Source organism: Leptodactylus fuscus, chromosome 5, assembly GCF_031893055.1.
Source record: "Leptodactylus fuscus isolate aLepFus1 chromosome 5, aLepFus1.hap2, whole genome shotgun sequence".
Classification (NCBI taxonomy): Eukaryota; Metazoa; Chordata; class Amphibia; order Anura; family Leptodactylidae; genus Leptodactylus; species Leptodactylus fuscus.
In genome coordinates, this window is record NC_134269.1 from 147,651,593 (window position 1) to 147,795,771 (window position 144,179).

At 41.3% G+C, this 144,179-nt stretch overlaps 1 protein-coding gene across 1 annotated transcript; it reads left to right on the forward strand.

Moving 5' to 3' along the window:
- The first annotated feature begins 9,178 nt into the window (after positions 1-9,178).
- HMGA2 (high mobility group AT-hook 2) lies at positions 9,179-92,965 on the forward strand. The gene is made up of 5 exons (XM_075275877.1): positions 9,179-9,324; positions 10,484-10,573; positions 31,552-31,602; positions 77,855-77,881; positions 92,921-92,965. The coding sequence occupies exons 1-5, from the start codon at positions 9,217-9,219 to the stop codon at positions 92,963-92,965; spliced, it is 321 nt and encodes a 106-aa protein (XP_075131978.1). The 5' UTR covers positions 9,179-9,216.
- The last annotated feature ends 51,214 nt before the right edge of the window (positions 92,966-144,179 follow it).

Below are 144,179 nucleotides of genomic sequence, written 5' to 3' on the forward strand. Positions count from 1 at the left end.
TACTCGAGAGATTACGGTCAGCAAAGATCTTTACTAAGTTGGATCTACGAGGGGCATACAATCTTGTCCGTATACGACCTGGGGACGAGTGGAAGACATTATTTCGAACATGCTATGGCCATTTTGAATCCCCTGTTATGCCATTTGGACTTTGCAATGCCCCAGCAACTTTTCAACATTTTATCAATGATGTCTTCCAAGATCTACTGGATCAATTTGTGGTGGCATATTTAGATGACATATTAATATACTCTGAGAACCTTGAAGAACATCGTAAGCAGGTTACCATGGTTTTGAACCGTCTAAGAGAGAACCAACTATATATTAAACTGGAAAAATGTGAATTTGAAAAGACAGAAATTCAGTTTTTGGGGTACATCATTTCTACAGATGGATTGCGCATGGACCCTAGTAAGTTCCAAGCTATTTTAGACTGGCCTTCTCCCAAGAATGTCAAGGAGATCCAAAGATTTGTCGGCTTTGCAAATTTCTACCGCAAATTTATTAGGTATTTCTCAAAAGTTATCAGTCCAATAACAAAATTAACCCAGAAAGGATTTCCTTTCAAATGGTCAAGTGCCGATGAAGCATTTAACCAATTAAAGACACTTTTTACTTCTTCTCCTATCTTAGTTCATCCTAATCCAGACCTCCCATTTATAGTTGAAGTGAATGCCTCAGATTCAGCAGTAGGAGCAGTGCTGTCCCAAAGAGTTGGGGATAAACAGTTGCTTCATCCTTGTGCTTTTTTCTCCTGCCTGATGTCACCTCCTGAAAGAATCTACGACATTGGGAATAAAGAACTACTTGTAATTAAGAAAGCATTCAAGGAATGGAGGCATCTTCTTGAAGGAGCATCTCATGTGGTTCAGGTTCTTACAGATCACCGAAATCTAGAATTTATTAGATCAGCCAAGAGACTTTCTGGTAGACAGGTTAGATGGTCTTTATTTTTTTCAAGATTTAATTTCATTATTTCCTACAGATCGGGATCCTGCAATGGAAAAGCAGACGCCTTGTCCCGGATGTTTTCTGAAATAACACAAGATGACACAGCCGAAACTACCATCTTAGGCTGCATTCACACGGAGTAACGCCAGCGTGTATCACAGCCGTACACGCCGGCGTTACAGCAGGGCTGCCGTACACTTCTCATTCATCTCTATGGGAGCCGGCATGCGAGCGCTCCCCATAGAAATGAATGGGCTGCTTCTTTCACTGCGAGCAGTCCCATTGAAGTGAATGGGAAGTGCCGGCGTATACAGCAAGCTCTGCTCATGCCGTGCCGTACAAGCCGGCACTTCCCATTCACTTCAATGGGCGTTACTCCATGTGAATGCAGCCTTACCTGTTAAGAATTTTGTATGGGCAACCATTTCTAAGGATATACTTCACAAGATCAAAGAAGGTTACGATGGAGATCCTTTCCTTAATCATCCCCCAGAGATACACTAAAGACACTTATTGTCTCTCTGATTCATTCTGGCCTTGACTACTGTAACTCCTTACTAATCGGTCTTCCCCTCACTAAACTCTCCCCTCTACAATCTATTCTGAATTCAGCGGCCAGGCTCATCTATCAGGCTAGATGCTACAGCGATGCCTCTGGTCTGTGCCAGTCGTTACATTGGCTGCCTATTCATTATAGAATAAAATATAAAGTTATCACTCTCATCCACAAGGCTCTCCATAATGCCGCACCTCCCTACATTTCCTCCCTCATTTCTGTCTACCGCCCAACCCGTGTTCTCCGTTCACTCAATGACCTAACACTTACATCCTCTATTTTTAGAACCTCCCACGCTCATACAAGACTTCTCCCGAGCTGCACCACTTCTCTGGAATGCTCTACCCCGGACAATCAGATTAACTTCCAATTTCTACAGTTTCAAATGCAAACTACAGACGCATCTTTTCAGACAAGCCTATCATAATTTCTAACGTAAACCCTACTATAATTAGAATCCCCAAAATTTAACCCTCCTCTGTCCCCGCTCCCACATTTCCCCACATGATATGATGTAATCTCATGCTAACGTTATAGTTCCAAGCTCCATCCACATGTTAAAAGACACGTCTGGTGACGGCTCATAAAGTTTCATGCTTGTGTAATGACAGTAACCTCTATTACAAAAGTGTCTGACCTCTGCATAAGCAATGCCACCCCTGCTACCTCGTGTCACCCCCTCTACCTCATAGATTGTAAGCTCTTGCGAACATGGCCCTCAGTCCCATTGTGTGAAATGACTTTCTTTGTAATGTATCTTTCTGTCTGTATTTGAACCCTACAAATTGTACAGCGCTGCGGAATATGTTGGCGCTATATAAATAAAATTTATTATTATTATCCCCCCCACAGATATAGATTTAGTGTTTAAAGATGGGGTTTGGACTCTTGATCAGTGTGTATATGTACCTGAGACTACTCGATTAGAAATTCTACGCCTTGTTCATGACTCTAGACCCGCAGGTCACATGGGAGTCAAAAAGACCAAAGAACTTTTGTCTCGCTCATTTGGGTGGCCTAAATATCAGGTGGATGTCAAGAAGTATGTTTTTTCCTGTCAAACCTGTGCTAGGAATAAGACCCCTCGATCCTCACCAGTTGGATTTCTTCAGCCTCTTCCTATTCCATCTCGTCCTTGGGGTTCTGTTTCCATGGACTTTATTGTTGAACTACCATCTTCAAAAGATATGCGTACAATTCTAGTAGTGGTAAACCGTCTTACCAAAATGGCTCATTTTATACCCACAAAGGGGGTACCTGCTGAAGAGACCGCGGAATTAGTCATCCGAGAAGTTTTCCGCCTACATGGCATACCCGACAATGTAGTTTCTGACCGTGGGGTACAATTTACCTCAAACTTCTGGAAGAGTTTTTGTGCCACTTTAGGAATTGAAGTGAACTTATCTTCTGCTTTTCATCCACAGTCGAATGGGCAAACTGAGCGCACTAACCAAACCCTTAAACAGTATTTACGGTGTTACACAAGTTATCTCCAGGATGACTGAGTTGATTTTCTTCCTACAGCGGAATTTGCTTATAACAACTCCCAGCATTCTTCTACGTCTCAGAGTCCATTTTTTGCCAATATGGGTTTCCATCATACATTCATTCCCAATCTTCTGACTTCTTCTTCAGTTCCTGCTGTCACCGACAGACTGTCTACCTTGAAGCATGTTCAAGAAAAATTGACAAACGCTTTGCATGAAGCTCAAGATCACTATAAGAAAACTGCTGATAGACATCACAAGTCTTTCCCTTCCTTTGGTATTGGAGATAAGGTATGGCTCTCTACAAGAAACTTGAAGCTCAAGGTACCTTCAGCCAAGCCAGGTCAGAAATTTATTGGACCATTTGAAATTGTGGCTCAAATTAATCCTGTAGCTTTTCGTTTAAAACGCCCAGATTCTATGCGGATTCACTCTGTTTTTCATTCTTCACTCCTCAAGCCTTTTGTGGAAAATCCATTCTCGGGACGTAACTTGCCTCCACCTGACCCAGTTATTGTTGAAGAAGAGGAATATCTGGTAGAAGAGATTTTGGATTCTCTAATTCATTGAAATCAGTTACAGTACTTGATAAAGTGGCAAGGGTATGGTTCTGAAGACAACATCCATGCTCCACAACTGGTAAGAGAATTTCATCAGCGCTATCCAGGCAAGCCAAACCAAGTACCATCCAGAGGACGCTCCTGGAGAAGGGGGAGTAATGTCACAAACTGAGTCTTGAACACATCACTTCCTGGCTATCTTCTGCAGCCTTGACCATTACACTATTTGGAACCCTGTTCTGTGCCTTACCTGGTCTCTTCTGGTCTCTCTCTGAAATTTCCCCAAGGTGGGACTATTAAAGGATTATCTTATCTTATCTTCTATTGGAGTAATTGGTTTATGGAGATCACCTGTTCTGTGGCCAATCACAGTTTAGCCCGTCCTTTGCAGACGTCTGACTACGGCTAATCTGCTCCTCCTGTGTACCGATTCCTGAAACATCTGACTACGGCTAATCTGCTCCTCCTGTGTACCGATTCCTGCAACGTCTGACTACGGCTAATCTACTACTCCTGTGTACCCAACTTTGCAGACGTCTGACTACGGCTAATCTGCTCCTCCTGTGTACCGATTCCTGCAACGTCTGAATATGGCTGATCTGCTCCTGTGTGCCGATCTCTGCAAACGTCTGACCACGGTTTCTTCTACTTCTGAGGTATTTATCCTCCATTTATTACTATTTAAGTACTGTACCATTTGCCCCACCATTTGGACTCCAGATCTGATAACTAGCATCGTTACAAACTGTTTGTTTTGTGATCCGTCTGTGTTTTTGGTCCTCCAACTAGAACAATGGTTAAGCAACACTTGTGTGAACGTAGCAATACCCACCCACCCTGCCCACTACCTTCCTTCCCGAAACGCGTTGCTTTGCCAGATCTTGACCAACCTGAAATAGTTACTATGTAACTTCTTTACATTTTGGATTATAATAAAAGTTAATTTTTATATACCTACCGTGGAATTTCTTTACAATCTGATCCTGGTTTGACGCTGGAACTTTTTACCACACATGGATTTCAATTGACGAGTCGCGTTCAACTGGTCTCCGTGCTTCCCAGGATTATATTATGCATTGGATCGATATGGTGAGCTGAATACTATATTTCCTTATCTGGACATTCTGATATATTTTTATTGTGCTCTTTATATTATCTTACAGCCATCCTTTCTCACATACAGCTTCTAGTTTCCTACTCTCACACTGAACCTTTGGTGTCTTGATGCTCACAGTGTAAGGTTGTGGAAGGTTCATTTTAGTATTAGCTCTACACTGCTAGAAAGCCAACAGTGCACTGAATTCATTGCATTATCGGCTTTCCCGTTCTGTGCCCCCGCTGAAGAGCTATCTGCTGTACTGTGAGAGGGGGCAATCCTTACCGCCCAGCCATGATGCTGAGCGGTGAGAACGCCCTACTCCTGATAGTACTTGTCCATAAACAAGTACTGGGGGGACATTTCTCACCGCTCAACGTCATGGCTGGGCGGTAAGGATTGCTCCCTCTCACAGTACAGCGCAATAGACGCTACTGTGACGAAGGGCATTCCTGACTAACTTCAGAAATGCCCTTCTGACACTGAAGAGCTACAGTAACGGCACCGATAGCTCTTCAGCGGGGGCACAGAACGGAAAGCCGATGAATTCAGCGTACTGTCGGCTTTCTAGCGGTGTATCAAACCGCATGTGCCTCTTTTAATGTTGTAGGGAAGGTAGCTCGGTAGTAGCAGGGGTGCAGACCCAGCCAGTCAGAGACAGCAACACAAATCTTGCAGCAAAAAACTGTTTATTTAAAAAACAGCAAAATAAACAAACCTTTACGTCAGGCACAGGATCAGAATAAAATACAGCCTTAACATCAGGCAAAACAAAACCTGCTTGTCTAAATGCTAACTAAACAGCAAATACTAACTATACGTGTGGCTAACTATACGTGTGGCTTACTACCAGCCACATGAATCAACCAAAACAACACTGTACCATAACACAAGGCTCTGTGTCAGGACAGACCCAGCCAAACCCTTCCTCTCCTCCCAGGATCTGCCCTGAAGTGCAGGCTCTGCAGCCTTTTATGCCCCAGTAACAAGCCTATGACCCACATGTGGGCTGCAACTTATTCAAGATCTGCCCTGGACCACACATATGTCAGGAATCTGGGGGAGATATACCGTGACTCCAGCACTCTACCTGTCACCTTCTCACAAGCTGTTGTTCAGAAGATACTATTACTGGAAACAAAATAACTGTGATTAGTTTCTATGTGAAATTCTGTACATTTGCTAATTTCAGATAACCCTAGAGTCTTGTCTTAGACTTTCATATAAGACACACTCCTCAATAAAGACACTTCCAACCTGCGATAAATTTTTAGGATTTATGTACATGCAGACATCTGTTGATCCTAGATTTTTACAATGATGCATATATTTTCTCAAGAGCAAGTCATTACTCACACGACAGTAAAAAATGGCTGTATGACACCCGTTTTTAAACCAATGAAGCCTGTGGGTCTATTCACATGTCTGTTTTTGTGACAAACCATTTTCAGTGTGTTTGACTGATATAAAGATAGCTATGTGAATAAACCCATAGACATTCATTCAGTTTTAAAATGTTTGTGCGATGACCATTGATAAAATACAATAAAATCATACAGTCATTATTTACCATGATGTGAATAAGCCTTTTCAACAGTTTTCAACAATCCAACACAGACATTTTTCACAGACTCTAGGACTGTGAAAAACGGCACTGTCTTGTGAATAAGACCTAAGTTTACCAGTTGTAAAGGAGATTTCCTTTACGGAGAAATCTATTCTGCTATCCACTTCATATGTCCTCCATGCTCTTGTTTGTAATAATGTACCAAATTGCTGATGTATCCTTTCCTAAAGCTTCTGCTATCACATCCATATAAATTGAATGAGCCAATACTTATCCGTTCTTGTGTTTTTTTTTGTTTTTTTTTTAACTGTTCAGGGGTTGGTATAGTGGTAGCAGGGTTATTGAAAGTTGTAGAGATGAGACATTCAGGGTCCTAAGGAAGGATGTGATTATGTGGGACAGTCTTATGTCTTATGGTAGTGAATCCATAGTATGAAGATGCATTGGAGATATCTATGAGGCAGTTGTATAATGAGCAGATAAGAGGAGAGCAAAGTAGGAGGTCTTGAGAGGATTGAAGGTTACATGTGGATACGTTGTGGGAGAATAGGCCACGGAAATATATATAGGGAACAGATCGTGGATGAATTTGTATGTCAGTGATAGCAATTTAAACTCTATTTGCTAGGTAATAGGTAACCAATAAAAAGACTGCCAAAGGAGATAGGTGGATTAAGTGAGTAGCAGAGCTGAGGGAGGGCTGAATGGAAGCCAAAGTATTTGCTGGGAGGTCATAGAGAAGGATGTTGCAGTAGTTTAAGTGGGAGATAATGAGGGCATGGGTTAGCATTTTTGTAGTTTCAGGGATGTGATAAGAGCAAATCGAATGCATGTGTTTGAGCTGGAAGCAGCAGAAGGTGTTAAGATCTTTGACAAGGCAGAATCAAAGGTTACTCCAAGACAACTGAGTAGTGTAAGTGTGGTGTCATATTAAGTTTCATAATATGGGAGTAGACATTCTGAAACTTTGTGTGTCATCGTCATAACAGTGGTATTGAAAACCATGGGATTCTATGAGTTGGCCTAGACCAAGTGCAGAGATGGAAAACAGTAGGGGTCCTAGGACAGAGCCTTGATGGGCACCAACAGAGAGGCGAGATGAAGATTTGTTGTGTGAATGGCAGATGCTAAGTGTATGGTTGGTAAGGTATGAAGAAAATCAGAAGTGAGTCAAGTCTGTGATGCCAACGGAGGTGAGGACCTGTAACTAGGGAAAGTAGTCAACTGTGTCCAAGGTGGAGGAAAAGTCTAGATGGAGAGCAGAGTAGGTCGTTTGTGACCTTGGTTAGGGTGCTTTCAGTGGAGTGATGGTGCCAGAAGCCAGACTGTGCTTTGAAAGTCCACAGAGTTTAGCTCTATCCGCTGTGGATATTTTTCTGCAATGTTTTGGTGGGATTAGCTAGAATCCTATCCACTTTGCAGGTACACATTTTTGCCTTAGAGAGACTTTTTTTTTTCTCTCCAGCAACGTTCTGCAACCCTTGAAGCATGTCTCAGTTTTTCAGTCAAGATGGTATGCCAAGGTTGAAACAGAAAGTGAATGGAGTGGCACCAAACGTACACAACCATTGCACCATTCAACTGGCACACAGGACTGTGACCGGTGGACCATCAGCAATCAAACACTTATTCCCTACCATGTGGAAAGCAAATAAATGTTGCTTTTGGGCTACCCCTTTGAAAGAATACTTGGGGGTGTTTACCAACCTGAGTTAGGCATCTGCGCCCAGTCTCTATACGGGCATTCTGTTCGCCTCTCCCCATGAAAAATGCGGAGAGAAAAGCGCTGCAAGCAGCACTTTTCTCTCCGCATTTTTCACCCTTTTCATGTGGAAACAGAACACAAACCATGCGGACCGCATTATAGTCTGTGGGTTTCCTAAGGTAACCACTTTTTTATGTGGATCAGGTTTCCATTCGGGGATCCCCAAGCAGACCCCCTGAACGTAAACCCGTGCACAGATGTGAACCAAGTCTATTTTTTTTGTATTGAGCCCAGTGTTTCCTTTATCCCATAGTGGATTCTATCCCAGTCAGTTTCCAATCAGGCGTCTCCATACATTACTGAAGAAAATGGCATGTGTGTAGGCTAAAGTGTGACATGACCTGAAGGTCACAGAAGTTCATGTCGACTTCCTTTTCAGTAAGAGGTACACAATGCAGCTGCTGCAGAACCGCTTTTTTAGACAGTAAGCACTCCTGTCTCCAGCTGGTGTTTCCACACAGTATATATAGCTACATCTATATATATAATATAGGGGTCAGTTGAGTGCACTGTTCTATTTATAGGTATGAGAGTGTTTGTACAGACACTGCCATGTGCTGTATTGTATGAGTGTATATCACACAATAGCAGACAGGCTCCTGTGCCTCCTCCTCAGGAGGGATTCCCTGGAGCGGGGCCACTGATTGCTTGTAGTCCTGCAGCCACGTGAGGTAGCCCCCGTGTTTCCCTCCCCAGCAGCGCCGCTGTACTTGTGTTATATCTGGCCGGCCTCCAGCCTCCGCTCGCTGCCTCCTTCTCCGCTTTGCCTCCTCCTATTTTTTCCACCCACGGGTAAAGGTGTTTTTTTTTACCCATCCCACTATAATCCGTGGGCCGGACTTGTATCACATGCCCTACTCACACAAACACAAGCCCTCCCTTACCCCCCAAATCACACACACGTGTGGCCGTACAGCAATACTTATATGTGGCCAGCCCCATGCAGCAGCGTTGTGTCACCGCTCACTAGTCGTTACCTCCGCTGCCCTATGACCTCCATTGTCCCCGTCACATCACACATCTCTCCTATTCATCCCCTTGTCTCCTAGCAGTGTGTATAGGGAAGCCCCCCGCGGTCAGGACATTACAGGAGACACATCGCTGCGCTCGCCTCCTCTCTCTCCTCTCACTTTGGTGGCAGCAGGACGTCCGGTACTACGGCGGCGGCAGCGGCGGCTCCTCGCGTGGATCCCTGAAGGTGCAGTGGACCATCGTCGGGCTACAGCAGATAACCATGAGTTCAAAAGAAAGTGGCCGCCAGTCCACGTCTGCGGAGCATCCTGCATCCCCCTCATCAGAGTCACCGAAGAGGGCGCGGGGGAGACCTCGGAAACCACAAAAAGTCAGTACCGCATCCTTCCCTCACCCTGCACCTCACAGGACGCACACTTTACCTCACAGGCAGCACATTGCCTCACAAGGCGCACACTTTACCTCACACTTCACCTCACACAATGCACCGAGCAGTGCGGGCTCGGAGCTGCTGCGGACACCCTGCACAGTGTGTGCTCCATTCATAGCAGCGCGCTGTGGGAGTCGGTGCAGACAGGGGGTCTCCCTGTGCCAGCTAATCGCTCTGACTGGGGGAAGGGGAACCTGCTCAGTGTCCCCTTGGCTGCAGAATTCAATATTGCACTGGGCACCACACACAATGCCAGTCCCCCCACTCTTGTAGTATTCATTGCCTATGGACATATGCACAATAAAAGGACAGGGCTTCGTGTACATGTCTGCCTGCTTATTGTTGCTAACCTGTGGCTGGAGCTGAAATGTCTCTATTAATGTACACACAGGAGTTTGTCGCCTGGGGAGACACTGCATGCTTTCATTCATGGGGTATATCTAGAGACTGCTGCATGTTCCTCTATGGCTAGTATGTGGGAAACAGGTTTGTAGACTGGTGCTGCCTCCTGATAAGAGTGCTTACAACTTCCCTTGTCATGTCTGGATCTTTGTGCTCAAATGCAAAGAGGGAATAGAAAACCAGAAGTTTCACCTCTAGAAAAGTTCAAGTGCCCAGAAGAAACCAGAAAATAAGATTACAGCACAATGTGAATGCAATCAGGTCACATGATGCACTAGATGCAAAGTGAGGGCAATCTGCTCATGCCCCATGTATTAATGCCTCATGTGTTAACTATACATTATTTTATGTTATGTAACATGTATGTGAGACCACACGTGTTTGGTAAGCTTACCTTTACTGACATCTACATTAGGTGCCATTCTCTCTATACATGTATAACATCTATACTGTCATTGGTTAGGACACATTACAGTCCTTAAGTGCACAACTTACATTTTTATTACCCATCTCAGTGCGTAAATGTTTTCTTTTCCTGCAAATCATTGGGTTTGTACATTGGTTACATATGTTTCCCTGTAAGTCTTTAATAGTTCAGTATATCATGGCAAGAAAAGGTTTAGTTGCCTTTGGAGACAGCGCTATAATTTCCCATGTTAAATTCCTTCCACTATATCAAGTTTATTTCTGTATTTAGGAGCCAGCAGCTGGAGAACCCTCTCCTAAAAGACCCAGAGGAAGACCTAAAGGGAGCAAAAACAAAGGTCCTTCAAAATCCGCACAAAAGGTGAGCCCAGCAGCACATGCCTGCACAGAAGTTACTATGAACTTGTGCTTGTAGTATAGAATATTTGTGAGTCTGTCCAGAATGTACATACTACGAATGAGTTCTCTAAAATAGATTATTTCACTAACCTGCTTTTAATGAAATAGAAACTTATCAGTGCAATGACCCCATAACTTGTTTATGTTGTGTACTCTAGTGTGATTGTATCAAAGTCTATTGTTTGTTTTCAGTAACCTGCTGTACATAAGGTGATGTCCATTAGCTGAACATCCAATATGGGCATTAGCACAACTGTTACTAAAATAGCAAAACTAGTTATTCTGAATGGACACCAGAATGTTCTAACACCCAAACAGTTGTTGAGAAGTCAAACATGTGTCCCCTTTCACTTAACATTATTACTTTCAATTCACATTATTGGTGTAAAATGAGATGTTTCGCTTGGCAAATATAACTTTTATCTTTTTTACAGTCTCTATGAATGAATGGGTCATTTGACTCGACTATAATATTTCTGCATCTAAAGTACACTGATAAATCTGTGGGATACTTAGAATGATTCTGGCATGGGACTGTTGTAGACTATGTTGTTATATTATGGTGACATTTCTAAATCTTAACCTTTAAACTATTCTGACTTTGTTTTGAAATTTGTGACATTAGAAGCTTAGACTTTTAACACTTGCTGAATGTGAATGAACCATGCATAGTGGTAATAAGCAGTAAGTCTTATCTTAAGGCTCACCATATAATGTTTATTGCTAGGATAATAGACTTTCCTGTTGTATGCAGGAAAAACATGTCAGGACTATGGCTAAGTGTTTTGGATTTTTTTTTTTTTTTTTTTTTTTTTAACTATAGCCAGTGATTCTTCAGATAGCCATGCAGCATGCTTTTCAGTTTAGAAAGGGTATCTAAGGTCCTTCATACACTTTATAGATAGAAGAGATCTGAATACAATTGCTGTCACACAGACTGTAACAGGGGGTTACACAACTGTGCCTCATGGGTTTTAGAAATGTATTTTTTTTTTTTATTATATCTAGTTTAAGTTTATGTATTTAAACCTCTCTCTTTTCATGATTGAATATATGATTCACGTTAAAGTGTAAGGCAATCATGTTACACCAATGACAAAACTGTTCAGATTGGTATACTGGCTGTGAAATTTCATTGTAGTTTACTATTGTATACACAAGATGGAGTCTAGAAATACCCATGAAAGGAATAATATTCCAAGCAATACATTTCCAAGTGAAAATAGTTTAACAGCAACTTTAGATGCCCACCTGTTTGCTATTTTTTATTTCTCTCTGTCCTTCACTTTCACAACTACTGTTTGATATTTGCAAACTGTCCTTGGGAAGTTTCACAACAACACTTTTTTTTTCGTTTAGCGTTTATTGTGTGAAAAATACTTGTGTTCATTGACTCGGTCATTTCAGTTCTTTTCAAACTTTGGAACTTCTCTGTTATATCCTTTTTTTATTTTTATTTTTTTATTATTATAGAGTAATTTTTTCGGGCTAGTTGGCTCAAGTGATACTAATGCCCATCATCAAGCAGACAGGCAAACATAAAAGAGGTCTATATTCAGGCAAATCCTTTTAACATATGTCAATGAAGTGAAAAACAGTGGTTTGACAGCTTCGTGTCCCACACTGGGTGGAAAAATAGCTATACATACATAGTCACCGTTGAAACTGATGGTTTCCATTGAAGTGGATGGTATTTAAGGAAACCTTCAAGTAATTCCACTTATGGCCGAGGCCCAACATGGCATAAGCGCTGCGGTTTGGTGGAAACTCCAGGGGGAAAAATTTGACGTTTTACTGTCCCTGCAAAGTGGATGGGATTCTAGTGAATCGCATCCACACATTGCGGAAAATACACTTTGGAAATCGTAACATGTCAATTATACCTATAGGAAACCGCCAGTGTTTCCATAGGCATAATGGAAGCAGAGGTTTCTGTGAAAAGTGCTGCGGGAAAAGACGCGATGTGTTGCTGCTAACTGGGGCCATAGCCTGAAGTTTCCCTTAGTTCTTATGTAGCTTAGCTTTTTCCACAGAAAAAGGGAACTATTTCTCTAATTAAAAGTGGCTACTTTTTAAGTCCATGTCTGACTCATTTGTAGGTTTGCCTCTCGTGAGTACAAACCAGAGTGCTGGTTGCTTATGTGAGATGGTTTTAATGTAGCTTGTTGAAAATATTGGTTCTACTTGTGGAGATCCCACTAGAGTTTAACAAGTGGTATGGACCTTACTGTTCATGAACAACTATGTCAACCAAGAATAGAGAGTAAGGAATACAAATAAGACCATAGGAATAGCACCATCTATTGGTAAGTATCAGCCTATAGATTGATTTTCAAAGAATCCTAAGGGTATAATCTGAGAATAATAGCCAAGCCAGTATGACACATCCAGAAGAAGGGGTTCCCATCTGCAGACAGCTGTTTCAAGGTTTGTGCGCCTCATCGGTGCAGAGTAGGGTACTTGTATTCCTTACCCAGAATTCTTAGCAGGTCATGCATGGTCTAATAAGCCCTGTACCAGTCTCTTCTAATGAGAAACATTTCACCTTCTGACCAAAGTATAGAGTGAGATCCTCTCATTCTCAGACCCAGTGGTGGGAGGTGAGCTAGTTCAAGTGGAACTAGTTTTCACACTGTTCAAGGCATGTGCTTCCTTTTTTCACTCCTAAGGGGCCTGTTTCTAAGTTCAAAAGACTGGTCTAATATTTGTAGAAAACACTTAAAGTGGTCAGTATAGTTAAAAAAAAAAAAAAATTCACATGAATGCAATTAGCAGTATAATTGTGTTTTTTGTGTCATGTTAAAGGGATTGTCCAGTTCAATAAAATATTTTTGTGCATTTAAATTTTATACCACTTAGACTAGGTTCTCATCTGCGTTTGGGGATTCTGACCCCCATTCTGCTTGAAAAATGCGGAGAGAAAAGTCCTGATTGCATTTTTTGGGTAGAATCCTAGCGGACTCCTATAGTCTGTTTATGTTAGTCGGGTAACTACTTTTTAAGTGAATTGTGTTTACACTTTTCGGGTCCTCAAGCGGTGTGAACCTAGCCTTACTAATATACTTGAATTAAGAAAGGTGCTTTGATCTCGAGGTATCAGTGTTTGGTCCTGGGTCTCTGCAGATGCATTTCTGGCTTGTGTTCAACATGGGAAAGCGTTTTCTGTATGCGTATATGATCAGTTCTGTATGTGAAGGTTCTTGCTGATTTCGATACCAAAGCCAGCTTCCCTATCTGTCTCTGCATCAATTGTGACAGCACTGGTCATGTATCAACACAGAAAACGCCCTTCCACAAAATGCTCTTTGCTGGTCTTAACATCTAGTTCTGTTGACAAAGTTACCTATGAGGTGAGTCACATTTTACATAGAAGTCAATGAAGAAGGGAGGAAGCTGCAACTTCAAAACTATGCTAGACTTTGATTGAGAGCCGTCTTTGCTGTCTTTCAAGATAAAACTCTACATCTTAAAAGAAAGAGGCAATAAATCAATTAATAGCCTCCTCCCCTCTCCATAGACTTCTGTGTGTGAGGCCGAGGAGGGTTCTATGCAGATAAACAGCTTGAGTCAAGACTAGAGATGAGCAAGTACTATTTGAAACGGCCGTTTCGAATCGCACGCACCCATAGGAATGAATGGAAGCGGCCATTCATTCCTATGGGTGCGTGCTATTCGAAACAGGAGTTTCGAATAGTACTTGCTCATCTCTAGTCAAGGCAAGGAGAAGAGCTGCTTAGTAAGTGGGGAAGGAAACCTATTTCTTTTACTATGTTACAAATGTTCTTATTCTCATGTACCATTAATTTCTGAAAAGTGGTTTCTAATTAGAGGCTTCAAATTTACCTTTATCAATTGCAAATTCAAATTTTTTTTTGTAAGTTTATTTGCACTGCTGGAAAATTTGTTTTGAGAAGTATCTCCAAAAATGATAGATGTAAATGTACAGTATTTGGTAGAAATCAGTATATACCTGATATTTAATGTCCTTGATTTGTTCCACACATTTGTATCAGTCTAGGCACTCTTATCTAATATCAGTACAAATGTCTTTTCTGCCCTCGCTCCATACTGACAACTCTTATATGGTTTGAAACATTGTAAGGACTGTTGTACAAATGGTTTTTAAGCGGTAGCTGTCTGCTATTGGCTGGGAGCAATCTTGACTAACTCCCCATATACATGTATACTTGGCTCTGTAAGCCTTGCATGTGTACTGAAAGGGTTGAGGGGAGGAAGATGTGGGATGTGGTGAACCTCCTGTTGTTGTGTTTTGTTTGTATATGGCAGGTAATTTAAAACTGTAGTCAGATATAGTGGTAAAGCTTTAAAAGGAACTTGTTAGGGACTATACTAGTGCTGTTGCTGTAGTTTACAGTGATGCCATTCTTAATCCACAGTGCAGTCTTAGTTGTTGTCGTTGTTGTTATTGCTGTGCATGACATGAAGTATTATGGTACATTCCATTCATCATTTCTTCAAGGCTTTAAAATGATGATCCCACTGTTCTAGGACATCATTCAAGGCATAGGAGCCAGGATAAGGTTGTTGAGAGTTTGCCTTTTGCATCAGACTCTACCACCTGTAATGAAAAGAAGAATGAAGACTTTTTTTTTTTTTTTTTTTGGAATGTGGAAACATTGGGACATTAGAACACTGTTACCTCAGTGCTGCAGTGTTGTGGGGTATTGGGGCAGTTTGTGTGGCACATAGTACCAACCCGTGTGAGAGCCAAGTTTTATTTACATGAGATAGAATATCTTTAAGTTACTTACAGTGAAAATAAGTTTTCCCACCTAAAAAGAATGGACAAGTCTGTAATTTTTTTCGTAGGTATACTTGAACTATGCGAGACAGAATCTAAAAAAAACACCAGAAAATTGCATTGTATTTTTAGATAAATAATTTGCAGTTTATTGCATGAAAGACATATTTGATCACCTACCAACCGGCACGAATTCTGGCTATCACAGACCTGTTATTTTTTTCATTAAGAAGCCCTTCTCTGCACTCATTACCTGTATTAATTGAACCTGTTTGTGTGGACAGGTGTCTTTTGTATAGGTAACAAATTCACTCAATCAGTCACACTCCAACCTCTCCACTATGGTCAAGACCAAAGAGCTGTCTAAGAATACCAGGGACAAAATAGTTTCACACAACTGTTGGTGCGATTATTAGAAAATGGAAGAAACACAAGATGACTGTCAGTCTTCCTCAGTCTGAGGCTCCATGCAAGATCACGTCTTGTGGGGTAAGGATGATTCCGAGAGGTCAGTAATCAGCCCAGAACTACACAGGAGGACATAGTCAATGACCAGAAGAGAGCTGGGACCAGAGTCTCCAAGATTACTGCTAATAACACACTATCTCATCATGGATTAAAATCCTACAGGACACGCAAGGTTCCCACTTCTCACAGCAGTACATGTCCAGGCCCGTTTGAAGCTCGCCATTGACCATCTGGATTATTCAGAGGAGGCAAGGAAGAAGGTTATATGGTCAGATGAGACCAAAATAGAACTTTTTTGGGTCAACTCCACATGTTGCGTTTGGAGGATGAGTACAACCCCGAGAACTCTTTCCCAACCATGAAGCAAGGGGGTGCAAACCTGATACTCTGGGGGTGCTTTTCTGCAAAGGAGACAGGACGACTGCACCATATTGAAGGGAGGATGGATGGGCCATGCATGAGATTTTGTCCAACAACCTCTTTCTCTCAGTAAGAGCATTGAAGCTGGGTCTTACAGCATGAAAATGACTCGAAACACACAGCCAGGGCAAATAAGAATTGATTCCGTAAGAAGTATTTTAAGGTCCCGTAGTGGACTAGCCAGTCTCCAGACTTGAACCCAATCGAAAATCTTTGGAGCAAGCAGAAACTCCATGTAGCCCAGCGAAAGCCTTCGAACCCTGAAAGATCTGAAGAAGATCTGTATGGAGGAATGGGCCTTAAATCCCTGTCCCAGTGTGTTCAAACTTGGTTAAGAATTACAGGAAACATTTGACCTCTGAAATTGCAAACAAGTTTCTGTACCAAATCTAAGTTCTGTTTTTCTATTGTATAAAATACTTATTTCATGCAATAAAATGAAAATTAATTATTTAAATATCATACAATGTGATTTTTCTGGATTCTCTCACAATGGAGGTGTACCTATGATAAAAATTACAGACCTCTATTCTTTGTAGGTGGGCAAACTTACAAAATCAACCAGTGTATCAAACACTTATCCCATTATTTTATTTTTTTTTTTAAACTAATTTTAAAGTTTTAATCAATAAGAAAGGAAGTATCGAGACATCAATCATGAAATAAACGAGAGAAGTAATTACAAACATCCCATCAAATGCCATGGAACAATAAGCAATAAAATACAACACGAATATAATAAAAAGATACAAAATGCAAGAAAAGAAAACCAGGCTAGGACATAGTCAAAAGAAAATAAAAAAGGAAAAAAACAGAAGGGGAAAAAAGTTAGGGGGAAAGGGGAAACGACCTGTCAGTGACCTAGAGGCCCTGGAGAGTACAATATGTATCCCATTGCGAGCGAATAGTCTAGAATGCCTCCATAGTGTTGTTAAGGATTGCCGTCATGTATTTGAGAGAGTGGATGTCTTTCATTCTCCTAAGTAAGTCCGGCCCTGATGGCGGAGACACCGTCCTCCAATTCCATGCTATAAGGGTATTTGCACCCATACAGAGATATTGGAAGAGTCGGGATGATGCCTTACCAAGGTGTCTAGGGGGGAGGCCAAGGAGATAAATCAGTGGGTCCAATGAGACCCCACTGTAGTTTTAAAGATAACACTGTGCAGAATACATAAATACATCCCCTTTTTGATCCTTGGTATAGGCCACCATTCATATATACACATTAAGGGGAAGCGAGATCGGGCATGTTGCACATCATCATTTTTTGTTTAACTGTATTTTTATTGAAAATTTTAACATAAGTAAGAAAACAATTGCGAAGGAGAAAACGTGAATAAGGGAGAGGCCACATTGCCAATCCTGCAGCAGGTAACAACATAAAGAACCGTATTAAGAAAGTGCAATGAAAAACAAAAATACAGGGGGAGACAGGTGCATAAAGACGGGGGGGAAAGGGGATTATGAGGGGGAATACTAGGTCACAGGCCTCGCAGGGTGCAATAGGCATCCCAAGGGGACCAAATGGAGTCATAGGCCTCCAATGTGTTATTGAGACTGGCCATCAAAAATTCAAGGCTTCGGACATCCTTGATGCGGGCCAAGAGTTCAGTACCAGTGGGGGGGATTAGGACTCTTCCAATGCTTAGCAAGCACATCATCTTGACGATCCTTTTTCGCAGAGAAAAATAAGCTTTTACCATTAGGTTGATGGTTAGGAAGCTGTCTTTGCATAAGTTTTGAGAAATTCCTTTTTTTAAAAAAAAATTCTTGATTTTTTTTTTTTTTCCATATCAATAACTATAGTTTAAAAAAAAAAAAGTACAATTTCCTGTGATTTCCACTCTGTCCACTGAAGCCAAAGCCTGATCGCAACATTACACTTGCTAATTCTACAATGCCAGTTGTGACTTCCTTTCTTATTACAAATAAGATTACAATCCTCTAACCCCCCTCCCCCCATTCCCATTGTGACCCTTCACTACAGCATCATTTTACTGACAGCATATGATGTCACAGCTTTGGTAACTTTGCCTAACCCTCTCAGAAAATGTCTAGAAAACTCTCCCATAGACTTCAGTGTTAGTTTCAGACTATAGCTGTCTTTCACCATGACTATACTGAATCAATTATACATTAAAGTGCTTAATTAAATTCTGTTAACCAAGCAAATGAGAAGTTCAGGCAAAATGGCAGCCCCCATACATATTCATGTACAAAAAGTAGAATATGCAAGTCTACAATAGAAAATTAAAACAGATTAGAAAATAATGCTAGATTTTCACTATCCTCTTTTAGTATACAGTAAATAAAATAAATTGGTGATGCTTTTCTTTTAAGCAAAAATTGTTTATAGGACAAACCATCCAACTACAGTAATTCACAGCTATGGGATATTATTTGGTGTCTTTTAATTCACAGTGAATCCAGTCAGGTGAATTTTTTGTTAGGGCTATTCAGTCACATTTTGATCACACGTTTGGATCCATTTTACAGATGCAAATGAAAGACCAGGGATAAAAATTGAGTTAGTGGTGGTAGTAATAACATTTATATACAGTAAAGGAAATCATTATTTGATAGCTTGCTGATTTTGTAAGTTTTCCCACTGACAAAAACATAAACAGTCTATAATTTTAAGGGTAGGGTAATTTTAACAGTGAGAGAATATCAAAAATAAAATCCAGAAAATCACATTGTATAAATGTTATAAATATCACCGGATCTAGGAGCACCAAAAATGTATATGTTCACATAAGGGGTGTCCTCAAGACAAACGTTAAAACTTAACTTTTATTGTAAAAGGTCAGGGCAGGCGGCCCCTATTGTTTTATAGATACAATTTTTTTTTTTTTTTTTTTAGGCTTGTGATATACATTCCAAACGCTAGGGAATCTGAGTATAGTCCCCTTATTCTGGGATTAAGACTGCCTAGGGAGTATATATTCAATTAACTTCTAGACACCTAATGTTATTGATAACAAATAAAACTACTGTGTACCGTAACCTAGCAATCTTAGCTCTGATACACTGTCTCCTAGGCTAGTAGTGCTCCAGTGTTCCAATAGGTCGACCTCCTGGAAGTATCGGGACCCACCACCAGGGTCCCGAGAACTGCGGTTTTGACCGCACATCGTGTGCTATCAAGAACTTTGTCTCCTGATTGATTTTTAGTTAAAGAAACGCATTGAGACAAATATATAGAGGATGGTGGGAGGAACAATATCACCATATCGGTTTATCGTAACCAGACTCTGGGATTAGATTTTGGAGTCCTTCTAGCACCTAGGAACACTCATTATAGGAGATAGGTGTGGGCTGAAAACAGATGGCTCTCAATCTCCCTTAGGTATCAGTAGGGGAGTGGATCTGAGAATAGAAGGGTTAATCTATTAACAATAGGGGCCGCCTGCCCTGACCTTTTACTTGATTTTACAATAAAAGTTAAGTTTTAACGTTTGTCTTGAGGACACCCCTTATGTGAATGTATAAATGTTATAACTTTATTTCCATTTTGCATAGAGAAATGGGTATGATTTCTCCCCCTCCCCTCTGCTCCTACAGACCAGTTAGATGCTCCTAATCAACTTGTTACCTGCACTAAAGGAATTGTCTTATATTGTCACCTGTATAAAAGACTAATGTCCACAGACTCAATGAATCAGTCAGACTCTAACCTCTACAACATGGGCAATACCAAAGCGCTTTCTAAGGATGTTGGGGACAAGATCATAGCCTTGCACAAGGCTGGATTACGCTACAAAACCATAAGTAAGACGCTGGGTGGGAAGGAGACAACTGCTAGTGCAATAGTAAGAAAATGGAAGAAATACAAAATGACTGTAAATAGACATCGATCTGGGACTCCATGCAAAATCTCATCTCGTGGGGTATCCGTGATCATGAGAAGGGTGAGCTATCAGCCTAAAATTACATTGGGGGGACTGTACAATTTGTAGGGTTCAAATACAGACAGAAAGATACATTACAAAGAAAGTCATTTCACACAATGGGATTGAGGGCCCTGCTTGCAAGAGCTTACAATCTATTAGGTAGAGGGGGTGACACAAGAGGTAGCAGGGGCGGCATTGCTTATACAGAGGTCATACAATTTTGTAATAGAGGTTACTGTCATTACACAAACCTAGAACTTTTGTGAGCCATCACCAGTTGTGTCCTTTAACATGTGGATGGAGCTTGGACATATAAACTTAGCCTGAAATGTCATCATATCATGTAGGGTAATGTGGGAGCGGGGACAGAGGAGGGTTACATTTTGGGGATTCTAATTATGGTACGGAAGGGTTTACATTTGGAATTGTGATAGGCCTTTCTGAAAAGATGTGTCTTTAGTTTGCGTGTGAAGCTGTAGAAATTGGGAGTTAATCTGATTGTCCGGGGTAGAGCATTCCAGAGAAGTGGTGCAACTCGGGAGAAGTCTTGTATATGAGCGTGGGAGGTTCTGATAATAGAGGATGTAAGTGTTAGGTCATTGAGTGAACGGAGAGTACGGGTTGGGCGGTAGACAGAGATGAGGGAGGAAATGTAAGGAGGTGCAGCATTATGGAGAGCCTTGTGGATGAGGGTGATAACTTTATATTTTATTCTATAATGAATAGGCAGCCAATGTAAGTGACTGGCACAGACCGGAGGCATCACTGAAGCGTCTAGCCTGATAGATAAGCCTGGCCGCTGCATTCAGAATAGATTGTACACCGTAATGGATTAAAATCCTGCAGTGCCCGCAAGGTCGCCCTGCTCAAGAAGGCCCATATGCTGGCACATCTGAAGTTTGCCAATGAACACCTGGATGATTCTAAGAGTGATCTGGAGAAGGTGCTGTTATCAGATGAGACAAAAATTGAGCTCTTTGGCATTAACTCAGCTCATCGTGTTTGGAGGAAGGAAAATGCTGCCTATGACCCAAAGAACATTGTATCCACTGTCAAGCATGGAGGTGGAAACATTATGTTTTTGGGGTGTTTCTCTGCTAAGGGCACAGGACTACTTCATTGCATCAATGGGAGAATGGATGGAGCCATGTACTGTAAAATCCCGAGTGATAGCCTCCTTCCTTCGAACATTGAAAATGTGTCGTGGCTGAGTCTTCCAGCAGGACAATGACCCAAAACATACAGCCAAGGCAACAAAGGGGTGGCTCAAAAAGAAGCACATTAAGGTCATGAAGTGGCCTAGCCAATCTCCAGTCCTTAATCTCATAAACTTATGGTGGGAGCTGAAGCTCCGAGTTGCCAAGCGGCAGCCTCAAAACGCTTTAGAGATGATCTGCAAAGTGGAGTGTCGAGTTTTTCTGTCCGCTTGAAAAGTCGGACATCTTTACATGCGGACAGTGAAGGAAGGGCACGGTGTCCAAAAGAACACTCCCGATCGCCATTTAAATAAATGACAGGTGTCACGGACACAGCTAGTGTCCACTCCTAATGTCCATTCCAGATTTTGAATGGACCCTAGGAGCGGACACTACCTGTCGGACACAGACGGTAGCGTGAACGCCCCCTTACAGTTTCTGCAAAGTGGATAGAATTCTGGCTAATCTCATTCACACATTGCAGACTAAAATCCACAGCGGAGATGATACAGTTTAATAAAGTTTAGTGTTGTTTTGTTTTTTTAAATCTCAGCATGTCAATTATACTTACAGAAAGTTAGCATTTTCTGTATAGTGTAAGCCAATGGCTGGTCAGGTAATGGAGGGGGTTGTACATCTCAACCAGACTACTAAGGTGGGTGAGATGAGAGAACTCCAGAAAGAACATTCCTCAGCAGATAACTATTGTCTGCTGAGGGTTATTTCAAAGTTCTGGTTACTGGGCTGGATTTTTAGGAATGGCAGGTAGGTTGGTAGTGGGGACCTGTCATTCCGCCACCCTCCAGTTCACATTTTGGGGATGTTCCAGCAGCGACTCAGCTGCAGAGAGTCTCCTCGTCAAGGAGGCTTGAGAAGTTGCTCCAGCAGCAACACTTTGGCAGAGTTTGGCTGGAGAGCCAACAGAGAGGTCATATTTTTGGAGCTGTGTCCTGAATGATTCTACTGGCTTTTGATTTGTTATTCTAGGTGAGGTAACCTATTCTATGTTTAATTAGAGCATAGCCGGGCAGGTGTTTATTTTTGAATTGTTTCCTTTGTTGCTGCACTATATTTTTGAGTGAAAATAAAACTTTTGTTTTGGACTAAAGAAACTGGACTTGTTTGTCTATGCCACACCACCTAGCAACCCCAGACCCTGACGATAGGTATGATAGGGGTCGAAAATCCGCAGAGGAAAACTCTGCTGACTTTCTGTGAAAAATGCTGTGAAAAAAGTGCTGCGTTTCAGCCATGGTCTATTCTGTAGCATTTTTTGGCCAGGGCTCACTGTGTGGGGCCTTAGCCTAAAGCAGTGATCCCAGGTACACCTGGCTGTACCTTGTGGATGTCGGGTATTTTAAATATTGTGACTTCTCAGTAGTTGCCATAACTGCTAATATACTAGTAGAGACATGGCGTCAATGCCCACAGTGATCGTGGGCACTAACCCTCTAATGTCTTGGTCAAAGCTGAGTAAGGTGCTATTTTTCCAACCTATTGAAGGCTCTCAAGCTAGACTACCTGTAATAGAACTATAGGTACTTCTCAATGCATTTTAAATCATTAGCTTAGCAGTGTATTGAATTAGGGATCAGATGACCTGGAGTACAAGACCCTTAGGCTAAGGCCCCACGGGCCGTAATCACAGCGCTAAAGTGCTGCGGAAAGAACCGCTGGGTGATCGCATTGCGATTCTTTCCGCAGCGCTTTAAAGAGAAAGTTCAGAGTTTTTCTCTGCTGATTTTCTCTTAACATTATATCTATGGGAAAGCTGCCGGCATTTCCGTAGATATAATTGACATGCTGTAATTTGAAAAGCCGCAACGGCTTTGCGAATCTCAGCGTGTCCACACTGCGATTTCTTCTGCAAAGTGGACATGGGATTCGCATGAATCCCATCCCCTTTGCTTGCACTGTAAAACACCGCGTTTTTTCCCGCAGCGTCTCCTCTGCGGGCAAATCGTGGTGTTTACGTCCCGTGGGGCCACGGCCTTAGGGAATCTAAAAATAAGTGTACTTAAAAAGAAAAAAAAAATAAAATCCACCTATTTACCTAGAATACAAAAATATTTTCTAAAAATAAGGGGAAACTTGACATAATAAACTTTATTCCATTACAGTTAATGCCACGGTGGGTGGGGGGAATAAGAGCTGAACTGCTATTTTTGCCTTGCGTAAAAATTTATTACAAAGTAATCGAAACAATAGGCTTTCCCCAAAAATTGTCTAAAAATAAAAAGTACATCTGGCCCTGCAAAAAAAAAAAAAAAACCTTTATGCAGTCCCATATTTAATTTTAAGGGGGTTAAAAATGTAAAAAAAAAAATGTTGGTATCACCATTATCGCACCAACCTACAGAATAATTGTGATCTGTCATTTTGGCTGCACAGTGAATGCAGTTAAAATTAAGCCTGTAAGAGAGTCGCACAAAGTTTTTCTCTAGTTCCACACCAGCCCACTCTGTTTTGTTTTTGTTTGCATTTTTCCAACTTGCCTGTACATTGTGTGTAGTATTAAATGGTACAATTACAAAGTACAATTTGTCATGCAAAAACTAAGCCCTACAGCTCTGAAAACAGAAAAGAAAAAAGTTATGTCTTCTGGAAGGTAGGGAGTAAAAAAAAAAGAAAAATGTCTGTGGCGCGAAGGGGTTTAATGTGAATGAAATTTGGAGATATGATTTGTAGTTTGTTTGAAGACCATCTATTCTTTGTAACTTTGGCTGCCACTTTTAAAAACTACAGTATTGCCTGTTCAAAATTTTCTTGTGACTGTGTTTAATAATTTTAGTACTTTATTTATATTTATACAGAGAGAACCACAATATCAGAAACACAGTTACATTTTTCCATGCAACAATTCTCTGAATATCTCCTAGAGTTTCTTTGTCTGCATTGTTTTTCTTTGCACTCATCAATATCAAAGCAATCCAATAATTTATTTAGGCTATATTCTTCCTCCTAAGGCCTCATGCACATAACCCTGTACATTCTGTGTGCTAGCCATATTGTTCAGCTATCACACTGACCCATTTTAGTCAATGGTCCCATACAAATGTTTGTCTGCTATCACAGGCCCTTATATTGGGCCATGAACCCCAGGCAAAACTCAGAAAGTCCTGTCTGAAGTAAATGAATGTGTCCGTGGAAGCACGAGTGGCCCTCTATCACTCATGTTCTGTTGAACCATGGACCTGACCTAGGCACACTATTGTAGTATATATGTAAGTATATTCTCATGAATTTCTATAAAGAAAATCCATGTGCAAGAATTTCTGCAAGCTATATTAAGGTGACAACAAATCTGACACTTATGAATTCATCCTAAAATGTGGTTTAATTCCAAATGTGCTACAGTTCCCCTTTGGCCAGTTTTGAGTAAATTACACAGATTTAATGGTAAACCTGAAAGCTATCTGTGCAAACTTGCTGGTTCTGCTCATTGTAGTGGGATTCGCTGTCCAGGTGCCCCACAAAGGCAGATGTTGTGGCTCAATCCTTTTATTTATTGAGAGTAGCTCTGCTGTAAGTGCCTGACAGAGCTTTATTCCTTTCTATTCATGAACATGCACACATGGCTGATCTCAGTGTGCATGTTTATGTGGCAGGCTGGTTGGGTAGTGGTTAGTTTTGTGGAGTCAATGCCTGCCAAGGTCAGAATGATTTTGATGGTCAGTGGGAGTGGGGGGATAGTTAGTGGTTTGTACAATATTATGCAGATGGTTTTCATTTTAGGGCTTAAAGAGAACTAATGACGTGTAAAGGCAAAAAAAAATAATGAAATGGTAGTATTTGACAATTAATTGGCGCCTCTCAAACCTGCCAACATTAAAAGGAAAAATATTCAAATCTTCAAAATCAGTGCAGATCTGTTCTCAAATGAGCTAGTTGTCTAGCCATTACAACTTGATCTTAGGCACAGTTCACATCTGCGTTCAGGTTTCTGTTCAAGGAGTCCGCTTGGGAACCCCTCAAATGGAAATGTACACTCATAAAAAAGATAAGATAAGATAATCCTTTAATAGTCCCACAATGGGGAAATTTCAGTGATACAGTTTCATAGATGGTACAGTAGTATATAACGAGAGAAACACATACAAGCTCATGGCAGATAGAGAAATCCTAGGAATCATAGCAACTAAAAAAAAGAAAGAAACACAGACACACTGCAGGATCATTTAGTTCTCTGTGCAGAGTGATGTTGATAATACAGCCGAATGTGGTTGGAGGACACGAGGAGGGGGGTCACAGCATGTAGATATAACAGGCAGAAATGTTTTTGCAGAGGTGGGGGGACATATGCAGCCATCATGAGAACATGTGGTAGTTCTTTGGTAGGTGGTGAGATCTCATGCTCACAGCTGATAGTTTGGTATCTTGCATCAGCGCTATTGTCCATTAACCACAAAAAAAATGCCCCAAATATCCTTCATCACAAAGCCCTCCTCCTTTCTTCTTACCACTGTGTTCTACTGCCCAGAGAGGTCTGAAGCCATCCAGGTAGACAGGGTGCTGCTCTCTTGCCAAGCTTCCATAAACACATGGGTAGGTGGGTGATGGTAGGTTCCCAGGCTGTAACAGAGTCCCACGTGTCCACAGTAAAAGAAAGAAATACCAGTCAGCTGTAGCATCTTCACACATCAGCAGTAGACGCCAAAAATCATGTCCTTGAAAAGAAGAAGTCCACACATCCATGTAGGTTTCTCCTCCATGCCGCATGGTGTCCATGCTGTCCTGGGGGGGATGGTAGCAGGCACATGTGTACACACAGGAAACCAGCTCTTGAGTCCATGCTTTACAATAGAAACAAAATACTCCACAGGGTCTTCCATTCGATTTATAGTTGCTAATTCATAGTGCTAGTTTGTTTAGTTACAGGATTCTTGAAGATACAGAGAAAAAGAGTGAAAAAGGAAAGATAAGGTTGCTCCCAGCTTGGAGCTCTGTATCAGGCAGCTAGCCACTCAAGGGGGCGGCGCCTAAGGAAACCTGCGGACCACATGGACTATAATGGGGTCCGCGTGGTTTCCACACAAAACCTGCACAGAGAGAAAAGTGCTGTTTCAAGGACTTTTGGGTCCGTTCAAAATAATGAACTTATGACAAATGTCTAAGGTCATCTGTTCTATTGTCTGTTAATGCGGTCTGTTTCTTTTTTTGCACATGCTCAGAAAGCAGAACAAAAAAAGGTAAAACATGGACAGTATGGAAAAAAAAGACAATAATGGGCACTAGCTGAGGCAAATGTGTCAGTTTTTTAACTGGTCCATTAAATGGATTGGTTAAAAAATTGACACATTAACATTAGTTAGTGTCTGTATTAATGTCTGTTATGACAGGTGTTTTTTTTTTTTATGGTCACTATCACAATGGACATCCAATGGTAGTGTCAGCACCCTCTAAGGATATGGCCACAATGGACTGATATTCAGCAAAAATGTCAGTGATATAAAAGGAATGAAAAGTTAAATAAATTGATGTGCCGATTATTAAAAAGCTGCTTTGCAGGTCAATTTATGATGCAGAATAGCCTGAAGCTTGTGAACAAGATTTTGTAAAAATGTCATCTACTCTTAGCATTCTAGTACCACGATGTGTGAATATACCCTATATCAGCAAAGTGAGGTCACAGAATTCCTGTTCTTAATATAGGTGATGGCGTGAGTAATGGATAGAACATATGCTGATCCTGTGGATATGTCATTAATGCTTGTACTTTAAGGAAACCTAGCATGGCAAAAGTAGTGCCTGACACTTAAAATTCAGGGTTTTTTTATGACCCAACAGTATAGGTGGTTCTTGCTTGTGTTTTTGTTTTTTTTGTTTTTTCCCACCATAAGTCTGCTTTTAAGTTTCTTTTTATAAAGGTATCACACCTTTATAAAAAGAAACTTAAAAGCAGACTTATGGTGAAAAAAAATAAAAAACAAAACAAGCAAGACCAACCTATACTGTTGGGTCATAAAACCCCCCCTGAATTTTAGCCTTTTTCCAAGAGGCTGCATGTCAGCTGTTTTTCAATATAGTAAATCTCATTATATACAGTGATATGTTTATGCATGTAACATTTATTTATAGCTTGCATGCATACTTCAGAGTGTATTAGGATGGTTTTAGTTTATTGTGCATAATTATTAAATGCGTTTTAAAGTCCTGTAGCAGATTTTTTTTGTCACCAAACATTAGAAATTACTAGTTTTTCATTGAATAAAGCTAGCGCCACACAGACAGTACTTTTCATGGATATGATTTTTTATTTTTTGCGTGTTCTTCATTGAGGTTTTTTTTTTTTTTTTTTTCTCTGCGCTATCGTTGCCTATTAAATCTAGAGGAAAAACTCTGTTTCCACAATGTGAAGCCTTTGGCTTGATATAGTTTTCTGAATAGAATGGATTCAGATTTTGCTTGGAGAACATTTTACGCGGGATCACAGTTCACTTTGAAATGTATATGAGACAGAAATTTTAAAAACTTCATCATTCCATATTGTGTGTTTTTTAAAAAAAATAATCTGTAAATTAATTTTTAACCCTTTTGCTGCCAGGGGTCTTCGAAAGTAAGACATCCCCCAGTAATAATAATTAGAGATGAGCGAACATCAGGCCGTTCGGGGTATTCGATTGGAATCGAATACCACGAGGCAAACGCAGTAAAAATTCGTATCCCTTCCCACCTTCCATGGCGCTTTTTTTGCACCAATAACTGTGCAGTGGAGGTGGGACAAGAACTACGATAACTGAGGCATTGAAAAAAAATTGGAAAAAGTAACTGGCTGACTAAATCAGTTGACCTCCAATTTATACGAATGGTGGATATAACATTCGATTAATTTGAGACTGTGAGCTATGTGACTGTGAGACAGGGATAGATGTACAGGCAGGGTTAGCTAGGGATTACCTTTATTTAGGTGGGAATGTTACTCACCCAGCTCTTTGGGACTCTATCTGGTCGGGATCCCTGTCGGCTTGCGATATGCGCGAGCTGACTTTTTCCCATTGGAATGCATTGACCAGCGTTGATTGGTCAAATGCCATATAGAGTACAGCATTCGGCCAATCAACGCTGGTTCTGCCGGAGGAGGTGGAGTCTAAGATCGGTCCAGCGCAGTTTCCATTGTGGTCCAATCTCAGATGTAGCAGTGCTGACACAGCTCTGGTACACTGAGAAGCAGCAGAGCTCAGCACACACACAGAGATGCAGCAGAGCTGAGTGTGCAGCAGGGTTCAACGCACACTCAGCTCTGCTGCATCTCGGGTGTAGCAGAGCTGAGCTCATGGCCAGCTCTGCTTCATCTCCGATGTAACAGTGTTGGCCGTGCGCTGAGCTTAACTGCATCTTTGGAGTAACCAAGCTGAGCGCACGGCCAGCTCCACTACATCTCGGCATAGGAATGCATTGCCCAGCGTTGATTGGCCAAATGCCAGACATAGTATAGCATTCGGCCAATCAACGCTGGTTCTGCCGGTGGAGGCGGAGTCTAAGATCAGTCCACAGCAGTCTCCATTCTGGTCCGATATTAGACTCCACCTCCTCACAGACGAGCCTCCGGCAGAACCAGCGTTGATTGGCTAAATGCTGTACTCTGTATGGCATTCGGCCATCATTTCCTGGGGTGTCATAGTGGACTTGGTGACTCGAATGGTGGGATCCCCTGAAACAAAGCATTTTTCCCCATAGACTATAATGGGGGTTGAATAGTGAGTGGCCTTTCGAAACGAATATCGAATATTTTACTGTTCGCTCATCTGTAATAATAATCTTTCTGTGCAAATATTGTATGAAGAAAAATATTGCAGACATCTGAACACTTTGCGGAATGTGTGTGCACAGGTATGCCGGCTGCTGACGCTGCTGCAATACGTTCCCGCTGCTGTAGGATGAGCTGGGAGATGCCCGCTGTGTATACACTACGCATCATATGCAGAAGGGGTCCACTCTCTCAGCTCATCCCACAGCAGCAGGAACAGTGGATACGACTTACAGCAGCGGCTGCAATGTTTTTCTTCATACAGTCTTTGTGCAGCAAGCACATCTCAGCGTAGCGCAGTGGTGGCAGCAGCACACAAAAATAAAATAAGACATCCCCTGAAAATAAGACCTAGCATATCTTTAGGACCAACATTTAATATAAGACACTGTCTTATTTTCGAGGAAACACAGCAGAAATTGCACAAAAATTCTAATTTGCCACTAAAGTGAATGCTCAAGCAATCACTTTCTGCAAACAAAATGTACTTTCCAATAAACTGCAAGATGTGAAGAATTCATACATCACAAAACACGCACGCACGCACGCACGCACGCACACACACACACACACACACTATAAATATAATATATAAAATATATTGTAGACAGGCAGAAGGAAAAGTTATAGATGGCAGGTATCTTCCACTAAGGTGACTGGCTGGAGTATGGGATCGGGATTTAGGTATTGTTGCAAACTCAGGCCTATACTCCAGTCCTGATTTTGCTGGCTGACCCAAGTGGTCAGCTGTTAAAGAACTCAGGTTGCCCATAGGAAGGGGCTGTGGTCGTCTCTTCTAGGAGAAACCTGTTGCACACACTGCCCTGTGTGTGTCTGGAGGAGAAAGCCCCAAAAATCACCTAGTGTGTTGGTGAGCAAACCCTGAGGATTTACTTGTATCCTGAAGTAAGGACTGCTTATGTTATTTTGACTTATCCTTCTGCTGAAGAAAGCCATTTTGTTCTATATACTGATGGACTGTGTAAACTTCTTCCAATAAAACTGCAAGTGTGAGCTGACCACCCTTGCCTCCGTCTACAATATATATATATATATATATATATATATATATATATATATATATATATATATATATATATATATATATATATATAATCAGGTATAGGTGTTAAATGCCAAAATCGCAGAAATGGCCAACCAATTTTGTGAATGCAAATGAAACAGGAGCTTGCATAAGAATATCCTTTTCGGTCTTCCATAAATCGTAGAAATGTATTAAACGTTCATATGTAGTGATAATTGCTATTGCTATTATTTTAGAGTGTAATGGATATTGTTAATGAGGTGCATTTTACTCTTGAAGGATTAGGTATGGACAGGGTCAAATGTAAACTTTGATAACTTTATGTAAGTGTTTGGTGCAACTCTTTTGGCGCCTCAACATGGATTATGATAAACGTTTGGGTCACAGTGCCAATAAACTTCCTGGTTATGTTTAGAGGGATTTTACAGAAGAATGCCCCTGTGATTAGACTCAGAGGGGTATTACATTGTATCTCTGTGACAATTAGAGAACAAAAGTATAGTATGTTCTCTGATTAGAGAGGGGATAACTTGACAGAAGTCACATACAGGTTAGGCATAGAAATTGATGATATATCATGGTCTCTGCAGTCTGCAGCTCTGTTCCTTCCCCCTCCTTCCTTCCAGGCCGGAAGGAGGAGGACACTTAAGAGCCCCATATCTCATGATCTGTTAGTTCTATCAAGGTTTGATTAATTTTAAAGACAATCTCATCTTTAAAATGATAGAAAGATCATCATGATACCACTTATAGATCAACTGTTAAATTGCTGTCAGGAATTGAGATCTAAAGTGGGATCTCAATGTTGAATAGCCTTTTTAACAGCAGATCGCTCCGAATCTGTAAGGGCTATCATGATGATCTTGGTATCATTTTAAAGATGAGATTCTCTTTTTTTAAAATGAATCCAAAATATCGGTATTAGTAGTAAGGACATATTGGATACGTCCTCTTCCACAAAAGTGCCACCCTGGGAAGATGAAAAGATATATGGGTGGCAAGGAGAGGGTTAAACAAGTCCTCCTCCAAAAACATACTAGTGAATGCTCCCAATACTTTATAGTTTGTGTCTATTGGGATAGGAATAATGCTCCTTTTACCACATTTATTTCCATAACTCTACGTTCAAATTTACCCACTTCACACACAGGAACAAAAAATGAATACCGTATTTTTCGGACTAAGACTCACTTTTTTCCCCTCCAAATATGGGAGGAAAATGGAGGTGCGTCTTATAGTCTGAATGTAGTAGAATATAGTCTGAATGTAGTGCAGCGCAAGTTTAGTCCCGTCGGTTAGAAGCAAAGAAGGTACGTTAATGGCCTGCCGTTGGTCAGTGTGCATTTAAATATTGTGCTGCCTGATGTATTTATACATATTTATATATTTTCTTTTAATTCTTTAAGAAAGAAGAGGGCAGTGGTGAGAAGCGTCCAAGGGGGCGTCCAAGAAAATGGGTAAGAATTTAATGATACTCTGTGCATGTTTATGGAGTGGTTGGAGGGGAAATAACATCTACTGTCATCTAACAGAGCAGGTCTTCTTTCACACTTTTTTTTTCTTTTGCTAAAATTAGGGCCAAATACAAATCTAGAGCTACTAAGCCTTAACTTCATATTTCAGGATCAGCTCATGATTATAGCCAAAGAATTGTATCCTAGACTCTAAGAACGCATCGCGGTTCTTCCCGCAGCACTTCGAGTTTTCCTCTGCGGACTTTGTTACAATTCCACGCTGGCTTTTTTTTTTTTTTTTTTTTCTCCGCAAACTGGGCATGGGATTCGCATGAATCCTATCCACTTTGCAAGTACTGTAAATCACGGTGTTTCCAGCCCGTGTGGCCCCGGCCTTAATAAGGGGGGAAAAAAACTGTTCCAAAACTGATGAATTTGTGAATGAGGCCTATAAGAAGTCATTGAAAATACCTCCTCTATTTTATGGAGGAAGAAACATGAATTATAGAACAAGGTTACTTATTTTCAGGGAACCTGGTGTATTTTGAACACTAAAGCACCATGGCTTAGTGGATGGTATAGTGTCCCAAATATCCTTATATTAGAGGTGTCCATGCCTGGGCTTTAAAAAAAAAAAAAAAATCATTTGTGCAAGCAGTGCACAGCAAGCACACGGACCCCATTTTAGTCTATGGGGCCCGTGCACTTTGACAGCACAGCGCTTGCAATTGCGATTGTATTGCGTCCGGAGGGTCTCCATGCGGACTCTAACCGGATGGAATACATACGCTAGTGTGAACCAGTGTGTTATAATAATCTAATGCAAAAAAAAAAAAAAAAAGCAGAAAAGTATGTGAAATTGAGTTGACTAAATGCACCATTTTAAACCTGAGATTGTTAAATTGGGGGACGCTGCTTGCTTCTGGCAATTTACATAGGAAAGATTTTGTCCACTGATATTGCAAAGATTGTGTTCTGCCGAATTTGCAACTGCACGAGATTGTCCATGAGCCAGGGAGTTGGCTGTCAGTGATGGCCACACTCCCCATAAAAAAGGAAGAGCTGGCTTATTACCGTCCATGTCACTCTAATTGCTGTATACACTGCTCACGATGAGCTGTGGAAACTGCCATCTTTTGCTGCTTTCTGCCATCATGGAGGTCATGTGATTGCTGGGTCCCATGGAACATTATCTACCTTAGAGGATCTAGATCAATGCTGTAGTGTTCTTCCTATAGCTGAGTGTGACATCAACCCTCGGTTACAGTGCAAATTGTCAGTTTCATGTTAAATTATCCCCAAAAGGTCAAGTTTTTTAAAGAAACCGAAGGACTTAATCTGGGAATAATAGCCAAGTTAGTATAACTCCTACGAAGGATGAGGTTCTCTTCAGAAACTGCTGCTCAACATGGGTCAGAAGAAATAATGTCTCTCATTATGGAGAGACTGGTACAGGGATTTATTAGACCATGCATGCCCTGCTAAGAATTCTGGGTAAGGAATATAAAAATATAATTTTAACATCTGGATATTTCAGAAAGGGGGAAAAATGACATAAAAATAAAGCCCGATGTGTCACTTAAATGTTGTTGTCTTCAAAACTAGATGTATCAAAAAACTCAAAAATGGGCATGGTCATGAACTAGGGGCAATGGCCTGATCATGATGTGGTTTGAAAGAAAGCAGTTTTTGTTTTATTTTTTTAATTAGATTCTATTTCATATTCTTGCATATGGTATGCTAGTAAAAAGAAAATATTACGCAGAGTTACATGAGATCCAAACCGTGATGAAAATGTTTCTTTGACTTGGAAAATGTTAGAAATTGCCATTTTCTTTTACTGGAGCTTCATATAGTATGCACCTTAGATAAAAATCTTAGTACTAAAACTATGTTTTATCATTAAAACTTCAAAGCATTCCTGTTGTCTGTTTGTAAGATCTACAGCAAGGTCAGGTCACTTATTCATCCAGTTGTTTGAGCTGCCATTTAAACTAATTTTCATTTTTTTTCATAACACTTTGTTTCTTCACTTTCAATGCAGTAGATTACACATAAATATATAATATTTAATGTTCACTAGGTTAATAAATAGTTATAACATATTCTGTATTTTATATTTTGAGTGCTTTTTAAATGGATTCTGTCATTTAAAAAAAAAAGTTTTTAAACTAATAGCTGCAAAATGGAATAGCCTTTATAAAGGTTATTCATCTCTTACCTTTATCTTGAAGGTCCGCGCCGCTGTTTTTGAATTTTTTTTTTTTCTTCTTTATGCTGATTGCGCTCATAAAGCACCGGGGTCGTGCCATCTATGCTATGAGCACAGCATTCCAGCGCCGCCTTTCTTCTGCTCCGTTTTGCACACTCATCCTCTTCTTATAGGAGACTACTGCAAAATGGCCGACGAAACAGCCGACTGCGCGTTTCCATCGGCCATTTTGCGGTGGTCTCGTGTAAGAAGAGGAGGAGAATGCTGGACGGAGCAGAAGAAAGATGGCAGTTTAATGCTGTGTTCTTAGTACAGAGGGCTTGCCCCCTATGCTTTATGAGCGCAGTCAGCTTAAAAAACAAATATTCAAAAACAGCAGCGCAGACCTTCAAGATAAAGGTAAGAGATGAATAGACTTTATTTATTATTATTATTTATTATTAAGGGCTATTCCAATGTGCTATTAGTTTAAAACTGTTTTTAGAATGATAGAATCCCTTTAATAACCATTTTCAAGTTATTTTGCCTAAGTTAAAGGTAAAATTTTTGGTCAGTATTAACAATACGTGTGACTTGTTACATGTAATTTTATATTTTTTTTTTAAAGAATGCATGGCTATTTTTACGATAAATTTTTAGTATTTGCATGTAAGACATTGTTCATGTCTGCGTTATCTCTTGTCCTGCTACATTATAGGGACAAAATGATGAAATTAAGGCTGCGTTCACGCAGGGGTTTTTTTTTTTGTCTGGAATTTTTTTTTTTAATATAGATTGTGAGCCCCAAATGGGGACCACAATGTACTCCCCCCCCCCCCCCCCCCCTAACCACTGAGCCACTGTGTTGCCCCATTTGTGGTCTGGAATTTGGTCAGGAAACTGACTCAAATTCCTCCTCCTAAAAACCCCTCACCATATTGTGAGGAGTTTTTAGGAGGAGGAATTTGACTCCATGTGAACGCAGCCTAACAGAAGCACCTGATCTGTTGCATGATGGATAGGAACACCACCTGTAAAACCCCATTCAGGTCAGGGCCCCACATTGCAGTTACTGTAAGACACTGTGGTTTTTGCTGCAGTGTTTCAGCAAAGTGGAAGGGATTCTGGCTAATTCCATCCACACATTGTAGAAAAAATGTATGTGGTGAACATGCTCGATTTCGTTCAGCATTTTTAATATAATCTGAAAACATAACCAAAATTTAGTTCCTTTGTTGCATTTTCTAGTTTTCTCTATCTGTGAATTATTAGCACAGTAAAGATTTACATAAAGAGGTTGCATCATGAGGGTCTAATCGGTGGAGTTGACTTCTGATAACAAGAATGGAACCACAGTGAGAAGAGGGACTCCTTCCTTTGGTGGTGGTTTTATTATCCATGTTATTTTTTTATGAAAAAAACAAAACATAAACCTTTTGTAATTCTAACACTTGACTAAGCTGTAATGGTTTGTGACATCCTATCTCATGCAGACAGACCATGAGCTATGGGCATTATGATCTGGAGCAGATCCCTTTAACTTCTATGGTAGAGTTTTCTAGGCATGTTCTGTGAGCATAAGGTCATGTGTGTAGAGAAGAGGGAAAGAGATGAAAAAGCTGTGAAAAAAAAAACCTATTAGGACTGGTGGATTCTGTGTCTTATCTATATATACATAATAGCTGTGATCATAAGTCTGCTAATATGTGAGGGGACTGTGGCAAAGAAATTTACAAAAATTATAAAAGTTAATTTAAAAAAAGGGCATTTTATGGCAACACACAACATTCCCAAATCCACTTCCATCCAGTGATGATGAAATGGTTGCACATAGCTTGTCCCAGTTTTCACAACCAAGCTGAAAAGTGAAGCTTTCTATCTGTCTATCACCTCCATTGAGTGTAGACTACACCGCTCGTACATGGGACTTCCGTGAATATCTGAGCAATGAGGCTTGTCAATTCTTGGAAATCCCATAAAGTCAATGGAAAATCCCATACAAGTCAATGTGCATGTGTGGTGTGCTCACTGTAGCTGCAAGATAGGGGTCCGCTGTCGTTTAGGATGGCAATACCCTTAGTATAAGTGAAATGTAATTGCTCTTTGACCATCCCCTTACCAAATGCACATTTGCCTTATTATTGGGCAATAATATAGTGTCTAGAAATCAATATGATCCTAAGTTTTATCTGCATAGAAGGGAGTCCTTTTAAATATAATTTGTATATCTTATGTATTAGTATATAATGACAAGAAATGAGATTGGTATGAAAGGTCCATAGTATCTTGTTGGTTACCACCTTCTTTAAAGGGTTAAATAGCACATTAGGGTGATGAAAGGATTTCCATTTGTTATGGATGTCACATTTGGAGAAAAATAACTTTGAAGAAATGATACAGTTGGTTTATTGGCGTTGGGCTATCGGCCCCGGGAGCGCTGAAGTAGGATAGGTCATATCATAGCAGTGGGTGAATCAACTCCCTTTGCACAGGGAGTTGCAAACTGGAGATGGTAGAGGTCTGAGTGGCAAAAACAGTGCTCCCATGGCTGAAGGCCTGCTCCATTGCACCAGCTGTCTTTTACATAACACTTGAAAATTGTTCTCAAAAACTACAAAAGTGACCTGCATAACAAGGGTATGTAGTTCATCACTGTAATGTGCTCTGTAACTAGAGGAAGTTCAATATGCTTGGGGAGGTGACAGACTGCCTTTAACAAAGAATTCTGGTATCTATTTCTCTAGTATAAAATACGCAAGTCTTCTGGAAAATTTGGTTAATATAAGAATTTGGTTATTGCCATGCAGACTTGTGATCTGAGCTTTTGCATATAGACCATATATCACCTTCCTGGTTGGCTTTGTTGGCACCTTGTCACATTCTTGTGGGTTAGAGGAATTCATTGTTCTTGTTTGAACTGATAAGAACAAAAAAGGGTTTTCTGCCTAAGACCTTGGGAAAGGCAGAGGGGGTGGAATGTTGACATGGAGCAGCAGGGCTGCACTTTCCCAAGCTTTTCACACTGCATTATTCTATAGACCCTAGGTGTACAAATCCGAGCCTTATGTAGTGTCCACACATAAATAAATCCAAATATATTCTTGTCAGTAGCTGTAAGGAATTGAGCTCTGGTTTATCCCTTTTGATTATATTTTTTTTTATAGGTTTCCCCACTGAATTATATAAATACTTCTCAAAAAATTAAAGGGAACACTCAAATAACACATCCTAGATCTGAATGAATGAAATATTCTCATTGAATACTTTGTTCTGTACAAAGTTGATTGTGATGACAACAAAATCACACAAATCATCAATGGAAATCAAATTTCTTAACCAATGGAGGCCTGGATTTGGAGTCCCCCCCCAAAATTAAAGTGGAAAAACACACTACAGGCTGATCCAACTTTGAAGTAATGTCCTTACAACATGTGAAAATGAGGCTCAGTAGTGAGTGGCCTCCACATACCTGTATGACCTCCCTACAACGCCTGGACACGCTCCTGATGAGGTTGCGGATGGTCTCCTAAGGGATCTCCTCCCAGATCTGGACTAAAGCATCTGCCAACTCCTGGACAGTCTGTGGTGCAACATGACTTTGGGGGATGGATTGAGACATGATGTCCCAGATGTGCTGAATCGGATTCAGGTCTGGGGAACGGGCGGGCCAGTCCATAGCTTCAATGCCTTCATCTTGCAGGAACTGCTGACACACTCCAGCCACATGAGGTCTGGCGTTGTCCTGCATTATGAGGAACTCGGGGCCAACCGCACCAGCATAAGGTCTCACAAGGGGTCTGAGGATCTCATCTCGGTACCTAATGGCAATCAGGCTACCTCTGGTGAGAACATGGAGGGCTTTGCGGCCCTCCAAAGAAATGCCAACCCACTGCCAAACCGGTTGTGCTGAAGGATGTTGCAGGCAGCAGATCACTCTCCACGGCGTCTCCAGACTGTCATGTCTGTCACATTGTGCTCAGTGTAAACCTGCTTTCATCTGTGAAAATCACAAGGCGCCTGTGGCGAAGTTGCCAACCCTGGTGTTCTGTGGCAAATGCCAAGCGTCCTGCATGGTGTTGGGCTGTGAGCATAACCCCAATCTGTGGACATCGGGCCCTCATACCATCTTCATGGAGTTGTTTTCTAACTGTTTGTGCAGACACATGCACATTTGTGGCCTGCTGGAGGTCATTTTGCAGGGCTCTGGCACTGCTCCTCCTGTTCTTCCTTGGATAAAGGCAGAGGTAGCGGTCCTGCTGTTGGGTTGTTGCTCACCTACGGCCCCCTCCACATCTACTTTAGTACTGGCCTGTCTCCTGGTAGCGCCTCCAGCCTCTGGACACTACACTGACAGACACAGCAAACCTTCTTGCCACAGCTCACATTGATGTACCATTTTGGATGAGCTGCACTATCTGAGCCACTTGTGTGGGTTATAGAGTCTACTTCATGCTACCACGAGTGTGAAAGCACAATCAACATTCAAGTGACCAAAACATCAGATGGAAAGCATTGGTACTGAGATGTGGTCTGAGGTCCCCACCTGCAGAACCACTCCTTTATTAAGTGTGCCTCGATAATTGCCAATAATTTCCATCTGTTGTCCATTCCATTTGCACAACAGCATGTGAAATTGATCGTCAATCAGAGTTGCTTGGTGTTACTTTGTGTTGCTTAAGTCTTCCCGTTTATTTTTTTTGAGCAGTGTATATGGAAATGTTTGGTTAGTTAGGAAGACATTAGTGAATACTCCTGTGGTATCTGGTGTATAATTGTCATGCTATGAATTATATTGCATAGCTCTTGAATCTGTTTAGTACAAACAAATAGAAGTCAAACAGTTCATACACAAGTATGAGATCACAGTTTAATACATGACTACTTTTTAACAAAGTAAAACAATACAATATAACCTCTCTTCAAGAGGAAGGTCCCTACCCCTGGAAGAGAACCATCTGAATCTCGTTGTACACATTAACACTTTTGATGTGTCTAAAATATAAAACATGAAAATGAGCACACAGAATACAACTGTAGAAAAAAATGTAATATAAACTGCCAATAAGTTATGATGATCCACATCATACTGTCATGTAGAGAAGTGGGCAAAGTCTTGTGGTCCCGGGCACTCTTGTCTGGGGCCCCCCTACCTCTTCCCTATAGTGAATTCTTGATAGTGATGGCTACAAGTGCAAGGGAGTTTAATAAACCTTAGTGTGGTTAGGGTAATCTGTGGATCTCCTTGGCTTATGGGACAGATGGAAGTTGCAGTCTCAATATTGATGCTAGTGCTTTTGGCCCCCTAAGTCTTCCAGGCCCTAGTGCGACTGTACCGTCTGCACTTCCTAAAGTTACGCCCCTGGCAATATGTCTTTTGTAAGGTTTTAACATCTCTGCGCCTTCTTGGTATATGTACCTGCTCTATAAGTTGACATTTAAAGTGGATCTTTCGTCACTTGGGGCACATGCAGTTTTATACACCGCTAGAAAGCTGACAGCGCATTGAATTCAGCACACTGTCGGCTTTCACAACCTGTGCCCCAGGTGAAGAGCTATAGGTGCCGGTACCGTAGCTCTTCACCCGTCAGAAGGGCGTTCCTGACAGTCTGTCCTTCCTCACAGCAGCGCCTATAGCGCTGTACTGTGAGAGTGGGGAGGAACGCCCTTCTGACAGTGAAGAGCTACGGTACCGGCACCTATAGCTCTTCACCTGGGGCACAGGTTGTGAAAGCCGACAGTGTGCTGAATTCAGCTCACTGCCGGGGCACATGCGGTTTTATACACTGCTAGAAAGCCAAGTGATGAAAGGTCCTCTAAGTTGTGCAATGATACGTTATGGTTTCACATGATATGGCACCACAGTGATGTGAGGACTTTGTTTATGTGGTCTCCTATATGCTGCATTGTTTCACCAACATGTAGGACACTTTACAAGATGAATGATATTTCTGGACTGACGGGTAGCCCTTCTCCTTAAATGCCTATGCTGAATGGGGATGACAGAAACAATCCCCTTTTGATAATGTTACATTGAAAACACTGTTATGCCAGGGCCCCAATAGCGTGTTTTGCGGTGGCGTTTCACAGTACAGTATATTTTCTAGTGTGCTAGGATAACATTTTTGTATAACACTTGTTGTGGTAATGGCAGCTTTACCATATCCCATCCCTAAGCCACACAGATCCTTTGAGTGGTAGGAGATTCCCATGCTGCAGAGAAGTCATCTTCTGTGTAACAAACAGGCAGTGTTTCAGTGCTCTCTGCTGGAGAAGCTAAGAGGCATTACTCCTGGGTCTAGCGCAAATGGCAGAAGCACAGGTGTAACTCATGCTGACTTGTCTTGAGTAAGTCTTTTTTATGAAGACTTCATGTATTAACCATGGTTAACCCCCTTCCTGATATCTGCCATATTTGTACAGATGATGCCTTAGTTTCTTTAAACAGCAGAGACCCAGTAGCAATGTTCATCAATTTCTCCTATGATGTGTTCAGATGTGACCATGACATCTCAGTGGTTACTTTCCATTTTGGTGCCATTTCTGGTACTCTGATGGCTAACATGGCAACCAAAATGCTCCCTCTGTATCACCACAGGAGTGCCAAGAGTATGCCGAAGGCCTGCCAATCTTACATTTCTATTAAACCCTCTCTCAGGCAGAATTTAATACTAATCTAATCTGATTTTTCCATAGACTGCAATATTGTTGTAATACTATTCTGTGGATGAGACCTAAGTATGCAAATTCAATTGGGGCTGGGAATCACCCTTTAAAGGGGCTCTATTTCACTACACTAAAATGGCGCCGGAGCACTACTGTGCACTACTTTTATTGAATGAGTAGTGGGGCCAGAATAGCCTTTCTAAGGGATATTTAGCAATATGTCTATCGCATATTGCTGAATTAAGTGATCGAGCCCCTTTAAAGCATCAGCAATAATATTGACTACCTTGTATAGGTAGTAGTGGTAGTTAGTAGTAGATAAAAGCTGAAGTTTTAATGGTATGAACATTTCACCAAACTATAAAAATAGGGTATTGCTATTATTGTACTAACCCACAGAATAAAGACAGCATGCAGTTTTACCTGTACAGTTAATGGCTAAGGCCCGTTTCACATCTGTGGTCGGGTTTCCGTTCGGGGAGTCTGCTTGGGGAACCGGGCCGAAAAGCAAAACCATAACAAGATGGTGCACCTGCTTTCTGATCACAGAACAGGCCTCAGGTCTTCTGACGTGCCTATACAGCAAATAATTGGAACCTATATTAAATAATTTTGAAGCTTTTTTTTTTTTTTTTTTTTTTTTTTTTCTACTGTTCTTCTGTTATTCCTAGTAGAATATTGACAACTGAGTCATTGATTGGAGTGTTTCCCTAAGGACTGACACTGCAGTCTAGGAAGAACAGAGGAACGGCATTACGTAGTTATAGGAAGTTATTTAATGAGATAGGGAAAAGCAAGTATTTATTGAGGTTAAAAGGGTTGTCCAGGCAAAAATGGACTACCCTTTTAAAGTTTATGCTTTTTGTTTTTTCACTGCCTCCAGCTTACTCACCTGTCCCCTATGCTTCAGTGTCCCCCGAGCCTCCTGGTTCAACTGCTCCCGCTGCATCTTCTGGTGTTGTGCTGAAGCCGAAGGGCCTGAATGTCACTACCTGTGACATCACTGGTCCTCTTCTTGACGCTGTTTGATTGGCCTCAGTGGTCACATGGCTGCTGAGGCCAATCGGCAACTTCAGCACACCAGGAGAGCAAATGAACCAAGAAGTGCTGGACAACAACTGAATAATGTGGGAAAGGGGAGTGTGTTTATTATATTATAATATATACAGTACAGACCAAAAGTTTGGACACACCTTCTTATTCAAAGAGTTTTCTGTATTTTCATGACTATGACAATTGTAGATTCACACTGAAGGCATCAAAACTATGAATTAACACATGTGGAATTATATACTTAACAAAAAAGTGTGAAACAACTGAAAATCTGTCTTATATTCTAGGTTCTTCAAAGTAGCCACCTTTTGCTTTGATTACTGCTTTGCACATTCTTGGCATTCTCTTGAAGAGCTTCAAGAGGTAGTCACCGGAAATGGTCTTTCAACAGTCTTGAAGGAGTTCCCAGAGATGCTTAGCACTTGTTGGCCCTTTTGCGTTCACTCTGCGGTCCAGCTCACCCCAAACCATCTCGATTGGGTTCAGGTCTGGTGACTGTGGAGGCCAGGTCATCTGGCGTAGCACCCCATCACTCTCCTTCTTGGTCAAATAGCCCTTACACAGCCTGGAGGTGTGTTTGGAGTCATTGTTCTGTTGAAAAATAAATGATGGTCCAACTAAACGCAAACCGGATGGAATAGCATACTGCTGCAAGATGCTGTGGTAGCCATGCTGGTTCAGTATGCCTTCAATTTTGAATAAATCCCCAACGGTGTCATGAGCAAAGTACCATCACACCTCCTCCACCATGCTTCACAGTGGGAACCAGGCATGTCGAGTCCATCCGTTCACCTTTTCTGCGTCGCACAAAGACACAGTGGTTGGAACCAAAGATCTCAAATTTGGACTCCTCAGACCAAAGCACAGATTTCCACTTGTCCATTCCTTGTGTTCTTTAGCCCAAACAAGTCTCTTCTGCTCATTGTCTGTCCTTAGCAGTGGTTTTCTAGTAGCTATTTTACCATGAAGGCCTGCTGCACAAAGTCTCCTCTTACCAGTTGTTGTAGAGATGTGTCTGCTGCTAGAACTCAGTGTGGCATTGACCTGGTCTCTAATCTGAGCTGCTGTTAACCTGTGATTTTTGAGGCTGGTGACTCGGATGAACTTATCCTCCACAGCATGAGGATAATACACTACATTATCCTCCTGGTCTTCCTTTCCTGGGGTGGTCCTCATGTGAGCCAGTTTCTTTGTAGCGCTTGATGGTTTTTGCAACTACACTTGGGGACACTTTCAAAGTTTTCCCAATTTTTCGGACTGACTGACCTTCATTTCTTAAAGTAATGGTGTCTGTTCATTTTTCTTGACTTAGAATTTGTATATGGCAAGAAAAAAAGCTGCTAACAGTCTATTCAGTAGGACTATCAGCTGTGTATCCAGCTGACTTCTGCACAAACAATTGATGGTCTCAACCCCATTTATAAGGCAAGATATCCCACTTATTAAACCTGACAGGGCACACCTGTGAAGTGAAAACCATTTCCGGTGACTACCTCTTGAAGCTCATGAAGAGAATGCCAAGAATGTGCAAAGCAGTAATCAAAGCACAAGGTGGCTACTTTGAAGAACCTAGAATATAAGACATTTTTTTCAGTTGTTTCACACTTTTTGTTAAGTATATAATTCCACATGTTACCTCATAGTTTTGATGCCTTCATTGTGAATCTACAATTTTCATAGTCATGAAAATACAAAAAATTCTTTGAATGAGAAGGTGTGTACAAACTTTTGGTCTGTACTGTACATTTTAAAAGAAATGGGTTAAGCAAATTGACATTAGCACAAATGAAATAAATAATAGTAAATATCGTAATATCAAAACCTTCCAAAAAAAAGATAAAACTTCTTGCTGATTCCTTGTTTTCCACATATTGATGATATATTTGCATTCTTTACTGATGTTGTATATTAGGTAAAACTTTTTACCAAGAAACTGAATAGGATATGTGGGGACCCGAAAAATGGAAACCAAATCCACTTAAAAAGCAGTTACCGAAGAACCTATTGTCTTTTTGCAGTAGTGGATGTAATTTGCGTGTGATTCCTCTCAGCGTCTCCAGGTGTGGGTTATATGTGACGACCAGGGGCACCCGATTGTTTTTCTGTTTGGTATTGTATTTTAATAAATCCGATCTTGGTATTCTGGTGACTGGGTCTGAACAACAACTGAAAACCTTCCATGAACAATTGAACCAGTTCCATCCCACCATCAACCTGACGCTCAATTACTCCTTCTCTGAAATAAACTTCCTGGACGCAGTCATCAAAATACAGGATAACAAAATTGAGACATCACTGTATCGGAAACCAATTGACCGCCCAACCTACCTAAGATGGGATAACTTTCATCCAAAACACATAAAGAACTCCAGTGTCTACAGCCAGGCTATCAGATACCATCGCATATGCTCAAGCCCTGCAGATAGAGACAAACACCTTGGAGGCCTCAAAACCACGTTCTTGAGGCAGGGTTACCATCCAAGAATAATTGATAACCAAATCACCAGGGCCAACAGAATACCAAGATCGGATTTATTAAAATACAATACCAAACAGGAAAACAATCGGGTGCCCCTGGTCATCACATATAACCCCCACCTGGAGACGCTGAGAGGAATCGCACGCAAATTACATCCACTACTGCAAAAAGACAACCGTCTAAAATCCATATTTCCAGACCCCCCTCTCCTGTGCTATGGACAGCCACCAAACCTCAGGAATATGGTGATTAGCAGCTCACTGTCACCTCCAACTAACACAGGAACATTTCCATGCAGACAGAAAAGATGCAAAACCTGCCCTCACATACTGACCATTGACAGGATAGAGATACCAAACTCTAACAAGGAATATAAAATCACAGGTACGTTCACCTGTAACACACCTAATGTAGTGTATTTAATAATATGCACCAAATGTTCCACTGAAAATCTGTATGTTGGAGAGACCGGTCAGAATCTCAGAATAAGAATGAACGCACATTGCCATACAATTAGAGAACAAAGAATGGACCTTCCTGTGTCAAAACATTTCTGCAACAAAGATCATAATATCACCAATGACATGAAAATCCAAGAGGAACAGACGGATTTATGAGTACAAGTGCATGACCCTATTTAATACTCTGGAGAATGGAATGAACCTTTCACATGGGTTCATGGCATCCTACAGAAATCATTGACCTGGGGGCCACACGGTGGCTCAGTGGTTAGCACTTCATCCTTGCAGCGCTGGAGTCCTGGTGTTCAAATCCCGCCAAGGGCAAAAAACCATCTGCAAGGAGTTTGTATGTTCTCCCCGTGTCTGCATGGATTTCCATCCCATATTTCAAAGACATACTGATAGGGAAAAATGTACATTGTGAGCTCTATGTGGGGCTCACAATCTACATTTAAAAAAAAAAAAGAAATCATTGACCTGAGACAGCCATAAAGACACTCTGAACTGATAAGAACCTGGGGGGGATTTGTTTGCGTGTACATACCAATAAACCTCTCCCCTCCCCCCCCCCCCCCCCTCCTAAAATTCTATCCCTATGTGTCCTGTTGTACATAAATATGCAGCCTTCAGAAATTGTTTTTAGTTATATCTGAAGAAGAAGCCGGGAGCTTTGAAACGTTATATTCTGTCATCATTATGAGTTAGCCATTAAAAAAGGTATCATCTACTGAAGACTTTCAAGTGTTTTTTTTGTTTTTTTTATCTATTGTAGTAAGTCTTCATAGTTTTTTTGTTTGTTTGTTTTTTTTTCCCCCCATTATTTTAGGTGACTTATTATGTAAAGACCTAGACTAGATATACGTGCCTCAAAAAGAGTTGGCCACTTCCAGTTAGACTTTCTTTAACATAGAAAAATAAACATTTTTCATAAATACGGTCACGCCTGAACCGCTTAATTTAATATTTTCTATATGCATACCATATTCTGTTGTCTTACAGTTGAATTGGAACTTCATAGGTATAAATCATGGGAAGGGTAGTGTTACAACAACGTAAAATTGCTATTATACCACACGCCTTTTTAAATGAGTTATTGCTCAGCTTTGGAAAAGTGTGTTTATTTTACAGTGGTTTCCCAAAAGTATGCAAGTGGTTACAAATATGTAGACTGCTAACGATGGGAGGTGCCACTACATTGAGAAATCCATTCACAAATGTCGGACACACATTTGTATCACTAGTGAACTGATATTCGGGTCCATTCACACAGAGGAAAATAGTGAGGAATTTGGTGTGGAATTTCAGCGCTGAAAAAAAAAAAAAAAAAAAAAGCCTCCCATTGACTTTTTCTGCTAGCACCCTTAAGGAATGAACCTCTTCAATAACTATTCAGAAGTTTTTCCCATGTTACATGCGCACATTCTGTTAATTGTTTGCATTAAAAGTCAAATTAGAATTTTGAGGAATTCCAATAATAAAAGCATTAAAAATTTACAGATCTATCATGGTAGGTTTGTCTATACGTTATAACCATGGCATACGTTAGTGTGAGTTGTGTGTTTTAACTATGTGTTATGGTTTAGCTCTTTATAGGCTTACTGACAAATGAATAGCCATATATGGTGAATACTGGAGAAGTTAGAACAAGGAGCGGCAAGACATGTCATTTCTGGTTAGCTATGTTTGGCAGTTTGCATCTGACTTTGTATACACTTGTAGTAGTATGATTTGGTTTTGGTAACAAATATCTTTCCAACTGTATTTTAGAAGACCTGATGATGTCTCATATCAAAAATGTTTGATCATTTACAATTGCATGAACACCAAACAGGACAATCTTGCCATGTAACAACCTGTACAACCCTACATTAGGCTTAACACCATTTATAAATTGTGTGTTTGCAATCCCTTCTCAACAGCCACTTTAATAATATGGCGGACGTCAGGTTTTTAATGATGGGACCTGCGCAGAAGCAGAGTGGACACAACAGCTGCCCGTTTTCCTGCTGTGTTACACAGTGGAGATCATGCAGTCATACCTGCCATCAGACACCTCTCTGATTATAGGAATTAACTGTTTTGATTCCTCTTGGTTCCCATCCCCCCCCTCCCCCATTCCTTCCAGTGGTGCCATCACCCCATTCATGTTGTGGTGACTGTGAGGACTAGTAGCCATATTGTGACCCTCGTAACTTTCTTATATTTTCATGTATGGTTCTGCGGCATTATCTTTTGGGAATATAGGATGATGTGATCATTTATATTTTTTTTTTTTTTTTTTTTTTTGAGGGAGCGTTGCTGAAGTGGCCAAAGTGTCTTGTGCATTTAGATTTTTTTTTTATGATATGGAATTCACTGAATGGTTATCCCATAAATATTTTTATAGTCTGGACATCTCCAGATGTGAGTGCCTAATATTTTAGTTTTAATTCAAGGGAGTGAATTTACTTTTAAATTGATAATATTTTTTAATCTTTTGTACAACTTCAGCTCTTATGTAATAGTTGCCACTCCACTGTTTCCAGCATCATTCGAAATTTATTTTTTTTTTTTTTTCCCTCTAGCCACTTCGTACTGTTAGGATGGTGTGTCAGGCAGGAAAGGTAGAAAGATTTAGAACTCAGAATCATACCCCTTGCCTGCTTGTATCTGACACTGCCCACCTGAGAGTAGAGTCTAAATAGTACATCAGACACCAAAACTCACTGCACTAATTTCTCAAGAGGGAGCTAGAGAAAATAATCCAGCTGTCCCAGGATAAGTGAAATAGCACCTATTAGATCATGCAAAGAGTTGGACTTGCTGAAAAATTTTCTCTTAAATATTACACTTGGAGATTCTACAGTATAGACCAGGGGTCTCAAACTCAACTCAGCATGTGGGCCGCAGAGCAAGATCCCAGCCAGTCGGCGGGCCGCACCGCGGCAAATTTAGCTCCACCCACTTTTATGTTGACTCCGCCCATTCATTTTTCATGTGCCCCCACACTGTATAATCCTCCTACAGTCAGCCGTAAACTATATGTCCCCCCTCCATCTTTCCCCCAGTTACATATACACCCTTCATCTGCCCCCAGATTCATGTCCCCTCCATCTCTGCCCCCAGATTCATGTCCCCTCCATCTCTTCCCTCAGATTCATGTCCCTCCATCTCTGCCCCAGATTCATGTCCCCCCATCTCTGCCCCCCAGATTCATGTCCTCACATCTCTGCCCCCCAGATTCATGTCCTCACATCTCTGCCCCCCAGATTCATGTCCTCACATCTCTGCCCCCCAGATTCATGTCCTCACATCTCTGCCCCCCAGATTCATGTCCTCACATCTCTGCCCCCCAGATTCATGTCCTCACATCTCTGCCCCCCAGATTCATGTCCTCACATCTCTGCCCCCCAGATTCATGTCCTCACATCTCTGCCCCCCAGATTCATGTCCTCACATCTCTGCCCCCCAGATTCATGTCCCCCCATCTCTTCCCCCAGAATCATGTCCCTCCATCTCTGCCCCCAGATTCATGTCCCCCATCTCTGCCCCCCAGATTCATGTCCCCCCATTTCTGCCCCAGTGTCATGCCGTTCTCCACCCTCCCTTCGTCTCCCTCCAGTGTCATGAGCCCCTTCATTCCACCTCAATGTTTAAAGAGGACCTTTCACCATTTTGCCCACAGGCAGTTCTATATACTGCCGGAAAGCTGACAGTGCGTTGAGTCGGCTTTCCCGATGTGGGCCCAGTGTGAAGAGCTTATGATCCGGTACCGTAGCTCTTCTATGGTCAGAAGGGCGTTTCTGACACTCAGTCAGAGACGTCCTTCTTCACAGCACAGCCAATCGCTCTGTGCTGTGAGAGCCAGGAGGAACGCCCCCCTCCCTCTGCTCACACAGCTCGTCCATAGACGAGCATTATCAGGGAGGGAGGGGGGAGTTCCTCCCCGCTCCACAGTACAGCGCGAGTGTCAGAAACGCCCTTCTGACCATAGAAGAGCTATGGTACCGGACCGTAAGCTCTTCACACTGGGCCCACATCGGGAAAGCCGACAGTGCGCTGAACTCAGCGCACTGTCAGCTTTCTGGCAGTATATTAAACTGCCTGTGGGCAAAATGGTGAAAGGTCCTCTTTAACACACAAAAAAACACTTATACTCACCATCCAACGCTCCCCCGCCACGCTCTGCAGTTTCACTAATAGACCTGTAGGCGCGATGTGATGATGTGACGTCATCACATCGCGCCTATATGTCCACTAGCCGGAACGTAGCGGCTAATGGATATAATCATCTCGCAATGTATTCAACTCGGATCCGGCGTCCCTTGTGCGGGCCGCACAAAATTGTTCGGGGGCCGCTGCTCTGTGAACTAGATTCATAAGTAGTAAGTGCACAAATGTCTATGCAAGCTTTCAACACTGGACTCTGGAATCCAGGCCTTTGAGTCGGTTTGCCATGCCAATATCACTTTAAATGGCTGTATCTCTGGTATTATATAACCTAGAAAACTGAGATTCTCACTGCGGTATTAGCTATAACATAATCTGAGTTATCATTATTAGTCAGGAATTTCAACTTTATGTGCAGCAGTTTGTGCTGCATATAAAAATCACATTCCCAGCTGTGTTTTCAAACTAGTGCTATCTCCAGTTGTTACATAGCTAGTACTGCAGTCTTGGCAGAATCTCAGTTTTGTTGTGATACCAAAACCATATTTTAGGTTGTATAAACCAGGGATACAACCATTTGAAGTTACCATCCTCCTTTGACAAACAGCTCTTCATACTGCATTGAGTACAGGTGTATAGGGCAGGCCCTCCCTGGTAATGCGTTAGAGCATTGCTAGTGGGAACTTTTAATAGAAAACAGATTGTGGCACTGTCTAAATGTAGTAATGATCGTGCATGTGGGAGGCCACTATTCCAACTCTGTGGTACAGACAATAGTGTCTGTGCATATGTGTTTCTGTCGTTCCATGTTAAAGGGATCCTATCATGCAAACCTTTTTTTTTCCTGAGTAACACATCGGAATAGCCTTAAGAAAGGCTATTCTTCTCCTACCTTTTTGTGTCTTCTCCGCGCCACCATTCCATAGGAACCCCGGTTCTTGTTGGTATGCAAATTAGTTCTCTCACAGCATTTGGGGCAGGCCCCAGCGCTCAAAAAGCACTGGGGGTGTCCCAAATGCTGCAAGAGAACTCTCTCCAGCACCGCCTCCATCTTCGTCATCAGCGTCCTCTTCATTCTCTTCTTCCGGGGGTGGCTTGTAACTTCTAGGCCTCGGGCCTCAGGCAGAGCAGACTGTGCATGCCCACAGGCCACGAGAAAATGGCCACTTACAGTACTGTGCAAGCGGCCATTTTCTTGTGGCCTGTGGGCACGCGCAGTCTGCTCTGCCCAAGGCCTGAGGCCTAGAAGTTAAAAGCCACTGCCGGAAGAAGAGGATGAAGAGGACGCTGCTGACGAAGATGGAGGCGGCGCTAGAGAAAGTTCTCTCACAGCATTGGGGACGCCCCCAGTGCTGCGAGATAACTCATTTGCATACCGACAAGAACCGGGATTCCTACAGAACGGCGGCGCGGAGAAGGCAACGAAAGGTAGGAGAAGAAGTAGTAGTGATCTGTTTCCGAAAATGGATAGTCACAGATTTCCAGCAAAATGATCCTGTGGCTGTCACTTGACAGTTTTGATTGTCATTTAGAAAGTAAGAGGGGTTTTAGATTAGTGTAGGGATTTCCATTTATCCCGGAGAATCCCTTTAAATATATACTGTACATAACCTTGGAAATATCTTTAGTAAAAGGACTGTGGCTCAGTGTTTGTGTGTGTTTTTAGTTTTTTCATTTAGTTTTTTTTTTGTGTACTATAGTTGGACAACGAATGAAACAAAAATGCATCTCCCTTTTAGTGAACCCTATGTTCACATACATGTTATATTTACTGTGTTTCATGTACTGCTCACATGAACCACTACTGAATTTCAGATCTTTTCCAGCTTCCCAGTGTGAATTCGACTTCGGGGATCCAGTGCATTTAGCACAGCCTTTACCAAAACCTTAATGTGCAGTGACCTTACAATACCTTTTCATGTCTTTTTTTTTCTTTTCTGTGTTCATTCCTCAAATTCCTTGTCATTTTTTTTTTTTTTTGCCACGTTAAACACAGTGCTTAGCTGCACATACATGCAGTTTTCTCTGTCTACTGTTTGTTTGTAATGTGGTTTCAAACTGATGTAAAACTAAACATGCCCGTTATATCTTTGGATCTGAGCCAAGATACATTTTCATTCAGACTTTAGACATTCTTGTCCTCTGTGAATTTCTCTTTGCTACCATGTTAATTTGTGAGGTCAGCCCAATTAAATCTAGTCATAACTGTCTGTTTTCTACATAGTGCTTCATGCTGGCTAGTGGCACTACCGTATTTCATATTTTTTTTATTTTATATGCTTTTCTAGTATGAAGGCATATTTTTGATATTCCCTCCTGCCTCTTGAGCTCAATTAGTCATTCAGTTAAGAATAGAGATGAGCGAACAGCGTTCGATCGAGTACATGTTCGATCGGATATCAGGCTGTTCGAGATGTTCGATTCGAGTCGAACACCAGGTGGCAAACTCACTAAAAATTCTATTTCCCCTCCCACTTTCCCTGGTGCTTTTTTTTGCTCCAATAACTGTGCAAGGGAGGTGGGACAGGAACTACGACAACGGATGTATCGAAAAAAATCTGAAAAAGTAATTGGCTGGCTTCAGGTGACCTCCAATTTATACGAACAGTGGATTTAATATCCGGTTCATATGAGACTGTGAACTATGTGACTCTGAGACAGGGACAGATGTACAGGCAGGGTTAGCTAGGGATTACCTGAATTTAGGTGGGAATGTTACTCACCCAGCTCTTTGGGGCTCTATCTGGTGTAGCAGTGCTGAGCGCACGGTCAGCACTGCTACATCTCGGCATAGGAATGCATTGACCAGCGTTGATTGGCCGAATGCCATACAGAGTACAGCATTCGGCCAATCAACGCTGGTTCTGCCGGAGGAGGCGGAGTCTAAGATCGGTCCACAGCAGTCTCCATTCTGGTCCGACTTTGCCTCCTCAAAGACGAGCCTCCGGCAGAACCAGTGTTGATTGGCCGAATGCTGTACTCTGTATGGCATTCGGCCAATCAACGCTGGTCAATGCATTCCTATGGGAAAAAGTCGGCTCGCGCATATCGCAAGCTGACAGGGATCCCGACATAATACAGTGACTTGGGCATGTTAGATGCCCCCAGACATGCTTCCCCTGCTGTCCCAGTTACATTCCAGGGTGTTGGCATCATTTCCTGGGGTGTCATAGTGGACTTGGTGACCCTCCTGAGTCGAATAGTGGTTTCCCCGTAAACGAGTATTTATTTCCCGTAGACTATAATGGGGTTCGATGTTCGATCGAACAGTTGAGTATTGAGCGGCTACTCGAATCGAACTTCGAACATTTCACTGTTCGCTCATCTCTAGTTAAGAACTGTCCCTCTGTAATGTCAACCCTTAGAATATAGTACTTGTTTGATATACAGCAATTGCATATAAACAGTTGAAAATGTCAAATAGAACCATTACAATAGAAAAATTCATTACCATAGACAGTCAAAGTTGTATTAAAAAATATTACTTAAATGATTTTAAAAGCTTGAATTGATAAAGTATACCGTATTTTTCGGACTATAAGACGCACTTTTTTTCCTCCCAATATGGGAGGAAAATGTGTGCGCGTCTTATAGTCCGAATGCAGCGTGTGCAGCGTCTGTGTCCTGTCTATGAGAATCAAAAGGAGAGCAGCACGGTGCCTGCCTGCTCTGCCCCTCCTTCCCTGTCTGTGTCGCGTGTTTGCAGGAGCGAGATATGAGAGGCAGGGAAGTAGGGGCGGGCCAGACAGGTGAAGGAAGCATGGTTTCAAGCTTGCCGAGAAAACCACGCCTCCTTCTCCCGTCTGGCCCGCCCCTCCTTCACTGCCTCTCAGATCTGGCTCTTGCAATGAAGCCACACAGACAGGGAAGGAGGGGCGGGCCAAACGGGAGGAGGAGGCGTGGTTTTCTTGGCAAGCTCGAAACCACGCCTCCTTCACCCATCTGGCCCGCCCCTACTTCCCTGCCTGTGTGGCATCATTGCCGGAGCAAGATCTGAGAGGCAGTGAAGGAGGGACGAGCCAGATGGGTGAAAGAGGCGTGTTTTCAAGTTTGCTTAGAAAACCACACCTCCTTCACCCGTCTGGCCCGCCCCTTTTTCTCTTCTTGCATAGCTTCACTGCAGGGTGTCTCTTTCCATCCATGGATGAGAGATAGATAGATAGATAGATAGATAGATAGATAGATAGATATGTTCAAATCACCCCCATATCCCTAGAATACATATAAAACAAAAACATTACTGTGAAACACATACACATTTGGTATCCCTGTGTCCGAAAGCCCCCGGTTCTATTTACATTGGTGAAATATTATATTATTAAGTTATTAAATATTTCACCAATTTTTTTTCCTTAAAAAATTTTTTTTCCCTATTTTCCTCCTCTAAAACCTTATGCGTCTTATGGTCCGGTGCGTCTTATAGTCCGAAAAATACGGTATTTTAACTTTTATTTTTAACCTTATTAAAGCCATATTTGTGCAACCACTGTTTGGTTAAAAAGGAGAACTACCTGGTCTACAAACTTCTAAAAATATTTTTTCCATACGGTGAACAATGTAGGGGAATAAAAATAATAAAAATCAAAAGTGCTGAACCACAAGGCAATAGACATTCCCCCAAATGGTATAACTAAAAAGTACACCTGGCCCCGCAAAAAGACTCCCTATGTATCCTCATACATGGAAAAACAAAAATATTACAGGTTTCAGAATATGGAGAAAAAAATGTAATTTTATTGAAAGGTTTTGGCTCCTTAATGGGTTAAATTGTAAATAAAACTATATAAATTTGGTATCCTCGGAGTTGTTCTGACTAAAAGAATACAGGTCATATGTCATTTTGTTTGCACAGTGAACACCATAAAAACAAAGCCCATAAGAAAGTCTCACAAATGCACTTTCTCCAATTCCACCCCATTTTGAATTTTTTTTTCCAGCTTCCCAGTACATTGTACAGAATATTAAATTGCACCATTATGAAGAACAATTTGTCCTGCAAACATTTAGCTCTCATTATTGAGTTTGCAAGGAAGGGAGTCAAAAATGAAAATTGAAAAATAAAGGTGCTGTTATGTTTAAGGTCTTGATATCTGCCATAATAATACAGCAGGTGTCAGCGCTTTGGTTTCCATTCTTTCCAAGCTTACCAAAAAAATGGAAACCCAATCCGCTTTAAAAGTGGTTACCCGCAGACCCCATAGACTATAATGGGGTGCACCCGAATTCTACCCGAAAAATGCAGAGTGAAAAGTCCTGCAGGACTTTTCGCTCCACATTTTTAAAGCGGAATAGGGAACAGAAGCACTGAGCACTGATGTGAACTAAGTGTAAATTGTACGAGCCACATTGATGCTATCCAGTCATGCTAGTCTACAGTGGCTAATCCATTGTATATGTCTTATGGGAACCATCCTAAAGCGGAGGCCACGTTGTGAGAAAAGCGTTTTGTTTTTGTTTTTTTTTTCTGTCCACCAATGCCAGAAGTGGAGTTAGAAGAATAAGTGCTTCTTTTATGTTTCCCATTCCCTATGAAGCCACTCTTGACTTAAACTCTAAAAAAATGCAGCAAAATCTGGAACACAAAGATACGCATTTCTGAAATGTGTTGGCTTGGCCTAAATTGAGTTTTTCCAACGAACAGGTAAAAAAGCCCATTAAGCTCAAATGTCAGGAAGTATACCAATGTCAGGAAATATCACCAATGTTGGGAAATATTATTTCACTGAAAGGATTAGTTGAGGCTTAGAACAAACTTCCAGCAGATGTGGTTGAGAAATCTACAATAAGTGAATGTATCACCATTTTTTTTATTTATTAAAAACCGTGACATATATCAATTTTCTGATCTTTTTATTTTCTGACTTAGACTTTTTTTTTTTTTTTCAACTCTATTTTCTGTATGAGTATGGGGGCCTGAGCTGCTTCTGTGCTGTTAACAGCATTTAGTGATCTGCTTTACAGTATAGTCATTGCCATAGACAGCAGCAGTCTGGGAATTACATTTTGAAGTCCATAGGAGAGTTTTCAAGGAATCCTCTGTTCAGGGATGGGAGTCAATAAGCTGTGATTTCATTTATTGTCCGTAATGGATCACTATGGCTTTTACTATGGTTTCCCGTAGAAGTGGGAATTTCTATTCTAAGGGTGCATTCACACTACGTATACGGCAGCTTATTCTGAACGTAAAACACGTTCAGAATAAGCGGCATATAAAGCAGTTCCATTCATTTCTATGGGAGCCGGCATACGAGTTCTCCCCATAGAAATGAATGGGCTGCTTTTTTCACTACGAGCAGTCCCATTGAAGTGAATGGGATGTGCTGGCGTGTACGGCAAGCAGCGCTTCCCATTCACTTCACGCGGGCACTTCCCATTCACTTCAATGCTGCATTTTTTACGCCGCTTATTCTGAACGTGTTTTACGTTCAGAATAAGCTGCCGTATATGTAGTGTGAATGCACCCTTAGGGTGCATTCACACTAAGTATACGCTGAGCTGATTCTGAACGTAAAGCACGTTCAGAATCAGCGCATATAAAGCAGATCCCATTCATTTCAATGGGAGCCCGCATACGAGCGCTCCCCATTGAAATGAATGGGCTGCTTTTTTCCCTATTGGTTTCAATGTGATACGCAGCCCATTCATTTCAATGGGGAGCGCTCGTATGCCGGTTCCCATTGAAATGAATGGGATCTGCTTTGTACGCGCTGATTCTGAACGTGCTTTACGTTAAGAATCAGCTCAGCATATTTTTAGTGTAGATGCACCCTTGCCTGTTTTATTTGTCATTTAAATAAGGTTACTGCTGCAATGAAAATTGTATTGGTCTCCATATACAGCCTCAGACCTGATTAATTGATTTGTCTCATTTTGTGCACTCTTGGCCTCTTATCTACAATTTAGTATTGTTAAAAAGCAAGGAATAGCAGAGTATAACAGCAGATGTTATTTGAGGGTTTTTGGTTTTTTTATCTTCTCTCTTCTTTATAGATTAATATGGAGAAAGTAACTGCCTGAAAAGTGGAGAAGTATATATTTGATTATAGTAAAAACCTCCACCAACTAGACATCATTGATTCCCCATTAAAAGTTTGCAGGATACGAGGAATGGCCATGGCTGCCAGGAGGTCGAGCAACAGTCTACTAATTGTAAAGTTGCCATGGGGAACATATGTGCCATGTTCCATAATACTGTGAATTGTAGTATATTGTACTGGATCTGAGATCCCAGGTTCAAGTCCCTATGTGGGACATGGACAAAAGTGAAGAAAAAAAAAAGAATTTGAAATCAAAAATCCAAAATAAATGTTGAAAAAAAAGTTAGGTATCTCCACGTGCTTATAAGTTCCCTTTATCCAATACGGTGAACAGCATTAAAAATAAATAAATATATATATATATACACACACACACACACACACACACACACACACACACACACACACCTATATCGCAATGCCCAAGTTAACATATTTTGGTTACTTTGCTTTCCCCAGAAATAGAAAATAGACCAATTACATAACTCAACAAAACAGCAGAAGAGTTCTAGGCATCAGAGTACGGTGACCCCAGGAAAATTGTTTGTTTTCAAAAAGTGATGTTTTATTTGTAAAAAGTGGAAAAACATAATAAAAGCAAATAAAAAATGTATCACCGTCATCATAATGACCTGTTGCACAAAGCTGCGATGTTGTGGTTTTTGTTTTTTACGCAGAGTGAATGCTGTTAAAACAAAATTCAAAATTGGTGATAGAATTGTGGGTTTCTGAACATGGACCCTAGAACACATTAATAAAAGCTAATTAAAACCTATGTAGCTCAAAATGGTTCCAAATGTAAGTACTCGTCACAGAATAAGTCCTCATTAACTGTGTCAGCAGGAAAATAAAAGTTATGAATTGTGGAAGGCAGGGAAGGAATTTTTTTTTTTTTTTAAGTTACTAGTATTAACGTACAAACTACCTTGTGTCCTTAAAGAGGACCTTTCACCATATCTGGGCACAGGCAGTGTTATATACTGCCAGAAAGCTGACAGTGTGCTGAATTCAGCGCACTGTCGGCTTTCCCGATCCATGCCCGGTGTAAAGCGCTATCGGTCCCGGTACCATAGCGCTTTACAGTCAGAAGGGCGTTTCTGACCATTAGCCAGAGACGTCCTTCTGCCTCGCGGCGCCAATCGCGCTGTGCTGTGGAGCCGGGAGGAACGCCCCCTCCCTCTCCTGATAATGCTAGTCTACGGACAAGCTGTGTGAGCAGAGGGAGGGGGCGTTCCTCCCGGCTCCACAGTACAGCGCGATTGGCGCCGCGAGGCAGAAGGACGTCTCTGGCTAATGGTCAGAAACGCCCTTCTGACCATAGAAGAGCTACGGTACCAGGCCGTAAGCTCTTCACACCGGGCACAGATCGGGAAAGCCGACAGTGCGCTGAATTCAGCGCACTGTCAGCTTTCTGGCAGTATATAGAACTGCCTGTGCCCGGATATGGTGAAAGGTCCTCTTTAAAGGGTTAACAGATCCAATTGCTCAGGAATGGTGGAAACTACAGAAAAAATTGCAGCCTCATTGGAATCGGTGGAGTAGCATCTGTTGAAAGAGGTAGAGAACTGGAGTTGGAAGAGGTGGTGATGAGGCCCCCCCCTTCAAATACATGAAAAGAAACACTAACCACCTCACTGCTCCCATTCTAAGGCTTAGTTCACACGTAAATTATGTGTGGCTTATTTTGGCACCAGAAAAAAACGCTTCCTAATTAGGAAGCTTTTTTTGGACCTTGCCGCGCTTTTTGGAGCTTTTTTTTTTTTTTTTTTTTTTTTTTTTTTTTTTTTATAAAACCACTTCAAAAAACGCCAAGCTGTTTTCCCGTCCCGTAAAGTGAATGGGCCCAAAAAAAGTGTCACGTTTTTTTCTGCGCGTTTTTTTCGCCTCCCATTCACTTCTATTGCTTTCTTCAGGCGGAAAGGTCATGTCGCTTCTTTTTTTTCCACTAGCAGAAAAAAAAAAAGCTAGCCGTCTCCATAGACCACTATTGTAAAGGGGCGGATTTTGAAGCAAAATCTACTGTCAAAATCAGCCTCTTTGCCCTCGTGTGAACTAGCCCTAATTCTACTCTGGCTTTTTTTTGTAAACCCATCTTTGAGTCATGTGAAGAACTTTTAACTTCCATCACCTTGGAGTGTAACATCTTAACTCACTGCCTGTTTCCTTCATAAAAATGAGAAAAGGAAGACAAGAAAATCTTGCCTCTTATTCCGGCACTTAGCCTATGGTCTTGGCAAGCAGACAAATACTGTTGGCAGAACTCAGAGAGACATTCATAGTGGTAGCAGCACAGAGGAATTTGGCAGGGATCTGAGCCGCATGATTGTGATTCATTTTGTACTCTTGAAACAAGGAAAGCTCGGAAAAGATTTCTCTGCCAGAGCACTGCAAATACGGTCACACTCAGACATCACATGCTTTTTTTAGTACAGGCATGCCTGATGCAAAATATTGAACTTCACCGTCCGGCCTTCCTGCAGATCTTTCTGTGTGAGTCATCCAGTTAATCAATGGTCGCTGCTTGCAGGAATGAAGGAAACGTTCTATTAAACATTCTGAGAAAACTTGCTTTTAATTTTCAGTCTTTTTGTTTCTTCTAAAATGTGTTAGCACTTTATTGTCCATCAGGAAAAGTGCTGCTCATGGCCCAGGGAGGATACATATAGACCTTTATTTCCTATTCAGTATACAGAGGTCTGTTGGTCTTATCAAATGCTCCGACTGTGCTGACCATGTATTATGTTTTAGTGGAAGGGACTGCTGAATCACATATTTAATAGTAGCAAAATAAGGTATGTATTATGAAAGTGAATGCAGCATACCTTGACAGTAAGTAAATTCTGTTTTCCTCTGGCAAACTTTTTACTCCTGGGGCTGCATCTTTTACTAGAATTCAGATCTTAAATATGGATTTTCATTCTAGCAAATGGTACCAAAAATGTTGCTGATCTCCTGCCCAAGTAACCAATTTACGGTTGGCAACAAAAGATTCGCCTGAGGAACATATTGTGCTTTTATGACAGTTCTAGCCATTGTTGTGATTTGATTTTAGGTCATTTTCTGGAGTAGTGGTGTTTATAAAACTAATGGGCTTTTGACCTGGATTGGATGTGCTATAAACAGAACAATGGTGAGAATTAATGGTTATATGGACTGACACCATGGAGTATCATGGACACGGTATTTAAAGGCCTAAACCAATCCAACCACAATGAGGCCAGTTAAGCGAGCCTTCACCTGAGCTTCATTAGTTACAACCCAAAGGAAGCATCTGATTGGTCAGGTGTAAGTTATGGGATGTGCATAGCCTGACATTGATAGGGAGATCCTAAATAGTTACCAAATATTAGATATTAACAAATGGATTCCATTAGCTACAAAGATAAAAAATAAGTGAACAAAACCTAACTTTTACTAGATAATGTAGATAACTCCAGGTGCAAACAAGCACAGCGGCAACCCATTGTGGTTTTTCACAAAGTCTATAGAAGTTTCCTCTGCAGACTTTGTGCTTCCATTATACCTATATGGAAACCACCGATGTTTCTGTAGGTATAATTGACGTGCTCCAATTTCCAAAAACTGTGGCGGATTAGGAAATCACTGCGTGTATTTTTCCGCAATGTGTGGATGGGATTCGCTAGTCACTTTGCAGGGACTGTAAAACGCTGTGTCTTGTTTACGCCACGTGGGGCCCCTGCCTTATATGATTTAATTACTCAAAGTTTTAATCTGTTGCTTGACAAGAAATTGTTAGCGGTGTGGAGCGCAGGCATTCCTCTCCCTTATTGCCTGTGTCTGTGACAGATTTATATTGATTACTATGCTACACTACAGTCACAGGCTTCTATTATATTCAAGCTTCAGTAAACCAGCCCCTGCTTCCTGTTTAAGGTGAGAGAAGGTCTTGTATGAATGAGGGGTGAAATTACAGCTGAGCTTTCTAATTGCTTTTAGCGCAGGAATAACTTTAACAAATACAGTATTGCAAGAATTGTCTGTTTACTTTATCACATTGAACCAGAATATTTCAGTGCATTCGTCCATGTTTCACCAAAGAAAACAAAAGGGTAATCATTCTAATAGTAAAAAGTCTAATAATGGAGTTATCTATACCATAACCCACTGGGGGCAATTCTTTGTGAACCTGTGCATGCAGGCTTTACTTGTAGTGGTAGAGCGCTGTGCAGACAATTTAACATTGTGGTTAATAACAGTTTTTAAGACAGTGGATGTTTAAATATGGTTCACATGTAAAATCTGCACAGCCGAATACCAAGAAAACAAAATCGTGGCAGTTCACTGTAAGTCCCTGAGTTAATGGGTCTAATATCCCAGGTCTGTCATATTGTCTTCAGCTCTAACTTATCACTGGGATTGTGTTATGTTTTTTCTATAGGCAGGGTCTCCCCTCCCCTCACCCCTCAGACTTGCACTATTGCGCTGCCTATCCCTTTTTTCTTCCCAATGTGTTTTGTTACAGGTTATTTACTAGAGATAAGTGAACCATAAAATGTTCGATATTCGTTTCGAACCCCATTATGGGGAAAAATGCTTCGCTACAGGGGATCCCACCATTCGACTCAGGAGGGTCACCAAGTCCACTATGACACCCCAGGAAATGATGCCAACACCCTGGAATGCAACTGAGACAGCAGGGGAAGCATGCCTGGGGGCATCAAGTACCTTTATTATGTCGGGATCCCTGTCAGCTTGCGATATGCCGGAGCTGACTTTTTGCCATAGGAATGCATTGACCAGTGTTGATTGGCCGAATGCCATACAGAAGTACGGCATTCGGCCAATCAACGCTGGTCAATGCATTCCTATGCCGAGATGAAGCAGAGCTGAACCTGCTACACACTCAGCTCTACCGATGTAGCAGTGTCCGATGTAGCAGTCCAATGCAGCAGAGCTGAGTGTGTAGCAGGTCCAGCTCTGCTGCATCAGACTGCTACATCGGACAACACTTAGGGTTGAGCCGATCTTGACATTTCAGGATCCAGGATAGTTTTCAAAATCCGATTTCCAATCATTCGGAGATTGGATTTTAAAAACGATCCTATTCACTACACAGCATGTAGTCCAAAAATTGTTTTAATTTTTGGACCCCACGCTGTGTAGAGATTAACCCCCCACCACCACCGTTGTCCTCTTACCTTCATAGCTGCAGCTCCCGGCTCCTCTTCTTGGTCCGATCCTCTGTCCACATGTCTTCACTGTGCCCTGCCCCCGCCTCCCGAGACTAGCATTATGGAGAAGGCGGGGCTTAGAGTGTGGGCTTGCAATTGCGATTATATTCCGTCCGGGGGGGGGGCCATGCAGACTCCTTCCAGACGGAATACAAGCGCTAGTGTGAACCAACCCTTACCCTTTCTTGATGAAAATAAGAAAATAAGAAATAACTCTATAGAAGTCCACAGTTGCAACATCACTATCAAGTGTGAGTTCATGTACAAAAAAAATATTACAACTCCATACACCTCAGTGTTGTACACCTAAACCAGAATTCATTCTAGGGCTCCCTTAAGCAAGCTCACAACGTTTCATTAAGATGACTTACAATTATTGTTTAACAGCCAGCCATAATTCATGTTACATATGATGTATGGGCCCATACTGTACATCTGTTGCCTCCAATTTCATATTTAGGCATAGTTTTTGTGTTAGATTCTATATGAATCTCACAGAACAATTTAAAGAGTGTCTCCATGCATATGGCACAAGATGTAGCCTGTATGGGTCCATTCACACAGAGGAAAATGGGGAGGAATTTGGTGTGGAATTTCAGGGCTGAAAAAAAAGGCCTCCCATCGATTTCAATGGGTTCCTTTTTCTGGTAGCCGAAAAAAGAACCCATTGAAGTCAATGGGAGGCTTTTTTTTTTCAGCGCTGAAATTCCACACCAAATTCCTCCCCATTTTCCTCTGTGTGAATGCACCCTATAGAAGCACAAAAACCTCATTCACTGACACGCAAATTCCTGCATATGTCTCTGGTGTACATGAGCCTTAAAGGGGTTTTCTAGGCCAGGGGTATTTCTGATAGTGATAGGTAATCAGGATTAGATCTGTGGTGGTCTGGCTCCTAGGCTCTGCACACATGAGTCGCTCCAAGCAGCCTGTGATGCCAAGACCTGCATAGGGGAAGATGTGTAATCATTATCAAAATTGACCCTCCCAGATCCTAACCAGGTGTATAGTATAAAAACTCATGTATAGGCTTAAAGTGTACCTTGAATTATTATAAAGCAATTTATTCATGAATAGTACAGGTGAATTTAAGAAACTTTGTAATATATCTCATAATATATCTCAATGTTGTGTAACCTGCATATTTTGAGGTTCTTCTGCTTCATTTTCCATCATTTCTGTAAATGTTAATTTTCTCTTTAAGGGGGCGTTCACACTACTGTTGGTGACTGTCAGCAGTATCCGTAGCTATTGTCTGTTACAAGATTTTAGCAATGGACACTAGCTGAACCATCAGAAATCCGTTTAGATTTCTATTCATTTCAATGGGATTTTATCTTGTCCATTAGTACCTGTTTACACCCAAGTCCATTTTTTTTCCAGCAGACAAAAAAAATTCTACATGCAGGACTTTTCTGTCTGTTAGAAAAAAAGGATGGCAAGTGTCCGTTATTTTTTTTAACATTGAAGTCTATGGGCGACGGACTTATAACAGACATAATTGATAGCCATAACTGATAGTCCATTTGTGTCCGTCATGATGGGTATCTGTTTTTTTGGTCTCTATTTGGTTTTCTTTTTTTTTTTTTTTTGGTTTTTTTTTTTTTTGGTTTTTTTAAACTGACACCTCCATAACAGAATCCAACAGTGCTGTGAACCCTTCCTAACTGTGATATGTGATGCAATGGTTTTCTTGGATTTGAGCATGGCAGGTGAACCGTATACTCTGACCAGTTACGTTTCCTCTCTGTTGCTCCCTTTCTCTCAGTATAAGGTCCCTTGCAGATGACTGTGGCCGTGTTCAGTGTGCTATCCTTGTATTTCACAAATGGCACACTGACCCATTAATTTGTATGGGCCCTTACACATGACCGTAAATTATATGGTCGCGTGTGCAGGCCGACACTCTGGGACGCAAAATATAGAACAGGTCCTGTTCTTGTCCTATTTTGCAGCCTTTGTTTCCGTGGCTCCTATTCATAAAGTGAAAGGGACTGCCGAAGCACAGGTGGCACACTGAGTGATCCGCACGTCCCCTGTGTGCCGCCCGTGCCTTTTAATTCACGGCCAGCCAGAAACACGTGGTCAAGTTATTCTTATTACAAAATTTCAAGTATTCCTTAAGCATGTCACTAAGACATGTCGGTATATGTCATCAGTGGTAATGCATGGACCCCCACTAACCACTAGAATAAAGCGTCCATGATCACCCACATACCCCTTCTGCCTTCAGCATGGAGATCTGCAGCTCTTCAAGTGTGTCAGTGTGTTACCCATTTAAATGAATGGGACTGTAATGCTCATTATATCCCAATCCAGTTAAATGGGAAAACCCATGTCAGAAGGTGAACCTTCACTTTAACTTTAACTACTTGCACCACCTTTAGCAGCAATAATTGCAACCAAATGCTTCCTGTAACTTGAGACGTCTTTGAGGAATGTCAGCCCACTCTCTTCTTTACAGAGCTGCTTTAATTAGGACACATTACTAGATTGTTGTGTATGAGCTGCTCATTTAGGTCATGCCACATCATCTCTATTGAGTTCAAGTCAGGTCTTTTTTTTTTTTTTCCACTTAGGCCAATCTAAAACCTTATCTAATGCTGTTTTCTCAAACTCTCTAGTTTTAGTAGAATTTTTGCATTAAACACTGTGATGCTACGGCTCATGATATAGTTCAATTAGGTTCAAGAGTGATTTAACATCCTACTAATATTATAAGTGTGAAAGTTTGTGTGTTTGGATGTTTGTTCCTCAATCACGCTAAAACGCCTGGACGAATTTGCGTGCAATTTTCCACAAACATAGTTTTCCCTTAGGATTGAGTCACAGGCTACTTTTGGTGCCACTAAACAACATGGCTTCCTAGCAGGAGACTCACAAAAGCAGGACTCCTAGCCCCAGCTATAGACTCACACACACTGCCTGGCATTTCCTGCCTCAACCTGCCTGCACACTCCTTACTGTCACCTCAGGAGTAGCCCTCACTCTACTCACTCACATTTACATATAGCTTTCCACTATATAACACATCACATTGTCTGTATCACTACACACACAATACAACACATCACATTGTCTGTATCACTACATACACAATACAACACATCACATCACATTTGCTAGCCCACCAAACTTTTTAAAGCACTTTTACAGTTTCACACGTCTGTGTCCGCCCAATTCTCAAATCACCGCAGACGAAGTCGCGGGTAAAAGCTAGTATATTAATAAAAATGTCTGAATCTTAAACTCCTATGAGTAGGGACCCTTCTCCATTCATTTCAATGTTTGTTTCTTCTGCTTACTTGTCATCTTGCTTGTCTCTTATTATGCAGAACTTCACTGTTGGGCAAATATTTGCTATATAATTAGCAAAGATTATTAGTTTTGGGCAGGTGGATCTATTTAAAGGGATTCTGTCATTGGCTATAGTGATTTTTAACTAAGCATATATACTGAGTGGCCAAAAGTCATGGGAAGGTACCAGACGCGCCGTTAATAGCAGGTCACCCCTCCGCGAGCCCTGATAACTGCAACAAGACGAGGAGGCATGGACTCCATGAAGTGTTGGAAGAGTTCTGGAGGGATATTGATCCACATAGTCTGCACTGCAACCCACAATTGGTCCTGTGTTGTTGCTGTTGGGTCCATGGAGCGGACACCGGTATCCACAGCATCCCATAAATGCTCTATGGGGTTGAGGACGGGCGAGCGGGACGGCCAATCGAAGGTCGTGAGATCACTGGTGTGCTAATTAAGCCAGCCCTGTGCCACCAACGAGCGATGACATGTTGCATTGTCCTGTTGGTACACAGCATCACCATCTGGGAACTCCAACACCAGAAAGGGGTGCAGACGTTCTGTCATAAGTTGCAAGTATCGAGCAACAGTCTTTGATCTCTGCACCCGGACAGTGGGGCCCAACTGTGAACATGGCCCAGACCATGATGGAGCCACCTCCCACGTGGACACGTCCCTGTTGGCATGCAGAATCCATGGCTTCATGGGGCATATGCCACATTCTCACGCACCTATCGGCTCTGTACAACTGGAACCGTGATTCATCTGACCATGTCGCCACTGTTCCATGGTCCAATAACGATGGTTGTGGGCCCATGCCAGTCTTCGAGCTCTGTGTAGACCGGTGCGCCGGTTTACACGGCTGCCAACAATGCATCTGTGATGTTGCAGGTCCACCCGAGACACTGTTGACCTTGGAAAACCCAAATTCCCGGGAAATCTCCAAAATGCTATGCCCCCTGAATCTTGCACAGATTATCATCCCAGGTTCAAAGTCACTGCATGGCATTGACCATGATTAAGGAGCTTACGCTCTGAAACATGTAGGCAACCGCTATTACAACGTGTAGGTTAGTCTATTGCCTAATCATGCTGTAAATTTGTTTTTCACTTCCTGTACTGGTAATGCTGAATTTTATGGACATTTTCAATTAAAAGTTAAGTTATGTATATTTAGAGACCTCTATGCTGGATTTTGTGCTATTTTGCATTTGGCTTGTGTCTGCCTTGATTTGATCCACATGAACTTATGAAACTTGGGCTGTGGAATATTTTTGTTTTGTGGTCAAAGTCACTTAACTCGCTGAATTGTTCACGAAATACCTGTCTGCATCAGATTGTGCCATAGGCCGCATTGCGTCACACTGTTTGAGCGTCATATCCGACACAACCGGCACTGGGACACGCCTTCGTGTGACTTTTGGCCACTAAGTGTATTTGCATAGCCTTTAGAAAGGCCATTCCACACATAGCTTTTGTTTAGTAATCCTCTCAGCCGTTTTTGAATTGGCCTGCTTTTATCGATATGCTAATTAGCCTCCAGGGTGCACTCTGGAAGTTCAGTGAGCACTGTCTGCTGTGTGTGCATAGGGGGAGACTGCTGCTGATGATGACTCATCAGCCTCCCTGCTCTCGCCTCCCCCTGTTTACACATAACACATGGTGTTCAGTGAACTTCCGAGGCTCCGTGCTTTTTAATTAGCATATCAATAAAAGTGGACTAATTCAAAAAAACGGCTGAGAGGATCACTAAACAAAAGGTCTGACTGGAATAGGCTATGCAAATATATGCTTAGTTAAAAAATCACTATAGCCAATGATAGACTCCCTTTAAAGAGGACCTCTCATGCCCTTTAAACATAAGAGGTGTGGCATACTACTAAAAAGTTGACAGGACTGTCTGCTTTTCCGGTATGCGCCCTGGTGCCAGAGATGTCCGTGCCGAAATTCTTCATTGTCAGAAGGGCCAGCCTTACTGCTCAGTGTTATGGCTGGGATGTGAGGAATGCTCCCCTGACAGCACAAGGCTATGGAAGAATACTGTCATTTGGGCGTTCCTCACAGCCTAGTGATAACACCTCCAAGGACATTAAGGGGAAAACATTAAATATGTATGATGCTATGTTCACAGCTGTGCTGCTGTGTCTGATGGACCAGAATAATAGACACTTGGACTGCTAAAATAGTGAATAGCAATAGTCCCTTCTTTTAAACTGACTTGCTGCACTTTTTTGTGATTTTCGATGCATACTGCGATGTAGTCTCCAACCAATGCGGATGTGAACTTAGTCTGACTTTAATTTTGAATTTCATATTTCACCACCTTGCACATTTTGTTATCTATATAATTTTGTTGTTTGTTGTCGAGCAAAATATTTCTTTTCTGCTACTTTTTTTCCCCAGTTAAACTCCCTCTAAGGTTTTCAGCTGCCCAGCTAGTTATAAAATAATACATTAGTGTTCTGTTTATGATGCTTCATGTGTTTATTTTTATCTACTCCTTGGTTTTTGTTTAGTGTGAGGTTTTGGGTTTTTTTTTTTTTTTTTTTTTTTGTCTCTGGGAGGATTAAGACATGAAACTAGCTTTCACATTATGTAACTCAACGAAATGATAGTTATACTGGCTGTATATTATTCTAAACAGATTGATTCAGTTAAAAAAGCAAGGAATGTTTAAATGAAGCCTTTGAACATTTTTCCAAATACTTATTGCCTCTCAGATCCCTTTTTGTGCCTTTATTTGCTCCAGAATACCACTAGACTTCCAACAAAGGAGGACCTGTGCTCCCAGGAATTCACTGCATTCCATTCTGGAGTAGGCATTTTTCTGAGCTACAAAGGCCCTTTGGCAAATTCTCTCTAATCACTGGATTTATCCTAGACTCTGATAGGTGCCATTCATGAACATAGTCTGCTGTGTGATGGGGCGCAGGCATTAATGGGATCTTTTCATGGTACAAAAAACTGTGTAACATTACTGGAGGAATCACAAAGCTGCAGTTCCATAGTAGGGAATTGATTTCCCACCCACTTTCTTTTCCTTGCTTGTTCTCTACTGTCTCCCAGCAAGCTTTTTTTCCCCCACTAGTCTTCCTCTAAATACTTTTTTTTTTTTTTTCTATCACTTTCAGTTCTTGACCATGTGACCTGCTTTCAACCCAGTCTACTAGTTCAAAGCAAATTTCTCAACACTGAGGGAGTCTACAAACTGATACTGGCCATGTAAAATCTACAAGAAGTTCTGGGTTATTGTTCCTAGTCTAGCTTATATATAAATAACAAGGTATTCACTTGGAAAACAAGTTGAAAAGTAGGTTTTCTAGAATGCCAAACAATTGGTGCCACCATTACCAATAATGTAAAACTTAAAGAAAACAAGGTTGCAATGATTTGGAAACCTCATATAACCTTATTCACAATAGAACATTTAACATCAGAGGTCCAGAGGTGAACCTGCCCCTTTCGCCGTCCAAGGCAAACGACAGAAAGCCACCCCCCGGGACGAGGGGGCGGAGTGGAGGGGCGTGGCTAAGTGAAGGGGGCGGGGTTTAGCGGCATTCGCAAGCAGAGAGAAAGCACGGAGAGGACCTGCTCTCTGCCTGAGCGTGAGGGGAGGCTGCTGGAGCAGCGCTGCTCCAGTGGCCTCCCCAATCCACCGCTCGGTGCTAAGCCAGTCCAGGACAGCTTGTCCTGGACTGGCTTAAGTATGCAAAAACGCCGCCCTCCCTGGAGCCCTGTCATAGCGCCGCCTGAAGCGGTCGCTTCAGGTCGCCTCATGGGAGGTGTGGCGCTGCAGAGGTCTAAACATTAGTCGTTTTTCCATTTCATATGAAATTAAAAAATGAATTTAGAACTTGATGGCTGCAACATATTTCAAAAACGTTAGGAGTGGGCCATGTCTATCATTGTGTAACCCCCCTTCCTTTACTTACACACACATGTTGAAGTTTTTGGAGAGGAATTTTGTTCCATTCTTGTCTGTAGAATTTTAGCTGCTAAACAGTTTCTAGCTGCATCATCTCTGCTGGATTTTATTTTATTTTTTTTATTTCATAATGTGTCAAATGTTTTCTATCGCGGTGAAAGTCTGTACTGCAGTTTCGCTCATGGACTCTTCTGCAGAGTCATGCTGTTGTGATGGATGCAGTATGTGGTTTAGAGACGTCTTGCTGAAATATGCAAGGCCGGCTTTGAAAGAGACATTGCCTGGATGCAGAGGTGTAACTACCGGGGTAGCAGCTGCCACAGGGCCTTTGTGGTCTTTTGGGTGGGGGGTTTAATACTTAATACTCCATGGTGGGTGGGGGGTTTGATAGTCCATGCGTCTCATCTTCCTCTTAGTTGGTGACAGCTGGACACGTATTGGGCAGCGATCTCCACAGTGGCCTCCTCTTCTCCCAGTAGGATATAGAGTTTCCTCTTTTCATCTGCAGATGTGAAGTCTGGGATGTGGCCAGATGGTAGGAGACGGCCCTCACAGTTGAGTATTTGGTGCAGTATAGCAGGAAGTGGGTCTCGTCGATCGGAGGCCCAGGAGAGGTAAGGGAACATAAGCTGTGTTACTCATCTCTCCCGGGCTCTAGACAGGCTTTGGGCCTAGTTGTGTGACGTCCCTCACGTCACATGACCCGGGCCTGTATCTCGGGTCATGTGACGTCCCGGACATCATTGAAGATGGCCGACACCACCGTGGAGTGCAGCGGAGCCAAGGAGAGGTAAGTAACATTGTTTTTTACGTTGGTATCCCCCCTCGGTCTCTGATTATTTTACTCTGGGGTCTGAAAAGATAATATAATAATTGTTCATGGGTGTCTACAGTGGGTCATAATACTGTGTGCAGGGGCCAATATGGGGTATAATAGTGCGCGCGGGAATGCGGGGGGAGGAGGGGGTCGGTCGGTTAGGGTCTTCAGGAGAAGGGGGGGTGCATGTCAAAAGTTCGCCATTCCTAGTTATGCCACTGCTGTATGGGAGCATATGTTCTAAAAACCTCTATATACTGCTCAGCTTTGACAGTGCTACTTTGGATGTGTAAGCTGCCTATGCCTTAGGCAGTAATGCTACCCCATACCATCAGGCTTTTGAACTACATCTCTTTCAACTTCTGGCATGTATTCTCTGTTCTTTTGTGAATAAAATATGGTTATATGAAATTTTCAAATCATTATGTTCTTGTTCTCTGTATGTTTTTTTACATAGCATCCTAAGTTGTTTTTTTTGTGAAATTTGTGCTTTTCCTTTTTATATGGTGCTAGCAAACTCCACTATTTACTATTGGGGAAAAAACTAGCAGTAAAATGACTTTTTTTTTTAAAATTGCTAAAGACAAGCGTTTTCTGTCCATTGAGTTATACATTTGTCTTGACTAGTTGGTTACTGCTTGTACAAAAGCAGAGGTTCACTAAAACAGCACTTGTGATGCAGAAGACTGTATTTTAGCCAAATGTGCTTTAATCATATTATGGTTACTGTATAATATCTTTGTACTTAAAGTGGTTTTCCAGCCTAGAAATACTAATTGACCTATCAGCAGGATGGGATATCAATATTACATTATGGGGATTGATTCGCGATTGGTAGGCCAGAGTAAACCCAAATAAGTCCATACGAATTAGATCAATCAAGTGTATGTGGAGTACCAAAGAGGGAGTGTGGTGTTGGTAGACTTATGGAAACTAAATATTAACCGGGTGGGGGGTTTGATCCGGTATTTCTCCGAGTTTATTGGTACCAAGGTTCCCAGGTAAACAGGAAACCGGAATGAACCAGAAGTCCCCAACTGCATAGCTCCTCAAATCTGTTAAGTTGATTAACCTTTTCCTTCCACTGATGGATGGAAGTGGGGTCGGTCCCACGCCACTGAAGAGGGATCAGTAGCTTAGTTGCTTGGATCAACTAGGTAAGGCACAACCGTCTGGGAGAGAACGCCCAAAGCAGGATGGTTTCGGGCCGTAGCTTCAATTCAACATGGCAAATGGACTTAATCTCCCTCTCGATTACCTCCCAAAAGGGACTAATTTTGGGACACCTGACCCAGATGTGGGGGAGAGGTTCCTCGGAGAGACCGTAGCACCAACTTCGATCAGAGATAGAGGAGTTAATTCTTTGGAGGAACACTGGGGTTCTATACCACCTGGTGAGCAATTTAAATGAGTTCTCCTAAAACACATAGAGAAACCATGGGAACACAACAGGATATGTTTGACATTGGAGGGCGAGAATCCCAGTCCCAACTCTTTCCCACTCACTAACAAAGTATGGTTTGGGAGGAAAGGGTGATGAGAGTAAATAGCTAAGTGTGAGGAGGATAGAGTGGGAGAAGGACCAATAGAGTTGGAAGGACAGGGAGTGGGGGAAGGTCAATCTATGGTTATCTCCCTCCGACAAGGGCAGGAGGGTCGGTGTCAGTTAGTGAGGAACAGAGATGGATGTGGAGGAGGCAAGTGCAAACTGATCTGATATTGATGACCTATCCTTAGGATAGATTACAGTTTTTAGCTTATAAAGGCCCACTAACTGATTAACAACTTTTTTTTTTCTGCTTACAATGTTTGTTTGCATGTGGTGATTTATCATTTTAAAACTTTTAGGCAGAGGCCCCATGCAGCTTTTTTTGTTGCAGATTTTGCTGTTTGTTTTGTTTTTGTTTTGTTTCTTTTCTTTTTTTTTGGGGGGGGGGGGTGTTTGGTTTTTTTTGAGCCAAAGCCAAGAATGGCTACAAAAGGAATGTAAAATATATAGTAAGTTTTTATACTTCTGCTTTCTGTAAATTCACTCCTTGCTTTGGCTCAAAAAAACACAGAAAAATCTACAACAAAAAAGTTGTTTCTGCAACGTGGAGCCTTAGGGTGCATTCACACTACGGAACGCCAGCGTGTATCACAGCCGTACACGCCGGCGTTACAGCAGGGCTGCCGGACACTTCCCATTCGTTTCTATGGGAGCCGGCATGCGAGCGCTCCCCATAGAAATGAATGGAAAAAAGCAGTCCATTCATTTCTATGGGGAGCGCTCGCATGCCGGCTCCCATAGAAATGAATGGGAAGTGTACGGCAGCCCTGCTGTAACGCCGGCGTGTACGGCTGTGATACACGCTGGCGTTCCGTAGTGTGAATGCACCCTTAGGCTAAGGCTCCATGTTGTGGAAATGCAGTTTTTTCTTTGTTGCATATTTTTTTGCGTTTTTTTTTTTTTTTTTGGAGCCAAAGACAGGAGTAAATTGAGCAGACTGTAGAAGTATAAAAACTTCCTTTTATATTTTCCATTCCTTTTGTAGCTATTCTTGGCTTTGGCTCAAAAAAGCTAAATTTGCAACAAAAAAAAGCTGTTTCTGCAATGTGGCCTTAGCCTAAAAGGGATGATGGGCCTCAGATCAAATCTTGATACCCTATTCACAGAAAAGGCTTTAGGGTCCATTCACACAGAGTTTGTTTAGTGAGGCTTTTTTTTTTCCCCCCTCTTTGTTAGCAGATTTTTTCCGCTAGCAGAAAAAATGCTTCCTTCAGGCGGATTCCACCTGCAAAAACCAACGCAGTCAATGGTAGGTGGAAAATCCACGTCGCAGAATTGGCAAAAACAGCATGGTCCATACACTGTGCTGGAGGAAATTCCTGAAGCGGATTTTTTCCTCACCAAAAAAACCTCTGTGTGAATAGACCCTTACTGGTCTCTTGATCAGTGAGGTTCCCAGTGGTTAGATACCATTAGGTTTAACTTTCATGATATATCCCTCTGGATTTGCCATAAAATCCTACTATTTTGGACTTTTTTTTTTTTTTTTGTTAAAAGCCATTTTTCAAAGCTGTCTTCTCATATTTCTTGACTTTGCTTAGTTGTAAATCATTCTTGGGGAAGCACATCCCATTATTCTGCCTCTCCTCTGGAGGAAAATAATCAGGGATTACTATGTACCTAATGAGTTAAGACATGTCTTATCCAAAATAAAATCTATTATCTGTGGAATGTAGGCGGTTGTTAGGTGCAGTACACCCTCTAGGCAGGAAGCTGAGATGATAGCTTGCCTTTTATATAACAAATGCCATATCAGGATAAAGTAGGCTATGCCGCCAAGCAACCTCCCTAGTCAGTTTTGTGTGGCATTGGCAATTGGTCTGTCACAATGATGGGGAAATCCAGTATCTTCTACTGGTGGTGGGTTTTGGGTTTTTTTCCCTCTTTTTTAATTAGCATCATGTTCACAGTGGGCATGCAAGTATTGGTAAGTTATTTTATAGTTCCATTGGAACAGATTTACTAATACTAAGTTTTAGACCATAACCAGATTTATCACAATATCCAGCGTGTTTAGACTGTATCTTTTTTCTGCTAAACCACACACTCTTGTCTAGCATGGCAGAAACATTTGAGATACTAAATCACCCATAGGTACTTGTGGATCGTGATTTTAGTGTCCCAAACTGCCCTGTAATAAAGCTATCCACTCCTGCAATAAAAAAAAGAAGAAAAAAAAAAACGTACCCTGCTTCTGTACCCCTCGTGTCAGACCACCAGCACTTGTACATTCTTTGCTATACTAAACTAGTAATCAGTCTGATCAGATTAATCTCCAGGTAAATATAAAGGTTTCTTTAATTAAGGGAGCTTTACGCGGAGTTTACGCTCCGCTCATTCATACGCGTAAACACGTGTCAAAGTGACCGCTGTAAAACACAATCCCATAGACTTCAATGTGTGCCGGTCTAACGTGCGCTACACATTGAAATCAATGGGTTTAAAAGCCTCCCATTGATTTTAATGTGTAGCGCGTGTAAGATCGGCACACATTGAAGTCTATGGGATTGTGTTTTACTACGGTCACTTTGACACGTGTTTATGCGTCTGAATGAGCGGAGCGTAAACTCCGTGTGAAGGCTCCCTAATGGTGGGCACAGATTGTATTAAAACATGGTACTTTGGGACAATAATGTAATGTAAGGTCCTGTGGGTAGTTTAGCGTTCTCTTTAAATTAGATGCAACAATATGTATCAACATGTGCGCAGCTGTTCCAAAATCTACAATGCAATTCTGTTGGAGATTTGACAGCAAATGTTTCTTATTTTCAGCTTGCAAATATTTAATGTTGTTCTAAAATACCTCAGTAAATAATAGTAAAATAAAAGATTAAAGTTCTTATAAATGCACATTTGTGAATTTTCTTCTCGCACAAAGTTTTTGCTTGGAGTTAGGAGTTCTCTAGTGCACCTTGTAACAGTCATAGAACTACACTGTCTCTAAGGCAAACTTGGCTGAAGAAGTGACAAATTGAGAAAAAAAAAGGCCAACATCCGCACTTTGGGTTTGTTTGTTTTTTTTTTTCTTCAATTTGTAAAAAAAAAAGTGACGAAACAGATTTAAGCCGGGGCCTCAGGTCGCTAACACACAGCAATGCATATTACATTACTTGCAAAGTGGATAGTTGCTTATCATCATCACAAAAAGAATAGTCGTCCTCCAGTCATTATTCCTTTGTCCACTAGATGGTGTCAATATGAACATGTTCTGTCCTCAGGTGCCCAGTGTGCTCCGAAGCTATAGAGATTTAGTGGGTAATGTGTACACGGGATAACATGACTTGTATGTTATGTTTGATTTCAACTTTTTTTCAGTATTTATCTTAAAATGGATCCAGCACATTTGTCAGCTGTCTGAGGTTATATTTTTTTAGTTGTGAGGAAAGTATTTCATTTGATGTGTGTAAATGAAAGGGGTTTTCTCTTTTTGTGCACAAATCTTATGCAGCTTTTTAATGCACATGGGCAAATTACACTAAAACTCTGATTTAGACACCGTTCTTTACAATGACAACATTGTGAACTGCGCCAGATTTTCTATTGTGTTGTGTGGCAATAGAAAATCTGGTATACTTAAAGAATAATTGAGTGAGTATAATTCACTAGTATTGAAGTGCTCTATTTTGCTTTGTAATTTTGCAGCTAAAATTCACATTTGCCTATTAGTTTATGCATCTTGTTCTTAATTTTAACCACACCCCATTTTCAGATGTATTTGCGAGAGTGTTGCATTTCTGTATTAATAGGCGCAACCCTTTAGTAAAGGTGTTGGAGTTTTATATCTGGCAGATGCGCTTTAGTGTTTTTCTCCTGTAGTAATGTTAATCCATCTGTTTCTAGATCTCTGCTATCAATGAAATGAAACTTGCTTGTTATGCAGAGCCTTAAATGCAGCATCTACAGACCTCTATAAGGACCCATTATATCTCTGTATTTTGTTTGCTATCACGTGTGGATAAGAAGTCAGTACACATTAAACGTCTTACATGTTGTAGATAAATAGAATTTGTGGCCATCTTTCTTTCCAGTTAAGGTTCATTTACTGAGTGTGTGAACGTGCTAGAAGTTCAAAAGCGCACACCATTCATAAATCTAAAAACACATAAAGAAAAATCCTACATGTAGTGTCTGGAGCCACTGGGTGCCACAAGCTGGAAAAACATGCACACTGTTATAACCCTGACAAGCACTGAAACTTTCAAGGGTCTGTTTGTATGGTGGTCTGAGAAGTATGGAGTTCATTTTTTAGAAGGGCAGCTTTCAGAATTGCTGTGACACATACTAGGCAGGATGCCAGAGCTGGCCCGCTTTCAGACTTTGTCTTTCCCCTCATTGAAGTGTCAGAAAGTAATTCATGGAACATTTGGTAGAGCTGGCAGCCCTTTCATTGAGTTCTAGTGTGGCAAAGTCACATGAGTTCAGGACCTTAAGCCAAGCGATGCACAGTGATTTCGGCTGGGCTCACAGTGCATTTCTGTTGCAGTCGTGTCACTATTTTTCAATCAAAGCATGTTTAAGAACTGCTTTTTGGTTTATTTCTTGTTTGTTTTTTTGAACAAGCACACTTTTACTGTGCATTCAGCTGTAAGCTAATTACCATTACATTGAAAACCATATTTCAACATTTGTTGTTAAGGTATTAATGTTGGAGATGTTACCGGCAATGTATGAAATCCGGCATTCTATAGAATGCCTAAAACTAGCCGGCAATGTATGAAATGATTCGTCATGTCACACATTGCCTAGGCACTCTATACAATGCTGAATGAGAAAGCGGCAAAGTATGAAATAGGTGACATTCTCACTTCGGCAAGGCACTAGCAGCATCTCCGATTGCACGTTTCTAGCATGAACCCACCGCCCGCGCACATGCGTGAGACGACAGTCTCTGCCGTTGCTTAGACTTAGTTTTGTTCGTGAATGTCCATGAAAAATGTGGGAGGAGGAGCAAGCTGGAGTGTTGGAGAAGGACATGAAACAACGATTCAATGAGGAACTGTCCAAAATTCTAGGGAATGCTGCCAAAAACAGTATTTGCTTTGGCCCATAATACATTTTGGGTTTTGTACAACTTTCATTGTATTTTAATTCATTTTTTGGAAAAGGCACTCTCATTCTGTGTTTGGTTTTTCATACTTTGCCTAAATAGCATTTGGTACTCTATACAATGCCTAGGTATTGTATACAATGCCTAGGAAAAGTATGTAACGATTCTCCCATTACATACATTGCCTCAAAACTTTGGGCATTCTATACAGTCCAGAAAATAAAAGCTGGGCACTCACCGTTGGAGGAGTATAAAAATATTTCAAACCTCAACAAGTTGTTGAGCTTGAAATAGAGCTACAAGTGCGAAACGGCTGTCACTATCCTCTCCCAGGCGTGCCTCCTCTCGTATTGTATTTTACACAGATGTTTGAAATAAAGGTTTGAAATATTTTTATACTTTTCCAACGGTGAATGCCCAGCTTTTTCTATTTTCTGGACTGTATGTGGACTTTTTTACTTGGTGTGAGCACCACAAGTGAAATATATGGAATTTACCCCTGACCTTCCATAGCATAGTTTGTATGCATGCAGTAGTGCCACCTCATCCTTTAAATTTTTTCTTACATTCTATACAATGGCTGCTTTTCATACATTGCCTGTAACAGAGACACTGCAAAATCTAAGGCAAATTGGTTAACAGAGGAAGGAAAATACTACAAAAACACAGCAAAAATGAATTTGCTATGTAGGGTCTTAGCCTACAGAGGTTACCCCTGAAGAAAGTGTGGCAGCGGCTTTAAGTCCTATAGACTGCAGTGGAGCAGTCCTATAGCACCTAAAGCTGCTACACTTTGTACAGCGAGTGAGCAGCATGGCTCCTGCCATGTAAACATGACCAGGAGCCGTACTGACCCAGAGCAGCTGATCTGGTGCTGGGTTTTAATCCATCAATAATACTTCTGCAAGGGACCATCCGAAGGATCCACTGGTCTGTGTAACTACACATTTAAGTGGCAAGAGTGGTGCAAAACCGAAAGTAGTACATTTTTGTACTAAGATTTGCAGAATTTTAATGTAATATACAGCAAAAGACTGGAGTACAAGGCATGCTAAATCTTTCCCACTGTGTGAAGTCAGCCTAAGGCTGGGGCCCCACATGACAAAAACGCTGCAGAATTATACAATCACTAACAAATCCCATCCACACATTGCGGGGAAATATGTGCAGAGAACATGCTGAAGTTTTGGAAATCTCGGCATGTCAATAATACCTACGGAAAAGTCAGTAGTTTCACTATAGGTATAATGGAAGCAGACAGTCCACAGAGGAAACCTCTGTAGACTTTCTATGAAAAGCGTTGCAGGAAAAACCACAATGTGTTGCCACTACGGTTTTTCCCGGAGTGCTTTTTTTCTGCAGCCACCTATGCGGGACCTTAACTTAAGGCTGGGGCCCCACGAGTCAGAAACTCTGTGGGGAAAATTGCAGTGTTTTACAGTAACTACAAAGTGGATGGGATTCTTGCGAATCCCATGTCACTTTGCGGTTAAAAACCACAACGTGGACACGCTGCGATTTCCAAAACCAGCTCGATTTTGGAAATCGCAGCATGTCAATTACATCTACGGAAAGCCGGCAGCTTCCCCGTAGATATAATTGTAAGGGGGCGTTCACACTACCGTCGGTGTCAGACAGGTAGTGTCCATTCCTAGTGTCCGTTCAAAATCTGGCACAGACACTAGGAGCGGACACTAGCTGTGTCCGTGACACTTGTCATTCATTTAAATGGCGATCGGGTGCGTTCTTTTGCACTCCGTGCCCTTCCTTAACTGTCCGCTTGTAAAGATGTCCGACTTTTCAAGCGGACAGAAAAACCCGACATGTAGGTTTTTTCTGTCCGCTTGAAAAGTCGGACATCTTTACAAGCGGACAGTGAAGGAAGGGCACGGAGTGCAAAAGAAGGCACCCGATCGCCATTTAAATAAATGACAGGTGTCACGGACACAGCTAGTGTCCGCTGCTAATGTCTGTGCCAGATTTTGAACGGACACTAGGAGCGGACACTACCTGTCGGACACAGACAGTAGTGTGAACGCCCCCTAACAAAGTCCGCAGAGGAAAACTCCGTGAACTTTGTTTAAAGCGCTGTGGGAAGAACCGCGATCCATTCCTGCTGCGGTTTTTCCTGCAATGCTTTATAGCTGTGGGTCATCCCATGGGGCCTTAGCCTAAAGGAGTTCTAAATGCAGTTTGTGGGGTGATCCGGTATACACTATTGGTTACACTCTAGTAAAATCAGCTGCAGATTCTAATAGCTACCTCTTCTGATTTTTGTCAAACTTGATGTGACCTGTTTGTATAGCATCTGGCTTACAGCCAGCAGTTTCTAGTCTGTGTTACCGTGATCTACATAAAATTAATTTGACTTCTTTTTTTTTTTTCTTTGCAGCCGCAACAGGAAAAAAAGTCTGGTCAGGTAATATTACTAAATATCCTATTTATTTCCTTTTTTTGGAATTTTGTTGTCTGCAAGCTGTTTGGAGAGGAATTTTTATTTTTTTTTAAAGCATAAAACATCTTCACATATTTGACATAGGTCAGTGGGGTACATCAGGTACTTCTAATGTTCATCAAAAATTAAAGCCACAAGACTGCTGTAAGACCCTTGAGAGTGGTTCATGCTTAGGAATTCGACACTGAATTTGTGAAGCAGAAAATTTCTACCTCAGGAATTTGAAACAGTTTTTTTCGGCCTGACAAAAATGGACACAGATTTGGATGCTTAATTTGAAGTGGAATATGGAGCAGAGTGTTGTTGTATCTTGTCTTCATTAGGCAGGGCCAAATTGCGTGAATTGTGACACATTCTGCATCAAATTCTGTGTTGGCGGAAAAGGTGTATTTTAGGATTTGACACAAGTAATTGAATATGATTTATAAAATTGATGTAAATGTTAAGTCTAATAACTTTGCATAGTCTTGTGTCTGTCTCATGCTTCTGCAATTGTTTCCTATAGTTTGCACAGTTTTGTACGTGACTCCCAGAGTGGAGTGACTTTGTGCCTTTTTTTTTTTTTTTTTTTTTTTTTTTTTTTTTTTTATAAAGGTGCAAATAATAAATCCGGCAAACGTGTTCCCCCAAGTGACCATGCCTATTTTTCTTGCAAAAAAAAAATAAAAAAAATACAAAGTAGCAGATAGGAAATTCTCATGTAGACAAAAAACTCTGTTAACATGTTCAAAAACAATAAACATTTTGTATTAAAATAAATAAATAAATGCAAACACTTCATATATCTGACAAAACGGTAAGAAAGGCGCAGTATACGCCAAATTCAGGCGCAAGCACATTGATAAATGTGCCCCATTGGGTTCAAGTATAGGCAAAATGAGACATTTTTTCTGTACTTGAGGCAAGTCTTTGTTGCCAGGGCATTGTGTGGGTGGGATTCACCTTTGTATGTACTGGACTACAATTCCCATGAATCCTCTCCCCTTGGAGGCCCAGGGTCTCTATTAACAGCTGCTTGCATGCCCCTCTATTATAGTTTGTAAGCTGATGCTGTATTTACTTTCCACCTTCTTTGCTTTTCTGTTGCTCATTAACATAGCATATATGTTGTCCAGCATGGTTAAACAAACAGCTCCTAAGAAAGTGAAGAAGATAGGAGAGGAGCCAAGGAGCTGTGGAAATGTCATGTGATCCGTGACATCCTATACATTAAGTATAGGGTAGATAACCACCTGTTCAGTTCACAAAAGGAGTCATGTAGGACTGGTGTGCAGAGGCATCTCTGATACATATACCACATTAATAAATGTAAGCCCTCTGCAAATCATTTTACACCTCTTAATGATGTTCAATTTCCAATATACTTTCTGTATCACAGTTTTCCAGATCTCTGCTGTCCTTCATTCTCCTTACTTCTAAGGGCTATAACCATGACCATGGTCAGAATTTTATCCACATCACAGTAATCAGACCTCTGCCTGATAACAAGCTGTGCTCCTATGTGTCCACTGCTCACTGACTGTATTATGCAAATCTGACTTCCATGATGTAATTAGGATGCCAGTGCCTCAAGTATGCACACCAAAAGAGGGCGCTGACTGAGAATGTGCAAGTCTATCTTCCAGGATGTAATTAGGAAGACAGAGTCTCAGTCAAGCAAACCTTTAACATCATGCCGACCTTCTCAGAGGCCTTTGTTTGCAATGATGTTGGGATTATACCAGATACAGTCTTCTCAGCCAAGGACAGATGTTTCGATGTATTTGCATCTCATCAGCTTGGCACAGAGAGGTCTGATCTGGCAGAGGTGAGAGGCTTAGACAGGGTTGAGGGGATATCGTCACTCCATAAGAAGAGAACCACCATTTAGGTGTGTGGAGTCTTATTAAGCCATGACAATATCCCCTCAACCCTGTCTAAGCCTCTGACCTCTGCCAGATCAGTCCTCTCTGCGTCAAGCTGATGAGATACAAATACATCGAAACAGCTGTCCTTGGCTGAGAAGACTGTATCTGGTATAATCCCAACATCATTGCAAAGGCCTCTGAGAAGGTCGGCATGATGTTAAAGGGAGTGCCCTCTATAGGTTTGCTTGACTGAAACTTTGTCTTCCTAATTACATCCTGGAAGATAGACTTGCGCATTCTCAGTCAGCGCCCTCTATTGGTGTGCATACTTGAGGCACTGGCATCCTAATTACATCATGGAAGTCAGATTTGCATATTCTTCCCATGTTCCTTTGCACAGTGGAGCGCTCATGGCTTAATAAAACTCCACACACCTAAATGGTGGTTCTCTCCTTATGGAGTGATGATATCCCCTCAAACTGTATTAGTGAGTGTAGGTACTGCAGCTCTGCTTCATTTACTTCCTGTTTCCATGGGTTATAGACAAAATGGTCTGGAGCAGACCCTATTAACATCTACAGGCGAGTTTTATAGGTATGCTCTGTGACCTGTGCAAAGTTCATTACGCAGAGGGGGGAGTAGATAAGCTGTGAAATCACCTGTTGTGTTTGTAGGATTCTGTGCTTTTTTTCCTACATATATATTGTAGCTGTGCTCTTCAGTCTGCAGGTAAGTGAGGTGGTTGTTGCAAAGAAATGTCCTAGATTTATAGGAGGAAGTCTTAGCATATTATTTTGCTGGGTGGCCATAGTTAGAACTGCAGAATTTTTTAAAAATATACATGATCAAATACACACACCAAAAATTCTTGGAAAATATGTTTTCTGGTGACACATTCCCTTTAAAGGGATTGTCCAGTTTCTGCAAATAAATGTTATTTTCTGTATAATGAAAAGTTAAACCAGCAGTCTGGAATTTTTTTAATTCATTCATTGTGTACCTGTTCCTGCAATTTATATAACTCACATAATATTACCTTATTTAGTTATTCCTTTCAGGGTCGTCTTCTCCCTATTTGGGTCATGTGATCCCCTGATAATAACATGACTTTCTCTTCTCGCAAGGGATTGGGGGGGGGAGCACTATTTCTGTATGATTCAGACATCAAGGATTGTACCACACAGGTTGTCCTCAGGTGGACAAAACCTGCTGTTATTACTGCTGTTTGAGGTCCTCTCATGTCACATACCTATAATGGAGATCACCCTGCAGCCTCCCTGACTGTATATTTTTGGTCTTCGATTATTTGGGAAAATATGTGAAGAGAAGGATAGGTTCACTGTGTCCAAGCAGCAGTGATAGCAGACAGGTGAAAGGTGCAGGGATGGAGAAAAGGGTTTTGCTCATAGTGCTTCTTTAACCTTTTCCCTGCGGAGGACTCCCAGGGCGGTCCTTCTGTATCGGAGGACGTAGCTAATACGTCCTCCCTACTAATGCCGATATCTCAGGACTGATGCGGCTATCTTGATGGTTTAAGATTAATTTTAACAATGAGAATCTCATCTTCAAAATGATACCTACATATTCATGATAGCACTTATAGCCTTAAAGAGGACCTTTCATCAGATCGGGCACATGCAGTTTTATATACTGCTGGAAAGCTGACAGAGCGCTGAATTCAGCGCACTGTCGGCTTTCCCGATCTGTGCCTGGTGTAAAGCGCTATCGGTCCCGGGACCGTAGCACTTTAGTGTCAGAAGGGCGTTTCTGACACTTAGCCAGGGACGCCCTTCTGCCCAGCAGCGCCTATCGCGCTGTAGAGCGTGAGCGGGGAGGAACGCCTCCTCCCTCTGCTCACACAGCTCGTCCATAGACGAGTATTATCAGGAGGGGAGGGGGGAGTTACTCCCCGCTCCACAGTACAGCGCGATAGGCAGAAGGGCATCCCTGGCTAAGTGTCAGAAACGCCCTTCTGACTGTAAAGCGCTACGGTCCCGGGACCAATAGCGCTTTACACCGGGCACAGATCGGGAAAGCCGATAGTGTGCTTAATTCAGCGCACTGTCAGCTTTCCAGCAGTATATAAAACTGCATGTGCCCGATCTGATGAAAAGTCCTCTTTAAGGTTGAGTGCACATGGGATTTTTTGGTCCGGAAACTGGGGCAGAGGCTTCCTCAGTTTCCGGACCAAAAAACGGGTAGCCGCGACTGGATGCCGGTGCAGTGCATCCAACATTCAGTGCGACTTTTTTGGGGGGGCGCTGCGACCTGGACAATGGTAAACATCTGGCTGACAGTGCCAATAAACTTCCTGGGTATGTTTAGAGGGTATTAAATAAGAATACCCCTCTAGTAAGGCTCAGGGGGAATTACATTATCCCTCTGTGACAATCAGAGACCAAAAGTATAGAATGTTCACTGATAGATAGGAGAGGGGGTAACAAGGACTGAAGTCCCTGCTACCTTCCTCCTGGGGTCACATACAGGTTAAGCACAGATAATGATGATCATTCATCATCACTGTGCAGGCTGCAAGGCTCCTCCCCCCCCCCCTCTCCTACTACAGTTCGTAAGATGCTTCCTTAGACAGGAGGGTGGGGGCCATTTTAGAGCCCTATATCTCAGGACTGGATGGGGCCATCATGACGGTTGACCCATGATAACACAGTTCTGATGCGATTCACTGTTGAAAACACTGTTGGGAATTGAGATGTTATAATCCCTTTAAAATAATGAATTTCAATTGCTAGATTTTAGTGGCTTTTTCACTATTTAGAGCAGTATTTATCACTTTGTTGCTACTTTCACAGTCTCTTTGGAGGAGTTTGAATAGTTTTATCACGCATGTTGTTAAAGGAAGTCTGCCAGCTAAAAAATCAGTATCAAGCTAATGACAGTACTTTGTTAGAACAGCATCCATACTTTGCGACAATGCCTTGGTTATTCTACATTGCAGCTTAATTTTCATTTTATTTAGCTTTATGGGTGTTTTCTTCTGCTGTGGCTTCACTCTCTGTTGTAGATAACCCCATGTAACTACCACCCTGCTTGTGCCCCATTGAGTGACAGCTCCCACTTTGCCTGCAGTTTGGGGTGGTTACATGGAGCTGAGAGCGAACCTCAGGCAAGAGAGGAAACAACCCTAAAGCCCATTCAGCTAAGTTATAGAAGAATAAAACACTGAATTTCATGAAAATGGAGCTACAATGCAGAATAAGAAAGGCATCTCTAGAAAGCACAGAATCCTACAAGGTACAGCCATGTGTTTGATACCAATAATTCTGCTGACAGACTCCCTGTTATAGCATTGATTAGGCTGTCATTTAATTAAGCTATGAACCATATAGGAGGCGATTGATCTCTTTAGATGCATTTTCATTATTATTTATTAATAACAATAATAAATTATCGCCATCCTAGTGGTTTGCCTAGAGCGGAGGCTTTGAGTTTTGATGTTTGAGCAGTGCCTGTATTCTGTTGAGAAAAAAAAAAACAAGATGATGACAGCAAATCCTATCACTACACCTGCTTGACACATCAAAGTCAATGTACATTGATCAACCATAAAGATTAAAACCATTGTCAGGTTAAGGGATACATAGATTATCTCATAGTGTTACCTGTCATGTTAGCAGTCAGTACCTGAACTTGTTTTGTTGGCAGCAAGAAGACTGGGCAAGCATAAGAATCTTGGCAACTTTTGACAAATTGTAATGACTAGACAATTGAGTCAGAACATCGCCAAAATAACTAGTCTGGTAGGGTGTTCCCAGAATGTATTGGATAGTATGTAGCAAAAAGTGTTTCAAAACACAGCCAATGGACCAGTCTCGCGGTCATGGGCACCCAAGTATTGTTCACGTGTGTGGGGAGCAACATCTACTGAGCTACTGTAACATAAATTGCTTTAATAAAAAAAAAAGTGAGCATTGGTTATGATGGCAAGTTGTAATGAACTTTGTTCTTACACTTTTCTATCTTTTGAGGCCCTCTAACCACAGACCTTCAGAGTACCCATGCTGACCCCAGCCCATCTCCAAAATCTTGGGATGAATCTCCTTATATTTGGAATCATGTGGATCGGGTGTGTGTGCTTTGTCATTTCTTCCCACAGTGAGGGGGACAATCTCATCACATTTTTAGCATCTGTTTAATGTATCCATTTAACAAATGCAATGATGAAAAATGGGTGATGAAAACAGATGAAGAAAAAAATTGATACATTTCTTTCTACCATTGACTATGCAAACAGATGGCTATCCAGTTTTTGTATCTGTTAAATGTATCCACTAAACAGATGCTAAAAATGAAATGTGAGTAATTCCTTAAGGGGCCATCCACATCAAGTTTTGATCATAAGTTTAACTGATCGGTTTTCGAATACAAAAAACTGATGCGAAAATGGATTAGAGCAGATGGAAACTGATGACCATCCATTTACGGAGTCTATGTTAAATAAAAAATAAATTAAAAAAGTCAGTTACTGTAGGACAGAAAAGTAGTACAAACCATACTTTTGTGCCTGACAAAATTACAGACAGGAACTAGCCGTGACTTTGCCAGATAAATTGGGGCAGGTTTATTAAAATGGTCTTTAAGCAAAACTTATTAATTGCCCATCACAACCAATCACAGTGCAGACTTCATTTTTCTAGAGCAGAAAACTAGCTGCACTGTGATTGCTATGGACAACTATCGGTGTAAATAAATTAAAAAAAAAGTTAACTTTTGAAATGAAGATTAAAAAAAAAAAAAAAAAAAAAATGGCTGTGTGGTGGGATGGGGTTACAAATACTTACCGAGATTGTCTGTGCTATCTATTATAAGTATACTTAGTCCCAATACATGTGAAGATGTATTGGTTAAGCAAGGGGGGGGTTCTGGGAAGTTGTTTTTAATATAACTATGCCTTCAAACCAGGAGAGGGGAGTATTGGTCAACCCATAGAGGTGTGATAACGGCATATTGTAGCTGTAGAAATTCAGTTCTACTATAGTCAGGTTACTGTGTATACTCCTGGTGTGCATGTGCTTTTTGTTTTTATTAAAAGACTAGTAGAAGGAACCAGCTTTGCACATGTATAGTTTATTTTTTGTTTGTACAGTGGCTCCATAATAATTGGCCAGTTTTTGTCTGGTTTATTTTGTATGTTGTTGGGGTGTGGGTGTGTGTTGAAAAAACATGCCTTGTCAGATTAGAGCCGGGCTTCGGTCTGCTGGGGAGTTTAAGCAGCTCGCTGTTGTCAGTGACATACCTTGTTACATTGGAGACTGGCTTGGGTTTGGTGAGAGTTTTCATTAGCTCGAGCAGAAGCCATGCGTTTTGCTATGGAAAAAAACCTAGTGTAAAGCTGTGTGTATGTCAAGACTGAAGAACCTGCGAGTTTACATTGGTCCATAAGCGTGATGTGTTCCTATGTATCTCAGTTTTATTAAAACCTGGAGTAAAGATGTGTGTATGTGACCTGGCGTAACAGTGTCTTTCACAGCACCCTGCGCCTTTAAAGCTGATCTACAGCAGTGAAGAAAAATGGCTAGGTTGTTATAGAAACCTGGAGTAAAGCTGTGTACATGTGGAGACTAAGCGCCTGCAAGCTTCTATTGGCTAATAAGTGACATGTGACTGTATATGGCAGCTGTAATATGAGTGAAAGACTTACAGGCTTCTATTGGCTAATGCAGGTCATCTTTGGGGAATACTGTATCTCAGGAACGGTACGTACTAGAAAGCAGAGTCCTGGTCTAAAAATTTCCCGGGCACCTGATGTACCTGTCTGCAAAATTTTAGTGAAGATCCATTTGTTTGGTCGCGCATAACGAACAGACGGACATATAGACAGACTCATTTTTAAATATATGAGATGGAAGCAAATGAAAGTTATATTTTATTGAATTCCATGAGCATTGAATTAAATGGAAATAAACAGATGGGAATAGGCTGTGTCAGACTAGCCCAACTTGGCACCAGTAGATACTCTAGTAGGACTAGGCACTAGCACAATAATAGATTAGAAGACTCAAATTTGAAAATTACTATGCTATATTTCTTTAGGGTTGTTAGAGGGTGGGCCCAAGGAACCTCATTATCATACTACCTCCAGGGCACACAGGCTTGCTACAGGCATATTTTGGTCACTAAACCGCCAGTCCATAATGACATGCAGGTGGTTTAGTGTCCCAAATTCACCTAACAGGTTCCCTTAGGGTTAGTTCACACGGGGACAATGAGGCGGATTTTGACAGCGGATTTCGCCTCAAAATCTGCCTCCATACAATGGTGGTCTATGGAGACCGCTAGCTTTCATTTTTCTGCTAGCAGTTTTTTGCCACTAGCAGAAAAAAGAAGCGACATGACCTTTCTTCAGGCGGATTCCGCCTGAGGAAAGCAATAGAAGTGATTGGGAGGCAAAAAATGCGTCACGTTTTTACAGTCCAGTCACTTTAGGGGAGGGGAAAACCGCCTGACGTTTTCTGAAGTGGTTTTTACCAAAAACTGCTCCAGAAAACGCTCCAAAAAATGTCAAGGTCCAAAAACCGCTTCCTACTTAGGAAGCTTTTTTTTTTTTTCCGGACCAAATTAAGCCAGACGTAATTTACATGTGAACTAGCCCTTAAAAAAATGATATGCTATTAATATCTTTGTGCCACATGCTATAGGACTCCAGATATTGTGGAGTCTATGCCTCAGTGGGACAGAGTTGTTTGGGTGGCACTAGGGGGACAATAACTAGGTACTTTTAATATTACATCTATACTTTGCTCTTATGAATACAAGTTAAAAGGGGGTGATTGTTTGTAAAACCCTTATTCTTCTACTTTGTGGAACAACTACAATCAGTTCTCTAAAAGAATAATCTGTGAAAAATGAAAGTGAAACTTTTAACGTCCTTTGTTCCCTTATAGTTGGTTACCGTACTTGACGTCAGTTATTTGTTGTTCTAAGGATGCCAGACTCCCATTGAAAGGTCAGAGGCTCCATTCAGCTATTCTGTCAGTCAGCTCCACAGTTCTCCTTTGTGTTCATATGAGTTTCCCTTTAAAGGAGAGGAGTTCAGGCTAAGATTTAACAACAAGGGCATGAGCTCATGCGGGCTTCCTAATCTCAATGGTGTAAGGAAATAGTGATAAATTATATAAACATGAGGACTACATGGAAGTTCATAGAGGATAATGTAAATCTTAAACTGTATTCAGAGGAATCTTTTCCTTTTCCATCTGTTTCCTTCAGAATATCCCCATTGATGTCTTTTCCATGTGGCAATGAGAATTTAGTTTGAAGCTTATCCGTTTTTGTAACAATGCTGCCTGGGGACTTTACACTCTCTGTGCTGTTTAGTAAGCGGCGTATAGCCATAATTTAATGGAAGATTACTGACCCTAGATATTAGTAATTGTGTTGGAAGAGGAACTAAACTCTAAATCATATCCACAAGTTAGTGTGTGTGTGTATATGTGTGTGTGTGTGTGTATATATATATATATATATATATATATATATATATATATATGTTTTTTTTTATAGTATTTTATGGTTATTTAATTCCTGGTAGTTGTTGTTTCATCCATTTCACATGGTTATTCTTTTATAACTCATTCCCAATTTTCTCTGCAGGATTCTGCATGCAAAGTATTTACTGGAGCATTTAAAGCAAAGCAAGTTTGTAACAATGATCTGACCTGGCTTCTGGCTATTCTGCCATATGATTGCCCAACCCTAGATCAGGGGAATCACCTGACCAGTGCGTTTAACCTCGTAGATGCTGTGGTCAATAAGGACTGGGGTACCTAAAAGGGCTTCAGAGTCAGTCATCCTCCATTTCTTAAAATTTCTCAACTTTCCGAATGTGGCAGGTGGCAGGGTTAAATTAGACATCTAATAGAAGTGCACAAATGACTCTTGAGAGAGTCAGGCCAGTGAATGGTTAGTAAATAACAATGTAGACCCCAAGTCACTACATCAGGAAACTGGAAAGGTTCAAGACATTTTACCCTGAGCACACAATATGGCTGACCGTTCCCTTTCACTAAAATGAAGCTCACTACTGGGGATGCAGTCTTGCCTAAGTAGGGACTATTTTACTTGCTGGAACTTTAACTTTCCAGAAATATTTTTGACACTTTATAGAGAGATGTCTGTATAAGAAAAAAAAAAAAAATCCACACGTATAGATTGAAACATGAGCACTGATAACATTTTCATGTCCTTTGTCTGTTCCAGTAACCCAATTGGAGCTAAGCAAAGCTTGTCTTTGCAAATAGCAGAATACAGAGTTCAGACTGGAACTTCACCTTTCCCCAATTCCCTCCGCTTCACGGTTTCCCCTCCTAAAGAATGTTCTTTGCAATGCTGTGCTCATTTTCTTTGTGAAGTGGTTGTGGAAGTGACTGTGTGAGCTGTTCAGTGTTCAGCAGCCCTCATGCCTGGTACTCATAAAAAAAACGTCACTGTGCTCTTCCACTTTGAAAGGCTCTTTTATGTTACTTTCCTGACGTCTCCTTCCAATGGCTAAGTGGCTTGACCTGGAAGCTGCTGCTTGGCCTTACCACATAGCTAGGCCTTAATGAGGTGTGTATTCGGATCTCTTGGTTACAAATTTTCATGCATTAACTCTCTAGAGTTTAAAGGGAACCTAAGTCACTATCTGGTGATTTTTCGACCCTAAACTAGCCCCAATGCATGCAGCATCAAGTAATGATCTTTCCTATGGTGGCTCTCGCATAGGCCTTATTTACACTTCCGCAATTACATGAGCAGAAGGTGATTATTTCATATATGTTATATTTAGTCTATAGGTCATACAAAGTCTAGCCTTGTTTTATTAATTTCCTGACTCTGAACTTCAGGATATCCCCTGCTGTAATGCTGTTATAACAATAGTAATGACTGAATGTAAAGTGCTGACCATACACACAGACTGAATAGCAGTTTGTTTTTACTGGATCACAGATTAGTTTAATTGCAACATGTGCTAATTGGTAAGTTACTGTATAATAGAAATTCTTAGGGAGCTGGGGATATTTACTTATGTCATGGCAATGGCCATGATAAACCCAGACAACAGTCGTCTAAGGCATCAATGACAAACTCACCCGTATACTGTCCAGAATGTCATGTAAAATGAGTGTAAGAGCTTAACGAAACGGAACGTAGAAAATCATATTCAGAATTAAAATATGACAAAATAAATGCCTAAAAACTGAAATGATCTTTTTCTAATATTTTCTTAGGCTATGTTTACAGGTGCACCAAAGTCTTCAATGGAGTCTCCATTACAATATACGTCTGATACTGTGCATGCAGGATTTGTTCATCCATTCATTTCAGTTTAAAAGGGACAGACATGCAACAAGACCCCATTATAGTCGGTGGGGCTCCATATGTAACATGTTAATTTCTGTTGTTCTGGTCCTCCGATGCTACTGTGAACTTGGCGTTACATTACTGATTAGTTTCTTTTACCTTTGTGTTGAACTTTGTTTTTGTACTGTTTTATTTTATTGTATGTTTCAGTAGTAGTAGTACCATATTTCTCCGAAAATAAGCCATAGACAGCTATACAGGTGAAAAAGTAAATAGAATACAGCAGAACAGATACAGTAGACCCTTCATCAATGAAAGCAGACACCCCAAAAGAATTGCACCCCCAAGAGAATCACACATTGACTTTAAGGGAGTTATCTGCACAAGATGGCATTAGTGAGAGAATTCTCCACAACAATAAGGATTCACTACCTGTAGTGGCAGTTTCTCACACACAGATCAGGTAGTGCCGCTGGCATGACTACATTGTGGCTGCCTCTGCTACAGGAGTGACAGATCTGTGTGTGAGAACCCATCCACCATTAGTACTTGCCAACTCTAAATAGTTTTGGGTATAAGTGGATTGTTGTTCATGGGGCGGGGAAAAAGACATCCCCTGAAAATAACCCCTCACCTAGCTTTCGGAGCAAATAATAATATAAGACCCTGTCCAATTTTCAGAGAAACGTGGTGTGATGGTGGTGGTTTTGGTAAGCCCCAGTATGTCTATATGGCTTTTTGATCTCTCTGATACATGTCAGTAGGGGTATAGATGGATGTTTACTTAAGTCCTTTGTAATGACCAGGTGGGTGACCATATTCTATTTATGTTGCTATTTTTCCGTGTAGGGGAAGTATGTTATCCAGGCTATTGTTTCAGAATGGAAAGGCCTTCTCTTTGATTCATGGTTTCAGGGTTTCCCACAAATCTTTAAACAGACTGAACAGAAGTGGTGTGAAATCTCAGCGCTTGATGCTGCTGGAGCATCTTGAAGCTGTCATCCATGCATGTGTGCATGTGTTTATTCTCTGAATTTCCAGCAAACAGGGTTGTGAATGTATTTCAAGTGTCCAGCGTGAGGTTTCCCGAGCGCATTAGGCAGTGATTAAAGGATCTCCCTGAGCCGGGCGCTCCTCTGCAGCAGTGTCACACGTGGTAGCATTTAGGAGCCCCTTCACAGCTGAAGTGTTTCAAACACTAATGAATGAAACCTTGCTCATGTAATGTGAATGGTGCTCTGTAGTGGCCTGGGAAAGGAAGAAGGTTATAAATTCTGTCAGCTAGCCACCCAGACAAAAGGAAGCCATGTGGAAAATTAAATCTATAAAAGTATGAAGACTTTTATAATCTGGTTTAGCTAGTTCTTCTTAAGGAGTTTAACTTTTCTGTTGCTGTAAATGATTTCCCTTGGATTCCTGTGTGAATGTTGATTTTGCAAGATAAATAGCTAGGGCTCTCTTCATTGATCTCTTTTGGCCATGTTTTATTGAAACTACACACGATTTTCCTATCTCAGTCTCCTATAGCATTTACTATTTTGTCATATGCCTAAGGCCTCCTTCGCACAGCTGTAGTGGTTTTTACTTTCTGCAAATGCTGATCCGCGATCTGCAAAAAAAAATGTCTGCATGTCATCCACACTCATGGATCTACAAAAAGATTTGTACAATTCCCTACATTGGTCTATTCCACAAATGCAAGTGAAAATAGGACCCTGATTATGGCACAAACCACAGCTACAAAAATTGCATTGGTGTGTATGTGCCCATAGAAATTAATGGGTCTGTACTTTTATCTGCAATTGTGGATAAAAATTACGGTCGTGTGCAGGAGGCCTAATATGCTAAATAGGTGCTGGGAAAACAAATTTAGGCTAAGTTCACATCTACATCGGAGACTCTACTGCCGAAACAATCGAAAATCAGCAGAGAGAATAGTCCTGCACAGAGGACTTTTTTCCACATCGTGTGGTTTTAGAATTAGGCTGGGGCCCCACAGGCCAGAAACGCCGTGGGAAAAAGTCGCATCAATTTACATTAACTGCAAAGTGGATGGGATTCTTGCAAATCTAATGTCTACTTTGCGGTAAAAACCCTGGCGTGGACACCCTGCGATTTCCAAAATCGGCGTGGTTTTGGATATTGCAGTATGTCAATTATATCTACGGAAATGCTGGTGGCTTCCCCATATATATAATTGTAACAGAAAGTCCGTGGAGGAAAACTTAGCGAACATTCTGTTTTAAAGCACTGTGGGAAGAACTGCAATGCGTTCCTGACGCGGTTTTTCCTGCAGCGCTTTATAGCTGCGGATTGTCCCATGGGGCCTTAGCCTCAAACCTTTTAGGTAATAAGTTTGTAATGTGTATTTTTAGAAAACTATCTTGCATACTGCCAAGCCATCTGTAAGAAGGAAGAAATAGACTGAAGTCATGGAGGGATTGAAGAAAAATGCACACGTAGATATGTCTGTGTGTGTCTATCTGTGTAAAAAAAAAATATATATATACATACATATATATATATATATATATATATATATATATATATATATATATATATATATATATACATATACACATACGTGTACATAGAGGCATCTTTTATATCCCTTTCCGATTTCATTGACGATCTAACTGTTTCAGTTTTGACAGTAGATCTGGGTTTCCATGCCAGTCTTGCATATGCTACATTTCCTCTCTAGTTTCCTGTTTGGTGTTCAGAACAAGCATTCATTGTTACATAGCTGACAGATCCGTGAAGATTAAAACACTTCTCACCATATAGTTGTATTGCCAACACGAACAGCTCACTCAGTTTTATCTGTTCTTATGGTTTGAGACATCAGATGCTGGCTATGCGTACATATATATATTTGTATTCTGACAACAGATTGAGTTCCTTTTCTCCATTAAACCGCCACTTCTACAGGTTTGCTGGATGATTCTACATTTAGCTGAAAGTATTTGCTGCTTTCCTTTGCTCAGAGCAGCATGTAAAATGAGGCTATCACAATGAACATTTTCCTCTATGGTGTCGCCTCATTATCTACCAAGCTTATTCTGTAACTTCTTATAACCGCTATCTTTGTCTATTTATGTGCCTACAGTAGCTATTACAACTAATACAATGAGTTATAGGTTTTCAGTGAGTAGGAAGCCACAAGATGGAGTCTTATTTAGCTTTTCCTAATATGTAGGAAAGATGGTTGTACAAAGCTCTTCAACATGTCCACGTCTTTCAGTGATATCATAGATCTAGTAATAATAAGCCATGTGTGTTATTGCATAAAATAGACCTTGCTGAATGTCATTAAAAATGTAACCTGTATAGAACCTAAACACATTGTTACATGTGCCAAATAATTTCCAATACCATAATCGAAGGTCAGAGGTGGTTAGATTTTGTTTGACTGCAGCCAATGCCTCAAACTTGATGAGTTGATGTAATAGAGCATAGGTAACCATGTATATGTATATACATGTACATTGCCTGCAGATAGTATTCCTAGGGATAGCACTCTATGGACCCGTGGTGCGTAAAGAGAGAACCAGGTCCCAGAACATGCTCATTGTGTGTCCTACATAGTCTGGCACTCCTATTCCATTCAATGTCAATTGAAATTTGTTCATACTGCACCACCCATCCAACAATGGGTGCAGACTGCATTGAGTACAGTGGGTTTTTTTGGGGGTTTTTTTTTTTTTTTGGGGGGGGGGGGGTCAGTTTTGTTTGTGACAGATTCGATTGTTATTTTATTCTTTTCTATTTCAGTGACATGTTGACTGCTTCCTCCAGTTTCTGGACCTTTTAGTACTGGGCTAAGTCATTTTAATTTGGCTATTTTTTCTTCCAGGGAGAGACAGAAGAGGCCTCCTCACATGAATCTGAAGAGGACTAGACTGCAACCAGCATCAATTTCTACCTCAAAAAGCAGTTGGGTTTCTTAAGGTTCAGATTCAGTCCCTTCAGTTTATCTGGATCTTAGAAATGAAGACACTGCCTTGACCACTTAATTTGTACTACCACCATCTCTCCACTTCTTGCCTGTGGGCAGGGAGCAAAGTCACCCAACCTCTCTAAGAACTTTCAGTTCATTACTTTCTCTGTAATCCTTTCACTGTCCCAATTTTAATGCTGAGAAAAAAAACTGCTGTAAAACAGGGGGATACAGATAAATGGTAACCGTTTTCTACATGCTGTTTTATTCGTAACCTACTAATCAGTGATATCTGGGACAGACATTCTTGGATCAGGATTCTTTTTTGCCACTCACTGCACTGCATAAACATAAAGATACTTGTAACATATGATAAAATGGGCATTGAATTTGGAAACTTGGTGGCTATCCCTGTGTAGACCACACCAGCTAACATTCTAATATGATAAACTCCCCATAGAACACCAAAGACTGGGGATTCAATCCCCCAAAACCTCAACTACATTTCTCTTACAGCAAGATATTGCGATTTCATGCATGGTTCATGACAAAAGTATGGGATAAAAACTTCATTATTCATGCCAGATAATACTGTTTAAGACTATGTTGCATTATGTAGGTTTTTTCTACTTTAAGGTACCATGAATAAGATTCCTGCATTTTGCAAGAGCAGAGTACCAGAAATGTCCTTATATACTTTGATTTAGAGAGATCATAAAAAGATATTCAGTGTAATAAGGAGAAGAAATAGGTATTTTTACTGTCCTCCAAAGAAAGAAAAACATAAAAAAAACCTTCAGTTAACTTACAAGACTAAGATGCAATGCATGTGTCCATACCTGTTTAGAAGCCTAGGCATTTGTCGCAAAAGACAAAGGTATATATAAATGAATCTATTCACTGGGGTCATCTATAAGAAGTAATACTAATCCAAACAGATTCAGCTCATAAAATAACTTTCATAGACTATAAGAAATATGCTTGTGGAAGAATGGAAGAAATCCGGTTTTATTTTACCAAAGGGTATTTGAAAAATGAGAGACTGAATCTAACTTGTTATAATGGGCAATGGCTCTACAATCCTTCGTACTCATTTGGTTCGATTTCTCCATTGTGTATATATTGCACATGAGGACAATTGTACCCAGAAATAACTTAAAGTGGGGCAAATTTGATTTCCCCTCATAAATGGATATAGCTTAAATAAATATAAGAAGGCTAGACTGAAAATGTGCCAAATATATCAGTTACTGAAGTGATATGACACATCTTGGCCCATGTTAAACTCTTTACTCTTAACAACATTTTGATGGTATACCTTACACCAGAATGTTGCCAGTATAACTGGCATAGACATTTACCACATATGGGACATCTTACAAATAGTCACACCCATATTCTACTCAACATAGCAAGTGTGTCACACACCCCTTCTCTTTGGCTCAAACATATAATGTAATGAACATAATAAAAGTACCAAAAATCTGAGCCATCACCAGTCAGAATCAAGGTGCAAAACCAGGGAAGTAGCTAAAGACACACAAGCTCCAGTGCAACAATTTAGCTTGGGCCCCCTCCACAACTTCTGGTCCCAACCAGCATCATTGCTATATCTCTTAAGTAGGCAGTCAGTGCTGCCCTCACTGCTAGGCTCAACTCTGGATATGGTAGTATACCTCTGTAAAGACTGCCTCAGATTCAGTAGCTCAAATTTACATATCATAGTATACCTAATGGGTATCACATAACAACAGAATACAATCACAAAAAAACATTATTCTACACAATGAGAAGTGATTCTAGTATATATGGTCTTAAATGTCAGTGCATAGAGAAGAAGAGAAGGACTTGTGATGCTGACAGACATAACTGCAGGTCAAAGAGTTGTCAGGGGGTCCTCTTGGCTTATGGGATCATCATTTCCCCATTGTTTTTGGTTTTATACATGACCCTATTGTCTGGAGCTTTTGTAAATCTTTGTAGTTATCTTAGTTTGCTGGATTCATAAATAATAGTAAGGAGCCACTGCTCGCATATGAAAGTAGGATTTCTTATTCATTGAATTGTCATACCTAAAAAGTGTTAGGTCCCAGATCATCACACATGAGCATGCTGATTCACACACAGTGCTGAAAGCGTACAAGAGTCATTGCATATACATTGATAAGCTATAACATTAAAACCACCTGTCTAATATATTTTGTCAGTCTTCCTCATATTGCCAAAACTGCTCTGACAAGATCTCTAAAGATGTCCTTTGATATCTAGTACCAAGACGTTAGGCAAAGTTTGTTGATGCTATAGTACCTATATAAAGGTCTTGTGCTAAGTGATTATAAGAAAATTTGTATTCTATCTTATCTGAGACAAATGCCTGTGTTTTGCTCTTTATCGGGCTGGTTCTCTACTGCCCCCTTTTAGCTAAAAATTACTTTCACGTTGCAATTCCTTCTATATCTGTTTCAAGAAAGACTGCAAGTCAGATGATTCACATTACACAAGTCTATAGAAGTCTATGGCAAGGGACTGGAAGCAGGAAGTGCAGGAGATAACAAGAAAGTAGGGCTTAGCCTGATGCTAGAAGTAAATGGAAGCATCCAATCTCTTTATTGGCATTAGTACTGGTCTATACATCTCTATATATGTCCTGCACAGTCCTATGGTGGTGTCTGAGTGATACTCCTGTATTCATTGTGTACAGTGTAAGGCAGCTAGTCTCTACCCACCAGCTCAGGGAGGGTTACAAATAGCTTGCAGAGAGGAAAACTGCTAATTAATGCAAGTCATATACATACATATAATGTACATACATATGGCTTGCACTGAAAAATTACATGCAATGACAGGTACTCTAAGTTCTGTAATCTGTGAGCTAGGGCCTCATGTGTCCAATAGGTGCACATATCGGATTTAGAACTAAGAATTTGGAGGTGAACACCTTTTGAACTCTGTAAATCTTGTTCAGAAATGGATTAAGGGAAATGAAGATGTGGCAGCACGTATTATACATCTTAAAGACGTCCCATCGTTAGGGAACAATTTTGCCATGAAAGACTATACTTAAGATACAAAAATATTTAGGTACATGAATGTCAAGACCCAAGGCTTTCTAGCAGAAAGTTGCCCAGAAAATCTCATTGGCTCAGCCAGCTTGCCTTCTTTTTGTCACCTTTTTGTTGTCCATGAGTTCTGATGTTCATGTGCCCAATGTAAGCACTTTCATTGTTTGATAGAAGTCTGAATGAGCCAAAGCCAAAAAAGCTCTGCAACAAAAAAAGCGGCGTCTCTACAACATATCTCTACAGCCTCAGCATCGAGCTCGCTGGCTGTGCAACCCCTTCCTATTGTATCTCTTTCTGAAATCTGTTCTACAGTAGCCCTTCACTTTAAGTGCCCATCAATAAACCTTGGGCACTATTGCCAGTTCACCAGCTGTCCTTCCATAGACTACTTTTAGTAGGTACTAACCACTGCTTACCACAAAACCTGCTCAAATCCTTGCTCCTGTCAGTTTTTCCTCCTTTCAGTACACACGCGCACACTGTTCATCTGCTGCCTAATATAGCCCACCCTTTCACTGATGGTATTGTCACAAAATAGTCAATTTCTGTTCTTCTTCTCAGTGGTTTTACTGTTATGGCTAATATATGTATACTGCATTTACTAAAAGTTCTTGTATAGTTACGTATTAGGGTTACTTCCCCTTTAAAATTATAATTTATTATAAGTATTATTATTACAGAATTTATTAAATTTATGGGTTTGGGATTTTCAGGTTTGTTTTAAACACCCAATAACACATTGATAGTTTCACAATTGAAGGTATTTAAAAGTTAGAAGGATGCATTTACAGAGAGAAAGGTAAGAATGTGGTAAATGCAATAAGGGTATATAGAGTCCGTTTTATTAAAGGAATTTTACAGAATTATAAAGGTGCCTACTTTTTTTTGCCAGTGCCGCACCTTCCCATGGTTTCTGATATTGCTCCTCAGCTCCATTATAGGTGGCTGAGCTGCCCTGTGGACAGATGTGGCACTGTTACAATATGGTAGTCACGTTTGTAATCTGCTTTTATTGTACCAAACTGCTTATACATTGAACCAGTTCCTGTACAAAGCCTATTAGATAAGGGTAAGGCCCAGAAGAATTCTAATAGTAACCTGCAAATATGTAATGTTTCAATGCTGATTCTTTGTAACCAGTCTTATTCACATAATGAAATACATGTGGCCGGCACCTCAGCACTTGCAGGTAACTGGCTGCACATTACCAGAGTAGCTCCATTTCCTGAATTGTAAAACTGGCATCAAAGTGATGCATGTTGGGCAGTTGTATAGTGCCACTTAGCAAATGTTTTGTGCCTCCTGGGTTATCTATATCCATAAAAGGGAACATGTATTTACAGCTCGCTGGAACTGTGTGCCCTTATGCTGAGAACATTATACCCCAGATTTTTTGTGACCTAAAAACTTACACCCTTACAAATGGTGAATGAAAGCAGAAAAATCTCTACACCAGTTATTTTGTATGTTGCTTTTATACCAGACATATTGAAAACCAGGGTCATATAAGCAGTACGTGCCCATCCCAGCGCCTGCGCTTATCAGCAGACATTCTCCTCCCCTCACTACTCATGACTACCTCTGATTTCCACGGATCCCTACAGCCTTATTATTGAATGCTGCTATACTCAGTACCTTGCAGAGATCTGCAATAGAGCAGTTAGATATCCCTATTTGCATGTTGTATCTACTTAAACACAATAAGACCATTATGCAAGCAATATCATTGTTTCATCATGAACATGTTGTTCCTTAGATTTCAGCTTTGTATCTAGATTTCTGTATAATGAACTGTTAACTTGAATATATTTTTGTACTGAATTCTTCTAGGTGTTTAAGGAAAATCTTTCTGATGTTACACAATACAGAACATTCTTATCCTCATGTTGAAATATTACTGTCCATACTTGTACCTCAGTTTTGTGTTGTTAAAGGAAAATGGACTGATAAAAACAAACAACTGTACCTCCAGAATTCTGACAGAAACCAAGTGTTACCATTAGATAATTTCCAGAACATCTAGGACTGCAGATAATCCCTAACCAAAGTATTTTGTAGGACGTTGTACTTAGTAAACACATATGTAGGTCCATGTTTGATATTGCCTACATTAATACTTGAGAGCTAAAAGCAGTGTCCTGTTCTAGCACTCTGTGTTATTTACATGGATCCCAATGCCTTCTAGTGAAAACCTTCAAAGAAACTTGAAGCTTTGTAGGCGGGAAGATGCAAGCTTGGCTTTTGCATAATGCAATCATAAGTATGTGTTTAATGTAGTGGTTTGAAATGTATTTTCATGTATTTTACACAAATGTGATTTTTATATTGTTTCATTAAGATGTATTTTAAATTCTCAAGTAGAGTTTTTATTCTCTGTTTAGCCAGTATTTACACATTCTTAACATTGTATTAATAACTGGGCAGGAGAGAGTTCCTCAGGGGTGTCCATGCTGATTGTAGGAGAATAGAATTGGCCATTTTAGTAGATTTGCAACTATTCTGTTTGCCACAAACCAGTGTAACAGGGCTTGGCCCTACAATCCGAAGTGTTCAAACTCTCAATAGAGGAAAAGTCATGGCTGGTGGAATTGTCATGTTACATATCACCCCAATCAGATCCTCCTCCGTTTCTAAAACTTGATGTTGGTATTATATTGATTTCATATAATCTGTATAGCCACTTCCACCAAAGCATCTACTATGTTTCATCCTTTACAAAGGCAATATGAACACTGCGTCACCTCTAAAATGCAATATTACCTCAAAGGACACAGAGGAATATGCATCAGAGAGACTGCGTTCACATGACGTGAACATTGTGATGGGCAAACATACTGTGCTTTCATTTAGTAAAGGACAAAGGGATGAATGGCCAGTGTCCTGCCTATATATTGCACGGGAATATGATAGAGCATTGGCGCTTGCTGGAACACAGGGAAGGATATTTATTATAAACAGTAATAATGTTTGCTGCCCTTAGTAAGCAATCGCTACGCAACTTTCATTTTTTTTTTTAAAGCATTGTGAAGTCCTTTACACTGACTGTAAAATTGTTCATAATCCTTACCCCACAATATACATGCCCTGCCAGCAAGCCAGGGAAAGTTTATTTATTGCCGACATCTTTTATGTAGACATACTGTAGATATGAAACATGCAAACCTATTCTGCCAGCCATGTACAGTAACTCTGAGAGAACAAGAATAAGAACAATCCTTTTCTTCAAGTCTCTTCCAATACTTGCCAAGTGAATCATATCATCACAGAGTAACGCTCATTTAGACACGTATACATGTGTCAGAGCGCAGCGCTTCAAAACAGATTCCATTGATTTCAATGGGTCCTGGCTTATGTGCACTACACATTGAAATCAATGGGTTACAAAGGCTCCCATTGATTTCAATGTGTTACGCACGTAAGCCGGCACCCATTGAAATCAATGTGATCTGTTTTAAAGCGTCGCGCTGACACGTGTATACGTGTCTAAATGAGCGGCGCGTTACTCCGTGAGAACGGAGCCTTAGAAAATAAAGCTGGGTCATTAAATGGCCAACACACAATCTGTTTTATTTACACTCTGTTTTTCAGGTTATGTTGTAACAAGATGGGATCCATAAAATAGTTAGATCATAAAACCAAGTGTTCCTATTGAAATAAAAGGTAGAAAGGAAGGAAGGAACTTCAGGCCAGTTTGATTGGGATTCTAGTGAATTGTCTTGAGGACCTGGCCTTTGCCTGCGTACTGCTGCGACATCCAACACTGAGGAACTCCTATCTCTGTGGCACCAATTGTTTTCTATGTTTTAGTACAATCAGATAAAGACATTACTACCTCTTAGGGCTTACTATACCTCATTTTTCAGACTGAACAAAAGCAGCTGGTGGCCATTCAAACAGAAAGAACATTATAAATTTTTATACATATAGTTTATTTTTGTGGGAGATAAATTTTATAAGACTGTTCTTTGCTGTTCTTGGTCACCTGTATACAAGACTGGACATTTTACTTTCCAGTTCTTCCTTCAACATTGAATTTGATGTCGGAGGGGAGCAAAAGTATCAAAATGCTTCACTGATGATTTTTTATTTTTCTTATTCTGAGTGTCCTCTAACCTTTGCCTTGCTCTGTGCATAGACCTCATGTCTGTGATTGTACTTCAGATTGCTTGCTTGTTGAACATATTTCTTTAATGTCTGTTTAGCACAATAAATATAATAGCCTCTGTTATCCCTATGTTTTCTGTGGTTTTTTTATTTCTGTGAAAATATATGGAGATATTCCAGAACTACAACTCCAAGTAAACTGGAGTTACTGTTATAAGAGAAGAGTATACAATTGTATTTCTCGTGGAGCCTTGACAGTCAGCCTGGCCAAGGAGAGGAAACTAAAAATACACAGTCTATACTCTATGTCCAGTTGCATCAGTGGCACTGCTCCTGTTCTCCCTGGCACCTTGTCAATGACATCACCTTCATGTTATCGATGTAGTTCAGTAGTTTTGTGCTACACATGACAGTGCAACTCATGGATTGAGGCCAGCGGTTGACTGCAGCAATGGCATGAAAGATGTATGTCTAACTCTCTCATTTTAAGAAAGGGCAGATGTAGCTCCATGATGAATATGTTCAACTAATGATTGTGTGGGCACTGCCATTATACACACAATTACCAGCAGCATCCCGGCTGTGAAACACAACTGGGTTCCTCCCGCAACTGCCAGGGATGGATAACTCTGATTTCTGGCAGTTTAGATGCTATGGACCATGGCATGTAAAGGGTGAAAGATGTGAGACAGGGACTGTGGTCCCTTTTTGGACCACTGCAGTGCAGTCTCAGGGTCTTGAGGGTTGCAATGGAAACCGGAGACCTGGACATGGCTATTTGTGCTGCCATGAACATAAGCTATATTAGGACCAACCAGAGGCTGTCTAGTAGACTGAATGTCATTGCTACACTGACATGTATGCTAACATGAAATGCAGAAGTAGTGCAGGTTGAAGTTCCCTAGTGGGACTAGATAAAAACATTTAAAAAAAAAAAGATTTTTCCCTAACATGTAAATGTGTTAAAAATATAATAACCCAGTCCATAATTTATATTGCCATGTCTGAAACAACCCTCACTAAAAAGCTAGCATGTTATTTAACCCACACAGGGAGCACTGTAAGGCAACACAAAAAAAAAAATGTTTAAATCGGGCATGTTGGTAATTTTACTGACCCATAAAAGAAAGTTAGTAAGCCATTTATTCCATATAGTGAGAAACATAAGATCAAAGCACAACGTTCTAATTGCTAATTTCTTTATTTTTTTGCTGGCGGTAATAGGAAAAAAATAAATTTTGATTCATTATTTGTACTCCAAAATGGTTCCATTTAAAAAAAAATGCCACCGCAAAAGTAAGACAAAAGTCATGGCTGTCAAGGGTGTTTCTTACAGTCTAGCCGGGCTGTGAGGAACGCCCCTTCTGGCAGTACTGTCCGTAGCTCTGTACTGTCTGAGGGGGCGCTCCTTAGTACCCAGCCATGACACTGAGCTGCGAGGAACGCCCTCCCTCCTCTGTACTTGTCCCTAGAGGACATGAAAGGTCCTCTTTAACATTAGAACATGAAAATTAAAAATGACTAAAATGTCACTTTATACTTTATACTTTCACCCCATATGTGGTTGCAAACTGCTGAATGGGCACATGGCAGGGCTCAGAATAAAAAGAGTGCTATTTGGCTTTTGGAGAGCAGATATTGCCGAAATAGTTTTCAGGTGCCAAGTCATAGTTGCAGATCTCCTAGAGTACTAGAACAGTGTAAAACCCCAAAAAGGTAACCCCATTTTGGAAAATACATCCTCACAGAATTGATCAAGGGATATATTAAACATTTTGAACCCATGACTGTTTCACAGATTTCATTTGCCTAATGCTTGGTTACACATCAGTATGCCATCCGTCCGTTTAAATTCAGTTTAAGACTTTAAAACTGACTGATGCACATACTAAGTGCAAACGGACACCTTTTTATGCTGATAGCAAACACTGTCTGTTCCCTAGAGAACAGATAAGGGGATTAAAAGTAGAAAATTGTAAACAGAGTAGAGATAAGGACATTTATTATATGAGATAAGCATAAAAAGTAGAGATGAGCGAATACTTTTCGGATCAGCCGATCCGAACAACACGCTCCCATAGAAATAAATGATAGCACCTGTGACGCTGACTTTGCCAGCGTCACAGGTGCTTCCATTCATTTTTATGGGAGCGTGCTGTTCGGATCGGCTGATCCGAAAAGTGTTCGCTCATCTCTAATAAAAAGGTGTCCGTATACAATCAGTACGTTTTAAAGTCTCAAACTGAATTCAAATGGACAAATGGCATACTGATGTGTGAACCAAGCCTTAGGTCATGAAAATGAAAAGGGCACTATTTGGCCAGAAGAGTTAATGCCTGCGATTGGGATGGGCATTAGTTCCGGGTGTCTGCAGTATAAAACCGCAAACACCCAGCGGCTATGACTGTTGAGCAGCTCCCGAACGGCCACCATCTTTAAACACCCTGCATCCACCATACTAGTATGGCGGATGTCGGGAAAGGGTTAATGTAGCACTTGAGGATTAAACTGTTCACTGTACACAAGGTTGTAGTTTCTAAAATGGGGTCAAGTTAAGGGATTTCACTTAACTGGCATTTCAGGTGCTCTGCAAAATAGACATGGCCTCCAAAATCCAAACAGTTTAAGTCTGTTCTCCAAAAAGTAGCGCGCCTTCCCTACTGTACCAGGCAGTGTGCCCAAACAGCAGGTTACACCCACATATGACATTAAGTGCATTTTGTCTGGGTACACCAGTGTCATACATGTAGGCATAAATTGCAGTTTGGGTACACAGCAGGGTGAAGATGTGAAGGAATGCTACCTGGCTTTTGGAGTACAGATTCAGATGTTTGGTATTTTAATGCCATGTCACGTTTGCAGAGCCCCTGAGGTGTCAATAAAGTGGAAACCCCTATGGAGTTCCCTATTTTGGAAACTGGTCTCCTAGAACAATTTATCAAGGGATGTAGTAAGCATTAGTTTTCCCAGACGTAGATGCACAGTCAATGGTTTAAAAAAAAAAAAAAAAAAAAAAGTGAGTATGTAAGCTGTGCAGAGTACAATGAGCATTGAGTACACCAAGTTCCCTATTATTTTCCCAGTAGCTCCTATGATTGGGGGAGTTCACTCTGGGGGTAGAGATGGGAGAACCTCTCAGGATTAGTTTTGTTTCAGGCTCAGGTCCAAGGTTCATTCATTTTGGATCATATAAGTTTGGTATAAACCACACCATAAAATGGCTGAAAACATAGTGTAGAACACACAGGACTACTAGAAACCTACAGTGGGTACGGAAAGTATTCAGACCCCTTTAAATTTTTCACTTTTTGTTTAATTGCAGCCATTTGCTAAAAGCAAGAAAGTTAATTTTATTTCTCATTACTGTACCCTCAGCACCCATCTTGACAGAAAAAAACCTAATTTTTGCAAATGTATAAAAAAAAAGAAAATCTGAAATATCACAGGGTCATAAGTATGCAGACCCTTTGCTGTGACACTCATATTTAAATCACATGCTGTCCATTTCCTTCTGATCCTCCTTGAGATGGTTCTACTTCTTCATTGGAGTCCAGTTGTGTTTAATTAAACTGATTGGACTTGATTAGGAAAGGCACACACTTGTCTATATACGGTAAGACCTCACAGTGGATGTCAGAAAAAATGAGAATCATGAGGTCAAAGGAACTGCTCAAGGAGCTCAGAGACAGAATTGTGGCAAGGCCAAGGTTACAAAAGAAGTTCTGAAGCACTCAAATTTCCTAAGAGCACAGTGGCCTCCATAATCCTTAAATGAAAGACGTTTGGTACGACCAGAACTCTTCCTAGACCTGGCCACCCAGCCAAACTGAGCAATCGTGGGAGAAGAGCCTTGGTGAGAGAAGTAAAGAAGAACCCAAAGATCACCTTGGCATAGCTCCAGAGATGTAGTAGGTAGATGGGAGAAAGTTCCACAAAGTAAACTATCACTGCAGCCCTTCACCAGTCGGGGCTTTATGGCAGAGTGCAAAAATATCTACATTTGTTTGGTGCTGAGTGTACATTAATGAGAAATAAAATGAACTTTTTTACTTTTAGAAAATGGCTGCAATGAAATAGAGTAAAAAATTTAAAGGGGTCTGATACTTTCCGTACCCACTGTATCTACCTAGTTTCTAGCTCCCTAAGATTTTGGCCTGCCCAAGATAAATATTGGCATTCCATGAGCACACCACGAAGTGGCCAATGGGTATTATGAGCACCAAAATCCCTTAGATGTTGCTGTCATGTTGAATACAATTATGAAAGAAGTAGTGGCTGATGGGCACTATAAGCACCAACACTCCTCAGCTGCAGCTGTTATGTTGAATACAGTTGAGAAAGAAAGAAGCCATCCACTCCCTGCTCCCCTCAGTTTGGAAACAAGTAGGGGTCATGTAGTGGCAGAACCCGCTGATAACAGAGACAAGAAAGGACTGCAGTAGAAAGGGGGAAAAATATAAAGTTTTTCATGCATTATACTATGAAAGCACCAGGAGGGGGACATTATACTGTGGGGGCCACATTAATGAGGACTTTATACTGTGGGGCATATACAGAACGGTATTATGAAGGATCATAAATTATTATTGCGAGAGATCGGTGGAAAAGACAAAGAGGGCCCTGTCCATCTCTTTTTCTTTTAAAGGGCCCCTAATTAAGCCCCCTTTTCCAAGCCTCCCGCCTGTGACCTGGGCTGGCTAATTACATGCAGCAAATCAAGAGCTGGTTAACCGACCATATTTGGATACATGGATGGTTAAGAAACATGAGTTATGACTACGAGCCTTTGAAGTCATATTTTTCTTTTGCTCAATATACATTCCCCAGGCGCTCGGATGAGGAGTCATTGATCCCTGGGCTCTTTGCATTAGATGGCTGTCTGTACTGAACTAACATCCTGCAATCGCCTGCATCTTGAGCTGAGGATTGTAAATTGACATTAAAAGGGGTTCCTTCAGCTAGTTCTTCATACAGACTGCAACTCACGGTCGAGCATTAAGAAACAAAAAAAGACAAATGGGATAATTTGTCAAGAGTCATGAGTGTCGTCAGTCTTATTCGCAATACTGAAAAGTCACTTGAGACAACTGGTAAACGTTAGACAAAATTGTTAAAAGTAGAAGGGAAACATTAAAGGTATCCGAATATTTGGGGGCCTTCACACTACTTTTGGATGACTGTTTTCATAGGGTCCGAAAAGAAAAGACGCAGATCATAACGGACATTAACAGACACTATCTGATGTTAATGTCTGTCTTTTTTTTTACTGATCAGTTTAATGACGAAAACATTACCATCACACATTAATGTTAAAAAAAAAAAAAAAGACACAGCATCCATCATAAGTCCATTATCTTGAATGGACCCAAAAGTCCTGTACTCTGCATTATTATGTCCTCCAAAATAACGGACCGGTGAAGGATTTGTTGGAAGCGGGCACTAAGTGACAACAGAGAAAATCCCATTGCTTTAGATTATTTCTTAAAACTAGAGTCAGGTTCTGTTCCTAAATACAAGCCATGTGTTGAGTATTTTTGCTATATGTCTCCCACTTCATCACCAAGTGAATAGTCATTCTTGTAAAAACTTTCCCACAGATAATAGATAGGTGAGTTGAATGGATTCCCTTGGCCAGCAGCGCCCTGGAGAAAGTGCATGTTTGGTTTCCTCTTCCCCTCCTGGTCTGGAAAGGAATGGAATGCATTGGAGAGTTATGTGTTCTTCCTCACCCCATCATTTAAGATTTTAGGGAGTGGAAGATTTCGATTACCTTTTTGTTCAAGTAATACTGTCATGAACATAACTATGGTAAGCGCTCCCTTGTAGAACATCTTCATGTTTTAAGCCAAACATTATGTCTTGAAAAGTATTTTGCTCTATAAAATATTGTACAGTATCATTCACACATCATTATTTCTGAGTATTTTGACATGAAAAGATGTGAACATATCATTTTTCTGAAGTTTGCTTCAACTTCCCCAAAACCATAATCCCTCATATAAAACCAGGAGTCATCATTCATAGTAATATCCTGTGTATTTTTTCCTAATGCTCCTTTGGGATATAACATTTATAAAGAAATAGTCATTGTAAAATAAGCCAAATACAAATGCATTTGTAAATATTCCAAATGAAAAGACCAAGCGTTTCTCTGCACCTAGTGTCAACAAGATATCTATTCTGACAGTTCAGCACTAATACCAGACGCCAGGGATGTGACCTCACTGCACAGTGTGCATGGAGGCCAGGAAACAACATGTTAGGCTTTGTACGGTATTATGTGTTGAATTGTGGTACAGATTGGACTCACAGGACTGCCAATGTTTACTTCATAATGTGAGCTCTCTCTTAGCTTCCATGTTGTCCCACTATTACATTATTGTAATAAGAGTATGGCAGGACAGAAAATACAACACTTAACGTCCCCAATGAAAGGGCACTAGCTTGCTGTTATGAGAGCGGACATTAGTTTTAGTGTAAAAATTGTAATAAAGCAAAGATAAAACAATATTTTTGAATGTATATCATGTAAGTACCATTTGTAGTTCACCTAGAAACTGGATGCTAAAAAAAAAAAAATACACAGTATTTTATTCATAATAAGGGTAGGTTCACACTACCATTATTAATGTCTGATGGAAGAAATACTTGTGCATCTATCAATTACAAAATTAAAGAGGATCTTTCACCACCTCCAACAAGTCCAGCTCTTTACATCATATAATAGGTTCTCCACTGGATCTGACACAGTTGGACTTTTTCCTCAAGCCCCCACCGTTTCAGAGCAATTAGTGCAGTTAGTTTTGCCGTCTGATACACTATTTGTATCAGGAGGGCGGTGTCAGGCAGGAGCAGACAAGGGGTACGATGGCTGCCTCTGATTGGAGCTCTGGCTCATACCTCCTGTCTGACACAGCCATTCTGACATTACATAGTGTATCAGGCACCAAAACTAACTGCTATTGTTGCTTGGAAATGGTGGGGGCTAGAGGAAAAAATCCAACTGAGCTGGAATCAGTGGTGTGGAGCCCACCAACACATGCTAAGTATTTGAATTGGCCGAGGTGGTGAAAGGCCCTTTTTTAAACAAATATATGTCAGAAAAAAGCTTTCGTCATGTGTTGTTTTTTTTTTGTTTTTTTTCAAGGTTAGAGTCAATGGGAGTGTATGGCGCGGGAGGTGGCTCTGTCTGCACCTATCACTTTACTGTGTATTATCCTGTATCTGTATTACTATGCTGCTGTAACATGCTGAAATTTCCCCACTGTGGGACTATTAAAGGATTATCTTATCTTATCTTTACTACCATTAATGTCCACTGCTCTTATCCTATGATGGATGAAAGCAACAGACATTAATAATGGTAGTGGCAAATATTCCATAACTGTACCCTACAAACATATAGGGCAACAGTTTATGTTGAAATTTCATACATAATTCCAGGGATCAGCAACCTCAGCTACTGTGAAACTACAACTCCCAGCATGCTCCATTCACTTCTGTGGGAGTTCCAAGAAGCGAAGAGCCAGTAGGCTTGCTTGGACTTGTAGTTCCAGAACAGCTGGCATGCTGAAGGTTACCTATTCCTTTTTATTCAAAGATTATCTCTACATCGCCAAAGCGTGAAAAATGCCATATATTGATCCACTCAAGAGGGACATTAATTTTTCTGCACTTTCTGCCACTCTTAAAAAATATGGCCAGTGCAAATGAGGCGCATGAGTTACGTCTGTAAGAAGAGGTGATGTAAAAACTGTTAGAGAGCACTAGCTTTTACCTTGCTGATTTTCTAGTGGCGTAGGAAACTGGCTGAAGAATCTGTATCCATATACAAATTATTATCAGGGCTGTTGGGATGTACTGGTCATACACTTTTGTATACTGTGACACAATAACCGATAAAGATATAAACTGAACCATATTTGGGGTGAATTCCTGGTGAATTCTTTCCTTTCATGAATAATTAAAATGAGTCCCACACTAAACAGAGCCCAACCCTGACACTCATCCTTGTGGAACTTCCTCTCTGTGATAAAGGCTGAGGGGAGATTTAATAGCAGTCTACAAATATCTGAAAGGTAGTCACAGTGCAGAGGGATCTACCCTATTCTCATTAGCACAAGGAAGTACAAGAAGCAATGGGATGAAACTAAAGGGAAAGAGATACAGATTACAGACATTAGGAAAAACTTTCTGACAGTGAGGGTAGTGAGAGAGTGGAATAGGCTGCCACGGGAGGTGGTGGGCGCTCCATCAATGGAAATCTTCAAGCGGAATCTGGATAAACATATAGCTGGGATGATTTAGGAAAACCTGCACTCGCAAGGGGTTGGACCCGATGGCCCTTGAGGTCCCTTCCAACTCTACCATAAGAAAAAAATAAGAAAAAAATAAAGGAATCCAGTGTTTTCCCAACAGTCCTTATATAAGGTTATCCATCTTTCTGACAATATCTTTAATCCATATATTGACAATGATGCAGATACCCTCGCTGCACACAAGAAATCCTCTATAAGCTGATTATATATCTTGATTCATATTTCTGCATATTCATGTCCATGTAAGATAATTCCACATGGGACAACATTTACTTCTGCAAATTCACTTTCCACTCCAGAGTATAAGAATAAAAACGATGTACCCTTATATAATTCATCATATATGTAGGAACACTACTGGAATTTCTTCAACACTGATATACAGGTATAAGCAATCCTAAAAGTTTACAACAGTGAGAAAAAAACATTGAGATTTATTAAAGATAACCTGTTAAGAGGTTTTTCCACCATAAACTGGTCCCATGAAGGATGAAGTCAAACCCCTTCCACTGGTGTCCTCGGTAATTTTTCTGTTGCAGCAAAGTGAAGTTATAAATGTTTGAAAGCATAAAAAGTCATATGCAAATTACCCAAGTAGTCAAGGGGGTGGGGACAGATTCAGCCTAGTCTTGCTGCTTACTTACTAATCACATCTACTGGGCATGATTGACATTTCCCTCATGACAGGTAGTGAGGAGTCTGTGAAGGGGGATCGCAAACATCCCGGGACCTAGGAAGAGGACAACGTGACAGTGATGAAGCTGTCCCCGCCCGCCGTTACTAATTATGGTAGTTTGCATAGGACTTTTTATGCTTTCAAACATTTATAAACTCACTTTTCTGCAGCAGAAACATTATAGAGGACACCAATACAGAGGGAATAACGTCATCCTTTTAACAATGGCAAAGAGATCAGGCCCTGTTGATGAATGTGACAGTTAAAAAACAATGCTAGGCTGGATGTGGTATAGTTTTCCACCATTTTCTACATTCACATGTCAAAAAAAAGGCACACATGCCATAAATATGACATTTGGCCCAATAATATTTTCAATGTAAGTTTGGGTCTCTGTCAGTAAGGGCGCAGTGGCATAACTAGGAATGGTGGGGGCCCATGGTGAAATTTTGACATGTCCCCCCCCCCCCCCCGACCAGCGCAAAAGACCTCGACCAACCAACCCCCCCTTCCACCCTGCATTTCTGCGCACACTATGATGCCCCAGTGATGATGCACACAGTATTATGCCCTATAGTGACCCCTGCACATTCAGTATTATGCCCCATAGTGACCCCTGCACACAATATTATGCCCCATAGTGGCCCCTGCACACAGTATTATGTCCCTTACTGGCCCCTGCACACAGTATTATGTCCCTTAGTGGCCCCTGCACACAGTATTATGCCCTATAGTGACCCCTGCACATTCAGTATTATGCCCCATAGTGACCCCTGCACACAATATTATGCCCCATAGTGGCCCCTGCACACAGTATTATGCCCTATAGTGGCCCCTGCACACAGTATTATGCCCCATAGTGGCCCCTGCACACAGTATTATGTCCCTTACTGGCCCCTGCACACAGTATTATGTCCCTTAGTGGCCCCTGCACACAGTATTATGCCCTATAGTGGCCCCTGCACACAGTATTATGCCCCATTGTAGCCCCTGCACACAGTATTATATTCCCTAGTTGCCCCTACACATAGTATTATGCCCCATTGTGGACCCTGTGCACACTATTATGCCCATAGAGGCCCCTGCACACAGTATTATGCTCCATTGTGGACACCCATGAACAATTATTATACTCTGGGGTCTTTTTAGACCCCCAGAAAATAATCAGAGACCCAGGGGGGATAAAAACATAAAAAACATTGTTACTTACCTAAACCCCGGCTCCGCTGCTGCCAGCCATCTTCAATCCCGTCCAGGATGTCATGTGACCGGGGGCCTGCGTTGCGACGCGTATGGACGCAGGTCCCGGTCATGTGATGTCAGGGACGTCACGCAATTAGCCTGCACAGAGCCCAGAGAGGTAAGTAGCACTGTTTTTTATGTTCCGTTACCTTTCCTGGACCTCCGATCACCATACATGGGGGTCCGAAAAGACCCTCGAGTATAATAGTGCTTGCCTGCCAGGATTGGTAAGTAAGTAGGGCCCATTAGTGGCTGGAGTAACTTCAGCCGGTAACGGCCTATTAAGAAAAAAAAGGAAATGCAGCGGTAGCTGCTGTCGCTGGGCCCCCTAATGTCCCAGGCCTGTGGCAGCCGATACCACTGCTACCCCTGTCTGAAAGACAGAGAGCCTGTCTGATTAAAAAGCGGTTATCTGCGAACTCTATAGACTGTAATGGACTTTTCTCTCTACTGATTTTAGGCAGAATCTGCGGTGACTGACTCCAATGCAGTTATTAACCTAGCCTTACTGTAATTTAGCTGTTCTATTCTTGTACCAAAGCAAGATTACACAGATCCTACTCACTATTATTGTAAAATGATCTTTAACCCGCACTTTTCAGAAACATACTTGATGGAAAAACTTATCGGAATTTTTATAGCAGTTGCTTTACAGTTCAATTATCCATAAAAACAGGTAGAAAACTCAGGTACATTATCTAATCCCATTATCTTTTCATCCCAGACATTAAACTGCTGAATAGTTATATTATATTGTCCAAATACAGATCACTTGCAGCTTAAGTTAAAAAGAAAAATTACTTTTGACCTACATGCCACAGCTAAACATTCCAAGAACCAAGAGATGAATTAAAAAGACAAAAAGATGAATTTGAATGTATTCCAGGAGGAACTACATGAGACACTGACTTCCCTGTTAACAAGATGCCTATCTATGCAGTGATGCTTGTCCAGTGGTAGTAAATCTTGTATGATATGAGTAACTTTAGTAACATATGTCTGGAAAATATCCTACAATACTTATTTTCAGCTTTATTAGCACTATCTTTGCTTCTAATTATAACATAAATATAAGATGTGCTTGCAAATCATCCTTCTCGATCTAAGTCATGAAGAGTCGGTCCTCCACTACCTTCAAAAAGCATCTTGTCAATATACACAGATCAGCCATAACATTAAAAGCACGCACAACTGGGTCAGAACATATACAAAAGAGCAGGTTTTGTGCACTGTTCCCACTACGCAGTGTTTATGACTGAGGCCCCACGTTGCAGAAATGCAGCATTTTTTATTGCAGATTTTGCTGCAATTTTTTGAGCCAAAGCCAAGAACGGCTACAAAGGGAATGGGAAATATCTAGGAATCTCTTTTTCTTCCACCTTCTGCTTAATCCACTCCTGGATTTGTCCCAAAAAACTGCAGCAAATTCTGCAACAAAAAACGCTGTGTTTCCGTAATGTGGGGCCTTAGCCTAAATGGAGTTTTTGGTGTCTGGAGTTATACTGATGGCCTATCTTCAAGAGAATAGGAGCAGAGATGAAGTACTTCGATTTGGGTACTATATAATGGTTGTATCCCCTCCAATCTGATACTGATGACGTATCCTGATATCCTGGGGAGAGATAATCAGTTACAAGAAATACCCCACAGACCAGAAGCCGATTTAATATTAACCCACAGTTGCCCAAGGAAAAACAGCCAATGAACTGGCAACGGGGTGCCCAATGTGTTTCTGCAATGTGAGGTTATAGCCTTAACAGGGTTTTCTGGGGACTCTTTTTTTTAAAGCAAACAGATAAAGCAGAAGGGAGAGGTATAAAAACTTCCTATATATTTCCCATTTCTTTTATAGCCACTCTTGGCTTTGGCTCAAAAAAAAAACGCTACAAAATCTGCAACAATAAAAGCTGTATTTCCGCAATGTGGGGCCTAGGACCCACAATGCGGAAATACAAAGGCCCCATGTTGTGGAAATGCAATATTTTGTGTTGCAGGTTTTGCTGTGGTTTTTGTGAGCCAAACTCAGGAGTGGCTTGAAAAGAAATGCCATATATAAAGGAGGTACATACATGTTTGCCTTCTGTTATACCCACTTCTGACTTTGCAGTAAAATCTGCAACAACAAAAAATGCTGCATTTACACAACATGGGGCTTTAGCCTAAAGTAGTCTCACGCAGATAACACATATCTTGGACACTTACCAATAGTCAGATCAACAAGACTATACATTCTACAAACACACAGTTGTATAATAAGGAAAACTGGGAAGGGCTAAACCCAAAAGTAAAACTGCATATAAAAATAGCATAATTATACACAAAAAAGTGTTATAACTGCAACAAAATGGTGGTTGGAATATAGAATAAAAGATAAAATCAAATATGTAGTCATAAAACTGGACGCTTGTGTGACTAATAGAAATACTGACTGCTCATTATTGCTGCTAAGTATCCATTGAATTCTTAGTAGCAATAAAAACAAACTGTTTACATCTAGAACTAACACTTGAAAGGGTTTGTCTAATTATAAAATAAATGGGCCTGTACTAGGAAATGGCATAACACTACAAAAGATTCAATACTTACCAGATTCCTCCCCTGCATTTCCAGCGCTACACTCTGCAGCAATGACATCATATTCTTGACTTCATTGTTGATGTGTAAAGCACCATGGAATTAATGGTGCTATATAAATAAACAATAATAATAATAATAATAATAATAATAATAATAATATGTCTGTAAACACAAAGTTACAGTGTAGACAATTACTGTCCTCATCAGTATACAGCACATCTCTGGTCAGGCACTGAGACGGTGTATATATTAATGATCCACACCCACCGTCGTAGTTCTCGGTGTTTGGAGAAATGCTTCTCAAGCGGGTCCTCATGGAGCAGCCCCCCAGTCTCACCACCCCTCTCACAGGTGGCCTGCTGGATCTCTTTACAGGCAAAGCAAAGAAGACACTCACTGGAGACACCGAGACCTTCGCTGCAAGTTCCATTACTGGGTATGATACATTTGTACTACAATAGACAGGGAAATACAGTAGTGGAACAGCAGAACTTGATGGTGTGACAACAAGTAGTTCTCTGGACCCCAGGGGACAGACACTGTGTATCCACTCATGTGGGGTAGGTGACTCCTGTCTCCTAAGATTACTAAACATTGCCCCATTGCTGCCCCCGCTTCCAAGGAACCAGTTTACATGGCAGGCTTCCTGATATGCCTTCTCACTTCAAGATGACTAGGCCTTGAGTGCATACCTCAGCAAGTCACCACTCCTCTCTAGCAAGCTGAATGGGCTCCACCTCCTCCCCAGTAAGGGAACAGACCCTTAAAGGGGTTGTCCGGCATAAATTTAAAATGATTCCCTAAACTAAATATTCCTGCCCCGGCTAACTTCTAATTGACTTCATTTAAAAAAAAATAATAATAAAAAAAAAAATATATATATATATATATATATATATATATACACACACACACACACAGGCCCCAGGCACATTTTCTGATGATATGGTGATGTTCCATCAGAAAACTAAGCATTGCCAAATTCCCGGCCCCCCATCATACTTACCTATCTTCAGTCTTCAGTCATGAAGCATCACTTCCTCCACTTTTGCTGGCGCCTGCTCAATAGAGCTTTATTGTACAGTCACCAGCAGAAGTGAAGAGCACATACCACGCATGTGCAAGAAATCTACAGAAGAAGATGCCTGCGGGACCAAAGAAACTGATCTCCAGAACACAAAAGTCCATGGGCTAGTAAGGAAAACAGGGAGGGGGTGTGAGAGGGGCATCATGGGAGTTGTAGGCTAGGGAACAATGTAAACAAATGCAGAGGATGCAGGAACTTCCATAATATGTCAGAAATCAGTGAAAACACTGCTAAAGGTATTTTGGTGCAATTATTAACCCACTAATAGCACTAAAATACCTTCTTTTTTTAAGGTTTTTTTTTTTTTTTTTTTTTTCATGGAAAACCCCCTTAAAATAGCATACTCCTTCCAGCCATGGGTAACTTGGGCAAACCCTGATTGCTGTTGGTTTTTCTGCATAACAACACCACAGAAGTACTACTATAGTGTAACTTTTAGGCACAACTCCATTCTACCTATTAAGAGCCATTACACAATCAAAGTTTCAGAAACTTCCCAAAGCAATGACCTGCACCAGCCAAAGTGACACGCATCAGTCAGTATACCACGCAGTGCAAGCCACATGGATCCACAACACAATATGCATTCCCTGTCGTCCCACCAGCGGCACAAGGCCAGTATTGTGCCGCTGTTGGGACGACAGGGAAAACAGATTATCTACATAATCATCCAATACTGCCTGAGCAATAACAGCCCAGAGCAAACCATGTCTCACTACACCGCAGATAAACCACATGTGCAGAGGCTGAATACCTACCCTGCCTATCTAATGCTTCAGTACATACAGCCAACTAATAAGGATGTGCATTGGTGCCACCTTATACATATGGGTATGTTATTACTGAACCCATGTAAACAAACACCAATGGGATTAGACAGGAGCTGAGCACTGGAAGCAACAGTTTTGTTACATTACACAAATTGCCCAAACTGCTTCAAAGAGTTAATTCTAGTTATCTGTGGCCTATATACCTAGGGTTTGTTATCTTCTGATATCCTATGATCATAAAATTAAAATAAAGTGAACTCACAGGTAGTGATGTCCCCTGTTCCCTTCTTGAAGCTGTCATGTTAGATGTATACTTCCACTGGAAGACAACAACAGTAGGCAGGCTACTTATTTCAGGTCAGCTCCTATTCAAATGAATGGTAACTGAACTGCAATAGTGTAACATGACCACTGCACAGTATAAGGAGCCATCTACTTGCAGCTCCATACACTGTGCTGTAATTAGCTGATCAAAGCTTGGGAGTTGGACCCTTCATTGATCTCCGATGAATGGCCCAAGTATAGACCATTCATTTATTATATACAGTCCTATGAAAAAGTTTGGGCACCCCTATTAATCTTAATCATTTTTAGTTCTAAATATTTTGGTATTTGCAACAGCCATTTCAGTTTGATATATCTAATAACTGATGGACACAGTAATATTTCAGGATTGAAATGAGGTTTATTGTACTAACAGAAAATGTGCAATATGCATTAAACCAAAATTTGACCGGTGCAAAAGTATGGGCACCTCAACAGAAAAGTGACATTAATATTTAGTAGATCCTCCTTTTGCAAAGATAACAGCCTCTAGTCGCTTCCTGTAGCTTTTAATCAGTTCCTGGATCCTGGATAAAGGTATTTTGGACAAACAATTCAAGTTCAGTTAAGTTAGATGGTCGCCGAGCATGGACAGCCCGCTTCAAATCATCCCACAGATGTTCAATTATATTCAGGTCTGGGGACTGGGATGGCCATTCCAGAACATTGTAATTGTTCCTCTGCATGAATGCCTGAGGATTTGGAGCGGTGTTTTGGATCATTGTCTTGCTGAAATATCCATCCCCGGCGTAACTTCAACTTCGTCACTGATTCTTGAACATTATTCTCAAGAATCTGCTGATACTGAGTGGAATCCATGCGACTCTCAACTTTAACAAGATTCCCGATGCCGGCATTGGCCACACAGCCCCAAAGCATGATGGAACCTCCACCAAATTTTACAGTGGGTAGCATGTGTTTTTCTTGGAATGCTGTTTCTTTTTGGACGCCATGCATAACGCCTTTTTGTATAACCAAACAACTCAATTTTTGTTTCCAAAATGAAGCTGCCTTGTCCAAATGTGCTTTTTCATACCTCAGGCAACTCTATTTGTGGCGTACGTGCAGAAACGGCTTCTTTCTCATCACTCTCCCATACAGCTTCTATTTGTGCAAAGTGCGCTGTATTGTTGACCGATGCACAGTGACACCATCTGCAGCAAGATGATGCTGCAGCTCTTTGGAGGTGGTCTGTGGATTGTCCTTGACTGTTCTCACCATTCTTCTTCTCTGCCTTTCTGATATTTTTCTTGGCCTGCCACTTCTGGGCTTAACAAGAACTGTCCCTGTGGTCTTCCATTTCCTTACTATGTTCCTCACAGTGGAAACTGACAGGTTAAATCTCTGAGACAACTTTTTGTATCCTTCCCCTGAACAACTATGTTGAACAATCTTTGTTTTCAGATCATTTGAGAGTTGTTTTGAGTAGCCCATGATGCCACTCTTCAGAGGAGATTCAAATAGGAGATCAACTTGCAATTGGCCACCTTAAATACCTTTTCTTATGATTGGATACATCTGGCTATGAAGTTCAAAGCTCACTGAGGTTACAAAACCAATTTTGTGCTTCAGTAAGTCAGTAAAAAGTAGTTAGGGGAATTCAAATCAATAAAATGATAAGGGTGCCCATACTTTTGCACCGGTCAAATTTTGGTTTAATGCATATTGCACATTTTCTGTTAGTACAATAAACCTCATTTCAATCCTGAAATATTACTGTGTCCATCAGTTATTAGATATATCAAACTGAAATGGCTGTTGCAAACACCAAAATATTTAGAACAAAAAATGATTAAGATTAATAGGGGTGCCCAAACTTTTTCATAGGACTGTAATCATATATATCAACTATATAATGAAGAATTAATATAGGTCCTCTTTGCAATCTTTCATTTTAGCTCTAATCCATCAACAACATATGGATCAGTGTCCACAGCACAACATTTGTCTTCTTTTGTACCTTCCAGAATGACTATTAAATCATCATAAAAACGTATAGATTTAATAACATGGTTGTTTCTGCACAATTCTTGGCTTTAAAGCTATATTTATCAGAAAAGAAAATGTCTCGGCTAAGCTGATGGACTGCTAATAAAACAAATTGTAAAGTTGGATGTTAAACAATAGGGTATTGTCGGAGGTTGAACAATGTTTTGCTCTTATAGCAACAGTTAGAGAAAACATATGAAGACAGTAAAATCATTTCCACAATCCCTTTCACCACTCATTGCATGTGGGAATGATAAGTAGAGCTCCGAACTACATAGAAAGTAAATAAATAGAATCAAATAGTTCCTGCAAATAATGGCTGTGTAGAGGGGAATTTCACTATGAGCTCTGTATGTGATCATTGTTGTTGTGGCTTTGTTCTGCGTTCCACCTGGCATAAATGTGCAGATTGTCCTGCGGTTTAGGCTTTGCATTCCAGCTGGCAGGGGTGAGAAGTAGTGTCCCTTGGAAAACCAACTGTACATAAGACCAAGCTTACAACTCAGTGGTTAATGTGGTGGAGTTTTTACATAGCATTACTCATTGATAAACCATTGATACCAAATATGTTTTCATACCCAAAAATTCACCTCATAGGGAGAGAAAAAACTGTCCTGACTCTTTGTGCGCATTTGTAATGTTCTGTAGTACTAGTCCTACCATTTTCTCCGTGTTCAGTTGTTCTTCTTAAGGAGCTTAATGCAACCTGGTCTGTAGTGAAACTTACTGATGAAGTTCTATTAAGACCTATCTATAACTATAGTACTATTCTGTAGTCAAACTTCTGCTCATAAAGTGAAACCCACAGATTCACAGGTAAGTGTTAAAGTATCCTAAATCATATATTCTGCTTAAAGAAGACATTTCATGTCCTCAGGGGGCACATGCGGTTTTATATACCGCTAGAAAGCCAACAGTGCACTGAATTCAGTGCACTATTGGCTTTCCCATTATGTGTCCCGGGGGAAGAGATATCGGTGCTATTACCAATATCTCTTCACTGTCAGAAGGTGTTTCTCACAGTCTAACTGGGAACGCCCCTCCTAACAGTACTGTATGTAGCGCTATACTGTGAGGGGGCTTTCCAACAGTGAAGAGTAATGGCATCCATAGATAACCTGGGGAACATAACAGGAAAGCCGACTTTCAGCTTTCTAGTGGTATATAAAACTGCATAAAAGGTCCTCTTTAAAGGAGTTCTACAGGAATAAGCCAGAAATGGTAAACTCATCACAAAAATGTCAGGGTACCTGCCTTTATAACTAGCAGTATCTTCTTAGTATTCCCTTATGGTTGTGATTGTGAAAAAAAGGTCACTATTGCTATTCTCTGTGTAAAACCTGTCCTGGAAGGGTTTCTTTCTACTACTGAAAACAAAGGAGTGGAATCAGGAGAAAGTCAGTGGTGGTCTTAAGCCTATGCTTTATGTATCAGCCCTACAGGATTTCTGAGGTAGTGACCATGGCTTCCATTTTCATCTTCACCAAGTGATTCTATAATCGTGCAATGTTTTATAAGTCTTGTCAAGATATTTAGGTCATTTCTTCCTCCTGTAACACCTATGAAATTGCTGTTAGCGGGTGTAGTAGCCAAGATGGGACAACACAGGCATTTCATAGACACCCAAACTTGTTAAAAATAGAAGAACTCCAGTACATAAATAAAAGCACACCATGGACAAGGTAAGGCTAAGTTCACACAGCCATGGCTGCCACCCTCTAGTGCACTATACACCTACTCTGCTGCACCAATAACCAGGGGAGAGAACTGGAGGACGGCCCCCTGATGATGTCACAGTCATGTGACCTATGAATGAGGAGCTGGTGAAGTCATGGCTGAAGGACATGGTTGGGGGCGGGGCTTCTGAGCTAATGATGGATTGAATGAGACTTGTGAATAAGGAAATGTTGTGCGTTGCATTTCTCACCTTTCAGTGTCACCTGACATCCCATTATAAGAGGCTGAACATGCTGGGCCTTACAGTTCTCCCCCCCCCCCCCCCCCCCCATACCTGCTTCATGTTAGTTTTCCCATCCTATCCAAAAATAACAGTCTGAGCGTCCTAGGACATGCAGTTCTCTCTTCTTATACCCCTCTCTAATATCCGATAGTAAAAACCTGCTGGCGCTTGTTCACTCACGCTATACCCTCGCTGTAAGGTCTTCTACTATTCAATAATAACAGCCTGTCATCTTTTATACATAAACATATATATAGAGATGACATATGGCCACGTATTCACACACCCACACATGCATGAACAACAAACATCCACTCCTTAAGGTTGGGGCCCCAAGTGGCAAAAACACTGCAGAAAAAAAAACTAATTTTACAGTCTTGGCAAGGTGGAAAAATATGCGTTGCGAGTTACAAACACCCTCCTACGTGGGGCATTAGCCTAAAGGGGTTTTTCCAGGACTTACATAATAGGATAGGTCATCAATTTAAGATCAGCCGGGGTACAACACCCTGTAACCTACAGATGAGATGGTTAAAGAGGCGACGGTGAATGCCGATTCCTCTTCACTGTATAGCAAGCACAGCGACACACATATCATAGTGGTTGTGCTTTGTATTGCAGCTCAGCCTATTCTCTTGAATGGAATTGATCTGGTACTGTTCCATGTAATTTATCAATGTGAACACAGTGAATAGGCCACAGTATAGATGAGTATTCTGTGCATGTCTGTATATGAGTATGTCTGTTGCTCATGCATGTCCATGTGTGTATATGTGTTTAGAAGATGACAGTAAGAAAAAAGGAGTTAAAAAGGGTCCCCATTCCAAATATTGCTCTGGGGTCCTATGATCACTAGTTATGCCTTTGCCTGCCACCTGCCATTTGCATCCATCACCTTTAGCTCTGTTAGAAACAAGTTTGTTATTTTTTAGAGATGAGCGAACAGTGTTCTATCGAACACATGTTCGATCGGATATCAGGGTGTTCGCCATGTTCGAATCGAATCGAACACCACGTGGTAAAGTGCGCCAAAATTCGATTCCCCTCCCACCTTCCCTGGCGCCTTTTTTGCACCAATAACAGCGCAGGGGAGGTGGGACAGGAACTACGACACCGGGGGCATTGAAAAAAATTGGAAAAAGTCATTGGCTGCCGAAATCAGGTGACCTCCATTTTAGACGAATAGTGGATTTCAAATCCGGGTCATATGAGAATGTGAACTTTGTGACTATGAGACAGGGATAGCTGTACAGGCAGGGATAGCTAGGGATAACCTTTATTTAGGGGGGAATGTTATTAAAAATAACTTTTTGGGGCTCTATCGGGTGTGTAATTGTGATTTTTGTGAGATAAACTTTTTCCCATAGGGATGCATTGGCCAGCGCTGATTGGCCGAATTCCGTACTCTGGCCAATCAGCGCTGGCCAATGCATTCTATTAGCTTGATGAAGCAGAGTGTGCACAAGGGTTCAAGCGCACCCTCGGCTCTGATGTAGCAGAGCCGAGGCTGCACAAGGGTTCAAGCGCACCCTCGGCTCTGATGTAGGAGAGCCGAGGGTGCACTTGAACCCTTGTGCACCCTCAGCTCTGCTACATCAGAGCCGAGGGTGCGCTTGAACCCTTGTGCACACTCTGCTTCATCAAGCTAATAGAATGCATTGGCCAGCGCTGATTGGCCAATGTATTCTATTAGCCTGATGAAGTAGAGCTGAATGTGTGTGCTAAGCACACACATTCAGCTCTACTTCATCGGGCTAATAGAATGCATTGGCCAGCGCTGATTGGCCAGAGTACGGAACTCGACCAATCAGCGCTGGCTCTGCTGGAGGAGGCGGAGTCTAAGATCGCTCCACACCAGTCTCCATTCAGGTCCGACCTTAGACTCCGCCTCCTTCGGCAGAGCCAGCGCTGATTGGCCGAAGGCTGGCCAATGCATTCCTATGCGAATGCAGAGACTTAGCAGTGCTGAGTCAGTTTTGCTCAACTACACATCTGATGCACACTCGGCACTGCTACATCAGATGTAGCAATCTGATGTAGCAGAGCCGAGGGTGCACTAGAACCCCTGTGCAAACTCAGTTCACGCTAATAGAATGCATTGGCCAGCGCTGATTGGCCAATGCATTCTATTAGCCCGATGAAGTAGAGCTGAATGTGTGTGCTAAGCACACACATTCAGCACTGCTTCATCAAGCCAATACAATGCATTAGCCAGTGCTGATTGGCCAGAGTACGGAATTCGGCCAATCAGCGCTGGCCAATGCATTCTATTAGCCCGATGAAGTAGAGCTGAATGTGTGTGCTAAGCACACACATTCAGCACTGCTTCATCAAGCCAATACAATGCATTAGCCAGTGCTGATTGGCCAGAGTACGGAATTCGGCCAATCAGCGCTGGCTCTGCTGGAGGAGGCGGAGTCTAAGATCGCTCCACACCAGTCTCCATTCAGGTCCGACCTTAGACTCCGCCTCCTCCAGCAGAGCCAGCGCTGATTGGCCGAATTCCGTACTCTGGCCAATCAGCACTGGCTAATGCATTGTATTGGCTTGATGAAGCGGTGCTGAATGTGTGTGCTTAGCACACACATTCAGCTCTACTTCATCGGGCTAATAGAATGCATTGGCCAATCAGCGCTGGCCAATGCATTCTATTAGCGTGAACTGAGTTTGCACAGGGGTTCTAGTGCACCCTCGGCTCTGCTACATCAGATTGCTACATCTGATGTAGCAGTGCCGAGTGTGCATCAGATGTGTAGTTGAGCAAAACTGACTCAGCACTGCTAAGTCTGCATTCGCATAGGAATGCATTGGCCAGCCTTCGGCCAATCAGCGCTGGCTCTGCCGGAGGAGGCGGAGTCTAAGGTCGGACCTGAATGGAGACTGGTGTGGAGCTATCTTAGACTCCGCCTCCTCCAGCAGAGCCAGCGCTGATTGGCCGAATTCCGTACTCTGGCCAATCAGCACTGGCTAATGCATTGTATTGGCTTGATGAAGCAGTGCTGAATGTGTGTGCTTAGCACACACATTCAGCTCTACTTCATCGGGCTAATAGAATGCATTGGCCAATCAGCGCTGGCCAATGCATTCTATTAGCGTGAACTGAGTTTGCACAGGGGTTCTAGTGCACCCTCGGCTCTGCTACATCAGATTGCTACATCTGATGTAGCAGTGCCGAGTGTGCATCAGATGTGTAGTTGAGCAAAACTGACTCAGCACTGCTAAGTCTGCATTCGCATAGGAATGCATTGGCCAGCCTTCGGCCAATCAGCGCTGGCTCTGCCGGAGGAGGCGGAGTCTAAGGTCGGACCTGAATGGAGACTGGTGTGGAGCGATCTTAGACTCCGCCTCCTCCAGCAGAGCCAGCGCTGATTGGCCGAATTCCGTACTCTGGCCAATCAGCACTGGCTAATGCATTGTATTGGCTTGATGAAGCAGTGCTGAATGTGTGTGCTTAGCACACACATTCAGCTCTACTTCATCGGGCTAATAGAATGCATTGGCCAATCAGCGCTGGCCAATGCATTCTATTAGCGTGAACTGAGTTTGCACAGGGGTTCTAGTGCACCCTCGGCTCTGCTACATCAGATTGCTACATCTGATGTAGCAGTGCCGAGTGTGCATCAGATGTGTAGTTGAGCAAAACTGACTCAGCACTGCTAAGTCTGCATTCGCATAGGAATGCATTGGCCAGCCTTCGGCCAATCAGCGCTGGCTCTGCCGGAGGAGGCGGAGTCTAAGGTCGGACCTGAATGGAGACTGGTGTGGAGCGATCTTAGACTCCGCCTCCTCCAGCAGAGCCAGCGCTGATTGGCCGAATTCCGTACTCTGGCCAATCAGCACTGGCTAATGCATTGTATTGGCTTGATGAAGCAGTGCTGAATGTGTGTGCTTAGCACACACATTCAGCTCTACTTCATCGGGCTAATAGAATGCATTGGCCAGCGCTGATTGGCCGAATTCCGTACTCTGGCCAATCAGCACTGGCTAATGCATTGTATTGGCTTGATGAAGCAGTGCTGAATGTGTGTGCTTAGCACACACATTCAGCTCTACTTCATCGGGCTAATAGAATGCATTGGCCAATCAGCGCTGGCCAATGCATTCTATTAGCGTGAACTGAGTTTGCACAGGGGTTCTAGTGCACCCTCGGCTCTGCTACATCAGATTGCTACATCTGATGTAGCAGTGCCGAGTGTGCATCAGATGTGTAGTTGAGCAAAACTGACTCAGCACTGCTAAGTCTGCATTCGCATAGGAATGCATTGGCCAGCCTTCGGCCAATCAGCGCTGGCTCTGCCGGAGGAGGCGGAGTCTAAGGTCGGACCTGAATGGAGACTGGTGTGGAGCGATCTTAGACTCCGCCTCCTCCAGCAGAGCCAGCGCTGATTGGCCGAATTCCGTACTCTGGCCAATCAGCACTGGCTAATGCATTGTATTGGCTTGATGAAGCAGTGCTGAATGTGTGTGCTTAGCACACACATTCAGCTCTACTTCATCGGGCTAATAGAATGCATTGGCCAATCAGCGCTGGCCAATGCATTCTATTAGCGTGAACTGAGTTTGCACAGGGGTTCTAGTGCACCCTCGGCTCTGCTACATCAGATTGCTACATCTGATGTAGCAGTGCCGAGTGTGCATCAGATGTGTAGTTGAGCAAAACTGACTCAGCACTGCTAAGTCTGCATTCGCATAGGAATGCATTGGCCAGCCTTCGGCCAATCAGCGCTGGCTCTGCCGGAGGAGGCGGAGTCTAAGGTCGGACCTGAATGGAGACTGGTGTGGAGTTATCTTAGACTCCGCCTCCTCCAGCAGAGCCAGCGCTGATTGGTCGAGTTCCGTACTCTGGCCAATCAGCACTGGCCAATGCATTTCTATGGGGAAAAGTTAGCTTGCGAAAATCGCAAACTGACAGGGATTTCCATGAAATAAAGTGACTTTTATGCCCCCAGACATGCTTCCCCTGCTGTCCCAGTGTCATTCCAGGGTGTTGGTATCATTTCCTGGGGTGTCATAGTGGACTTGGTGACCCTCCAGACACGAATTTGGGTTTCCCCCTTAACGAGTTTATGTTCCCCATAGACTATAATGGGGTTCGAAACCCATTCGAACACTCGAACAGTGAGCGGCTGTTCGAATCGAATTTCGAACCTCGAACATTTTAGTGTTCGCTCATCTCTATTATTTTTAAAGAGGACCTTCCACCACCTCCACCAGTTCTAGTTCTCAGCATCTGTTAGGAGGCACTCACCACTGATTCCAGCACGGTCGGACAAAAAACATTCAACTACTTCACAACCAGTAATTTTTTATGTATGAATGTTAATTTTAACCTACAAATTTATTGTTAATTGTTTTGTGGCTTTTGGTTGGTCAGTTAGCGTTAAGCTCCTTTATACGATGCCATTGCAAAGAACATAGAACATCTTACTTGAGAGGCATCCAAATATCTATTTTAAGTGAACTGAATGACTCAGCCATCATCCTGGCCTATGGCACAGAGTTCCACAGTTTTACTAATCTCACAGAGAATAACCTTCTGAAAGTCTAGACATTACAAATACGCATAATTACAATATAAAGAACTAGTCAAATGTTTCACATGTGTAGGAAGATTTCACTGAATTATGCTCTTGTTTTCCCACTTTAATATTAAAGATTTGATGGCACGTATGACTGAATGTACAATATTATGGTCTGACCGAAGTTCACATTTGACATGTTTTACATCCACGTCATGTTACATGCATATATGTCACTACAATGTTTTATGAGTCTCATAAAGATACTAAGAGTGACGTTACGGTTGGGTGGTAGACAAAACTATTCTATCATGAAGACTGTTTTTGTTATTGGTGCTTGTTAAATAGATCTGTCAATACCTTGCTAAATGGTTCAGCATTAGGCATCAGGAACACTCCATTTCTCAGCGTCACGTTTGAAGGCATTGCATCTATTAATAATAATGATAGAAATGAAAATCATATTTCATATAAAAGCTTTTTAAATCATTCTAAATGGATGTTTCTTTCCTTGTAGTTGTTGTTGCAGTCCTCTTATTTACAGCTGACTATAAAAGTATGTTACCCAAGTGTGTTATCAATTGTCTCCATCTGCTGCCCCAGATCAACGATTGTTTAATGCCACAGAGACAAACTACTACTATTAAAACAAGCTAGCCTGCTATAAAACCGAGTAGAACTGCACATTATCCCCATATTACTTACTAAATGTTCCTGTATTTTATCTCTGTAGTCATTCTAAAGCTATTTTCTCTGTATTTACATAAGACGACTATAAGATCAACCAGGATTAACCAACATCTTATTAACTAATTGCAGAAACCAGCTTTTTAATGTGAGTGGGATAGAAAACATGAGTACTACAGCAGACCAAGGTCCAAAATTTTTCACCTTTAGGCTAAATTTTCCCTACAGTGGTACACTGTCAACAAATGTGTCAGGAAAATCCCCTCATGTATACACGGACAGGTCAATAGACTTTATAGGGAGTCTATTATTGAGGGTTTAGTTTTTTAAGTAAACACATGTTGGAATAGCCTTTAGAAAGGCTATTCTAGTCTTAGGCTGGGTTCACACTAGCGTAGGTGTCTGACAGCTAGTGTCCGTAGCTAATGTCCACGCAAGATTTTAGCATTGGATACTAGCTGTGTCCGTTTACAATTTGCATTATTTTAAATGAGATATTATGTTGTGTCCTTAAGTCTCCATTTACAAAGATGTTTACAAACGTTGATATGTTTACATGTAGGATTTTGCTGTCCGTTTGAAAAATCGGACAACTTTGTAAACAGACACTTAAGGACACACACGGACAGTAAAGGACACAACATAATATCCCATTTAAATTAAATAAAGCGCATGCTCCGACAGCCATCCTTATAGTCCTACAGGAGTGAACAGTGCATATGCAGGATTTGGATCCCTCTGAAGACAGAGGCAGCTGCTAGGCAGTGAAGAGGATGAGATCATCTGCATTAAGGAACGGCTCAGGGCACATGGATTTAAAGAAATCAATATTCTGCTGATGTTTTTCCAATAAGTGCTTACCTATATGGATAAAAATGCCACTGAGTGGTTGGTAAGGCTAGAAAAAGGAACAAATAAATAAATGATTGTCCATTCAACAACTATCATGCTGGATGTCGTGAGGCACAGATCATAGAGCAGCTGTTTGCAGATGTCATCATTTTAAGCCTGCCAGAAAATGTGCCATCACAATGATCTGAACCAGTCATATAAGAACGTTTACAAACTGCAATGCACAAAATACACAGGTTGTAATTTTTGGAATTATGCAACTTATTACAGCATGCAAAACCTCCTAGACTAAGGCTCCAAGTTGTTGAAAAAAAAGCTAAAAAAAAAAATAAAAATAAAAAAATGCTTCTTTTCTGAAAAAAAAAAAATGCATTAATACCGCATGTTCTCTGCAGTTTTTTGTCCATTATTAAATCTATAGGGAAACCGCAAGCATTTCCAAAGGTAAAATTGACACGCTGTATTTTTCAAAAACACAGCTTTTCCTCCTTTTTTTCCCCACAATGTGTAGATAGATTTCACTTTGCTTGCACTGTAAAACATAGCATTTTTTTTGCTGGAAAAACACTGTGTTTCTGCAATGTAATGCCATAGTTTAAAGGGGATTGTCCAGGGAGTACTAATTTACTTATCTGATCCTGTAGCTGAAGATGACGAACCCAGGTGTTCCAGTGATATCAATAACTCCTGGGTCATGTGATCTGAGGCAACGTTCACCCCTGGGTCCATAGTTGCTGGCAGATTATTGTACGCCACAATTTTTGAGAATACTCTTGACACCCCACCCCACCCCCAACAGGTCTTTATTTGACCCGAACTGGGTTGTGACTTTGTTTGGGGGACAGTGCTTTAAAGAATACAAATATTACATTGTAAATTTTGGGTTAATTTAGTTCAGGGTCAGTAACTACAAAATGAAGATATCTTTTCCAATAGATAAGATTTATTCCATAATCATAATAATCATGTTATGTCTGTTATACATATAACAGGATCACACTGAAGTCTGCATGTGCAGTGTAGACAAAACACTTTGTGCTGTGATGTCATTCCGTGTGCAGTCTCCTTTATGTAATGAAATATTGCTCATGACATAAGAATTCATCTATAGTAACTTCTCTTTTGACTAGTTCATGCTACAGTTTTTCACAAGATTCTGTAATTTTTCTACTATGGAATGTTCAACACCAAAAAGTGGACATAAGTGCAGGCACCCACAACTAAAAGCATAGTAGATTGTTACTCCACCATGTTACTCTTTATATAGGATTATTCACTGTAATGTCCTGTCTTACTGTACTAGAGAAAATAAGCAAGTTAGTAAATGGCTATTAAAATCCTTATTACATCTTCAGGCTAAATATCAGGTATTACAGCTCATGGCTTGCCCACCTACTTTAGCAGAACTTGAAATATTTTTACTTCTCTTGCCTTCGGTTCTAAGGGTGCATTCACACTGAGTAAACGCTAGCTTATTTTGTAGAGTAAAATTACACTTGTAAATTTTGCTATCCCATTGACTTCAATGATATTTTTTTACAAGTGTAAAAATACGCCTGTAAAAAATACGCCTGTAAAAATACGCCTGTAAAATGTCATTGAAGTCAATGGGATAGCAAAATTTACAAGTGTAATTTTACTCTACAAAATAAGCTAGCGTTTACTCAGTGTGAATGCACCCTAAAGAAGTTTTCTGGCCTCCTCAACAATCTTAAATACTCATAACTTATCTATGGTGTAGATTATCAGTATTTGATCAGTGGCAGTTCCAGACCCAGACTCTGCATCTATCAGCTCATCCCACAATATTGGAGGTTCCGGAAGTAGTTCTGCTCCTATACAAACAATAGGTACAGAGCTACAGCCCCCTCCATCGTATAGTGGTGTTGCCAAGGTACTGCAGTTCTGCTTCAATTATTTGAAAGTCTATATGGTGCCTGGAGATAGCCAGCTCAGCTGCTCGGTGTGGGGTCTGTGTGTCTGTGGTCTGCTCTTTTTTTGGAGCAAAACTAATTGATGGTCTCTGCCTAAATGCTGCAATTCAGAATGGGGCTTGGCCACAATGCTAAATACACACTGATGAGCAAAAGGGTAACAATGTTTTGAACTTTTGACTTTCAGGCTCCCTATCTCACCATACACTACAGCTTCGAACATTTAGACTGCAACCTTTTAATAGACAATCATCTTGGCTATCTCATACATAAATATGACTTGTAACTATTTAGCATATAATTACTTATGCAGATTCTTGTCATGTAACTGCATTGTTACTGTTTTACTCCTAGTGGTGGAAAGATCTTTCTTGGGAAGAAAATTTCCCAAGAAAAGAGAAAGAATATCATCCAGCTCATCAATAGTGGTCTCTCGGTCAAGAAAATTGCCAAAGTGCATCATGTAAGTGCCATGATACTTGGAAGAATAGGAAATGAAGTCTGTCCATCTCATTAAAAGCTAAAAGGTGAATGTCCAGGCAAAATCTGTGAGTCAACAGGTCGGCTCATCAAAATGTCTATCAGTCCTGCCATGACAAACAAGGCAGAGGTGATGGCTTGTATGCTTTGTGATTGTGAGGTCACAGATGTCCATGCATGCAATGTACGTTACACGCTTCTGAATGGTTGCCCAAAAAAAGGTGAGGAAGCTTTGACTTCAGAATCACCATAAGAAATATCATCTCGAGTTTTCAAAAAAGTACAAAAAGTGGACAGTAAAATATCGGAAACGGGTCATTTGGAGCGATGAGACAAAAAGCAATAGACTGGGTTCTCATGAGTACAAATGGGTCTGGAAGAAACAAGGGAAATAGGGGCTATACAATAATGGTAGTCTCACACTCGAAGCTGTAGTGTATGGTGAGATATGACAGGATTGGGGTAGTTTCTGTAAGCATTTCTAGCCTTTCATATTGAAATGCCCTGTATTAAAAAAATAATTTGTGTTTCTATCATAATTCTGTCCATTTAACCTTTTTTGAATGGGTGGATTACTATGTAAGGGAGAAGAGCATGAATAACTGCAAGTTTAGGTACCTTAGAATAGGTCCACTTAGCCATTTTTCTGACCGATGAGTAATAACCAGTTATTTTTACTACTTTCATGTGAACAGGCGGATTTATAAAATTCTTCAGTAGTTGTTTTCTTTTTATCTAAAAATGATTCTATGAAAGTTTCCATGCATTTTAGAATGTTCTTAATGCTCTGGCTCACAAATTCCAGCCTGGCTTCCTTACTTCTGTGTCATGCAGGGCTTCCTTTGACGTGCTGTCACTTCATACCCTTGTCTAAACACCTAAATTCAGAATAAATAAAGAGAGAAAGCTTCTTCCTGATTTCTGACTCATTTGTTCACTCCAGTCTTCAGGATGCCAAACCCTAATGTCAGACTAGTAAAGAAAATATGTGAACCATTTGGTACTTTCTTCGGTGCGTGAGCTAGAACAGAAGAGAAAGCTGCTCTCGGTGTCATGTTTATACTTGAAAAACATTTTACTATGATATACATGTTCCAGAAGAATGACTACTAGGGCTATTTACAGATTGGGATGTAGATGTAACGTTACCTACTAAGATAGTCAAAAAATGAAAGCCTTTCAATTTGTTTCATTCAAAGTTACTGTATCCTAAGAAAGCACCAATATCAAAGTGTATTATAATAGAATCTGAGACACAATCCTTAAAACACAACCAATTCAATGTTACCAGATTATTATATTTGGTTTCAATTTATGTAACCTAGACAAGTAAGACCACAAGTGAATCCACTATGTGACTAATTTAAGTTCATTCAACTTCTTTGGTAGTTACTAGAGATGAGCGTACAGTAAAATATTCGATATTCGTTTTGAATAGCCCCTCAATATTCAACTATTTGAACAAATATCAAACCCCATTATAGTCTATGGGGAAAAATGCTTTGTTTCAGGGGATCCCACCATTCGACTCAGGAGGGTCACCAAGTCCACTATCACACCCCAGGAAATGATGCCTACACCCTGGAATGTAACTGGTACAGCAGGAGAAGCATGCCTGGGGGCATCTAACAAGCCCAAGTCACTGTATTATGTCGGGATCCCTGTCAGCTTGCAATATGCGGGAGCTGACTTTTTCCCATAGGAATGCATTGACCAGCGTTAATTGGCCGAATGTCATACAGAGTACAGCATTCAGCCAATTAACGCTGGTTCTGCCGGAGGCTCGTCTGTGAGGAGGCGGAGTCTAATATCGGACCAGAATGGAGACTGCTGTGGACCGATCTTAGACTCCGCCTCCTCCGGCAGAACCAGCGTTGATTGGCCGAATTCTGTACTATGTATGGCATTCGGCCAATCAACGCTGGTCAATGCATTCCTATGCCGAGATGTAGCAGGCTGGCCGTGCGCTCAGCTCGGCTACTCTGAAGATGCAGCCGAGCTGTGCGCATGGCCAGCACTGCTACATCAGAGATGAAGCAGAGCTGGCCGTGCGATCAGCTCGACTACTCACGAGATGCAGCCGAGCTGTGCGCACAGCCAGCACTGCTACATCGGAGATGAAGCAGAGCTGGCCAAGCGCTGAGCTCGGCTACTCCGAAGATGCAGGCTAGCTGAGCGCACAGCCAGCACTGCTACATCGGAGATGAAGCAGAGCTGGCCGTGCGCTCAGCTTGGCTACTCCGAAGATGCAGGTGAGCTGAGCGCACGGCCAGCACTACTACACCAGAGATGCAACAGAGCTGAGTGTGCAGCAGGGTTCAACGCACACTCAGCACTGCTACATCTGAGATGCAGCAGAGCTGAGTGTGCAGCAGGGTTCAACGCACACTCAGCACTGCTATATCTGAGATGCAGCAGAGCTGAGTGTGCAGCAGGGTTCAACGCACACTCAGCACTGCTACATCTGAGATCTGCTGCATCTCTTGTGTGTGTACTGATCTCTGCTGCTTCTCCGTGTAGCAGAACTGTGTCAGCACTGCTACATCTGAGATCGGACCACAATGGAAACTGCTGTGGACCGATCTTAGACTCCGCCTCCTCCGGCAGAACCAGCGTTAATTGGCTGAATGCTGTACTCTATATGGCATTCGGCCAATCAACGCTGGTCAATGCATTCCTATGGGGAAAAGTCAGTTCTTGCATATTGCAAGCTGACAGGGATCCCGACCAGATAGAGCCCCAAAGAGCTGGGTGAGTAACATTCCCACCTAAATAAAGGTAATCCCTAGCTAACCCTGCCTGTAGATCTATCCCTGTCTCACAGTCACATAATTCACAGTTCAAATTAATCGAATGTTAAATCCACCATTTGTCTAAATTGGAGGTCACCTGATTTAACCAGCCAATTCCTTTTTCCGATTTTTTTTCGATGCCTCCGTTGTCGTAGTCCCTGTGCCACCGCCCCTGCACAGTTATTGGTGCAAAAAAAGCACCAGGGAAGGTGGGAAGGGATACAAATTTTTACTGCGTTTGCCTCGTGGTGTTCGATTCCAATCGAATACCTCGAACGGCCTGATATTCGATCAAATGTATTCGATCGAACGGTGTTCGGTCATCTCTAGTAGTTACCAGACTTAGGGTCCGTTCACACAAAGGAAAATGGTGAGGAATTGGATGTGGAATTTCAGCACTGAAAAAAAGCTTTTTTTCAGCGCTGAAATTCCACACCCAATTCCTCACCATTTTCCTCCGTGTGAATGGACCCTGAGTGCTTTCTTAAAGAGGATCTGTCGCCAAGTACAACATACTAAACACAACAATTTTGCATTTTTACCTTTAAAATCCATCCAACTGTTCAAAATATATGGCCCCTGAAAAACTATATGTAAATTAGTTCACCAAGTAGGAGTAACCATTTCTATGAGAAAAAAGACTAAGCGCTAATTTACGTAAAATATTCCCGGGCCATATCTTTTGAGTGGGTGGCCAGATTTATAAAATGGCAAATTGATCAGAAGCACAGTGAGATAATAAATGATGCTTTTAGTATTTTGTTCTTGGTAGCAGATCCTCTTTAGGGCCTCCCAAATTGTAATTCTACATTTAACCAGTACTCCTCTAAGTATTACAGCATGTATGCTATACATTGTTAATGTCGCAATGTTTTGCTCTACAGGAGTCCAAAAAGAAAAGGGTCCAATACAAGACATCTAAATATATCAAGTTCAGAGTGGTAACTTGAGTAACAATGGAGAGAGTTCATGGACTTTGAGTCTTCTAGAAGTTTCAAACACATTTCTATCCAGGAATACAGTGGAGAATTACAGCAGGTGTGACCTTACATATTCTGAAAAGTTTTATCATATTCTACAATACACATGTACCATCATGGGTATAGTAGCCTATTCCAGTGAGTTTGTGTATATGGCAAAATATGATCTCCAATTGCATCTGAAGAAGCAATGTAAAACATTTGATATCAGTTGAGACCAGGGCAGCTTTAGAAAGGACAACATTACATCAGTGGTGCTAAATATAAGGCTGATGCATGGAGCTATAATATTTCTGTCTGCTAAGAGCATCATATGCCCACCATTCACACCTCGATGGCCTTCTTGTTTTACCAATAAAGTAGAATTTGTTACAGTGGCTAGAATGAAATAAAGTAAGGCTTGTGGATCATACTTTACTTCAGGAACCTACTAGAGTGATCTAAGTAGTCACGGTGATCATCTTCAGTTATAACTATATATATATGTATATATATATATACTTATGAACTAAAAAATTGTCTCACCATAACCCTGAAGAAGGATAAAGAAAATTAAAAGGCCTAAGGAACTAGGAGCTGGGCTATACACTAATCAAGTTTCCTCTAAATAATAATGATAATGATAATTTCCTCTATCAGAGATCCTTCCTCCCAACCGCGGTCAGGCTGTATAATCAACATCAGGTAAAGCGGAGATCACTCCGCACAAAGAACTAAATGATCCTTAGTCTTTCTTTTTCTTCTTAGTTGCTATGACTCCTACTAACTTTTTCTATCTGCTATGAGCTTGTACAGTATGTATTCTTTCTTAAAATATATTACTGTATTATCCATGCTGCTGTAACACACTGAATTTTCCAATGGTGGGACTATTAAAGGATTATCTTATCCTATCTTAAATATTCAGATAGGCATCTATGCATGCAGAATCCACATATTATACCCCTAGAAAAACCTTGAAGCCTATACTTAAAACGTACGTTACTTACGTTAAAACTTACTTAAAACTAAAGCATTATTACTACACCCTCCAATAAAATTCCACTCCCCAACTTTTATTCCCCCATCCGTTAATGTCTCACTGGAAGCTTGGAAAGCAGGATGCCTAGTCGCTGCACAAGACTCCTCAATTCCTAAAATAAACTTAAAATTTCCTATACAGACCTTATCACTTCATAATCCCAGTAATCCTATATCTGAATGGCCATCTTACAGAATCCAGCACATATCGGATATATTTCACAATCAATCTGTTCTAACGTTTGAACAAATCCAATTGAAATACAACCTTCCTTCTCAGGAATTACCTAGTTATCTTCAAACAAAACATTTCCTAGAAACATCTAAATTCCCAACTACTTCTTCCATCCTGACAATCCTAAACGACTTCCTACAATCCTCATTGACTTCTAAAACTAAAGGAGTGCAACCCCTATATCTTTTATTAACTAAAGACCTTTTCTTTACAAAGACTCCCACCATTTTAAAGTGGGAATCTGACCTGGGACGTGGGTTTGATATAACAGAATGGAACAAGGCATTAACATGGGCCCACAAAGCGACCTGCGTTGTGCACTCCGTAGTTCAGGTTTCCGTTTCCTGCCTAAAACAGAGCAGGATACGGAAACCTGCAGGAGGCTTTCTCACCCATTCACCGACCAGTAGATAAAACATGACAACTTTTATTTCGTTCCTATTAAAAACATCGTGGCATTTTGCATCCGGGAATAGATCAGATGAAATAAGGTATAGCTGAAGCGACGACCGTTTCGTGCATATTGCACTTCATCAGGCTTCCGCAATATGTACGAAACGGTTGTCGCTTCAGCTATACCTTATTTCATCTGATCTATTCCCGGATGCAAAATGCCACGATGTTTTTAATAGGAACTAAATAAAAGTTGTCATGTTTTATCTACTGGTCGGTGAGTGCCCTGCTTTTTTCTATGTTTTTGCAATATTTTTGGACTTTCTTCCATTGTTGAACAGAGAGCACCCGACTATGTACTGACTGGGATAGATTTTTACCCAGTGTCACTCCCCACTATGTGTTCGGGTAGAGTGAGGCGTTGAATCATTACTGAGATTGCCGCACAGACTTTGCTGAGTTGGAAGAGTGGTGCCGCTGGCTGTGTTCTCTCTGCAGTTTTTCTCACCCATTCATTTGAATGGGCGAGAAAGCTGTCCGGCCGTGAGCGGCGGTGAGCGTTTTAGGCTCTCCGCCGCGAAACCGGGTTTTATAATCCGGACACAGAGTCGGACATGCAGTAATCTGTGTCCGGATTAAAAAATCAGGTTTCGCGGCGGAGAGCCTAAAACGCTCACCGCCGCTCACGGCCGGACCCGGTCTGAGCTTTCCGACTTCTGGCATGCAGAAGACGGAAAGCTCAGAACAGACAGATGAACGCAGGAGTGAACCTAGCGTAAGATGGTACTACACTTCTCTAAAACTTTCCAAGTTCTATCCAAACACCTCACCTCTCTGCTGGAGAAGGTGTGGTCAAACTGGCTCATTATATCACATATTTTGGGGATGCCCGAAGATTGCTCCACTATGGCATGCTGCCTTTAGTTCACTTAGCTTTTATCCTCAAAATACAATACCTCCTTCCGCCCCTCTGGCTTTACTCCTGTTGGCAATCCACAAATATCCCCCGCAATTCAGGACCCTCATACGCCACTTCCTTCACGCCACAAGTCCAGGCGTGAACCTACCCCTTTCGCCGCCCGAGGCGAACTACAGAAAGCCGCCCCCCCCCCCCTGGGAGGAGGGGGCGAAGCGAAGGGGCATGGCCGAGCGAAGGGGGCGTGGCAGAGCGAAGGGGCGGGGCTTAGCGCCGTTCGCAGGCAGAGAGCAGGCAGGGATAGGACCTGCTCTCTGCCTGAGCGTGAGGGGAGGCTGCTGGAGCAGCGCTGCTCCAGTGGCCTCCCCAAACCACCGCTCGGTGCTAAGCCAGTCCAGGACAGCTTATCCTGGACTGGCTTAGGTAATCAAAAATGCTGCCCTCCCTGGGGTCCTGACATAGCGCTGCCTGAAGCGCTCGCTTCAGGTCGCCTCATGGGAGGTGCGGCGCTGCACACATCTATTAATCGCTAGACATTGGAAATCCTCTCATTTACCTTCACTAACGGAAATAATATCCATTACGACACATAATTGCATACAAGAACACGTTAGCCTGCCGTGAAGGTAAAATTGGAAAATTCTCTTCCCAATGCTCAATTTGGTTGGCACACCATCCCCTTCCTCATTACTAACCATTAACATTGTAAATTCTTCACCCAACATTATCTAATGTCTTTATACAATATTTGCGAGCATCGGATATCACTAACGTGAAACATTAATATTTTTTTGCATTCAGCTGTTACGGACCTTCCTTATCTCCTTGTTTTTTCTTGTTCCCTACTTAAAGCTCTCTCTACAGGCTCCCATATTCTTTCAACAACCGCAAAACATCTCTACTTGATGATTGATGGACTTTAATTGTTCTTCCTCGTAAATTAACTAATATTATACTTCGATAGTCTAATTTCTCCAAATGTGGTCTTATTTGCGTGCTCCCGTTTTTGTAACCTATGTTATCCTTGTTTTGTCTGATATTATGAAAATTAATAAAATCATTGAAAAGAAAACTTACTTAAAACTTATCACTGAGAACCTAACTATATACCTAGTTTTGTACTGTGTATATGAACATCTCAAACAGATTAGAAAGGTAATTCTAATGCTCTATTTATATATTCGTACCTATTAAATATGTTGCCCCTGAGCATGTGGGATAGATAATCCCCTTTAGAGGACAGCGGTTACAGTACTTTGTGAATGTCTCATATAATTGCTAGGAGTAATGCCCAAATATTGGCAGGGCTGAACAGAGTAGTTTCTGTAGGAGGAAGTTAGCCAAAGTCCTACTCCTCCCTGTGTACCTCTGGACATTAGTCATCGGCTGGGTGTAGCGACTCCCTTCCTACACCATAACAAGTGGGAGTGGTATCACTGTGTGGGTACTGTAGTAAGCGGCTCAGTTACTAATGTTTACTTTATAGTGATTATTATAGAGCTGAATCACCGCTTGGAAGTTACTTAAGTGCTTTAGAGGTTGCAGTGACTCAGACTGGAGTCATTTGCTCGGGGATCATTTGTGAATGAAATAGTATGCTAACAGTGGACGTTCTATGGCATGATACCAATGTCTGCTTCTGTTTTAAGACAAAGTGTGCCAGGTACTTCCATATTAGTAATGGAATAAAAATCCTTATGTGAGATCTAAAGAAAGAAAAGGAAGTACAAAAACTCCCTATGCTATTTTCCAAATGTTATGTTTTATTTTACTATGTCTCATTGACGCATACATCAACACAGCCTATCCTGTTATTCTAACTTTCACATGTCAGTGAGGACTGAGCCTTCATTTCATAGGAGATATATATAGATGCATAGAGAAATGTTTTATTAAAGGGGTTCAATTTCTATAAAATGATATAAGACCCAATGAAAATGCAATAAAAGATGTGCAATACATCACTCATGTGCTATACCTTCCTGGCATCATGATAGCAGTAGAAAGCCACATGGATGTTCAGTGGTATAGCTAGTTATGGTGGGGCCCCAAGGTGAGCATTTGACATGCACCCCCCCAACTTCCCCCCCTTCCTGAAGACCCCAACCGACCGACCCCCAGCATTCCTGCACACAGTATTATGCCCCATAGTGGTCCCTGCACACAGTATTATGCCCCATAGTTGCCCCTGCACACAGTATTATGCCCCATAGTTGCCCCTGCACACAGTATTATGCCCCATAGTGGTCCCTGCACACAGTATTATGCCCCATAGTTGCCCCTGCACACAGTATTATGCCCCATAGTGGCCCCTGCACAAAGTATTATCCCCCATAGTGGCCCATTCACAGAGTATTATTCCCCATAGTGGCCCCTGCACACAGTATTATGCCCCATAGCAGCCCCTGCACACAGTATTATGCCCCATAGTGGCGTCTGCGCACAGTATTATGCCCCATAATGGCGTCTGCACACAGTATTATGCCCCATAGTGGCCTCTGCACAAAGTATTATGCCCCATAGTGGCCCCTGCACACAGTATTATGCCCCATAGTGGCCCATGCACAAAGTATTATGCCCCATAATGGCCCCTGTATACAGTATTATGCCCCATAGTGGCCCCTAAACAAAGTATTATGCCCCATAGTGGCCCCTGCACACAGTATTATGCCCCATAGTGGTCCCTGCACACAGTATTATGCCCCATAGTTGCCCCTGCACACAGTATTATGCCCCATAGTGGCCCCTGCACAAAGTATTATCCCCCATAGTGGCCCATGCACAGAGTATTATTCCCCATAGTGGCCCCTGCACACAGTATTATGCCCCATAGCAGCCCCTGCACAAAGTATTATTCCCATAGTGGTCCCTGCACACAGTATTATGCCCCATAGTGGACCCTGCACAAAGTATTATGCCCCATAGTGGCGTCTGCGCACAGTATTATGCCCCATAATGGCGTCTGCACACAGTATTATGCCCCATAGTGGCCTCTGCACAAAGTATTATGCCCCATAGTGGCCCCTGCACACAGTATTATGCCCCATAGTGGCCCCTGCACAAAGTATTATGCCCCATATTGGCTCCTGTACACAGTATTATGCCCCGCAGTGGCCCATGCACACAGTATTATGCCCCATAGTGGCCCATGCACAAAGTATTATGCCCCATAGTGGCGTCTGCACATTGTGTTATGCCCCATAGTGGCGTCTGCACACAGTATTATGCCCCATAGTGGCGTCTGCACACAATATTATGCCCCATAGTGGCGTCTGCACACAGTATTATGCCCCATAGTGGCCCCTGCACAAAGTATTATGCCCCATATTGGCTCCTGTACACAGTATTGTACCCCATAGTGACCCATGTACACAGTATTATGTCCCATAGTGGCCCATGCACAAAATATTATGCCCCATTGTGGCCCCTGCACACAGTATTATTCCCCATAGTGGCCCCTGCACATAGTATTATGCCCCATTGTGGCCCCTGCACACAGTATTATGCCCCATTGTGGCCCCTGCACACAGTATTATGTCCTATATTGGCCCCTTCACAAAGTATTATGCCCCATAGTGGCTCCTGCATACATTTTTATGCCCCATAGTGGCCCATGCACACAGTATTATGCCCCATTGTGGCCCCTGCACATTGTATTATGCCCCATAGTGGCCCCTGCACACAGTATTATGCCCCATTGTGACCCCTGCACATAGTATTATGCCCCATAGTGGCCAATGCACAAAGTATTATGCCCCATTGTGGCCCCTGCATCAGTGCTAGATCACTGGGGAACGAAGGGTGGATAATGCCCTTAAACTAAATATGTACCTGCATATACACTCGCAGATTAGTAGTTAGATTTAAAGTTCCAAGTTTATAATATTGATAACCCATTTTTTTTAGGATAGGTCATCAATATCAGATTATGGGGATCAGACAACCTGTACCCTGCTTTTCAGCTGTTTAAGGATTCTGCCGTGTTTGGACAAGTCCCACCAATCTGATATTGCCTAACTATTCTAGGGTTAGGTCATAGCAGTAGAAAACTTTATCCTTTTATATCTCTGTCCTTCATGGATTTACTGTTACTGTTTGTGAATGTGTACTACGTATTATGGAATTCGGATCTCAAGAAAATCAAAGTGAGAACCATGGACTTTGTGGGTGGGCATGGAGCAAGCTGGGCACAGCTGGCAGAAAGATTATATATCCCAAGACCAGCTAAGTCAAGTTATTTTTCATGTGAATTTTCAATGTAATTTATATGCCTGGAAACAACAATATATATCTGACACTGATAGAGGATATGGCACTGAGCTATGTAAAAATATAACTTGAAAGATACAGAACACATTATAGAGTATAAACTATAGAGATATATAGATAAAGTTTTGTAAAGACACCAGATTACCATACAAGATGCAACATTTTAGTATATACATATATATATACATATATATATATATATATATATATATATATATATATATATATATATAGTTTTGTAATGTGAAGTTTAATCTTTGACTGGCATTAGTTATATAAATATCACCTCTAAAGTTTTTACATGACTTTTTCACTGGATTTTTTGCATTATTTTTCCTTTAAGTGTGGATTTACACTGTGCAGTTGCTAACTGGAAATCATCACCTGATACACTTGATACTGTTCTAGGATTTTTTTCTATACTAAAGCTTTAGGCTTCATTCACAGATATGAAGGAAATCAATGGGTCTGTGGAAACACAGGCAGCACACAGGTTTGTAATGAAAGTAGCCCATTTGTGTATGTAGTATTGTATATTGTATATTGTCATGTGTATGTTGAATAGTCTATGGTGACTGCAAAATTGACTTAGTGGAGTGAGTTAACCCTTGATGGTCCCTGTTACATCCTAGAACGGCCCGTTCATAACAATGTTTGTGCGCATTTAGCCTTATCTTGATTCTAGCTGCTTGTGAACCTAAATACACCCCTCAGCTGATTTCATTAAAACATGTACATTCAGGGGGATCACTATTACCCTAGGTCAATTGCAGGTAGTTGACAAGTCTCGCTCATGGAATCATCTTTAAGGCAAGTTCACACGTAAAAACCGCCTGGCTTATTTTGGTTCTGAAAAAAAATGCTTACTAATTAGGAAGCGGTTTTTTGATCTTGAGGCGTTTTTTGGAGAAGTTTTTGGTCAAACTGTTTCAGAAAACGCCAGGCGGTTTTACCCTCCCTTAAAGTGAATGGACTATAAAAAAAAGCTAGGAGTTTTCGGTCGCTAGGCGTTTTTTGCCTCCCATTCACTTCTATTGCTTTCCTCAGGCGGAATCCGCCTTAAGGCCATGTCACTTCTTTTTTCTGCTAGCAGCAAAAACTGCTAGCAGAAAAAAAAAGCTAGCAGTTCCCATAGACCACCATTGTATGGAGGCAGATTTTGAGGCCAAATCTGCTGTCAAAATCTGCCTCTTCGCCCTGGTTTGAACTATCCTCTTTGTGTTCTGTCCGGATAATGGGGATACTCTCCATTTTTGGTGGACTTGCCCTTTTGTGTGACACTTTTGGCAGTCTCTACAGAGGATGATTCAGTGGTTGCTGGGCCCTCATAGCACATGTTACTAGACCTCACACCAATGGGTTTACAATATGTTCTTTATAAATTACTTCAGTATATGTTAATGTCCACTAGAATTCATGTAGCCTTGAAATGGAGGACTTAAATCCCCCTGTTGTTGGAGGTTATCAGACGAGTTGAAACCTTTATACTGTTTGAGAAGATTAACACTTCCATAACTGATACTTGAACACATTTCCATAAATTGTGGGCTCCTGGATTAACAGGTCACATGCTCCTAGTCTTTACAACTATAACCACCAGGATGAGTAACTTTGCTTTTACACTCCCCCATTGTATGACTCTCAATAGTGGAATCAGTGCTTTTCCAATGTTTTAACTGTTTATTGTTTGTTTTGTTTCTTTTCTCTGTATCTTGTCTTTATATTTGATTTGTAGTGTTTTTAATTTTATTTTTATCCTGTATGTTCAATAGATAACTTTGTCACATTCGCTAGCATGCTGGAATATAGAGGCTACTTTTTTAATTCTCTATTGTTACACTATTTTCTATTCTCTTTTGCACTCCATACTGCTCTATATTGTAATACACCGTTCTAATGATGGATGTTTTCATTTCAATAAATACCTTTGAAACTAAAACATGTACATCCAAATATTCTGATACAAAGACGTAATGGGTATTTATTTGCTAGGCAAAACCCCTTAGGCTATATTCAGATGACTGAATAAAAATGTTTGTGAAAAAGGGACAAAATGGTCCATTTTTATACATTTAATTTCCATCTGACTGTCTGGAATTTCACAAATTTGTATTGTCCATTGATGGAACTGGATAAAAATAGGAGGTCACACTATTTTTTTGACATTTGTGTGAATAAGGCCTTTGTGTGAATAAGGCTTCTTAACCCCTTAACAACCAGTCCACAGTAATATTACGTCAGCACTGACAGGTCCTTCCTGACTGCCCTATAGTAAAATTACGTCGGGCAGTCAGGGAAGGATTCCCTGTCAGTGCCGATGTAATTGGAGCGGATCTTAGCTGTATCTGACAGCTAAGACCCTGCTCCATAACCCCCATCAGAGGGGGCTCCGATCAGGTTTTTTTAACCCCTTCAGTTCCGTGATCAAACATGATCACAGAACTGAAGCGGTTCCGCAATGCTGCCGGCATTTTCTTGTGGCCGCTTACACAGTAAGCTAGGGTAAGTGGCCACAAAAAAATGGACAGACAACTTAAAAATTATGCGACACTCCTAATAGTATGACATTACAAAGGTTTTACTGCTGTAATGGGAAAATAGTGATATTTTAAAATCTTTTAACCTGTCTGTACATCTCAGTCTGTGATATAACACTAAATTTTATAATGGTGTTTCATGTGACCCAACGTGACACAATTGGCCATGTGTTTTCTCAATTTTCGTTAGTGAACCACAATTTGTTTGTATGCAAAGAAGAAAAATTTGTCTCAGTCCGTATTCACACTAAGCATACTATGACTAGAAAAGAACCTCATAGGTGAATCGGTACATCATAGTACGCTTAGTGTGAATTGGGTCCAACTTGTGAACAGGACTTTTCTAAACTTTCAAACATAGTTTTTTTTGTACATTAATACTAATGATATTGAGAAAATTGGAATAGTAGTCTCTTTTTAACATGAACTATCCTAATATTAACAGATTTATAATATAATGATATACAGGGTGGCCATAAAATAACCTCAGGTGTTTGGAGTCATGTGCAGGCTGACCCAATGGACAGAATTGCCTGTGTGTATGTATGTGTGCTAATCAAGGCATGGTGAAATGGGCGGCATGAAAAAAACATTTAATACCAAAACTCCCCACCAGGGGATAATGTGGCGCTGTCCAGTGAGCGCGTGGTGCAAAACCCATCTATTGATACTTGGGGATGTTCCATTTGGACCACCGACTATCATGACTCTTCAATGTGGCTGCCATCATGCATGGTGAGCATGGTCATCCTATGCAGAACGTGTTCGACGCTTGCGTGTAACGTCTCTGGTGAGATGCTGCACACTTCCAACGTGATGCGGTCTTTGAGGTCAAGCAGGGTTTCAACATCCCCCTGATAAACACGCTCACCTGTTATATATATATAGCTCTATCACCTGTTGCATAATTTTGTCTTGATTTAAAAAACGAATCATCCAGCGTGCTGAGACTACTACAATTTGTTTGGCTGTCAAGTTAAAATTTGCTGAAATGGTAACTTTTAACTTGTTAAGTGTCAAGTGATACTTTCCTATATCTGTACATTTTTAATGCACTCTTATACTAAAGACATCTCAAATTAGTCTTCATGGGAATTCCTAAACCAAACTTTTACATGAAGACTATAGGTTAGTGAATAGAGAATTAGATTCTTCAGTATATTTGAGAACAAAAAAATATACTGCAGCCATAAGGATACATACGCACAACCATATTTAACCCTATATCAATATATGTGAAATGGACTGATCATACAGTGCCCAGTACCAGACCTCCATGTATACATAGAGGGTACTCAAGAAAACTAATTGTTCTATGTTTTAATGCAAGCCACATCACAGAGGAACCCACCCCAAAAGAACTACTTGTAGAGGAGGACATGGGGTCGTAATACATACTTACAGGGTCTCCCTGTGCTACTGTATAGGATGCATGCCCACTACATTGGTGTAGTAAACCTCTACCACGTCACAGTACAGCATAAATGGAAACAAAACAGTCATACATGTGATGCTGGGTTCAGACAGTGTCCGACTGTGAGCGCTGGTGAGCGTTTTATGCTCTCCGTGGCGAAACGTTTTTTTAAACCCAACTCAAAGTCCTCTGTGTCCGGTTAAAAAACGGTTTCGCCGCAGAGAGCATTAAACGCTCACCAGCGCTCATGGCCGGACACTTTTCAAACCCATTCAAATGAATGGGTTTGGAACATGACTGCAGGTTTCCTGCAAACCTGCAAAATGGAGACCTCGGGCGCAGATGTGAACGAGCCCTTAATAGAGGAGTATATGGATTCTGTGACAATTTGAGGTTTTCTATATCATTTGCTGCAAATAAAGCCTGCAAAACATTTGTACTCCCCATTAGAATATAATTTAGGATATTTCTATGTTACCAGCACGATTTATAATGATACAGTCTGCCATGCCATTTATGTCACATTTTTGAGGGGGAAAACATAGTTTAGTCCCTTGCTGTAAAATAATACTGCAGATGTCAGTGATCTATTCTGCAGAACACACAAATATCAGATTTATGGTTCAGATTATATCAACCAGATTAGAAAAAAAGTTGTTAAAGCTTTTTATGTGATTGATTAGTAGAAAGTGTATACATAAAAGTGTCACATTTGACATTTGCCATGCATCATCACATCTGGTGCTTTAATAACAATCGTGGACGGAAAACTGTATTTATTATTGGACCAAACTATATAGTACATTGAATGTTTTTATATATGTTTTGGTCTTAACATGTAATCACTGGCTGTTTGCATTTATAAGGGAAGTTTGGTGTTGGAATTAGATACATTTACCATTGACTTTTGGTTAAGCAACATAATGGCCCAGAAAGGTGTCCCCTATCAAGTACCATCAGGTGGTCCAACTAACGGATTTTTCCCTATTAATGAGATTTCCAGAAAAGTTTTGGATTTAACACGGCATTTCACTTAAA

Coding starts and splice junctions, on each gene's coding strand:
- HMGA2 (XM_075275877.1), top strand. CDS start 9,217: ATGAGTTCAAAAGAAAGTGGCCGCCAGTCCACGTCTGCGGAGCATCCT. Junction 9,325..10,483: donor GACCTCGGAAACCACAAAAA/GTCAGTACCGCA, acceptor TTCTGTATTTAG/GAGCCAGCAGCTGGAGAACC. Junction 10,574..31,551: donor CTTCAAAATCCGCACAAAAG/GTGAGCCCAGCA, acceptor TAATTCTTTAAG/AAAGAAGAGGGCAGTGGTGA.